Source organism: Neofelis nebulosa, chromosome Y (genome assembly GCF_028018385.1).
Source record: "Neofelis nebulosa isolate mNeoNeb1 chromosome Y, mNeoNeb1.pri, whole genome shotgun sequence".
Taxonomy (NCBI): Eukaryota; Metazoa; Chordata; class Mammalia; order Carnivora; family Felidae; genus Neofelis; species Neofelis nebulosa.
Window position 1 is genome coordinate 5,881,785 of NC_080801.1, and position 137,972 is coordinate 6,019,756.

Consider the following 137,972-nt stretch of genomic DNA (forward strand, 5'->3'; position numbering starts at 1 on the left):
GACTGGGACGAGCCTCACCTGCGACGACGTGAGTGCGGGGGTACTCCTTACAGAGCAGATGGCTGCTTGCCAGAGATGTCTGTGCTAGGGATGGGGCAAAAGCTCCACCGTGCTAGCAGTGCAGTAGACAGAGTTCAGCCTTGTCCATCGCAGGCTCTTCTGTATCCCCAAGTAACACGGCCCCCAGCACAGCGTGCCTGAGAGTGACATCCCGACACTAATATTCCTGTCTCCCAAGCTGCCCAAGCCCCCCAGGATCCCCACTGCACAGCTCTGCAGTACAAGAGCCTTCTCTGCAGTGGCTCTATTCCAGAGAAGGCGAGGGCAGTCCCAATGCATGGAGGCCTCTTGTCCCTCTCAGTATGCAGACAACATGGTCAGCAGCATGTCACCAGGCTGTGGAGTTGAGGATCTGTGCAACCAAGCCTTACCTCTTCCAGGGCAGAAGCTGTTGCACTCTCTAGAAGGGAAGGCAGGTCTTTCTCTCGCTGCTGTCTGCACACTGGCTGGAGAAGCACGTCTTCTCAGCTGCTTGATGTGTAAATGTCAGGGTACTCAGGAAAAGCTCCCTGTGCTGACCCGAGTCTTTGGGTGTGAACATCCAAAGAAAGTATGGCCCATGATTCTGCAGTGGGAATACGGCCTCAGTGGTCATGAGGCTGGGCCCCTTGGGGCATCTTTCTGCACAAGCAGGCCGTTACTTGATAGGTCTTGCCGAGCAGGAACACTTTACGGGACAGGTGAACACAGGGTCCCCCACACGTTAATATCTCCAGCGAATACCTCCTTAGGGGCCAGGGTGACGTTTCCGCCCGGCCTGTCCCAAAGACAAGGTACGGACAAGGTGTGGGTGTGGTTGCACTCACGGCCCCCAGAGCCAAAACCTCAAGTGTGGACACATGAGGTCCGTGGTCAGAGGCCTTGGTGCTCTGTGTCCGAGGGATTACAGCCCTCATGCTGCACACACGGCAGCCCCGGATTTCCTCCCTAATGCGCAGCACTCCCTGGGGACCCCTAGGGTCCAGGAGCTGCTAAACCGCCTGCACAACTGTATCTGCTGCCCAGCGGCCTCTTCCACCCCAACATCAGCGTGTGTGGGCTCCAGAGTGCTGTCCCTTGAGAGAGGACACCCTCAGCAATTCAGGAGCCTTCTGACTTCCATGTTCCTGAACCACACGTGTCTCTCATTGGTCTGTTGGGATCGTCATGTTGTCCTCTGTGCACAGGAAATGTCTTGCTTTGCCTGTGCTCCTCTGTCTCCCTGAGTGAGCCCTGGCGTGTTTGTGTCTTTTCCTGGCTTTGCCTGTGCCGACACCTCTCTGGTGATGCCTCCTTGCCTGGCCTAAGTGGGCACAGCTGTACCCGTGTAACCGCCTTCGTCTCTGCACACCTGTGTCTTGTGTCAGCTGTGGCTCTGGTGGCCTGTCTTGACTTTGATGTATGCTTCTGCGCTTGAGTGTGTTTCCCTCTGAATTCAAACCCTTTCTTCCACTGACAGATCCAATTGCTGTCCTGCTGTCAGGTGGAGGGGCTTCTGCGCATTCTGTTATGTGTTCCAGGAGCCAGAAATCCTTCCGTGCCTGGAGGACCTTCGTCAGAGGATTGGCCATGCACTCACTGCCAGCCAGTTCATGTCCCCAAATGCAGCTGCCTTGCTGTGAGCATGCAGTCACACCTCTATTTTCTGTCCCTCTGTTTTCAAACCCTTTGCACCTGAGGGGCTCAAACGTCACTGGCCTGCACCTTGCACATGCACGCGTAAATTGTGTAAAGCGGTCCAGCAACGTTTTCCCACTTACTCTTTTGCCATGTGGCATGTTCCTGGCTGGAAGAGACTTTCCCCTGCCAGTGTGTGTCTCGCTTCCGTGTGCCTCCTGTGTGTTCTGGTCCCTAATTTGTCCATTACGTCCTACCTGGGAGTCTGATTCATGTTTGCGGGAACGAGGCTGACCCCTGTGACTGCTGGGTTCTGAGCTCAGCTTAGTCCCCCAGGACTAGTGCGTGAGTGAGGGACACAACGGGCAGTGACGGATGTGCCCGTATCCTTCACGTGCAAGCGCTCCGTCCAGCCACCTTCACCGGGACATTTCTCAGCGACCCCTCTTTGTTTGTGGTGAGAGCCCTTGCCTCTGAGAAATCTGACGAGGCGGTGAAGCATTGCTTACGGCTGCCCTGTGCAAGTTAGATCTCCAGAACTCATGCACACGGCAGGACTGCATCTTCACACCCGAGGCCCGACACCTCCTCATCGCACCCTCCCCTGATTAACACCACTCTGCTCTCTGGTGGACTGCATGCCTTTAACTCCTTTAGTCTCCTCAGGAATCCATCAGGCAGGGCTCACCACCACTGTGCTTCTGTCAGGGGCTGGCCTCTTTCAGTGAGCCCCGTGCTTTCTGCACCGATGCTCAATGCACCCGCCCAAGGGTGAGCCACACTAAGCCCGGCGGCGAGCCCTTTGGCCCTACGTTTCCCACCTATGTGCTTGGTGGCAGAGGTGCACAAGGAGCCCGCCTGCATGCGTGTCCCAGGTCCTCCACAGGGTACAAAGTACCGCCTCAGGAGGCTGATCCGCATCACACGGGCATAGCTCTGCTTGCACGTGTTAGCCTTTCGTATCATACAGGCAGCGCAGACTTAGAAATCCCGCCACCTGCTTACAACTATCCAGCCCTCGTGCTTCTGCAGACGCTCTGTGTCTGTACAGACATTTGAGTCACGGTCTCATGACCTTCCAATACAGCTTGATGGTCTGTCCTTAGCCTACAGCCTGGGATGCGGTTCTCACTCATTGTCCTCCCCTCGGGTGCCAGTTTCCTCCATCACTGTGGTGGAAGGTAAGCTTTATAACCATCCATTGGCTTGACAGTACTGGGCGGATCACCTGTCTGCGTCCGGGGATCCGAAGGAGACCTTGGCTCTTTTGCTCACGGTGCACCCTTTCTCCGTGATGAGTCGCTTTGGATGAGAAGCTTGCCAGAGGCGAGGGTTCTCAGAGTTGAGCACATTTCCTGGGCATCTGTGAGAACCTCGTTGGTTCCACTCAGACAGCATTGACATTCATGCATGTGCAGCCTCTGCCTTTGCTTGAGTTTGCTGAGCTTTGGGACGTGATTTCTTCCCGCACGTGCTGTGCCTAAATCTCTGCTGTGTCTTTCCGGCAGTCCCGTTTCCTGTCTCCTGCTGGTAACTACAGGGCTTCCAGCAGCCCTGTGGGGATCGGGTCCTGGTGTTCTTCCCTGCGGTGCCCTCTTCCTCACCCCGAATGACCTCAGTCATTCCTCAGTCTAGGAAGCTAGAACTAGCTTCCTTCTAGTTCAGGGTTCGTTTCAGACTGCCCTTAAGGTCCAGGTCGGAGTGGTGCCTTTTGTGCTGAGGGCTGACCACTGTACAGCATTCGTCTCTGTGCAAATTGCACAGGTGAATTTCACCAGGTGAAACTGCACACTGCAGTTGCCCTGTCTTCAGAGTCAGCCCACCTGTCTCTGCCTCGGCTGCCCCTGCTCTCCTTCCTCCTACCCTCTCCTTGCCTCCCCCTCCCTTGTCTTCTTCCTGTCCCTCCCTCCCACTTTCCTTCCAGCTCTCTTTGTCTTCGTCTCCCTCCTCTCCATCACTACTGCCTCCCCCTGTCTCCGCCGGTCTTCCTTGTAATAGGTGCCCCTCTGTCTCTTCTTGTCTTGCTCCTCCTCCCTGTCAGTCCCGCCAATCTCCCTGGGACTCTCCCTCTCCAGGCCGGTCTTCCCCTCCACTCGTCCTTCCTTCATCTGCTTGCACGTGTCTCTCTCTCTCCCTCTATAGCTCCCTCTCTCTGTGTGTCTCTTTCTCGCTGTCTCTCTCAGTGGACCTTCTGTGTCTGGGTGCATGCTTCTTCAGAATTCTCGTTGGCGCCTGGGAAATGTGAAGGGAACTCGTCTGCTATCGTGTGTACTAGTGAAAGCAGGCACGGGGCTTTCTCAGAGACAGACACAGACAAGTTTGCAATACTCGGTGAAGGGCCCCCTAAGTGCCCTGCTTGGTTGGAGTCGTCCTTCTTTTAGTGGAAGGTTAGATTTCCGGACCGGAGCAAACTGCTAAATCCTACTACCCCACCTCCCTGGCCCTCTGCACGGAGATCAGTAGGGCACCAGTGGCAGATGGGGCTCTGGGGGTTGTTCTTTGCTCTGATTTGCAGTGCAGTGAGGTCTACTGAGCTGCTTTCTGGCAGGGACACGGCACTGGGGTGGATCTAGGGTGGGTGTCACCGGTTCTGGGTGGGCACCCACCTTACCGCTGCCCTCAGCCTGACGGCCAGGGAGGAGAAACCGTGCGGACGGCCATGTGGCCCCAGTAGGCGCGACACCTAAGGACTTCTCCAGGCCTTGCCCCAGCTTCATGAAGAAGGGGCAAGGGACGGAGCATGCAGTGGCTCACGGCGTGGACGTTCCTGTGCTGAATGCTCTGGTGCCCGTACTGAGGCCTCTGGGGAAAGGGTGTACAAGCGACCACAGATTGTGTGATACCGGGGACCTCGCAAGTCAGGCCTGGAAGGTGACAGCGCTGAAGAGGACATGCGGCAAAACGGGGCTCACGCTGGTGGCTGGGCACTTGCTCCAGAGCCCGGACCGGCCGCTGGCGCGCGCTTGCTGGCCACCAGCACCCTGTCTTGCTGTCTTGCAACTCATTGTTCCGCGAAGCTGGCCAGCGGGCCTGACCTGCCCTGGAACCACTTCGCCCCAGGCCGCATGCGCCCACTCTTCACTGCCTCTGTCTCGGCCCCTCCTCCACAGCAGCCACAGCCAATGCGGAGTCCTCAAATCCCAGAGCCTGTGCGCCTGCGCCCAACTTGGGCGGGCTGAGGCGGGAGGCAGCAGGGAGCTAAAGGTCTTGCGGCCAAGGCTCCCCCCACCGGCTGCCATTTCCCTGTCCTTGTCCTGAGGCTGCCCTAGCTACACTGGGGCCGGGGCGGAGAGTCATGGCCAGCGTGTCGCGGTCCGGAAAAAGCAGCGATTCCCGTCGACCCTGGACCCTGATCGTCCCGGATGAGAAAGGTCGAGAGTCCCGGACCCGCGGGAGTGCAGGGGCGCTGGAGGGCGTGGGTTGGCCGCAGTCCCCAGGTTCAGGGGCGGCAAGCGCCCATCGTGTGCAGGAAGCCCAGGCCGGGTGTGAGATACAGGTGGCAAGCCCAGCGGAGGAATTGGTGCTGATATTGGATGACGGAATGGTGGCGGCTGAGGTGGTGATCGGGGAGGAGGAAGAGGACGGCGGGGGGGCGACCGAGGAAGAGGTGGCTGGAGAGGAGAATTCTGAGGAAGCCAAGCCAGAAGCAGAGGACATGCACGAGGAGGAGGAGGTGGAAGTTGAGAGACAGCAGCAGGAGGAGATTCAGGAGCAAGAGGAGAAGCGCGAGGCAGATGCAGAGGCGGAGGAGGGGCCCCCGCTCTCACAGGAGCTGCAGCAGCGAGAGGCAGCGCTGCGTCCTGCCTCAGCCCAGGACCCACTGGCAGTGCTGGAGCGTCTTCAGCTGGAGATCAGCGCTGGGAATGCCCAGGATTCCAGGGCCTTACGGCGGCTGAAGCGCAGGATTCTTCGGAGGCGGATTTCTCACCTGGATCACAGAAGGGCCGTCATCAAGCACATCCCTGGCTTCTGGGCCCAGGCGGTATCCTTCCTTGTGCTGGTGGGTGATGGCGGGGGCTGTTGTGCAGGAGGGCTGGGCACTGAGAGCAGGGTGCCTCAGGGCGATGGCCCCGAGGGAGGAGAGCTGGGGAATGGTCCCTGGCCCTGGGTTGGTGTGGTCTGGGATCCAGTGTAAGGCCTTGCACAGGGGCGGTTGTTGGGCACGGGGGGACCCGGGGACTTGGAGCTGCTTCCTCTTGGTCTCCGCCAACATTGGCCTGCAGGCTGCTCTCAAACATTATTTGCGGACGCGAGTCATGTGTCCCCATGCTACCAGAGCTAGGGTAGCACAAAGCAGCCTTCACTCAGAGCAGATAAAGCAAGGAAATATTTCGCTGCAAAATGGGAGAGTTACACAGGCCGCACACCCACCTTCACATTCACAGGCTGTGCACGGTTTCTTAGCAGTTCCGTCAAAGGAGAGCTTTTCAGACACACACTCATGGCCTTTAGTGGAAGCACGCCACGCCCCTTTGCCAGACAGTAGGACGACTCAGACCCACTCCGAACGGGGTACAAGCTGCCTGCACAGACCCTGACATACACACACACACACACACACACACACACACACACACACACACACAGGATTCTCTCCTGGTATGTCCACCGCTGCTTCCCTCTCTGTCCTCAGGCTCCGGCTGGGTCCCACCCATGTCTTTCTCTCCGGACTGGCTGTGTCACTGTGTCTATTTCTTTTCCCTCCTCGGCCCTCCTCGTCCGTGCTTCTTGATCTCTTTCTCCCTCCCACACCCTCCGCTTGCATCGTAAGTGGGCAGTCGGGTTCCTGTAAGCCATGTTCTTCCATCTGCACTCAGAAGGCTGGTGACAACCTAGGTCTTCACGGGAATATGCCAAGAAACCCAGCCGTGAGGAGGGGTCAGTGCACAGGCCGACATCCCAAGCTATGATGGGCTGCTGGCAGCCCACACAGGTCAGATATAGGAAGGAACTGTGAGGAGTGCAGGCAGTGGAGTCTCTCCCTGCTGTGTGCAGACAGCGTGGGAGGTACAGGAAGCCAACGGACTGCCCAGTGTCGATGGGGTCTGATGCATTTGCAGAGGCTGAGGAGTGTGGGGACTAGTGTTTCCTGGTGTTTCTGCAAATGCCATGATCCCGTCCTTTGCTCTTAGCCTGGGAGGTTTGGAGGGGGTGTGTGTCTGTTTCCACAGCATCTGAAGGCACAGCTCCTTGACACAGCACAGATTCTGAATCACCCCCAGTTGTCGGCCATGATGGGTGCCCAGGACAAAGACGTGCTCAGCTACGTGGTCGACTTGGAGGTCAGACCGGGGAGGCTGTGGCTGGGGGCCGTCCCGTCGGGTGTGGGATTTGGGCGGGAGAGGGTGAGGCAAAGGTGCTCACCCTCACAGCCAGGCAAGTAGCTCGGGAGCCCGAGGGAGGACACTTGCCCCCTCCTGTCCCATTGCTCACGGCAGGTGGAAGAAGTGGGCCATCCCAAGTACCGCTGCAGAGTGATGTTTTTCTTTGGGGCCAACCCGTACTTCCGGAACCCAGTGATCATTAAGGAGTATCAGCTTAGCTTTGCTGGTAGGGTGTGGGTCCCATGATGGTGCGGGGCAGGGGGTGAGGAGCATGAATCAGGGGCATGCGGGAGGGCGACGGGGAGGGGGAGGTGGGTGGGGAGGAGGCCATCAGGTTGCTCCTCAAATCCTCTCTTCCTGCAGGCTACAGGGCATCGCATTCCACTCCAGTCCAGTGGTTCTGGGATTATGAACGTGGAGCTCCCAGTCGCAGGCATGACCCCACCAGCCTTAACTTGTTCAACTGGCTGTGTGAGCACAGCTGCCCAGGGGCGAACAGGATTGCCGAGGTGGGGCCCCTGAGGCCTTCGTCAGCAGTGGGAATGTGGGTGGCCCCCGGCCAGAGAGGAGAATGGGCTATGCCCAATGTGGTGCCGGCCTGTGTCCCCTTCCAGATCATCATCGAGGACCTGTGGCCCAATCCCCTGCAGTACTACCTGAGGGAGGAAGGGACCAGAAGACAGTGATCTGACGTGCGCACGTGTCGGTGAGAACCCCAGTATGCGGTGTGTTGACCTGTGTGTTGTATGGGCAAGGGAACGTGGGCCAGACATTGGCTTGGAAATGGAAGGTCCGCCGAGACAGGGACACAGGTAGCATGGGGAGAGGGTGGGAGGATGACAGGGGACCTGCACAGACTCAGCTGCAAACACACAGAGGGTCGAAGCCTGCAAACCAAATGCAGTTGTGCTGTGGGCTGGGGCTTTGGAGAGCAACTCAGGACGAGCAATGCTTCTCCACCACAAATGCTCCCCGTGGATGTCCGCCCTCTCCCGGACTTCCCCCTGCTCCTTCAGTCTGGATTTGCCTGCCAGTCTTTGGGTCAGGAGCTGACGTGTCCCCAGACGCCACTGTGGTGAGAATCTCGCACTTCCTTCCATGTGCCCCACCACGCCATGTCCTCGCGCAACCTCACAGCCATTCTTAGAACTGGTCCAAGGCCATTGGGGGCTGGAAATGAATCCCTGGGTGAGAAAGCAAGGGGGATCGCAAAAGGGCGAGGCACAAGAGTGACACCAGCTGGGAAGTATTTGCCAATATCCCGTATCATTCTTGGTGTCTGTTGCGTGGGGGTGTGTGTGTGAGCGTGTACGCAAATGTGTCTGCGTGTGCCCACATGAGTCAGGGGCTCTGCATCTGTGTGGGGTGAATGCGCAGAGCTTCTATCTTTGCCCATGCAGAAACAATGGAGGACACCACGAGTGCTGGAAGAGATGGGTGGATGAGTCTCCTGTCTTCTACGTGCCCCGGAGAGAATTGAGGAAGAGATAACGTGTGGCAGCCTTGAAGAGTTTCCATGATGTTTATGTGGACACATACAGGACGTTGAAAACCCTTCTGTTTGTGTGTGTGTGTGTGTGTGTGTGTGTGTGTGTGTGTGTGTGTGTGTGTATGTGTTTATGGGGACCTCAGGAGGGACGACGAGATCGGGACCTGAGTGTGACTGTCCTAGCCACTGCCCGGGTGATTCTGTGTGTGCAGGAGAGGTGCAGTCCTGGTGTGGGGCAGGTGTTGCCATGTGCACTGAGGCCTGCCTTCTTGGGCAGGCAGAGCCTGGAAAGAGGAGGAGGAAGAGACAGACCTGTAATTTGGAGACCTGTTGTATAGGCCAAAGCCGAAAGGCAGGGAAGGGGATTGCACAGTGGGACCAAATTGGTCCATTGGGTCCTGGTACAGTGTGGCCAGGCCTTGGTGGGATTCAGCCAGGACCGTTGCTCCCAGAAGGGTGTCCTGTCCTTGGTGAGATAGAATCCAGGGAACAAAGCCTCCAGTCAGGATCAGAGCTAAGGCCCCGTGTCCCCGGAGAACTCAGGAGTAGGCAAGCTCCTCACAGTCGATGCCAGTATACCTTGCTGCTGCCTCCCACACCCGGGGCCCCTTTGACCCCGAGCCCTGTCCTCAGACAGTGGCTCAGGATGGGAGATGTGTGAGGGGAAGAGGCAGGTGTAGGTTGTGGGCAGCAGCGAGGCTTATGAGTGAGATTTCATGGAGAGACTACGCGCGAGGGCGGAGATCCAGCGTCAGTTCCTGCGAGTGTGTGCGGGTGTCTGTGGCAAACTGGGCCTGAGATCCGTGGTGGTGAAGCAGTGTGAGCGTGCATGTGTTCGTGCGATTGCATAGCCGTGTGTCTCTGTGTGTGCAGGAGTGGGTGTGTAGCCGCTGGAGAGACAAGGAGAGACACATGGGTCTCTGTGGATGAGGTGCTTAGGTGGGACAGTCAGGTGCCAGAATACAAGAGTGCAGTCCCTTCCCTCCTGAGTCCTGATGGTAATCGGCAGGATGGGTGCAATCGTTGCTGTGCCAGAGGGCTCAAGTCAGGATGCAAAAGGGAAATTGGTGCAAGGTCAAGAGGGGGGCCGAGGGGAGGAAAGCCTGTGCCCAGTGGCCAGTGGACCACTTGTGAGTGAGTGTGCTTGTGTGTGTGTTAGTGTGTGTCTATGTGGGAGTGAGTGTGTATGTGTGTGTGTGTGTGTGTGTGTGTGTGTGTCTGTGTGTCTGTGTGTGTGTGTGTTGCGTTGCCCTGGTGGGCCTACAGTAGCAAATACGTAGGGGCTACATGGTTGTGCCCAGGCTTTGTGCACAGAGTAGCTAGGGAACCCAACCTGTCAGGCTACGTGGTGTGCAGAGGGCGTAGGTATTTCCCTGGAGGGAGCCGTCCAGCAAGAATGTCTGCTCTTGGCAGACGTGCCATGTTTTGTCACGAGTCAGCTGTTCCTCGGGGCTCTCCTCTCTGCTTCCTGTGCACCAGGCCCAGGGAAAGGGACGAGCTTGGACCCTAGACCTCAGGTGACTTGAGACCCCCAGGGGTGCCATACAGGATGGTGTGTGGGGATCCGTGTGTGGATGGGCAGGTGAGCAGCCTGCCAGCTGCTCTCTGAGGGGACAGTTCCTTGCCAGCAACACCTCTCCCCGCAGCACAAGATCACCACTGTCGCTGCAGCTGGGCTGGGGACATGTCAAGGTGTGTCCCAGAACTCTGTTCCCCTTGCACGTACGGGGTGCCAGAATGAGCCTCTCAGTCCCTGTGCGGGCGACCCTGATTAGCCTCAGGCTTTGTCGATTCCTGGCCTCACGAAAATGGGGAACTGGGTTCCTTTCTCAGCGTCTCAGCGGTTGCATGTCGACGGAGGATGCTGTGGACAGTGTGGTCAGGATTCTGACCGGGCTCCACCTGCCCCGCCCCAAACCGCAGTGGGCAGCACGTGGCCCACTCTGTGTGTGCTTTGGGGAATCTAAAGCCTTACAGCCCCTCCCGTATTCTTCTCAGGTGGTGGAGGTTCAAAGGGGCCTAGGGAGGAACACTGGTCCCAGTCTGCTGCCGGCTGTGCCCACAGGTGTGTGTGCCCAGCTCCTTGACGCTGAAGCTGCAAGGCTTCGCACTGCCCCCAAAGCCCCATCCCTAGGATTTGCGTGTGGGCCAGATGGAAGTGAAGTCCCAGTGACCCTGCGGGATCACAGCGGGTGGTCTCGTCTGTGCCTGGCTACCCGCCTACCTGCCTTCCACATAGCCCGTTGCCCCCATACAGGGCTTTCGGTAAACACGCGGCCACCATCCAGCATGAGAGGGAAGGCTGGACGGTGTCCCAGTACCGCTGGTCATGTGTTGGCTGCTGCCAGCTGACAGCATGGAGACCCCATGGCCCGGTGGAGGACGTCCGACCTGTCCTACAAGGAATTGGGGACGACTGTAGGGATGCATCAGGTCCCATGCAGTAACCTAGCCCTGACCTTATCTGCCTAGCGGGTGTTCGAAGCGCCTTTGGGTCCCAGGCCTGGCATGTGTGTCGGTGAGCTTCCTCCTGGATGGCACTGCCGACACAGGGCTGGCTGGTCAGGGGTCGCGTGTGAGGCCCGTTGGGGCCCGGCCTCTAGGTCCGATACTGCTGTAGGTGTTGTTGAAAAGACAGAGCACAATATGATCGTCCCTTGGGTGTCGCTGCACTGGGGATCCTGTCGCTGCTCCCAGGTTCCCACTACCAGGTCTCCCCGGGAGGCCTGGGAGGTTGCCAGGCTCCTTTTGCAGGGACACAAAGGCTTGTCAGGGCCCATGCCTCAGGGTCCGGTGCTCATTGCGGATGACTTGGGGGCAGTGCGAGAGCTATTGCTCCCGTTCTTAGGGGAGATTGCGGTGGTCTTAAGGGACAAAGATGTGCCTGGAGAAGAGAAGGATGACCAGAGGAAGCATTAAAGGAGGAGGAGAAGGGCGATGAGGAGGAGTTGGAGGAAGAGGATTGGGAGGCGTTAGAGCAGGAGGAGAAGGAGTGAATGATTGGGTGCAGGAGAGGGAACAAGTGGAGGAGGAGGATGTCCGGGATGAGGAGGAGCACGAGCCAAAGGAGTAGGAGCGGCTGCGGGAGGATGTTGAGGAGGGCGAGATCAGAGGGAAGAGGATGAGGAGAAAAGATAGAGCCAGGGTGGAAGAGCATGAGTAGAAGTGTAGGAGCAGAAGGAGGAAGAGCCCGAGGAGGAAAAGGTGGAGGGAGAGGAGGAGCGGGAAGAGTTGGAGGAAGAGGATTGGGTGGGGTTAGAAGAAGAAGAGGAGGAGGAGAAGGAGTAGGGAATGACTGGGTGCAGGAGAAGGACAAATGGAAGAGGATGATGTCGAGCACCAGGAAGAGGAGGATCGCGAGCCAAAGGAGCAGGAGCAGCTGGAGGAGGGAGTTGACTAGGACGAGAGCAGAGGGAAGAAGAGGTGAAAGGTCAGAGGTAGGGCAGGAAGGGCAGTAGCAGGAGAGGACCTGGAGAAGGAGGAAGAGTCCTAGGAGGAAGAGTTGGAGGAGGAGGAAGAGGTGAAGGACGAGGACGAGGAGGATCAGATGCAGGAAGAGGATTGGGAGGAGTTACAGGAGGAGGAGGAGGAGGAAGACGAGTGAATGATCGGGTGCAGGCGAGGGAAGAAGTGGAGGAGGAGGAAGTCCAGGACGAGCAAGAGGAGCAGCAGGAGTCGAAGAGCAGTAGTAGCTGGGGAGGAAATTGAGGAGGACGTGAGCAGAGGGAAGAAGACGAGGAGGAGGAAAGGTAGAGCCAGGGCTGGAAGCGCAGTAGCTGCAGAGGGGGAGCAGAAGGATGAAGAGGCCCGAGGCTAAGACTTCCAATACTGTGTTGAGTAACAGCGGAGGGGGTGGACATTCATGTCTCGTTCCTGACTTGAGCTGAGAGCTTTTGCTCATTGAGATGATATTCACGTTGGGTCGTTCATACATGGCTTTATGACCTCGATGTGTGCTCCTTCTATCCCTACTTTCCTGAGGGTTTTTTTTTTTTTTACCAGGAAAGGATGCTGTATTTTGTCCAACACTCTGTCTGGATCGAGTGAGAGGATCCTGTGGTTCTCGTCTTTTCTTTGGTTGATGTGAGGAATCCTGTTAATTGTTTTGCGGATGCTGAACCAGCCCTGCATCCCAGGTGCAAATCCCACTGGGTCGTGGTGAATAACATTTTAATGTATTGTTGGATCCGAGTGTCTGATATCTTGTTGAGGAGTTTTGCATCCATGTGCATCAGGGAAATTGGTCTATAGTTCTCCTTTTTAGTGGGGTCTCTTTCCGGTTTTGGAATCAAGGTAACACTGGCTTCATAGAAAGAGGTTGGAAGTTTCCTTCCATTTCTATTGTGGGAACAGCTTCAAGAGAATAAGTGTTAACTCTTCCTTAAATGTTTGCTGGCACTCCCCTGGAAAGCCATCCGGCCCCGCAGTCTTCTTCCTTCAGCAGGTTTTTGATTACTAACTTGATTTCTTTACTGGTGATGGGTCTGTTCAGATTTTCCTTTTCTTCCTCTTTCAGCTTTGGTAGTGTAAATGTTTCTAGGAATTTGTCCATTTCTTCCAGATTGCCCATTTTATTGGCAAATAATTGCTCCTAATATGCTCTTCTTATTGTTTGCCTTTCTGCTGTGTTGCTTGTGATCTCTCCTCTTTCATTCTTGCGTTTATTGATTTGGGCCGTTTCCTTTTTCTGTTTCATCAAACTGATGACTGGCTTATCAATTTTGTTAACTCCTTCAAAGAAGCAGCTTCTGGGCTCATTGATCTGTTCTCCTATTTTGGTTGGTTGGTTGGTTGGTTGGTTGGTTGGTTGGTTGGTTTGAGGTTGTTTTTGTTTTTGTTTTGTTTCATTTTTGGTTTCAATAGCGTTAATTTCCGCTAATGATTGTTATTTTCTGCCTTCTGAATGTGTTGGGTTTCATATGGTGTTCTTTTTACAGCCTCTTAAGGCGTAAGGTGAGGTTGTGTCTCTGAGACCTTTCTTTCTTCTTTAGGAAGACCTGACTTGCTAGATAGGTCCTCTTATTACACACCCGGTGCGTCCCAGGGGTTTTGGGTTGTGGTGTTATCAGTAACTTCCATATACATTTTCATTGACTTCCGTATACTTTGTATATCCTCTTTAAACCCTTGGTTAGCCCATTCAGTCTTTAGTAGGATGTTCTTCAGTCTCCCAGTATTTGTGACCTTTCCAAATTGTTTCTTGTAGTTGATTTCGAGTCTCGTAGTGTTGTGGTCTGAAAATGTGCACGGTGTGACCTCGATCTCTTTGAACTTCCTTAGGGTTGACTTTTTCCACCAGGAAATGATCTATAGAGGAGAATATTCCATGAGCACTGGAGAAGAACGTATGTTCTGCTGCTTTATTATGAAATGTTCTGAAGATATCTGTGCAGCCCATCATGTCCAGTGTGTCCTTCAACGCCCCCGTTTGCTTGTTGAGTTTTTGTTTAGATTATCTGTGTATTGCAGCAAGTGGGGAGTTGATGTCTCCTCCTATGATGGCATTACTAAGAATGAGGTTCCTTATGTTTGTGATTAACTGATTTGTATATTTGGTTGCTCTCAAATACACCACATAAATGTTTTCAATTGCTAGGTCTTCTTGGTGGATAGACTCCTCGATTATGACATCATGCCCTTGTGCATCACTTGACACAGTCTTTACATTAACGTCTGGATTGTCTGATAGAAGTATGGCTACTTTGGCTTTGTTTGGTTGACGGTTAGCATGACAGATGATTCTCCATCCCCTTATTTTCACTCTGAAGTTGTTTTCACATCTAAAGTGGGTCTCCGGTAAACAGCATATCGATGCAACTTGTTCTCTCATCCATTCTGTTCCCCTGTGTGTTTTGATTGGAGCATTGAGTCCACTGACGTTTAAAGTGAGTACTGAAAGATATGAATTTATGGCCATTATCTTGTTTGAAGGGTTGGAGGATAAAATATCTATATATCTTTATATCTATATCTATATCTACGTCTCCATCTCCATCTATATGTATATGTATGTGTATGTGTATATGTATATTTATATATATATATATATGTATATGTATATGTATATGTATATCTATATGTATGTGTATATGTATGTGTATGTGTATATGTATACGTATTGTATAACTATATCTATATATCTATATCTATATCAATATCTATATATCTCTATATATCTTTATATATCTAATTCTGTATCTATTTCTAAATATAAATATAAATATAAAAAGTATAAATATAAACAGGTAGATAGGTAGGTAGGTAGGTAGGTAGGTAGATAGATAGATAGATAGATAGATAGATAGATATGAATTTCCCTCTGAGTGTCCCCCCTTAAAAATTGCATGCAGGTCTGATTTAGCGGTCACAAACTCCTTTAAATTTTGTTTGTCCAGGGGCGCCTGGGTGGCGCAGTCGGTTAAGCGTCCGACTTCAGCCAGGTCACGATCTCGCGGTCTGTGAGTTCGAGCCCCGCGTCGGGCTCTGTGCTGACAGCTTGGAGCCTGGAGCCTGTTTCAGATTCTGTGTCTCCCTCTCTCTCTGCCCCTCCCCTGTTCATGCTCTGTCTCTCTCTGTCCCAAAAATAAATAAAAAACATTGAAAAAAAAATTTAAAAAAAAATAAATTTTGTTTGTCTCGGAACCTTTTTCTCTGTTTCTATTTTGAATGACAGCCTTGCTGGATAAAGAATTCTTCACTGCGGATGTTTCTAATTCAGCACTTTGAACGTATCCTACCACTCCTTTCAGGCCTGCCAAGTTTCTCTGGATAGGTCTGCTGCAAACCTGATCTATCTTCTCTTGTAGTTTAGGGACTTGTTTCCCCTTGGTGCCTTCCTGATTCTCTTTGCCTGAGTACTTTGTGAGTTTGAATATGATATGCCTTGCTGAGGGTCAGTTTTTGTTGAATCTAATGGGGTCCTCGGTGCTTCCTGGATTTTGATGGTGTGTCTTTCCCCAGGTTAGCAAAATTTCCCACTATGATTTGCTCACATAACCTTTCTACCCCTATTTCTCGCTCTTCCTCCTCGGGACCCCTATGATTCTGATGTTGTTCCTTCTGCATGAGTCACTGATTTCTCCAATTCTTCAATCGTGCTCTTTCCCTTAATCTCCCTCGATTTTCCTGCTTCCATAGTCTCCATACGTTTGTCCTCTGAATCGCTGATTCTCTCTTCTGTCTCATCCATCCTTGACACCGCTGCATCCATCCGTCATTGCAGCTCAGTTATATCATTTTTAATTTCATTCTGGCCAGTTTTCACTTCATTTTTTCTCTGCACAAAGGGACTCTAATCTACATTGGACTGCAGCTAGTATTCTCATCATCGTGCTTCTAAATGCTGCTCCAGACATCTTGCTTGTACCTGTGTTGGTTGAATCCCTGGCTCTCGTTTCTTCATGCTCTTTCTTTCTGGGTGAATTCCTTCCTTTTGTCATTTGGAATGGAGAAAAGGAACTCATGAGGTGGAAAATTCAAATGAAATATTCAAAGTGTAAAATGTTAAAAGTAAAAACTTAAAAACACACACGTAAATAATGGAATGAATTATGCTAGATTCTAGGCATGTTTCATCTGGGTGTTGAAAGTGGTTTTGAGGGGCGCCTGGGTGGCGCAGTCGGTAAGCGTCCGACTTCAGCGAGGTCACGATCTCGCGGTCCGTGATTTCGAGCCCCGCGTCAGGCTCTGGGCTGATGGCTCAGAGCCTGGAGCCTGTTTCCGATTCTGTGTCTCCCTCTCTCTCTGCCCCTCCCCCGTTCATGCTCTGTCTCTCTCTGTCCCAAAAATGAATAAAAAAAAAACGTTGGAAAAAAAAATTAAAAAAATAAATAAATAAATAAAGTGGTTTTGACACAGGAGAGAAAAAAATAGTGGGAGTGGAGAAAAATTTAGAAAATACCAATAAAAATATTAAAAAGGGAAATGTCGTGAGAATTTGAAAACTCAATACACTGAAGTAGACTAAAAGGAGAAGATGGGAGTAAAATAGAATTTGTGAATATAGACACAAAAGGAAAGAATAATGTAGAAGAGTTTTAAAGAAAATTAGTAAAATTTCCACCTGCCCAGTCTCCTTTGCCTCTCCGCGCACAAAAGCACCTCCCTTCCTGCGCCTCCTCGCTCTCCAAGTTCACTTCTCCATGCCACGTACCTGCTGAATTCGGAGGTTCAGGATATGCAGATTGCTGTGCTAATCCCCCAGTCAGTTTCCTGGGTGGGTACGATGGTTTAGTGTTGGTCTGGCTGTATTTCATGCACACGAGACACTTAAGAAGCTTCCATGCTGTCTGCCATCTTGGCTCCTCCCCAAAGAGGTGAGATGTGTAGCACCAGTTCTCTGATATGAGACATCCCATAGGACAGTTGTGGTCGGTGACAAAGCGGAAAAGGGCATGTACCACACAGGGAGGTCACCCTGGAGGGGGAGGCAGAGAACCTGCTCCAGACCTGGGAGGGGAGGCAGGGGCTCCAATGCTGGAGCCACGCCCACCACCCTCCAGCTGATGGTTCCTGAACAGCAGCCAACTGTCTGGGTCTGGCCTGGAGCTCCTTCACCCCAAGGACCTGTGGTCAAAAAGTTCACTGCCCTGCCTCTGCCCCACCTCCACCACAGCCACAGCCACAGCCACAGCCACTGCAGTGTCCGAAGGGCCACGTGGCCGTGGGCGTGCTTCCCAAAAGCTGGTGGGCTCCAGAAGGAGGCAGCAGGCATTTAAAAACCTTGGGCCTCGACACTCCACCTGCCGGGCCTAGTCTGGAGCCTCATGCCTCAAGTTCCCACCCCTTGTGCTCTATGGCCCTAGCCTGAGGATGGGCTAAGGCCCCAAAGCAAGGGAGTCATGTTCCGGAAAACGCTGAGATTCCTGAGAATACCGGGCCTCCATTCTGCTAGAAGAGGGCGTTCGAGAGTCCAGGCATCGTGGCAGCACGCCCGTCTCAGTCCCAGACAATTTCACTCATGCATACGCACGCGCACGCGCACGCACAGGCACAGGCACGGGCACACACACACACTCCCCCTCTGTGGCTGTCTCTAGTTGTGACTTACTCTCCTTCCTCGGCCTCCTTCCATGTCCCTCTGGCCTCTGTCTGTCTCTGAGTCCCTGTGATCATTTTCTTTAGGGAACGCTTCCTCCCTCCCACACCTCCATCTCTCTTTCTCTGTCTCTGTCCTGTCCTGGGACAGTATCAGTGCATGTGGGTTTCCGTGAGCTGTGCATGTCCATATGGACGTAGTAGGCTGCTGATGGCACAGGGCTGCAGGGGAACGCACAAAGGAACGCACAAGTACCAGGGGTCAGAGCACATCCAGACCTCCTAAGCCGTGACTGCCTCCAGGCAGCCCACACAAGCTGGGTATGCATGTGAACTGAGAAAGGTCAGTCCCTTGCCCCTTGCCCTGTAGGTTGCAGCCAGCTGGGAGGTACTGAGACCCAAGGGACTCCCCAGTGTTGAGAGGGTCTGAAGAAAGGGCAGGAGCCGAGGAAGCAGGGAACCTAGTCGTAGCTGGTGTTTCTCCACCTGCCATGTTCCAGTGCCATTGGTACTGGAAGGTTGGTATCAGGTGTGGCTCTCTTTCCTTGGCATCTCAATGCAAGCTTCCGTGACCCAATGGAGGTCCTGAATCGGCCCTAGTTTTCAGCCAGGTTTGGGCCCCAGGACAAATGCATGTGCTGTGTGAGGGGGAAAAGCAAGTGTGAGTCGTGGGGAGGAGCTAGCTTCGTGAGTGGGATGTGGCAGAGGGCATGAGTGAGTGCACAGGTCCACTAGAGCGTGTCTGTGAATGTATTGTGGCTGGCGCCTGTGAGTACTTTTGCCTGTGCCTTAGCGTTTGTGCTGGCAGCGTGCGCGTGTCTGTGTCCACGTGCCGCGTGGCCGTGCATCTTTGTGCCTGAGTGAGTGTGCGTAGGCCGTTGGCTAGCGAAGGAAAGAGACTGGGGGCTTTCCTGACTTGGTGAGTAAGGGGGAGGCTCCAGTGCCAAAGTGCAGCGAGTGCAATCCCTTCGCTCCTGGGATCGACACGGAGCTAGCTGAACACCTTTCATGACGGGAGGAAAGCCTGGACTTTGCCTGGGTCCGCTCATCCTGTGTTGCCTTGGCCAGGGGCAAGTTGGGGTTGGGCCTTCCATGGTGCAGTGGAGGAGGACCAAAGTTCCCTGCAAGGAAGTGGGCATTAGTGGAGGGAGGCAGCAGATAGCAAGAGTAAGTCTGGCCCTGCTCCTGGAGCGGCCTAGGGGATCATCGCAAGGCCTTGTGGTCCGAGCCTGGGGATGTGTCTCGGTGAACATCCTCCTGGATGACCCTGCAGAGACGGGCCTGGCTGGTCTAGAGTCCCTTGCGAAGTTGGGGCCCGGCCCCTGGGCCCCAATATTGTGGTAGGTGTTGGTCAAACTGAAAGGCATTGCCTGCTTGTCCCAGACAGTCCCTGCACCTGGGACCCAGATTTGCTCCCACGTTGCTGCCACGGGGTCTCCCAGCGATGCGTGGGAGTTTGACAGGCCCCATTTCTCTGGAGGGAGTGAGTTGCATAGGTCAGGTGCACCAGGGTCTGGGCCTGCTTTCCTGTCTTGCCCACCCCCTACGTCCTCTGCTGAGGGCAGCTTGAGGGCTCACCACTGGACCTGTTCCTCTCCCTTTCTGGGTAAGCGTTTGCCTCTCTGTCGGTCACACTGGCCACCCCCTCTCAGCCCCCTACCACCTGGTCAGCCTCCCCCCATCCACCTGCGTGTCTATGCATTGCTGTCACCTGAAGCGGTGGTGTGCTGCCTCATATATCACAGCCACCCTGGAGCATTTCTGTACCCCGTACGTATCGTGACATAGCCCAACGAGTCTGGAGGAACCTCTTCTGTGTCACGGAAGCAACATGTTGGCCAGAGGGCCCGGCACACGAATTTGGAAATCCTAGAATCCCCCGCCTGCGGGGCAGCCTCCTGGTCCCATAAAGAGGTAGGGGAACACTGCACTCCACCAAAGGGAAAAGCAATGCATGAGTGTGGTGCCTGGCCAGGCAATGCATCTCGAGCCTCCAATCCTGCAGTGGCTCTGTGTGGTGTGTGTGTGTGTGTGTGTGTGTGTGTGTGTGTGTGTGTGTGTGTGTGTATGTGTAGCTGGTGCTGTCTGACATAGACCGGCAGGGAGTCCACATCACCACTGCCCTGACAGGGAGGGAGACCACATCATTGCCCTCACTGCACACCGTCTGCAGCTTATTGCTTCCCCAAAGTGGTCATGTGGCTTCGTGTAGACCGTGGGGCGTGTCCCTCACTTGGGTCCCAACACTACATCCCCCAACCCCCTGAAACCTCTCGGAGACCCTTGAAATCATGCTGTCTGTGGCACAGGGGGACAGTGTTTTGAGTCAGCGCCCACGCTCATGGCAGCCTGCCGCCTAAGTGAGTGGTAAAGGAAATGGGAGCAGGATGAACAGACATATGGCCAACGAAGGCCTGGGGAGGGTCCCTGTGAGAAGATGGCCGACCATTGTGGGAGGAAGGGGACCGCTGTCTGTGCGGCAGACGCAAGCTCCAGGAATCCCAGGGCTCACGGGCACGGGTCTTTCCTGTGCACTGCCACACACGGGAGGAATGGGCAGCCGATCGTGAGAGGGGGGTGTGTGCTTGCCAGCGTGTCACGTTCCAGGCAACGGGGACAAACGGCAAGAGCGGCGCGCGTGATACGCAGCCTCCCCTAGTGTGGCGTCCTCTCCACGTCACACACCTCTGGTCACCGACCTTCCCTAGCCGGTGCACTGCTAGACTGCTGTCATGACATACATGTCTTCTGGGAGCAAAGATGGACGTAGAGAATATGCAAAGGAGGCTGAGCAGATGGAAAACCAGGGTGCACAGACAGCAGGCGCACAGCTGAAATGCGTCTCCCGGACAGCCAAGGTGACCGCTGAGTGGATTTGTCAGACTAGGGGCACAATGAACAACGGTGGCGGTGTACATGGAAAAGCGTGGAGGTCCCCCTTTACCCGTGTGTATAGACAGCCGCGTGCCCAGCGCAGCGTGGAATGCAAAGGTCGCTTTCGCATGGCCAGAAGCCAAACAGGGCACCCAGAGCGCACAGAGGGCCGGCTGCAAGCCCCCCGGAGGAGTTGCCCCGCACGGGGCCCACAGCCTTCCTGCCTATGCAACAGACGCGCCCCAGTTTCCTGGTGACCTAGGGGCGGGACCGCCGAAGCCACGCACGCCACCGTCCCTATGATTGGTCCCGAAGGCAGTGAAGCAGCCTGGGCGTGGCTTGGAGCTCCCTCAGCCTCAAAGCCGCAGGCGCACACCTCTCACCACAAAGGCCTCCGAGGCAGCATCGGCATGGCGATAGCCACCGCCGAGGCATCCTGGGTACAGCACCATGCGCATGCGCCCCCTCGACGTTTGGGCTCTGGGAGGAAGGGGGAGCGAGTTGCCAGCCATTGCCCTCAGGGCTCCACTGACTGGGTCTGGGGAGGGGGGCCGTGCTTTCACGTCCCGCTTCGTCGCCGGTAGGAGCCACAGTTGGTGTCTCGGGCCGGGGCCGCATGTTGCGCGACTCGTGTTTCCGAAACACTGGGGACGCCCGGAGGCCCCATGCCGCCTTCGACCGGGAAGGGGGCGGTCGAGAGACGAGGGCCCGTGGGGACACTGGGCCTCCGGCAGCGCCGGAGGTGCCGCAGGCCGAAGGCTTGCAGGCCACAAGCGAACAGCCTGTGCAGGAAGGCCAGGCCCGACCCGAGAGGCAGGTGGGCGGCCCCAGCGAGATATCGGTGCCGCTGGTGCATGACATAATGGCGGTGGAGGCGCTGTGGGGCCTGGTGGAGGAGGAGGTTGAGGTGCCGGCCGCGGAAGAGGACACGCGTGGGGAAGAGGGGCATGACCAGAGGAAGAAGGGGGAGGAGGACGAGGAGCAGGAGCAGGGGAAGGACAAGGTCCAAGTTCACGAGGAGAAGGACCTGAAGGACGAGGGGGAGCAGCAGGAACAGAAGAGCAGAAGGAGGAGGAGGAGGAAGAGGGGGAGAGGCAGCAGGAGTCAAAGATTAGAAGGAGGACGAGCAGCAGAAGCCCAAGCAGAAGGAGGAAGAGCGGAAGGAGGAGGAGTTGGCGGAAATGAAAGGGGAGGAGCAGGAGCACCAGGGTGTACAAGCGGGCGCGGCCGTGGCGGTGGAGGCATCGGCGGCGGCAGTGGCAGGGGAAGGGGACCAGGAGGAGGAGCAGGAGGAGGAAGGGAAGGCGTGGGAGCCATCCAAGGGAGAGCAGAATTGCAAACGGAGGAGGAAGAGGAGCAGGAGAAGGGAGCGCTGGAGGAGCAGCAGCAGGGCGAGGAGGAGGTGGAGGGAAAGGAGGACAAGGAGGAGCGGGAGGAGGAGGAGGAACAGAAGCCGAGTGAGCAGGAAGGCCGATGGGTGGAAGAAGCCCAGGAGCTGCAGGTGAAGCAGCAGAAGAAGGAGCGGGTAGAGTCAGGCCTCCGTCCTTGCCCTTCCCCACTGGAGGCTCTGGAGGCCCTTCAGATAGAGCTACAGCCGGTGAATAAACAAGCCAGCCGGGAGCACGCTCCACTCCAACTCAGGATGTGGCAGAGGCGGCAGCGTCATCTGGAACAGAGAAGTGCCCTTATCCAGGGCATCCGTGGTTTCTGGGCCAAGGCTGTATCCTTCCTGCTGCTGGTGGAGGGTCCAGAGGGGGCTGGGCTTGCGCAAGAGGAAGGAAAGGGAGGTGACATTTAGAGGAACCCAGGACAGGGACTGGAGCTAAGCCGCGCTCCAGTGGCCGGGAACGTGCAAACGTGATCCCATCCGGCGGTCCTGGCTCTGCAATGAGTGTGGGAGGAGGGCAGTGCCGGGGTGGGGGAGGCATGTGTGCTTTACGTCGCACCTGGCACGGAAACAGCGCTGGGAGAGTGGGGAGTGGCGGTGGAGGTCCAGGCCAGGACGGGGAAATGACCGAGGGCTTCTTCCCACACAAAGGCGCGTGGGGGCACGTTTCTGGGTCCCGCTCAGCATCTTGCTGCGGGGAAGGCGATGTGAATGCCCACTGGTCGGCGCGAGACCGGATGTGTGCTGTCTGGCTGTGTGGAAGTAAGCGTCCTCAGTGTCCTCATGAGCACACAAGGCTAGGCGTGGTTGCGGGCGTCTGGGCATGCACAGCCTCCTGTGCGTGTCTAGCAGAGCCCTGCGCGATCCTGAGACCCCGTGGGCCTGGACGCAGCCTGTGGGGAGGGCTTGAGACCCTGGGGGAGGACGTCAGTCCCGGGGGGAGGACGCCTGGATGCTGTCCACACGTGTTCTCTGCTTCGAGCTCTCTCATGCCCAGCACCTGAAGGCTCTTTGACCTGCAGCAGTTTGTGAACCACCCTCAGATGTCAGCCCTGATTAGTAAGCCCGATGAAAGCATGCTTCGCCACATGACCAATTTGAAGGTCGGCCTGGGAGTGGGAGGTGGTGTGGGGGGCTGGCCGTGTGGGGAGGGGAGGTGGTGGGGAGAAGTGACGTGTTCCTTCCTCAGGGGAGGGAGGGTGTCCTGGAAGAAGATTTCACATTTCTGCCCCACTGTACCACGGCAGGTGGAGGAACACAAGTTTCCCAGGGAATGCCGGAAGATCCTGCTGTTTTTTGTCAAGAACTCCTACTTCCAGAATGAAGTCGTTACGAAGGAGTATGTCCTAGGCCTTGCTGGTAAGTGTCCCCTGACTGCATGGGCGGCAGTGGGTGGAGGGTTGAATGTGACTGGTTCTCTGGCGCCGTCTCACATACTCGTCTTCCTGCAGGGTATAGGGCGTCTCATTCCAGTCCCATCCAGTGGCACCCAAGGTACAGACAGGAGGCCTACAGACGCAGGCATGACAACAGCAGCCTCAACTTCTTCAACTGGTTCTCTGACCACAGCTTTGCCGGCTCTAGCAGGATTGCTGAGGTGGTGAGGCCCTGTAACAAGGAAGGGAGGTGATTTTCATGGGTTCCCCCACTGCGTGGGATAGCTACCTGAGGCCTGGCCTGTCTCCCCTACCAGATAATCATAGAGGATCTTTGGCCCAATCCCCTGCCGTATTTCAAGATGAAGGAGGCCCCAGGAGAGAGAACTGAGAGGGAAAGAGGTGAGCAGCCAAGGGTGTGGGCACTGAAATGTGTGCCGTGGGGTCCGTGGCACAATTCTCTTCTGCATGGAGGCACCGAGACTCACAGTGGCACAGGAGGTGACACCAGGTCAAAAGGGCATCGGCCTGAGACGGGGAGTCTTAAGAAGTAACGTGTCAAAGAGGCTTTTCCCTTTGGGGAGCCTGAAGGTGGGAAGGGGGCTAGACAAAAAGAATGAGCAAAGCGGGACAACCAAAGCTGGCTCATCAGATAGCACGGTGACAACTGTCATTCCCGGACCATGAACCCCACCGTCAGGCCTCCTACCACCATCCCACATGTTGTCTGGCTTCGGGAGCCCCTTGTCAGCTTTGGCACAGCTTATCACACCCTCCCATTCTACTTTCCGTTTGGAAACATTCAAGCAACCTTAATCAGGGCCAAGATCAGACTCTCACCTGTCCTGTGTGTGTGTGTGTGTGTGTGTGTCTGTGTGTGTGTGTGTGTGTCTGTGTGTACCCATATATCCCAGGGATATGCACGATCTAGAGAAGAGTATGAAGGAGCATCGCACTTCATCGACCCCAGTGGAAACCCTTCCGATGCTCACCGATGGTCCACAAGATTCTCCTGTCCACGAAATGAGGACAAGGGTGGTGGTGACACGTGGCACAGGGCGGGGGTCCAATACATTTGAAGAAATATAGAATGGGAGATAAATATCATGAAGCGGTTTGTGTGTCTTCCTCTCAGGTACGCTCTGGGGCGTGTCCATGTATACATGCGGCTGTCCAGGGGTGTAAGTGTTCTGTGCCTGCACATTGGAGTTCCAAGGAAGGGCGGGACGTAGGACATTGTCCGTAGGGATGGGTCACACATTGGGATTGCATGTGAGGTCAGTAAGATTGAAGCAATGGGGACTTGGGTGAGGGAGGCCAGGGCACAAACCTGAGAGAAAGGCCAGTGCCCAGGTTCCTATCTTTCCTGTGAAAAGGAGGAAATTCAAGGAAATGGAGACGCCAGCACAGGCCAGGGAGGTCCAATATTCAGGGTTTGGGCATGTCCATGATGGTGCCCCCAGAATCCCGCATGGGGACACCCTCAGTCATGTTGACTGAACCGCCACACAGGGAGGAATTCCCAGGGTTGATTACCCTCTGGTTTTCAGACGTCTCCCAATGCAGACTGTCTTGGGGACAAGGTCAGGATCTCAGGACCAGCCATACATATTTGAGGGATTGTGAGCAGGTTGTAAGATTGGTGTCCAGGGGAAGGAACCGAGGGACCAGAGGGAGAGTGGGTGGGTAAGACCGATGAAGTTCTGCTTCAGGCACAGTTGACAGGGACAACGTACACGCTGCAGAGAAAACAGCCCACTACAGTCTCACGCAACTCCAAAATCACAGCCAACTTTTCTGGTTCCACTTCCTGAAGCTGAGCCTCCCAAACACCGCTTCACTTATTCACACACACACACACACACACACACACACACACACACACACACACACACGACTCCTGAAGGAGTCCTAGTACTGATGCCCTTGTGTGAACTTCGCTGTTTTTGAAAAGACCTCTGGTTACGAATGGGTCTCCCAGATTGCAAGCCAACAGAGGGGAGGGTCGCGGGGAGGTGGAGCTCTTACAGGGCACGAACACACCATCCTCTCCCGTGTGCCCTCTGCCCTCTCATCATCAGCCGTGATGAGTCGGGTGATGTTCTTCCTCTGTGTCCACAGGCTTAAGCCCTGTGTCCAACACGCCATGTGAGACTTGTGAAAAGACTCCCAAGTGCAAACACCAGCAGGCGCTCAGGGAGGTCGCGTCGTCCCAGGCAGCCTGTGTTCCTTTGCCTGAGTGCCAGGACAAAGGCTGCCTCAGCCACATAGGGAACGATGGACTTGTGAGGCCTTAGCATTCTGTGCAGAGGTGCCGGGCAGGCCTGGAGCTTAGAAAGGACTGGGACGAGCCTCACCTGCGACGACGTGAGTGCGGGGGTACTCCTTACAGAGCAGATGGCTGCTTGCCAGAGATGTCTGTGCTAGGGATGGGGCAAAAGCTCCACCGTGCTAGCAGTGCAGTAGACAGAGTTCAGCCTTGTCCATCGCAGGCTCTTCTGTATCCCCAAGTAACACGGCCCCCAGCACAGCGTGCCTGAGACTGACATCCCGACACTAATATTCCTGTCTCCCAAGCTGCCCAAGCCCCCCAGGATCCCCACTGCACAGCTCTGCAGTACAAGAGCCTTCTCTGCAGTGGCTCTATTCCAGAGAAGTCGAGGGCAGTCCCAATGCATGGAGGCCTCTTGTCCCTCTCAGTATGCAGACAACATGGTCAGCAGCGTGTCACCAGGCTGTGGAGTTGAGGATCTGTGCAACCAAGCCTCACCTCTTCCAGGGCGGAAGCTGTCGCACTCTCTAGAAGGGAAGGCAGGTCTTTCTCTCGCTGCTGTCTGCACACTGGCTGGAGAAGCACGTCTTCTCAGCTGCTTGATGTGTAAATGTCAGGGTACCCAGGAAAAGCTCCCTGTGCTGACCCGAGTCTTTGGGTGTGAACATCCAAAGAAAGTATGGCCCATGATTCTGCAGTGGGAATACGGCCTCAGTGGTCATGAGGCTGGGCCCCTTGGGGCATCTTTCTGCACAAACAGGCCGTTACTTGATAGGTCTTGCCGAGCAGGAACACTTTACGGGACAGGTGAACACAGGGTCCCCCACACGTTAATATCTCCAGCCAATACCTCCTTAGGGGCCAGGGTGATGTTTCCGCCCGGCCTGTCCCAAAGACAAGGTACGGACAAGGTGTGGGTGTGGTTGCATTCACGGCCCCCAGAGCCAAACCCTCAAGTGTGGACACATGAGGTCCGTGGTCAGAGGCCTTGGTGCTCTGTGTCCGAGGGATTACAGCCCTCATGCTGCACACACGGCAGCCCCGGATTTCCTCCCTAATGCGCAGCACTCCCTGGGGACCCCTAGGGTCCAGGAGCTGCTAAACCGCCTGCACAACTGTATCTGCTGCCCAGCGGCCTCTTCCACCCCAACATCAGCGTGTGTGGGCTCCAGAGTGCTGTCCCTTGAGAGAGGACACCCTCAGCAATTCAGGAGCCTTCTGACTTCCATGTTCCTGAACCACACGTGTCTCTCATTGGTCTGTTGGGATCGTCATGTTGTCCTCTGTGCACAGGAAATGTCTTGCTTTGCCTGTGCTCCTCTGTCTCCCTGAGTGAGCCCTGGCGTGTTTGTGTCTTTTCCTGGCTTTGCCTGTGCCGACACCTCTCTGGTGATGCCTCCTTGCCTGGCCTAAGTGGGCACAGCTGTACCCGTGTAACCGCCTTCGTCTCTGCACACCTGTGTCTTGTGTCAGCTGTGGCTCTGGTGGCCTGTCTTGACTTTGATGTATGCTTCTGCGCTTGAGTGTGTTTCCCTCTGAATTCAAACCCTTTCTTCCACTGACAGATCCAATTGCTGTCCTGCTGTCAGGTGGAGGGGCTTCTGCGCATTCTGTTATGTGTTCCAGGAGCCAGAAATCCTTCCGTGCCTGGAGGACCTTCGTCAGAGGATTGGCCATGCACTCACTGCCAGCCAGTTCATGTCCCCAAATGCAGCTGCCTTGCTGTGAGCATGCAGTCACACCTCTATTTTCTGTCCCTCTGTTTTCAAACCCTTTGCACCTGAGGGGCTCAAACGTCACTGGCCTGCACCTTGCACATGCACGCGTAAATTGTGTAAAGCGGTCCAGCAACGTTTTCCCACTTACTCTTTTGCCATGTGGCATGTTCCTGGCTGGGAGAGACTTTCCCCTGCCAGTGTGTGTCTCGTTTCCGTGTGCCTCCTGTGTGTTCTGGTCCCTAATTTGTCCATTACGTCCTACCTGGGAGTCTGATTCATGTTTGCGGGAACGAGGCTGACCCCTGTGACTGCTGGGTTCTGAGCTCAGCTTAGTCCCCCAGGACTAGTGCGTGAGTGAGGGACACAACGGGCAGTGACGGATGTGCCCGTATCCTTCACGTGCAAGCGCTCCGTCCAGCCACCTTCACCGGGACATTTCTCAGCGACCCCTCTTTGTTTGTGGTGAGAGCCCTTGCCTCTGAGGAATCTGACGAGGCGGTGAAGCATCGCTTACGGCTGCCCTGTGCAAGTTAGATCTCCAGAACTCATGCACACGGCAGGACTGCATCTTCACACCCGAGGCCCGACACCTCCTCATCGCACCCTCCCCTGATTAACACCACTCTGCTCTCTGGTGGACTGCATGCCTTTAACTCCTTTAGTCTCCTCAGGAATCCATCAGGCAGGGCTCACCACCACTGTGCTTCTGTCAGGGGCTGGCCTCTTTCAGTGAGCCCCGTGCTTTCTGCACCGATGCTCAATGCACCCGCCCAAGGGTGAGCCACACTAAGCCCGGCGGCGAGCCCTTTGGCCCTACGTTTCCCACCTATGTGCTTGGTGGCAGAGGTGCACAAGGAGCCCGCCTGCATGCGTGTCCCAGGTCCTCCACAGGGTACAAAGTACCGCCTCAGGAGGCTGATCCGCATCACACGGGCATAGCTCTGCTTGCACGTGTTAGCCTTTCGTATCATACAGGCAGCGCAGACTTAGAAATCCCGCCACCTGCTTACAACTATCCAGCCCTCGTGCTTCTGCAGACGCTCTGTGTCTGTACAGACATTTGAGTCACGGTCTCATGACCTTCCAATACAGCTTGATGGTCTGTCCTTAGCCTACAGCCTGGGATGCGGTTCTCACTCATTGTCCTCCCCTCGGGTGCCAGTTTCCTCCATCACTGTGGTGGAAGGTAAGCTTTATAACCATCCATTGGCTTGACAGTACTGGGCGGATCACCTGTCTGCGTCCGGGGATCCGAAGGAGACCTTGGCTCTTTTGCTCACGGTGCACCCTTTCTCCGTGATGAGTCGCTTTGGATGAGAAGCTTGCCAGAGGCGAGGGTTCTCAGAGTTGAGCACATTTCCTGGGCATCTGTGAGAACCTCGTTGGTTCCACTCAGACAGCATTGACATTCATGCATGTGCAGCCTCTGCCTTTGCTTGAGTTTGCTGAGCTTTGGGACGTGATTTCTTCCCGCACGTGCTGTGCCTAAATCTCTGCTGTGTCTTTCCGGCAGTCCCGTTTCCTGTCTCCTGCTGGTAACTACAGGGCTTCCAGCAGCCCTGTGGGGATCGGGTCCTGGTGTTCTTCCCTGCGGTGCCCTCTTCCTCACCCCGAATGACCTCAGTCATTCCTCAGTCTAGGAAGCTAGAACTAGCTTCCTTCTAGTTCAGGGTTCGTTTCAGACTGCCCTTAAGGTCCAGGTCGGAGTGGTGCCTTTTGTGCTGAGGGCTGACCACTGTACAGCATTCGTCTCTGTGCAAATTGCACAGGTGAATTTCACCAGGTGAAACTGCACACTGCAGTTGCCCTGTCTTCAGAGTCAGCCCACCTGTCTCTGCCTCGGCTGCCCCTGCTCTCCTTCCTCCTACCCTCTCCTTGCCTCCCCCTCCCTTGTCTTCTTCCTGTCCCTCCCTCCCACTTTCCTTCCAGCTCTCTTTGTCTTCGTCTCCCTCCTCTCCATCACTACTGCCTCCCCCTGTCTCCGCCGGTCTTCCTTGTAATAGGTGCCCCTCTGTCTCTTCTTGTCTTGCTCCTCCTCCCTGTCAGTCCCGCCAATCTCCCTGGGACTCTCCCTCTCCAGGCCGGTCTTCCCCTCCACTCGTCCTTCCTTCATCTGCTTGCACGTGTCTCTCTCTCTCCCTCTATAGCTCCCTCTCTCTGTGTGTCTCTTTCTCGCTGTCTCTCTCAGTGGACCTTCTGTGTCTGGGTGCATGCTTCTTCAGAATTCTCGTTGGCGCCTGGGAAATGTGAAGGGAACTCGTCTGCTATCGTGTGTACTAGTGAAAGCAGGCACGGGGCTTTCTCAGAGACAGACACAGACAAGTTTGCAATACTCGGTGAAGGGCCCCCTAAGTGCCCTGCTTGGTTGGAGTCGTCCTTCTTTTAGTGGAAGGTTAGATTTCCGGACCGGAGCAAACTGCTAAATCCTACTACCCCACCTCCCTGGCCCTCTGCACGGAGATCAGTAGGGCACCAGTGGCAGATGGGGCTCTGGGGGTTGTTCTTTGCTCTCATTTGCAGTGCAGTGAGGTCTACTGAGCTGCTTTCTGGCAGGGACACGGCACTGGGGTGGATCTAGGGTGGGTGTCACCGGTTCTGGGTGGGCACCCACCTTACCGCTGCCCTCAGCCTGACGGCCAGGGAGGAGAAACCGTGCGGACGGCCATGTGGCCCCAGTAGGCGCGACACCTAAGGACTTCTCCAGGCCTTGCCCCAGCTTCATGAAGAAGGGGCAAGGGACGGAGCATGCAGTGGCTCACGGCGTGGACGTTCCTGTGCTGAATGCTCTGGTGCCCGTACTGAGGCCTCTGGGGAAAGGGTGTACAAGCGACCACAGATTGTGTGATACCGGGGACCTCGCAAGTCAGGCCTGGAAGGTGACAGCGCTGAAGAGGACATGCGGCAAAACGGGGCTCACGCTGGTGGCTGGGCACTTGCTCCAGAGCCCGGACCGGCCGCTGGCGCGCGCTTGCTGGCCACCAGCACCCTGTCTTGCTGTCTTGCAACTCATTGTTCCGCGAAGCTGGCCAGCGGGCCTGACCTGCCCTGGAACCACTTCGCCCCAGGCCGCATGCGCCCACTCTTCACTGCCTCTGTCTCGGCCCCTCCTCCACAGCAGCCACAGCCAATGCGGAGTCCTCAAATCCCAGAGCCTGTGCGCCTGCGCCCAACTTGGGCGGGCTGAGGCGGGAGGCAGCAGGGAGCTAAAGGTCTTGCGGCCAAGGCTCCCCCCACCGGCTGCCATTTCCCTGTCCTTGTCCTGAGGCTGCCCTAGCTACACTGGGGCCGGGGCGGAGAGTCATGGCCAGCGTGTCGCGGTCCGGAAAAAGCAGCGATTCCCGTCGACCCTGGACCCTGATCGTCCCGGATGAGAAAGGTCGAGAGTCCCGGACCCGCGGGAGTGCAGGGGCGCTGGAGGGCGTGGGTTGGCCGCAGTCCCCAGGTTCAGGGGCGGCAAGCGCCCATCGTGTGCAGGAAGCCCAGGCCGGGTGTGAGATACAGGTGGCAAGCCCAGCGGAGGAATTGGTGCTGATATTGGATGACGGAATGGTGGCGGCTGAGGTGGTGATCGGGGAGGAGGAAGAGGACGGCGGGGGGGCGACCGAGGAAGAGGTGGCTGGAGAGGAGAATTCTGAGGAAGCCAAGCCAGAAGCAGAGGACATGCACGAGGAGGAGGAGGTGGAAGTTGAGAGACAGCAGCAGGAGGAGATTCAGGAGCAAGAGGAGAAGCGCGAGGCAGATGCAGAGGCGGAGGAGGGGCCCCCGCTCTCACAGGAGCTGCAGCAGCGAGAGGCAGCGCTGCGTCCTGCCTCAGCCCAGGACCCACTGGCAGTGCTGGAGCGTCTTCAGCTGGAGATCAGCGCTGGGAATGCCCAGGATTCCAGGGCCTTACGGCGGCTGAAGCGCAGGATTCTTCGGAGGCGGATTTCTCACCTGGATCACAGAAGGGCCGTCATCAAGCACATCCCTGGCTTCTGGGCCCAGGCGGTATCCTTCCTTGTGCTGGTGGGTGATGGCGGGGGCTGTTGTGCAGGAGGGCTGGGCACTGAGAGCAGGGTGCCTCAGGGCGATGGCCCCGAGGGAGGAGAGCTGGGGAATGGTCCCTGGCCCTGGGTTGGTGTGGTCTGGGATCCAGTGTAAGGCCTTGCACAGGGGCGGTTGTTGGGTACGGGGGGACCCGGGGACTTGGAGCTGCTTCCTCTTGGTCTCCGCCAACATTGGCCTGCAGGCTGCTCTCAAACATTATTTGCGGACGCGAGTCATGTGTCCCCATGCTACCAGAGCTAGGGTAGCACAAAGCAGCCTTCACTCAGAGCAGATAAAGCAAGGAAATATTTCGCTGCAAAATGGGAGAGTTACACAGGCCGCACACCCACCTTCACATTCACAGGCTGTGCACGGTTTCTTAGCAGTTCCGTCAAAGGAGAGCTTTTCAGACACACACTCATGGCCTTTAGTGGAAGCACGCCACGCCCCTTTGCCAGACAGTAGGACGACTCAGACCCACTCCGAACGGGGTACAAGCTGCCTGCACAGACCCTGACATACACACACACACACACACACACACACACACACACACACACACAGGATTCTCTCCTGGTATGTCCACCGCTGCTTCCCTCTCTGTCCTCAGGCTCCGGCTGGGTCCCACCCATGTCTTTCTCTCCGGACTGGCTGTGTCACTGTGTCTATTTCTTTTCCCTCCTCGGCCCTCCTCGTCCGTGCTTCTTGATCTCTTTCTCCCTCCCACACCCTCCGCTTGCATCGTAAGTGGGCAGTCGGGTTCCTGTAAGCCATGTTCTTCCATCTGCACTCAGAAGGCTGGTGACAACCTAGGTCTTCACGGGAATATGCCAAGAAACCCAGCCGTGAGGAGGGGTCAGTGCACAGGCCGACATCCCAAGCTATGATGGGCTGCTGGCAGCCCACACAGGTCAGATATAGGAAGGAACTGTGAGGAGTGCAGGCAGTGGAGTCTCTCCCTGCTGTGTGCAGACAGCGTGGGAGGTACAGGAAGCCAACGGACTGCCCAGTGTCGATGGGGTCTGATGCATTTGCAGAGGCTGAGGAGTGTGGGGACTAGTGTTTCCTGGTGTTTCTGCAAATGCCATGATCCCGTCCTTTGCTCTTAGCCTGGGAGGTTTGGAGGGGGTGTGTGTCTGTTTCCACAGCATCTGAAGGCACAGCTCCTTGACACAGCACAGATTCTGAATCACCCCCAGTTGTCGGCCATGATGGGTGCCCAGGACAAAGACGTGCTCAGCTACGTGGTCGACTTGGAGGTCAGACCGGGGAGGCTGTGGCTGGGGGCCGTCCCGTCGGGTGTGGGATTTGGGCGGGAGAGGGTGAGGCAAAGGTGCTCACCCTCACAGCCAGGCAAGTAGCTCGGGAGCCCGAGGGAGGACACTTGCCCCCTCCTGTCCCATTGCTCACGGCAGGTGGAAGAAGTGGGCCATCCCAAGTACCGCTGCAGAGTGATGTTTTTCTTTGGGGCCAACCCGTACTTCCGGAACCCAGTGATCATTAAGGAGTATCAGCTTAGCTTTGCTGGTAGGGTGTGGGTCCCATGATGGTGCGGGGCAGGGGGTGAGGAGCATGAATCAGGGGCATGCGGGAGGGCGACGGGGAGGGGGAGGTGGGTGGGGAGGAGGCCATCAGGTTGCTCCTCAAATCCTCTCTTCCTGCAGGCTACAGGGCATCGCATTCCACTCCAGTCCAGTGGTTCTGGGATTATGAACGTGGAGCTCCCAGTCGCAGGCATGACCCCACCAGCCTTAACTTGTTCAACTGGCTGTGTGAGCACAGCTGCCCAGGGGCGAACAGGATTGCCGAGGTGGGGCCCCTGAGGCCTTCGTCAGCAGTGGGAATGTGGGTGGCCCCCGGCCAGAGAGGAGAATGGGCTATGCCCAATGTGGTGCCGGCCTGTGTCCCCTTCCAGATCATCATCGAGGACCTGTGGCCCAATCCCCTGCAGTACTACCTGAGGGAGGAAGGGACCAGAAGACAGTGATCTGACGTGCGCACGTGTCGGTGAGAACCCCAGTATGCGGTGTGTTGACCTGTGTGTTGTATGGGCAAGGGAACGTGGGCCAGACATTGGCTTGGAAATGGAAGGTCCGCCGAGACAGGGACACAGGTAGCATGGGGAGAGGGTGGGAGGATGACAGGGGACCTGCACAGACTCAGCTGCAAACACACAGAGGGTCGAAGCCTGCAAACCAAATGCAGTTGTGCTGTGGGCTGGGGCTTTGGAGAGCAACTCAGGACGAGCAATGCTTCTCCACCACAAATGCTCCCCGTGGATGTCCGCCCTCTCCCGGACTTCCCCCTGCTCCTTCAGTCTGGATTTGCCTGCCAGTCTTTGGGTCAGGAGCTGACGTGTCCCCAGACGCCACTGTGGTGAGAATCTCGCACTTCCTTCCATGTGCCCCACCACGCCATGTCCTCGCGCAACCTCACAGCCATTCTTAGAACTGGTCCAAGGCCATTGGGGGCTGGAAATGAATCCCTGGGTGAGAAAGCAAGGGGGATCGCAAAAGGGCGAGGCACAAGAGTGACACCAGCTGGGAAGTATTTGCCAATATCCCGTATCATTCTTGGTGTCTGTTGCGTGGGGGTGTGTGTGTGAGCGTGTACGCAAATGTGTCTGCGTGTGCCCACATGAGTCAGGGGCTCTGCATCTGTGTGGGGTGAATGCGCAGAGCTTCTATCTTTGCCCATGCAGAAACAATGGAGGACACCACGAGTGCTGGAAGAGATGGGTGGATGAGTCTCCTGTCTTCTACGTGCCCCGGAGAGAATTGAGGAAGAGATAACGTGTGGCAGCCTTGAAGAGTTTCCATGATGTTTATGTGGACACATACAGGACGTTGAAAACCCTTCTGTTTGTGTGTGTGTGTGTGTGTGTGTGTGTGTGTGTGTGTGTGTGTGTGTGTATGTGTTTATGGGGACCTCAGGAGGGACGACGAGATCGGGACCTGAGTGTGACTGTCCTAGCCACTGCCCGGGTGATTCTGTGTGTGCAGGAGAGGTGCAGTCCTGGTGTGGGGCAGGTGTTGCCATGTGCACTGAGGCCTGCCTTCTTGGGCAGGCAGAGCCTGGAAAGAGGAGGAGGAAGAGACAGACCTGTAATTTGGAGACCTGTTGTATAGGCCAAAGCCGAAAGGCAGGGAAGGGGATTGCACAGTGGGACCAAATTGGTCCATTGGGTCCTGGTACAGTGTGGCCAGGCCTTGGTGGGATTCAGCCAGGACCGTTGCTCCCAGAAGGGTGTCCTGTCCTTGGTGAGATAGAATCCAGGGAACAAAGCCTCCAGTCAGGATCAGAGCTAAGGCCCCGTGTCCCCGGAGAACTCAGGAGTAGGCAAGCTCCTCACAGTCGATGCCAGTATACCTTGCTGCTGCCTCCCACACCCGGGGCCCCTTTGACCCCGAGCCCTGTCCTCAGACAGTGGCTCAGGATGGGAGATGTGTGAGGGGAAGAGGCAGGTGTAGGTTGTGGGCAGCAGCGAGGCTTATGAGTGAGATTTCATGGAGAGACTACGCGCGAGGGCGGAGATCCAGCGTCAGTTCCTGCGAGTGTGTGCGGGTGTCTGTGGCAAACTGGGCCTGAGATCCGTGGTGGTGAAGCAGTGTGAGCGTGCATGTGTTCGTGCGATTGCATAGCCGTGTGTCTCTGTGTGTGCAGGAGTGGGTGTGTAGCCGCTGGAGAGACAAGGAGAGACACATGGGTCTCTGTGGATGAGGTGCTTAGGTGGGACAGTCAGGTGCCAGAATACAAGAGTGCAGTCCCTTCCCTCCTGAGTCCTGATGGTAATCGGCAGGATGGGTGCAATCGTTGCTGTGCCAGAGGGCTCAAGTCAGGATGCAAAAGGGAAATTGGTGCAAGGTCAAGAGGGGGGCCGAGGGGAGGAAAGCCTGTGCCCAGTGGCCAGTGGACCACTTGTGAGTGAGTGTGCTTGTGTGTGTGTTAGTGTGTGTCTATGTGGGAGTGAGTGTGTATGTGTGTGTGTGTGTGTGTGTGTGTGTGTGTGTCTGTGTGTCTGTGTGTGTGTGTGTTGCGTTGCCCTGGTGGGCCTACAGTAGCAAATACGTAGGGGCTACATGGTTGTGCCCAGGCTTTGTGCACAGAGTAGCTAGGGAACCCAACCTGTCAGGCTACGTGGTGTGCAGAGGGCGTAGGTATTTCCCTGGAGGGAGCCGTCCAGCAAGAATGTCTGCTCTTGGCAGACGTGCCATGTTTTGTCACGAGTCAGCTCTTCCTCGGGGCTCTCCTCTCTGCTTCCTGTGCACCAGGCCCAGGGAAAGGGACGAGCTTGGACCCTAGACCTCAGGTGACTTGAGACCCCCAGGGGTGCCATACAGGATGGTGTGTGGGGATCCGTGTGTGGATGGGCAGGTGAGCAGCCTGCCAGCTGCTCTCTGAGGGGACAGTTCCTTGCCAGCAACACCTCTCCCCGCAGCACAAGATCACCACTGTCGCTGCAGCTGGGCTGGGGACATGTCAAGGTGTGTCCCAGAACTCTGTTCCCCTTGCACGTACGGGGTGCCAGAATGAGCCTCTCAGTCCCTGTGCGGGCGACCCTGATTAGCCTCAGGCTTTGTCGATTCCTGGCCTCACGAAAATGGGGAACTGGGTTCCTTTCTCAGCGTCTCAGCGGTTGCATGTCGACGGAGGATGCTGTGGACAGTGTGGTCAGGATTCTGACCGGGCTCCACCTGCCCCGCCCCAAACCGCAGTGGGCAGCACGTGGCCCACTCTGTGTGTGCTTTGGGGAATCTAAAGCCTTACAGCCCCTCCCGTATTCTTCTCAGGTGGTGGAGGTTCAAAGGGGCCTAGGGAGGAACACTGGTCCCAGTCTGCTGCCGGCTGTGCCCACAGGTGTGTGTGCCCAGCTCCTTGACGCTGAAGCTGCAAGGCTTCGCACTGCCCCCAAAGCCCCATCCCTAGGATTTGCGTGTGGGCCAGATGGAAGTGAAGTCCCAGTGACCCTGCGGGATCACAGCGGGTGGTCTCGTCTGTGCCTGGCTACCCGCCTACCTGCCTTCCACATAGCCCGTTGCCCCCATACAGGGCTTTCGGTAAACACGCGGCCACCATCCAGCATGAGAGGGAAGGCTGGACGGTGTCCCAGTACCGCTGGTCATGTGTTGGCTGCTGCCAGCTGACAGCATGGAGACCCCATGGCCCGGTGGAGGACGTCCGACCTGTCCTACAAGGAATTGGGGACGACTGTAGGGATGCATCAGGTCCCATGCAGTAACCTAGCCCTGACCTTATCTGCCTAGCGGGTGTTCGAAGCGCCTTTGGGTCCCAGGCCTGGCATGTGTGTCGGTGAGCTTCCTCCTGGATGGCACTGCCGACACAGGGCTGGCTGGTCAGGGGTCGCGTGTGAGGCCCGTTGGGGCCCGGCCTCTAGGTCCGATACTGCTGTAGGTGTTGTTGAAAAGACAGAGCACAATATGATCGTCCCTTGGGTGTCGCTGCACTGGGGATCCTGTCGCTGCTCCCAGGTTCCCACTACCAGGTCTCCCCGGGAGGCCTGGGAGGTTGCCAGGCTCCTTTTGCAGGGACACAAAGGCTTGTCAGGGCCCATGCCTCAGGGTCCGGTGCTCATTGCGGATGACTTGGGGGCAGTGCGAGAGCTATTGCTCCCGTTCTTAGGGGAGATTGCGGTGGTCTTAAGGGACAAAGATGTGCCTGGAGAAGAGAAGGATGACCAGAGGAAGCATTAAAGGAGGAGGAGAAGGGCGATGAGGAGGAGTTGGAGGAAGAGGATTGGGAGGCGTTAGAGCAGGAGGAGAAGGAGTGAATGATTGGGTGCAGGAGAGGGAACAAGTGGAGGAGGAGGATGTCCGGGATGAGGAGGAGCACGAGCCAAAGGAGTAGGAGCGGCTGCGGGAGGATGTTGAGGAGGGCGAGATCAGAGGGAAGAGGATGAGGAGAAAAGATAGAGCCAGGGTGGAAGAGCATGAGTAGAAGTGTAGGAGCAGAAGGAGGAAGAGCCCGAGGAGGAAAAGGTGGAGGGAGAGGAGGAGCGGGAAGAGTTGGAGGAAGAGGATTGGGTGGGGTTAGAAGAAGAAGAGGAGGAGGAGAAGGAGTAGGGAATGACTGGGTGCAGGAGAAGGACAAATGGAAGAGGATGATGTCGAGCACCAGGAAGAGGAGGATCGCGAGCCAAAGGAGCAGGAGCAGCTGGAGGAGGGAGTTGACTAGGACGAGAGCAGAGGGAAGAAGAGGTGAAAGGTCAGAGGTAGGGCAGGAAGGGCAGTAGCAGGAGAGGACCTGGAGAAGGAGGAAGAGTCCTAGGAGGAAGAGGTGAAGGACGAGGACGAGGAGGATCAGATGCAGGAAGAGGATTGGGAGGAGTTACAGGAGGAGGAGGAGGAGGAAGACGAGTGAATGATCGGGTGCAGGCGAGGGAAGAAGTGGAGGAGGAGGAAGTCCAGGACGAGCAAGAGGAGCAGCAGGAGTCGAAGAGCAGTAGTAGCTGGGGAGGAAATTGAGGAGGACGTGAGCAGAGGGAAGAAGACGAGGAGGAGGAAAGGTAGAGCCAGGGCTGGAAGCACAGTAGCTGCAGAGGGGGAGCAGAAGGATGAAGAGGCCCGAGGCTAAGACTTCCAATACTGTGTTGAGTAACAGCGGAGGGGGTGGACATTCCTGTCTCGTTCCTGACTTGAGCTGAGAGCTTTTGCTCATTGAGATGATATTCACGTTGGGTCGTTCATACATGGCTTTATGACCTCGATGTGTGCTCCTTCTATCCCTACTTTCCTGAGGGTTTTTTTTTTTCTTTTTTTTTAGCAGGAAAGGATGCTGTATTTTGTCCAACACTCTGTCTGGATCGAGTGAGAGGATCCTGTGGTTCTCGTCTTTTCTTTGGTTGATGTGAGGAATCCTGTTAATTGTTTTGCGGATGCTGAACCAGCCCTGCATCCCAGGTGCAAATCCCACTGGGTCGTGGTGAATAACATTTTAATGTATTGTTGGATCCGAGTGTCTGATATCTTGTTGAGGAGTTTTGCATCCATGTGCATCAGGGAAATTGGTCTATAGTTCTCCTTTTTAGTGGGGTCTCTTTCCGGTTTTGGAATCAAGGTAACGCTGGCTTCATAGAAAGAGGTTGGAAGTTTCCTTCCATTTCTATTGTGGGAACAGCTTCAAGAGAATAAGTGTTAACTCTTCCTTAAATGTTTGCTGGCACTCCCCTGGAAAGCCATCCGGCCCCGCAGTCTTCTTCCTTCAGCAGGTTTTTGATTACTAACTTGATTTCTTTACTGGTGATGGGTCTGTTCAGATTTTCCTTTTCTTCCTCTTTCAGCTTTGGTAGTGTAAATGTTTCTAGGAATTTGTCCATTTCTTCCAGATTGCCCATTTTATTGGCAAATAATTGCTCCTAATATGCTCTTCTTATTGTTTGCCTTTCTGCTGTGTTGCTTGTGATCTCTCCTCTTTCATTCTTGCGTTTATTGATTTGGGCCGTTTCCTTTTTCTGTTTCATCAAACTGATGACTGGCTTATCAATTTTGTTAACTCCTTCAAAGAAGCAGCTTCTGGGCTCATTGATCTGTTCTCCTATTTTGGTTGGTTGGTTGGTTGGTTGGTTGGTTGGTTGGTTGGTTGGTTGGTTTGAGGTTGTTTTTGTTTTTGTTTTGTTTCATTTTTGGTTTCAATAGCGTTAATTTCCGCTAATGATTGTTATTTTCTGCCTTCTGAATGTGTTGGGTTTCATATGGTGTTCTTTTTACAGCCTCTTAAGGCGTAAGGTGAGGTTGTGTCTCTGAGACCTTTCTTTCTTCTTTAGGAAGACCTGACTTGCTAGATAGGTCCTCTTATTACACACCCGGTGCGTCCCAGGGGTTTTGGGTTGTGGTGTTATCAGTAACTTCCATATACATTTTCATTGACTTCCGTATACTTTGTATATCCTCTTTAAACCCTTGGTTAGCCCATTCAGTCTTTAGTAGGATGTTCTTCAGTCTCCCAGTATTTGTGACCTTTCCAAATTGTTTCTTGTAGTTGATTTCGAGTCTCGTAGTGTTGTGGTCTGAAAATGTGCACGGTGTGACCTCGATCTCTTTGAACTTCCTTAGGGTTGACTTTTTCCACCAGGAAATGATCTATAGAGGAGAATATTCCATGAGCACTGGAGAAGAACGTATGTTCTGCTGCTTTATTATGAAATGTTCTGAAGATATCTGTGCAGCCCATCATGTCCAGTGTGTCCTTCAACGCCCCCGTTTGCTTGTTGAGTTTTTGTTTAGATTATCTGTGTATTGCAGCAAGTGGGGAGTTGATGTCTCCTCCTATGATGGCATTACTAAGAATGAGGTTCCTTATGTTTGTGATTAACTGATTTGTATATTTGGTTGCTCTCAAATACACCACATAAATGTTTTCAATTGCTAGGTCTTCTTGGTGGATAGACCCCTCGATTATGACATCATGCCCTTGTGCATCACTTGACACAGTCTTTACATTAACGTCTGGATTGTCTGATAGAAGTATGGCTACTTTGGCTTTGTTTGGTTGACGGTTAGCATGACAGATGATTCTCCATCCCCTTATTTTCACTCTGAAGTTGTTTTCACATCTAAAGTGGGTCTCCGGTAAACAGCATATCGATGCAACTTGTTCTCTCATCCATTCTGTTCCCCTGTGTGTTTTGATTGGAGCATTGAGTCCACTGACGTTTAAAGTGAGTACTGAAAGATATGAATTTATGGCCATTATCTTGTTTGAAGGGTTGGAGGATAAAATATCTATATATCTTTATATCTATATCTATATCTACGTCTCCATCTCCATCTATATGTATATGTATGTGTATGTGTATATGTATATTTATATATATATATATATGTATATGTATATGTATATGTATATCTATATGTATGTGTATATGTATGTGTATGTGTATATGTATACGTATTGTATAACTATATCTATATATCTATATCTATATCAATATCTATATATCTCTATATATCTTTATATATCTAATTCTGTATCTATTTCTAAATATAAATATAAATATAAAAAGTATAAATATAAACAGGTAGATAGGTAGGTAGGTAGGTAGGTAGATAGATAGATAGATAGATAGATAGATAGATAGATATGAATTTCCCTCTGAGTGTCCCCCCTTAAAAATTGCATGCAGGTCTGATTTAGCGGTCACAAACTCCTTTAAATTTTGTTTGTCCAGGGGCGCCTGGGTGGCGCAGTCGGTTAAGCGTCCGACTTCAGCCAGGTCACGATCTCGCGGTCTGTGAGTTCGAGCCCCGCGTCGGGCTCTGTGCTGACAGCTTGGAGCCTGGAGCCTGTTTCAGATTCTGTGTCTCCCTCTCTCTCTGCCCCTCCCCTGTTCATGCTCTGTCTCTCTCTGTCCCAAAAATAAATAAAAAACATTGAAAAAAAAATTTAAAAAAAAATAAATTTTGTTTGTCTCGGAACCTTTTTCTCTGTTTCTATTTTGAATGACAGCCTTGCTGGATAAAGAATTCTTCACTGCGGATGTTTCTAATTCAGCACTTTGAACGTATCCTACCACTCCTTTCAGGCCTGCCAAGTTTCTCTGGATAGGTCTGCTGCAAACCTGATCTATCTTCTCTTGTAGTTTAGGGACTTGTTTCCCCTTGGTGCCTTCCTGATTCTCTTTGCCTGAGTACTTTGTGAGTTTGAATATGATATGCCTTGCTGAGGGTCAGTTTTTGTTGAATCTAATGGGGTCCTCGGTGCTTCCTGGATTTTGATGGTGTGTCTTTCCCCAGGTTAGCAAAATTTCCCACTATGATTTGCTCACATAACCTTTCTACCCCTATTTCTCGCTCTTCCTCCTCGGGACCCCTATGATTCTGATGTTGTTCCTTCTGCATGAGTCACTGATTTCTCCAATTCTTCAATCGTGCTCTTTCCCTTAATCTCCCTCGATTTTCCTGCTTCCATAGTCTCCATACGTTTGTCCTCTGAATCGCTGATTCTCTCTTCTGTCTCATCCATCCTTGACACCGCTGCATCCATCCGTCATTGCAGCTCAGTTATATCATTTTTAATTTCATTCTGGCCAGTTTTCACTTCATTTTTTCTCTGCACAAAGGGACTCTAATCTACATTGGACTGCAGCTAGTATTCTCATCATCGTGCTTCTAAATGCTGCTCCAGACATCTTGCTTGTACCTGTGTTGGTTGAATCCCTGGCTCTCGTTTCTTCATGCTCTTTCTTTCTGGGTGAATTCCTTCCTTTTGTCATTTGGAATGGAGAAAAGGAACTCATGAGGTGGAAAATTCAAATGAAATATTCAAAGTGTAAAATGTTAAAAGTAAAAACTTAAAAACACACACGTAAATAATGGAATGAATTATGCTAGATTCTAGGCATGTTTCATCTGGGTGTTGAAAGTGGTTTTGAGGGGCGCCTGGGTGGCGCAGTCGGTAAGCGTCCGACTTCAGCGAGGTCACGATCTCGCGGTCCGTGATTTCGAGCCCCGCGTCAGGCTCTGGGCTGATGGCTCAGAGCCTGGAGCCTGTTTCCGATTCTGTGTCTCCCTCTCTCTCTGCCCCTCCCCCGTTCATGCTCTGTCTCTCTCTGTCCCAAAAATGAATAAAAAAAAAACGTTGGAAAAAAAAATTAAAAAAATAAATAAATAAATAAAGTGGTTTTGACACAGGAGAGAAAAAAATAGTGGGAGTGGAGAAAAATTTAGAAAATACCAATAAAAATATTAAAAAGGGAAATGTCGTGAGAATTTGAAAACTCAATACACTGAAGTAGACTAAAAGGAGAAGATGGGAGTAAAATAGAATTTGTGAATATAGACACAAAAGGAAAGAATAATGTAGAAGAGTTTTAAAGAAAATTAGTAAAATTTCCACCTGCCCAGTCTCCTTTGCCTCTCCGCGCACAAAAGCACCTCCCTTCCTGCGCCTCCTCGCTCTCCAAGTTCACTTCTCCATGCCACGTACCTGCTGAATTCGGAGGTTCAGGATATGCAGATTGCTGTGCTAATCCCCCAGTCAGTTTCCTGGGTGGGTACGATGGTTTAGTGTTGGTCTGGCTGTATTTCATGCACACGAGACACTTAAGAAGCTTCCATGCTGTCTGCCATCTTGGCTCCTCCCCAAAGAGGTGAGATGTGTAGCACCAGTTCTCTGATATGAGACATCCCATAGGACAGTTGTGGTCGGTGACAAAGCGGAAAAGGGCATGTACCACACAGGGAGGTCACCCTGGAGGGGGAGGCAGAGAACCTGCTCCAGACCTGGGAGGGGAGGCAGGGGCTCCAATGCTGGAGCCACGCCCACCACCCTCCAGCTGATGGTTCCTGAACAGCAGCCAACTGTCTGGGTCTGGCCTGGAGCTCCTTCACCCCAAGGACCTGTGGTCAAAAAGTTCACTGCCCTGCCTCTGCCCCACCTCCACCACAGCCACAGCCACAGCCACAGCCACTGCAGTGTCCGAAGGGCCACGTGGCCGTGGGCGTGCTTCCCAAATGCTGGTGGGCTCCAGAAGGAGGCAGCAGGCATTTAAAAACCTTGGGCCTCGACACTCCACCTGCCGGGCCTAGTCTGGAGCCTCATGCCTCAAGTTCCCACCCCTTGTGCTCTATGGCCCTAGCCTGAGGATGGGCTAAGGCCCCAAAGCAAGGGAGTCATGTTCCGGAAAACGCTGAGATTCCTGAGAATACCGGGCCTCCATTCTGCTGGAAGAGGGCGTTCGAGAGTCCAGGCATCGTGGCAGCACGCCCGTCTCAGTCCCAGACAATTTCACTCATTCATACGCACGCGCACGCGCACGCACAGGCACAGGCACGGGCACACACACACACTCCCCCTCTGTGGCTGTCTCTAGTTGTGACTTACTCTCCTTCCTCGGCCTCCTTCCATGTCCCTCTGGCCTCTGTCTGATTCTGAGTCCCTGTGATCATTTTCTTTAGGGAACGCTTCCTCCCTCGCACACCTCCATCTCTCTTTCTCTGTCTCTGTCCTGTCCTGGGACAGTATCAGTGCATGTGGGTTTCCGTGAGCTGTGCATGTCCATATGGACGTAGTAGGCTGCTGATGGCACAGGGCTGCAGGGGAACGCACAAAGGAATGCACAAGTACCAGGGGTCAGAGCACATCCAGACCTCCTAAGCCGTGACTGCCTCCAGGCAGCCCACACAAGCTGGGTATGCATGTGAACTGAGAAAGGTCAGTCCCTTGGCCCTTGCCCTGTAGGTTGCAGCCAGCTGGGAGGTACTGAGACCCTAGGGACTCCCCAGTGTTGAGAGGGTCTGAAGAAAGGGCAGGAGCCGAGGAAGCAGGGAACCTAGTCGTAGCTGGTGTTTCTCCACCTGCCATGTTCCAGTGCCATTGGTACTGGAAGGTTGGTATCAGGTGTGGCTCTTTCCTTGGCATCTCAATGCAAGCTTCCGTGACCCAATGGAGGTCCTGAATCGGCCCTAGTTTTCAGCCAGGTTTGGGCCCCAGGACAAATGCATGTGCTGTGTGAGGGGGAAAAGCAAGTGTGAGTCGTGGGGAGGAGCTAGCTTCGTGAGTGGGATGTGGCAGAGGGCATGAGTGAGTGCACAGGTCCACTAGAGCGTGTCTGTGAATGTATTGTGGCTGGCGCCTGTGAGTACTTTTGCCTGGGCCTTAGCGTTTGTGCTGGCAGCGTGCGCGTGTCTGTGTCCACGTGCCGCGTGGCCGTGCATCTTTGTGCCTGAGTGAGTGTGCGTAGGCCGTTGGCTAGCGAAGGAAAGAGACTGGGGGCTTTCCTGACTTGGTGAGTAAGGGGGAGGCTCCAGTGCCAAAGTGCAGCGAGTGCAATCCCTTCGCTCCTGGGATCGACACGGAGCTAGCTGATCACCTTTCATGACGGGAGGAAAGCCTGGACTTTGCCTGGGTCCGCTCATCCTGTGTTGCCTTGGCCAGGGGCAAGTTGGGGTTGGGCCTTCCATGGCGCAGTGGAGGAGGACCAAAGTTCCCTGCAAGGAAGTGGGCATTAGTGGAGGGAGGCAGCAGATAGCAAGAGTAAGTCTGGCCCTGCTCCTGGAGCGGCCTAGGGGATCATCGCAAGGCCTTGTGGTCCGAGCCTGGGGATGTGTCTCGGTGAACATCCTCCTGGATGACCCTGCAGAGACGGGCCTGGCTGGTCTAGAGTCCCTTGCGAAGTTGGGGCCCGGCCCCTGGGCCCCAATATTGTGGTAGGTGTTGGTCAAACTGAAAGGCATTGCCTGCTTGTCCCAGACAGTCCCTGCACCTGGGACCCAGATTTGCTCCCACGTTCCTGCCACGGGGTCTCCCAGCGATGCGTGGGAGTTTGACAGGCCCCATTTCTCTGGAGGGAGTGAGTTGCATAGGTCAGGTGCACCAGGGTCTGGGCCTGCTTTCCTGTCTTGCCCACCCCCTACGTCCTCTGCTGAGGGCAGCTTGAGGGCTCACCACTGGACCTGTTCCTCTCCCTTTCTGGGTAAGCGTTTGCCTCTCTGTCGGTCACACTGGCCACCCCCTCTCAGCCCCCTACCACCTGGTCAGCCTCCCCCCATCCACCTGCGTGTCTATGCATTGCTGTCACCTGAAGCGGTGGTGTGCTGCCTCATATATCACAGCCACCCTGGAGCATTTCTGTACCCCGTACGTATCGTGACATAGCCCAACGAGTCTGGAGGAACCTCTTCTGTGTCACGGAAGCAACATGTTGGCCAGAGGGCCCGGCACACGAATTTGGAAATCCTAGAATCCCCCGCCTGCGGGGCAGCCTCCTGGTCCCATAAAGAGGTAGGGGAACACTGCACTCCACCAAAGGGAAAAGGCAATGCATGAGTGTGGTGCCTGGCCAGGCAATGCATCTCGAGCCTCCAATCCTGCAGTGGCTCTGTGTGTGTGTGTGTGTGTGTGTGTGTGTGTGTGTGTGTGTGTGTGTGTGTGTGTGTATGTGTAGCTGGTGCTGTCTGACATAGACCGGCAGGGAGTCCACATCACCACTGCCCTGACAGGGAGGGAGACCACATCATTGCCCTCACTGCACACCGTCTGCAGCTTATTGCTTCCCCAAAGTGGTCATGTGGCTTCGTGTAGACCGTGGGGCGTGTCCCTCACTTGGGTCCCAACACTACATCCCCCAACCCCCTGAAACCTCTCGGAGACCCTTGAAATCATGCTGTCTGTGGCACAGGGGGACAGTGTTTTGAGTCAGCGCCCACGCTCATGGCAGCCTGCCGCCTAAGTGAGTGGTAAAGGAAATGGGAGCAGGATGAACAGACATATGGCCAACGAAGGCCTGGGGAGGGTCCCTGTGAGAAGATGGCCGACCACTGTGGGAGGAAGGGGACCGCTGTCTGTGCGGCAGACGCAAGCTCCAGGAATCCCAGGGCTCACGGGCACGGGTCTTTCCTGTGCACTGCCACACACGGGAGGAATGGGCAGCCGATCGTGAGAGGGGGGTGTGTGCTTGCCAGCGTGTCACGTTCCAGGCAACGGGGACAAACGGCAAGAGCGGCGCGCGTGATACGCAGCCTCCCCTAGTGTGGCGTCCTCTCCACGTCACACACCTCTGGTCACCGACCTTCCCTAGCCGGTGCACTGCTAGACTGCTGTCATGACATACATGTCTTCTGGGAGCAAAGATGGACGTAGAGAATATGCAAAGGAGGCTGAGCAGATGGAAAACCAGGGTGCACAGACAGCAGGCGCACAGCTGAAATGCGTCTCCCGGACAGCCAAGGTGACCGCGGAGTGGATTTGTCAGACTAGGGGCACAATGAACAACGGTGGCGGTGTACATGGGAAAAGCGTGGAGGTCCCCCTTTACCCGTGTGTATAGACAGCCGCGTGCCCAGCGCAGCGTGGAATGCAAAGGTCGCTTTCGCATGGCCAGAAGCCAAACAGGGCACCCAGAGCGCACAGAGGGCCGGCTGCAAGCCCCCCGGAGGAGTTGCCCCGCACGGGGCCCACAGCCTTCCTGCCTATGCAACAGACGCGCCCCAGTTTCCTGGTGACCTAGGGGCGGGACCGCCGAAGCCACGCACGCCACCGTCCCTATGATTGGTCCCGAAGGCAGTGAAGCAGCCTGGGCGTGGCTTGGAGCTCCCTCAGCCTCAAAGCCGCAGGCGCACACCTCTCACCACAAAGGCCTCCGAGGCAGCATCGGCATGGCGATAGCCACCGCCGAGGCATCCTGGGTACAGCACCATGCGCATGCGCCCCCTCGACGTTTGGGCTCTGGGAGGAAGGGGGAGCGAGTTGCCAGCCATTGCCCTCAGGGCTCCACTGACTGGGTCTGGGGAGGGGGGCCGTGCTTTCACGTCCCGCTTCGTCGCCGGTAGGAGCCACAGTTGGTGTCTCGGGCCGGGGCCGCATGTTGCGCGACTCGTGTTTCCGAAACACTGGGGACGCCCGGAGGCCCCATGCCGCCTTCGACCGGGAAGGGGGCGGTCGAGAGACGAGGGCCCGTGGGGACACTGGGCCTCCGGCAGCGCCGGAGGTGCCGCAGGCCGAAGGCTTGCAGGCCACAAGCGAACAGCCTGTGCAGGAAGGCCAGGCCCGACCCGAGAGGCAGGTGGGCGGCCCCAGCGAGATATCGGTGCCGCTGGTGCATGACATAATGGCGGTGGAGGCGCTGTGGGGCCTGGTGGAGGAGGAGGTTGAGGTGCCGGCCGCGGAAGAGGACACGCGTGGGGAAGAGGGGCATGACCAGAGGAAGAAGGGGGAGGAGGACGAGGAGCAGGAGCAGGGGAAGGACAAGGTCCAAGTTCACGAGGAGAAGGACCTGAAGGACGAGGGGGAGCAGCAGGAACAGAAGAGCAGAAGGAGGAGGAGGAGGAAGAGGGGGAGAGGCAGCAGGAGTCAAAGATTAGAAGGAGGACGAGCAGCAGAAGCCCAAGCAGAAGGAGGAAGAGCGGAAGGAGGAGGAGTTGGCGGAAATGAAAGGGGAGGAGCAGGAGCACCAGGGTGTACAAGCGGGCGCGGCCGTGGCGGTGGAGGCATCGGCGGCGGCAGTGGCAGGGGAAGGGGACCAGGAGGAGGAGCAGGAGGAGGAAGGGAAGGCGTGGGAGCCATCCAAGGGAGAGCAGAATTGCAAACGGAGGAGGAAGAGGAGCAGGAGAAGGGAGCGCTGGAGGAGCAGCAGCAGGGCGAGGAGGAGGTGGAGGGAAAGGAGGACAAGGAGGAGCGGGAGGAGGAGGAGGAACAGAAGCCGAGTGAGCAGGAAGGCCGATGGGTGGAAGAAGCCCAGGAGCTGCAGGTGAAGCAGCAGAAGAAGGAGCGGGTAGAGTCAGGCCTCCGTCCTTGCCCTTCCCCACTGGAGGCTCTGGAGGCCCTTCAGATAGAGCTACAGCCGGTGAATAAACAAGCCAGCCGGGAGCACGCTCCACTCCAACTCAGGATGTGGCAGAGGCGGCAGCGTCATCTGGAACAGAGAAGTGCCCTTATCCAGGGCATCCGTGGTTTCTGGGCCAAGGCTGTATCCTTCCTGCTGCTGGTGGAGGGTCCAGAGGGGGCTGGGCTTGCGCAAGAGGAAGGAAAGGGAGGTGACATTTAGAGGAACCCAGGACAGGGACTGGAGCTAAGCCGCGCTCCAGTGGCCGGGAACGTGCAAACGTGATCCCATCCGGCGGTCCTGGCTCTGCAATGAGTGTGGGAGGAGGGCAGTGCCGGGGTGGGGGAGGCATGTGTGCTTTACGTCGCACCTGGCACGGAAACAGCGCTGGGAGAGTGGGGAGTGGCGGTGGAGGTCCAGGCCAGGACGGGGAAATGACCGAGGGCTTCTTCCCACACAAAGGCGCGTGGGGGCACGTTTCTGGGTCCCGCTCAGCATCTTGCTGCGGGGAAGGCGATGTGAATGCCCACTGGTCGGCGCGAGACCGGATGTGTGCTGTCTGGCTGTGTGGAAGTAAGCGTCCTCAGTGTCCTCATGAGCACACAAGGCTAGGCGTGGTTGCGGGCGTCTGGGCATGCACAGCCTCCTGTGCGTGTCTAGCAGAGCCCTGCGCGATCCTGAGACCCCGTGGGCCTGGACGCAGCCTGTGGGGAGGGCTTGAGACCCTGGGGGAGGACGTCAGTCCCGGGGGGAGGACGCCTGGATGCTGTCCACACGTGTTCTCTGCTTCGAGCTCTCTCATGCCCAGCACCTGAAGGCTCTTTGACCTGCAGCAGTTTGTGAACCACCCTCAGATGTCAGCCCTGATTAGTAAGCCCGATGAAAGCATGCTTCGCCACAGGACCAATTTGAAGGTCGGCCTGGGAGTGGGAGGTGGTGTGGGGGGCTGGCCGTGTGGGGAGGGGAGGTGGTGGGGAGAAGTGACGTGTTCCTTCCTCAGGGGAGGGAGGGTGTCCTGGAAGAAGATTTCACATTTCTGCCCCACTGTACCACGGCAGGTGGAGGAACACAAGTTTCCCAGGGAATGCCGGAAGATCCTGCTGTTTTTTGTCAAGAACTCCTACTTCCAGAATGAAGTCGTTACGAAGGAGTATGTCCTAGGCCTTGCTGGTAAGTGTCCCCTGACTGCATGGGCGGCAGTGGGTGGAGGGTTGAATGTGACTGGTTCTCTGGCGCCGTCTCACATACTCGTCTTCCTGCAGGGTATAGGGCGTCTCATTCCAGTCCCATCCAGTGGCACCCAAGGTACAGACAGGAGGCCTACAGACGCAGGCATGACAACAGCAGCCTCAACTTCTTCAACTGGTTCTCTGACCACAGCTTTGCCGGCTCTAGCAGGATTGCTGAGGTGGTGAGGCCCTGTAACAAGGAAGGGAGGTGATTTTCATGGGTTCCCCCACTGCGTGGGATAGCTACCTGAGGCCTGGCCTGTCTCCCCTACCAGATAATCATAGAGGATCTTTGGCCCAATCCCCTGCCGTATTTCAAGATGAAGGAGGCCCCAGGAGAGAGAACTGAGAGGGAAAGAGGTGAGCAGCCAAGGGTGTGGGCACTGAAATGTGTGCCGTGGGGTCCGTGGCACAATTCTCTTCTGCATGGAGGCACCGAGACTCACAGTGGCACAGGAGGTGACACCAGGTCAAAAGGGCATCGGCCTGAGACGGGGAGTCTTAAGAAGTAACGTGTCAAAGAGGCTTTTCCCTTTGGGGAGCCTGAAGGTGGGAAGGGGGCTAGACAAAAAGAATGAGCAAAGCGGGACAACCAAAGCTGGCTCATCAGATAGCACGGTGACAACTGTCATTCCCGGACCATGAACCCCACCGTCAGGCCTCCTACCACCATCCCACATGTTGTCTGGCTTCGGGAGCCCCTTGTCAGCTTTGGCACAGCTTATCACACCCTCCCATTCTACTTTCCGTTTGGAAACATTCAAGCAACCTTAATCAGGGCCAAGATCAGACTCTCACCTGTCCTGTGTGTGTGTGTGTCTGTGTGTGTGTGTGTCTGTGTGTGTGTGTGTGTGTGTGTGTGTGTGTCTGTGTGTACCCATATATCCCAGGGATATGCACGATCTAGAGAAGAGTATGAAGGAGCATCGCACTTCATCGACCCCAGTGGAAACCCTTCCGATGCTCACCGATGGTCCACAAGATTCTCCTGCCCACGAAATGAGGACAAGGGTGGTGGTGACACGTGGCGCAGGGCGGGGGTCCAATACATTTGAAGAAATATAGAATGGGAGATAAATATCATGAAGCGATTTGTGTGTCTTCCTCTCAGGTACGCTCTGGGGCGTGTCCATGTATACATGCGGCTGTCCAGGGGTGTAAGTGTTCTGTGCCTGCACATTGGAGTTCCAAGGAAGGGCGGGACGTAGGACATTGTCCGTAGGGATGGGTCACACATTGGGATTGCATGTGAGGTCAGTAAGATTGAAGCAATGGGGACTTGGGTGAGGGAGGCCAGGGCACAAACCTGAGAGAAAGGCCAGTGCCCAGGTTCCTATCTTTCCTGTGAAAAGGAGGAAATTCAAGGAAATGGAGACGCCAGCACAGGCCAGGGAGGTCCAATATTCAGGGTTTGGGCATGTCCATGATGGTGCCCCCAGAATCCCGCATGGGGACACCCTCAGTCATATTGACTGAACCGCCACACAGGGAGGAATTCCCAGGGTTGATTACCCTCTGGTTTTCAGACGTCTCCCAATGCAGACTGTCTTGGGGACAAGGTCAGGATCTCAGGACCAGCCATACATATTTGAGGGATTGTGAGCAGGTTGTAAGATTGGTGTCCAGGGGAAGGAACCGAGGGACCAGAGGGAGAGTGGGTGGGTAAGACCGATGAAGTTCTGCTTCAGGCACAGTTGACAGGGACAACGTACACGCTGCAGAGAAAACAGCCCACTACAGTCTCACGCAACTCCAAAATCACAGCCAACTTTTCTGGTTCCACTTCCTGAAGCTGAGCCTCCCAAACACCGCTTCACTTATTCACACACACACACACACACACACACACACACACACACACGACTCCTGAAGGAGTCCTAGTACTGATGCCCTTGTGTGAACTTCGCTGTTTTTGAAAAGACCTCTGGTTACGAATGGGTCTCCCAGATTGCAAGCCAACAGAGGGGAGGGTCGCGGGGAGGTGGAGCTCTTACAGGGCACGAACACACCATCCTCTCCCGTGTGCCCTCTGCCCTCTCATCATCAGCCGTGATGAGTCGGGTGATGTTCTTCCTCTGTGTCCACAGGCTTAAGCCCTGTGTCCAACACGCCATGTGAGACTTGTGAAAAGACTCCCAAGTGCAAACACCAGCAGGCGCTCAGGGAGGTCGCCTCGTCCCAGGCAGCCTGTGTTCCTTTGCCTGAGTGCCAGGACAAAGGCTGCCTCAGCCACATAGGGAACGATGGACTTGTGAGGCCTTAGCATTCTGTGCAGAGGTGCCGGGCAGGCCTGGAGCTTAGAAAGGACTGGGACGAGCCTCACCTGCGACGACGTGAGTGCGGGGGTACTCCTTACAGAGCAGATGGCTGCTTGCCAGAGATGTCTGTGCTAGGGATGGGGCAAAAGCTCCACCGTGCTAGCAGTGCAGTAGACAGAGTTCAGCCTTGTCCATCGCAGGCTCTTCTGTATCCCCAAGTAACACGGCCCCCAGCACAGCGTGCCTGAGAGTGACATCCCGACACTAATATTCCTGTCTCCCAAGCTGCCCGAGCCCCCCAGGATCCCCACTGCACAGCTCTGCAGTACAAGAGCCTTCTCTGCAGTGGCTCTATTCCAGAGAAGGCGAGGGCAGTCCCAATGCATGGAGGCCTCTTGTCCCTCTCAGTATGCAGACAACATGGTCAGCAGCGTGTCACCAGGCTGTGGAGTTGAGGATCTGTGCAACCAAGCCTTACCTCTTCCAGGGCGGAAGCTGTCGCACTCTCTAGAAGGGAAGGCAGGTCTTTCTCTCGCTGCTGTCTGCACACTGGCTGGAGAAGCACGTCTTCTCAGCTGCTTGATGTGTAAATGTCAGGGTACTCAGGAAAAGCTCCCTGTGCTGACCCGAGTCTTTGGGTGTGAACATCCAAAGAAAGTATGGCCCATGATTCTGCAGTGGGAATACGGCCTCAGTGGTCATGAGGCTGGGCCCCTTGGGGCATCTTTCTGCACAAGCAGGCCGTTACTTGATAGGTCTTGCCGAGCAGAAACACTTTACGGGACAGGTGAACACAGGGTCCCCCCCCCGTTAATATCTCCAGCCAATACCTCCTTAGGGGCCAGGGTGACGTTTCCGCCCGGCCTGTCCCAAAGACAAGGTACGGACAAGGTGTGGGTGTGGTTGCACTCACGGCCCCCAGAGCCAAACCCTCAAGTGTGGACACTTGAGGTCCGTGGTCAGAGGCCTCGGTGCTCTGTGTCCGAGGGATTACAGCCCTCATGCTGCACACACGGCAGCCCCGGATTTCCTCCCTAATGCGCAGCACTCCCTGGGGACCCCTAGGGTCCAGGAGCTGCTAAACCGCCTACACAACTGTATCTGCTGCCCAGCGGCCTCTTCCACCCCAACATCAGCGTGTGTGGGCTCCAGAGTGCTGTCCCTTGAGAGAGGACACCCTCAGCAATTCAGGAGCCTTCTGACTTCCATGTTCCTGAACCACACGTGTCTCTCATTGGTCTGTTGGGATCGTCATGTTGTCCTCTGTGCACAGGAAATGTCTTGCTTTGCCTGTGCTCCTCTGTCTCCCTGAGTGAGCCCTGGCGTGTTTGTGTCTTTTCCTGGCTTTGCCTGTGCCGACACCTCTCTGGTGATGCCTCCTTGCCTGGCCTAAGTGGGCACAGCTGTACCCGTGTAACCGCCTTCGTCTCTGCACACCTGTGTCTTGTGTCAGCTGTGGCTCTGGTGGCCTGTCTTGACTTTGATGTATGCTTCTGCGCTTGAGTGTGTTTCCCTCTGAATTCAAACCCTTTCTTCCACTGACAGATCCAATTGCTGTCCTGCTGTCAGGTGGAGGGGCTTCTGCGCATTCTGTTATGTGTTCCAGGAGCCAGAAATCCTTCCGTGCCTGGAGGACCTTCGTCAGAGGATTGGCCATGCACTCACTGCCAGCCAGTTCATGTCCCCAAATGCAGCTGCCTTGCTGTGAGCATGCAGTCACACCTCTATTTTCTGTCCCTCTGTTTTCAAACCCTTTGCACCTGAGGGGCTCAAACGTCACTGGCCTGCACCTTGCACATGCAGGCGTAAATTGTGAAAAGCGGTCCAGCAACGTTTTCCCACTTACTCTTTTGCCATGTGGCATGTTCGTGGCTGTGAGAGACTTTCCCCTGCCAGTGTGTGTCTCGTTTCCGTGTGCCTCCTGTGTGTTCTGGTCCCTAATTTGTCCATTACGTCCTACCTGGGAGTCTGATTCATGTTTGCGGGAACGAGGCTGACCCCTGTGACTGCTGGGTTCTGAGCTCAGCTTAGTCCCCCAGGACTAGTGCGTGAGTGAGGGACACAACGGGCAGTGACGGATGTGCCCGTATCCTTCACGTGCAAGCGCTCCGTCCAGCCACCTTCACCGGGACATTTCTCAGCGACCCCTCTTTGTTTGTGGTGAGAGCCCTTGCCTCTGAGAAATCTGACGAGGCGGTGAAGCATTGCTTACGGCTGCCCTGTGCAAGTTAGATCTCCAGAACTCATGCACACGGCAGGACTGCATCTTCACACCCGAGGCCCGACACCTCCTCATCGCACCCTCCCCTGATTAACACCACTCTGCTCTCTGGTGGACTGCATGCCTTTAACTCCTTTAGTCTCCTCAGGAATCCATCAGGCAGGGCTCACCACCACTGTGCTTCTGTCAGGGGCTGGCCTCTTTCAGTGAGCCCCGTGCTTTCTGCACCGATGCTCAATGCACCCGCCCAAGGGTGAGCCACACTAAGCCCGGCGGCGAGCCCTTTGGCCCTACGTTTCCCACCTATGTGCTTGGTGGCAGAGGTGCACAAGGAGCCCGCCTGCATGCGTGTCCCAGGTCCTCCACAGGGTACAAAGTACCGCCTCAGGAGGCTGATCCGCATCACACGGGCATAGCTCTGCTTGCACGTGTTAGCCTTTCGTATCATACAGGCAGCGCAGACTTAGAAATCCCGCCACCTGCTTACAACTATCCAGCCCTCGTGCTTCTGCAGACGCTCTGTGTCTGTACAGACATTTGAGTCACGGTCTCATGACCTTCCAATACAGCTTGATGGTCTGTCCTTAGCCTACAGCCTGGGATGCGGTTCTCACTCATTGTCCTCCCCTCGGGTGCCAGTTTCCTCCATCACTGTGGTGGAAGGTAAGCTTTATAACCATCCATTGGCTTGACAGTACTGGGCGGATCACCTGTCTGCGTCCGGGGATCCGAAGGAGACCTTGGCTCTTTTGCTCACGGTGCACCCTTTCTCCGTGATGAGTCGCTTTGGATGAGAAGCTTGCCAGAGGCGAGGGTTCTCAGAGTTGAGCACATTTCCTGGGCATCTGTGAGAACCTCGTTGGTTCCACTCAGACAGCATTGACATTCATGCATGTGCAGCCTCTGCCTTTGCTTGAGTTTGCTGAGCTTTGGGACGTGATTTCTTCCCGCACGTGCTGTGCCTAAATCTCTGCTGTGTCTTTCCGGCAGTCCCGTTTCCTGTCTCCTGCTGGTAACTACAGGGCTTCCAGCAGCCCTGTGGGGATCGGGTCCTGGTGTTCTTCCCTGCGGTGCCCTCTTCCTCACCCCGAATGACCTCAGTCATTCCTCAGTCTAGGAAGCTAGAACTAGCTTCCTTCTAGTTCAGGGTTCGTTTCAGACTGCCCTTAAGGTCCAGGTCGGAGTGGTGCCTTTTGTGCTGAGGGCTGACCACTGTACAGCATTCGTCTCTGTGCAAATTGCACAGGTGAATTTCACCAGGTGAAACTGCACACTGCAGTTGCCCTGTCTTCAGAGTCAGCCCACCTGTCTCTGCCTCGGCTGCCCCTGCTCTCCTTCCTCCTACCCTCTCCTTGCCTCCCCCTCCCTTGTCTTCTTCCTGTCCCTCCCTCCCACTTTCCTTCCAGCTCTCTTTGTCTTCGTCTCCCTCCTCTCCATCACTACTGCCTCCCCCTGTCTCCGCCGGTCTTCCTTGTAATAGGTGCCCCTCTGTCTCTTCTTGTCTTGCTCCTCCTCCCTGTCAGTCCCGCCAATCTCCCTGGGACTCTCCCTCTCCAGGCCGGTCTTCCCCTCCACTCGTCCTTCCTTCATCTGCTTGCACGTGTCTCTCTCTCTCCCTCTATAGCTCCCTCTCTCTGTGTGTCTCTTTCTCGCTGTCTCTCTCAGTGGACCTTCTGTGTCTGGGTGCATGCTTCTTCAGAATTCTCGTTGGCGCCTGGGAAATGTGAAGGGAACTCGTCTGCTATCGTGTGTACTAGTGAAAGCAGGCACGGGGCTTTCTCAGAGACAGACACAGACAAGTTTGCAATACTCGGTGAAGGGCCCCCTAAGTGCCCTGCTTGGTTGGAGTCGTCCTTCTTTTAGTGGAAGGTTAGATTTCCGGACCGGAGCAAACTGCTAAATCCTACTACCCCACCTCCCTGGCCCTCTGCACGGAGATCAGTAGGGCACCAGTGGCAGATGGGGCTCTGGGGGTTGTTCTTTGCTCTCATTTGCAGTGCAGTGAGGTCTACTGAGCTGCTTTCTGGCAGGGACACGGCACTGGGGTGGATCTAGGGTGGGTGTCACCGGTTCTGGGTGGGCACCCACCTTACCGCTGCCCTCAGCCTGACGGCCAGGGAGGAGAAACCGTGCGGACGGCCATGTGGCCCCAGTAGGCGCGACACCTAAGGACTTCTCCAGGCCTTGCCCCAGCTTCATGAAGAAGGGGCAAGGGACGGAGCATGCAGTGGCTCACGGCGTGGACGTTCCTGTGCTGAATGCTCTGGTGCCCGTACTGAGGCCTCTGGGGAAAGGGTGTACAAGCGACCACAGATTGTGTGATACCGGGGACCTCGCAAGTCAGGCCTGGAAGGTGACAGCGCTGAAGAGGACATGCGGCAAAACGGGGCTCACGCTGGTGGCTGGGCACTTGCTCCAGAGCCCGGACCGGCCGCTGGCGCGCGCTTGCTGGCCACCAGCACCCTGTCTTGCTGTCTTGCAACTCATTGTTCCGCGAACCCGGCCAGCGGGCCTGACCTGCCCAGGAACCACTTCGCCCCAGGCCGCATGCGCCCACTCTTCACTGCCTCTGTCTCGGCCCCTCCTCCACAGCAGCCACAGCCAATGCGGAGTCCTCAAATCCCAGAGCCTGTGCGCCTGCGCCCAACTTGGGCGGGCTGAGGCGGGAGGCAGCAGGGAGCTAAAGGTCTTGCGGCCAAGGCTCCCCCCACCGGCTGCCATTTCCCTGTCCTTGTCCTGAGGCTGCCCTAGCTACACTGGGGCCGGGGCGGAGAGTCATGGCCAGCGTGTCGCGGTCCGGAAAAAGCAGCGATTCCCGTCGACCCTGGACCCTGATCGTCCCGGATGAGAAAGGTCGAGAGTCCCGGACCCGCGGGAGTGCAGGGGCGCTGGAGGGCGTGGGTTGGCCGCAGTCCCCAGGTTCAGGGGCGGCAAGCGCCCATCGTGTGCAGGAAGCCCAGGCCGGGTGTGAGATACAGGTGGCAAGCCCAGCGGAGGAATTGGTGCTGATATTGGATGACGGAATGGTGGCGGCTGAGGTGGTGATCGGGGAGGAGGAAGAGGACGGCGGGGGGGCGACCGAGGAAGAGGTGGCTGGAGAGGAGAATTCTGAGGAAGCCAAGCCAGAAGCAGAGGACATGCACGAGGAGGAGGAGGTGGAAGTTGAGAGACAGCAGCAGGAGGAGATTCAGGAGCAAGAGGAGAAGCGCGAGGCAGATGCAGAGGCGGAGGAGGGGCCCCCGCTCTCACAGGAGCTGCAGCAGCGAGAGCCAGCGCTGCGTCCTGCCTCAGCCCAGGACCCACTGGCAGTGCTGGAGCGTCTTCAGCTGGAGATCAGCGCTGGGAATGCCCAGGATTCCAGGGCCTTACGGCGGCTGAAGCGCAGGATTCTTCGGAGGCGGATTTCTCACCTGGATCACAGAAGGGCCGTCATCAAGCACATCCCTGGCTTCTGGGCCCAGGCGGTATCCTTCCTTGTGCTGGTGGGTGATGGCGGGGGCTGTTGTGCAGGAGGGCTGGGCACTGAGAGCAGGGTGCCTCAGGGCGATGGCCCCGAGGGAGGAGAGCTGGGGAATGGTCCCTGGCCCTGGGTTGGTGTGGTCTGGGATCCAGTGTAAGGCCTTGCACAGGGGCGGTTGTTGGGCACGGGGGGACCCGGGGACTTGGAGCTGCTTCCTCTTGGTCTCCGCCAACATTGGCCTGCAGGCTGCTCTCAAACATTATTTGCGGACGCGAGTCATGTGTCCCCATGCTACCAGAGCTAGGGTAGCACAAAGCAGCCTTCACTCAGAGCAGATAAAGCAAGGAAATATTTCGCTGCAAAATGGGAGAGTTACACAGGCCGCACACCCACCTTCACATTCACAGGCTGTGCACGGTTTCTTAGCAGTTCCGTCAAAGGAGAGCTTTTCAGACACACACTCATGGCCTTTAGTGGAAGCACGCCACGCCCCTTTGCCAGACAGTAGGACGACTCAGACCCACTCCGAACGGGGTACAAGCTGCCTGCACAGACCCTGACATACACACACACACACACACACACACACACACAGGATTCTCTCCTGGTATGTCCACCGCTGCTTCCCTCTCTGTCCTCAGGCTCCGGCTGGGTCCCACCCATGTCTTTCTCTCCGGACTGGCTGTGTCACTGTGTCTATTTCTTTTCCCTCCTCGGCCCTCCTCGTCCGTGCTTCTTGATCTCTTTCTCCCTCCCACACCCTCCGCTTGCATCGTAAGTGGGCAGTCGGGTTCCTGTAAGCCATGTTCTTCCATCTGCACTCAGAAGGCTGGTGACAACCTAGGTCTTCACGGGAATATGCCAAGAAACCCAGCCGTGAGGAGGGGTCAGTGCACAGGCCGACATCCCAAGCTATGATGGGCTGCTGGCAGCCCACACAGGTCAGATATAGGAAGGAACTGTGAGGAGTGCAGGCAGTGGAGTCTCTCCCTGCTGTGTGCAGACAGCGTGGGAGGTACAGGAAGCCAACGGACTGCCCAGTGTCGATGGGGTCTGATGCATTTGCAGAGGCTGAGGAGTGTGGGGACTAGTGTTTCCTGGTGTTTCTGCAAATGCCATGATCCCGTCCTTTGCTCTTAGCCTGGGAGGTTTGGAGGGGGTGTGTGTCTGTTTCCACAGCATCTGAAGGCACAGCTCCTTGACACAGCACAGATTCTGAATCACCCCCAGTTGTCGGCCATGATGGGTGCCCAGGACAAAGACGTGCTCAGCTACGTGGTCGACTTGGAGGTCAGACCGGGGAGGCTGTGGCTGGGGGCCGTCCCGTCGGGTGTGGGATTTGGGCGGGAGAGGGTGAGGCAAAGGTGCTCACCCTCACAGCCAGGCAAGTAGCTCGGGAGCCCGAGGGAGGACACTTGCCCCCTCCTGTCCCATTGCTCACGGCAGGTGGAAGAAGTGGGCCATCCCAAGTACCGCTGCAGAGTGATGTTTTTCTTTGGGGCCAACCCGTACTTCCGGAACCCAGTGATCATTAAGGAGTATCAGCTTAGCTTTGCTGGTAGGGTGTGGGTCCCATGATGGTGCGGGGCAGGGGGTGAGGAGCATGAATCAGGGGCATGCGGGAGGGCGACGGGGAGGGGGAGGTGGGTGGGGAGGAGGCCATCAGGTTGCTCCTCAAATCCTCTCTTCCTGCAGGCTACAGGGCATCGCATTCCACTCCAGTCCAGTGGTTCTGGGATTATGAACGTGGAGCTCCCAGTCGCAGGCATGACCCCACCAGGCTTAACTTGTTGAACTGGCTGTGTGAGCACAGCTGCCCAGGGGCGAACAGGATTGCCGAGGTGGGGCCCCTGAGGCCTTCGTCAGCAGTGGGAATGTGGGTGGCCCCCGGCCAGAGAGGAGAATGGGCTATGCCCAATGTGGTGCCGGCCTGTGTCCCCTTCCAGATCATCATCGAGGACCTGTGGCCCAATCCCCTGCAGTACTACCTGAGGGAGGAAGGGACCAGAAGACAGTGATCTGACGTGCGCACGTGTCGGTGAGAACCCCAGTATGCGGTGTGTTGACCTGTGTGTTGTATGGGCAAGGGAACGTGGGCCAGACATTGGCTTGGAAATGGAAGGTCCGCCGAGACAGGGACACAGGTAGCATGGGGAGAGGGTGGGAGGATGACAGGGGACCTGCACAGACTCAGCTGCAAACACACAGAGGGTCGAAGCCTGCAAACCAAATGCAGTTGTGCTGTGGGCTGGGGCTTTGGAGAGCAACTCAGGACGAGCAATGCTTCTCCACCACAAATGCTCCCCGTGGATGTCCGCCCTCTCCCGGAATTCCTCCTGCTCCTTCTGTCTGGATTTGCCTGCCAGTCTTTGGGTCAGGAGCTGACGTGTCCCCAGACGCCACTGTGGTGAGAATCTCGCACTTCCTTCCATGTGCCCCACCACGCCATGTCCTCGCGCAACCTCACAGCCATTCTTAGAACTGGTCCAAGGCCATTGGGGGCTGGAAATGAATCCCTGGGTGAGAAAGCAAGGGGGATCGCAAAAGGGCGAGGCACAAGAGTGACACCAGCTGAGAAGTATTTGCCAATATCCCGTATCATTCTTGGTGTCTGTTGCGTGGGGGTGTGTGTGTGAGCGTGTACGCAAATGTGTCTGCGTGTGCCCACATGAGTCAGGGGCTCTGCATCTGTGTGGGGTGAATGCGCAGAGCTTCTATCTTTGCCCATGCAGAAACAATGGAGGACACCACGAGTGCTGGAAGAGATGGGTGGATGAGTCTCCTGTCTTCTACGTGCCCCAGAGAGAATTGAGGAAGAGATAACGTGTGGCAGCCTTGAAGAGTTTCCATGATGTTTATGTGGACACGTACAGGACGTTGAAAACCCTTCTGTTTGTTTGTGTGTGTGTGTGTGTGTGTGTGTGTGTGTGTGTGTGTGTGTGTGTGTGTGTGTATGTGTTTATGGGGACCTCAGGAGGGACGATGAGATCGGGACCTGAGTGTGACTGTCCTAGCCACTGCCCGGGTGACTCTGTGTGTGTAGGAGAGGTGCAGTCCTGGTGTGGGGCAGGTGTTGCCATGTGCACTGAGGCCTGCCTTTTTGGGCAGGCAGAGCCTGGAAAGAGGAGGAGGAAGAGACAGACCTGTTATTTGGAGACCTGTTGTATAGGCCAAAGCCGAAAGGCAGGGAAGGGGATTGCACAGTGGGACCAAATTGGTCCATTGGGTCCTGGTACAGTGTGGCCAGGCCTTGGTGGGATTCAGCCAGGACCGTTGCTCCCAGAAGGGTGTCCTGTCCTTGGTGAGATAGAATCCAGGGAGCAAAGCCTCCAGTCAGGATCAGAGCTAAGGCCCCGTGTCCCCGGAGAACTCAGGAGTAGGCAAGCTTCTCACAGTCGATGCCAGTATACCTTGCTGCTGCCTCCCACACCCGGGGCCCCTTTGACCCCGAGCCCTGTCCTCAGACAGTGGCTCAGGATGGGAGATGTGTGAGGGGAAGAGGCAGGTGTAGGTTGTGGGCAGCAGCGAGGCTTATGAGTGGGATTTCATGGAGAGAGTACGCGCGAGGGCGGAGATCCAGCGTGAGTTCCTGCGAGTGTGTGCGGGTGTCTGTGGCAAACTGGGCCTGAGATCCGTGGGGATGCCGGCAGTGTGAGCGTGCATGTGTTCGTGCGATTGCATAGCCGTGTGTCTCTGTGTGTGCAGGAGTGGGTGTGTAGCCGCTGGAGAGACAAGGAGAGACACATGGGTCTCTGTGGATGAGGTGCTTAGGTGGGACAGTCAGGTGCCAGAATACAAGAGTGCAGTCCCTTCCCTCCTGAGTCCTGATGGTAATCGGCAGGATGGGTGCAATCGTTGCTGTGCCAGAGGGCTCAAGTCAGGATGCAAAAGGGAAATTGGTGCAAGGTCAAGAGGGGGGCCGAGGGGAGGAAAGCCTGTGCCCAGTGGCCAGTGGACCACTTGTGAGTGAGTGTGCTTGTGTGTGTGTTAGTGTGTGTCTATGTGGGAGTGAGTGTGTGTGTGTGTGTGTGTGTGTGTCTGTGTGTGTGTGTGTTGCGTTGCCCTGGTGGGCCTACAGTAGCAAATACGTAGGGGCTACATGGTTGTGCCCAGGCTTTGTGCACAGAGTAGCTAGGGAACCCAACCTGTCAGGCTACGTGGTGTGCAGAGGGCGTAGGTATTTCCCTGGAGGGAGCCGTCCAGCAAGAATGTCTGCTCTTGGCAGACGTGCCATGTTTTGTCACGAGTCAGCTCTTCCTCGGGGCTCTCCTCTCTGCTTCCTGTGCACCAGGCCCAGGGAAAGGGACGAGCTTGGACCCTAGACCTCAGGTGACTTGAGACCCCCAGGGGTGCCATACAGGATGGTGTGTGGGGATCCGTGTGTGGATGGGCAGGTGAGCAGCCTGCCAGCTGCTCTCTGAGGGGACAGTTCCTTGCCAGCAACACCTCTCCCCGCAGCACAAGATCACCACTGTCGCTGCAGCTGGGCTGGGGACATGTCAAGGTGTGTCCCAGAACTCTGTTCCCCTTGCACGTACGGGGTGCCAGAATGAGCCTCTCAGTCCCTGTGCGGGCGACCCTGATTAGCCTCAGGCTTTGTCGATTCCTGGCCTCACGAAAATGGGGAACTGGGTTCCTTTCTCAGCGTCTCAGCGGTTGCATGTCGACGGAGGATGCTGTGGACAGTGTGGTCAGGATTCTGACCGGGCTCCACCTGCCCCGCCCCAAACCGCAGTGGGCAGCACGTGGCCCACTCTGTGTGTGCTTTGGGGAATCTAAAGCCTTACAGCCCCTCCCGTATTCTTCTCAGGTGGTGGAGGTTCAAAGGGGCCTAGGGAGGAACACTGGTCCCAGTCTGCTGCCGGCTGTGCCCACAGGTGTGTGTGCCCAGCTCCTTGACGCTGAAGCTGCAAGGCTTCGCACTGCCCCCAAAGCCCCATCCCTAGGATTTGCGTGTGGGCCAGATGGAAGTGAAGTCCCAGTGACCCTGCGGGATCACAGCGGGTGGTCTCGTCTGTGCCTGGCTACCCGCCTACCTGCCTTCCACATAGCCCGTTGCCCCCATACAGGGCTTTCGGTAAACACGCGGCCACCATCCAGCATGAGAGGGAAGGCTGGACGGTGTCCCAGTACCGCTGGTCATGTGTTGGCTGCTGCCAGCTGACAGCATGGAGACCCCATGGCCCGGTGGAGGACGTCCGACCTGTCCTACAAGGAATTGGGGACGACTGTAGGGATGCATCAGGTCCCATGCAGTAACCTAGCCCTGACCTTATCTGCCTAGCGGGTGTTCGAAGCGCCTTTGGGTCCCAGGCCTGGCATGTGTGTCGGTGAGCTTCCTCCTGGATGGCACTGCCGACACAGGGCTGGCTGGTCAGGGGTCGCGTGTGAGGCCCGTTGGGGCCCGGCCTCTAGGTCCGATACTGCTGTAGGTGTTGTTGAAAAGACAGAGCACAATATGATCGTCCCTTGGGTGTCGCTGCACTGGGGATCCTGTCGCTGCTCCCAGGTTCCCACTACCAGGTCTCCCCGGGAGGCCTGGGAGGTTGCCAGGCTCCTTTTGCAGGGACACAAAGGCTTGTCAGGGCCCATGCCTCAGGGTCCGGTGCTCATTGCGGATGACTTGGGGGCAGTGCGAGAGCTATTGCTCCCGTTCTTAGGGGAGATTGCGGTGGTCTTAAGGGACAAAGATGTGCCTGGAGAAGAGAAGGATGACCAGAGGAAGCATTAAAGGAGGAGGGGAAGGACGATGAGGAGGAGTTGGAGGAAGAGGATTGGGAGGCGTTAGAGCAGGAGGAGAAGGAGTGAATGATTGGGTGCAGGAGAGGGAACAAGTGGAGGAGGAGGATGTCCAGGATGAGGAGGAGCACGAGCCAAAGGAGTAGGAGCGGCTGCGGGAGGATGTTGAGGAGGGCGAGATCAGAGGGAAGAGGATGAGGAGAAAAGATAGAGCCAGGGTGGAAGAGCATGAGTAGAAGTGTAGGAGCAGAAGGAGGAAGAGCCCGAGGAGGAAAAGGTGGAGGGAGAGGAGGAGCGGGAAGAGTTGGAGGAAGAGGATTGGGTGGGGTTAGAAGAAGAGGAGGAGGAGAAGGAGTAGGGAATGACTGGGTGCAGGAGAAGGACAAATGGAAGAGGATGATGTCGAGCACCAGGAAGAGGAGGATCGCGAGCCAAAGGAGCAGGAGCAGCTGGAGGAGGGAGTTGACTAGGACGAGAGCAGAGGGAAGAAGAGGTGAAAGGTCAGAGGTAGGGCAGGAAGGGCAGTAGCAGGAGAGGACCTGGAGAAGGAGGAAGAGTCCTAGGAGGAAGAGTTGGAGGAGGAGGAAGAGGTGAAGGACGAGGACGAGGAGGATCAGATGCAGGAAGAGGATTGGGAGGAGTTACAGGAGGAGGAGGAGGAGGAAGACGAGTGAATGATCGGGTGCAGGCGAGGGAAGAAGTGGAGGAGGAGGAAGTCCAGGACGAGCAAGAGGAGCAGCAGGAGTCGAAGAGCAGTAGTAGCTGGGGAGGAAATTGAGGAGGACGTGAGCAGAGGGAAGAAGACGAGGAGGAGGAAAGGTAGAGCCAGGGCTGGAAGCGCTGTAGCTGCAGAGGGGGAGCAGAAGGATGAAGAGGCCCGAGGCTAAGACTTCCAATACTGTGTTGAGTAACAGCGGAGGGGGTGGACATTCCTGTCTCGTTCCTGACTTGAGCTGAGAGCTTTTGCTCATTGAGATGATATTCACGTTGGGTCGTTCATACATGGCTTTATGACCTCGATGTGTGCTCCTTCTATCCCTACTTTCCTGAGGGTTTTTTTTTTTTTTTTTTTTTTTTTTTTTTTAGCAGGAAAGGATGCTGTATTTTGTCCAACACTGTGTCTGGATCGAGTGAGAGGATCCTGTGGTTCTCGTCTTTTCTTTGGTTGATGTGAGGAATCCTGTTAATTGTTTTGCGGATGCTGAACCAGCCCTGCATCCCAGGTGCAAATCCCACTGGGTCGTGGTGAATAACATTTTAATGTATTGTTGGATCCGAGTGTCTGATATCTTGTTGAGGAGTTTTGCATCCATGTGCATCAGGGAAATTGGTCTATAGTTCTCCTTTTTAGTGGGGTCTCTTTCCGGTTTTGGAATCAAGGTAACGCTGGCTTCATAGAAAGAGGTTGGAAGTTTCCTTCCATTTCTATTGTGGGAACAGCTTCAAGAGAATAAGTGTTAACTCTTCCTTAAATGTTTGCTGGCACTCCCCTGGAAAGCCATCCGGCCCCGCAGTCTTCTTCCTTCAGCAGGTTTTTGATTACTAACTTGATTTCTTTACTGGTGATGGGTCTGTTCAGATTTTCCTTTTCTTCCTCTTTCAGCTTTGGTAGTGTAAATGTTTCTAGGAATTTGCCCATTTCTTCCAGATTGCCCATTTTATTGGCAAATAATTGCTCCTAATATGCTCTTCTTATTGTTTGCCTTTCTGCTGTGTTGCTTGTGATCTCTCCTCTTTCATTCTTGCGTTTATTGATTTGGGCCGTTTCCTTTTTCTGTTTCATCAAACTGATGACTGGCTTATCAATTTTGTTAACTCCTTCAAAGAAGCAGCTTCTGGGCTCATTGATCTGTTCTCCTATTTTGGTTGGTTGGTTGGTTGGTTGGTTGGTTTGAGGTTGTTTTTGTTTTTGGTTTGTTTCATTTTTGGTGTCAATAGCGTTAATTTCCGCTAATGATTGTTATTTTCTGCCTTCTGAATGTGTTGGGTTTCATATGGTGTTCTTTTTACAGCCTCTTAAGGCGTAAGGTGAGGTTGTGTCTCTGAGACCTTTCTTTCTTCTTTAGTAAGACCTGACTTGCTAGATACGTCCTCTTATTACACACCCTGGTGCGTCCCAGGGGTTTTGGGTTGTGGTGTTATCAGTAACTTCCATATACATTTTCATTGACTTCCGTATACTTTGTATATCCTCTTTAAACCCTTGGTTAGCCCATTCAGTCTTTAGTAGGATGTTCTTCAGTCTCCCAGTATTTGTGACCTTTCCAAATTGTTTCTTGTAGTTGATTTCGAGTCTCGTAGTGTTGTGGTCTGAAAATGTGCACGGTGTGACCTCGATCTCTTTGAACTTCCTTAGGGTTGACTTTTTCCGCCAGGAAATGATCTATAGAGGAGAATATTCCATGAGCACTGGAGAAGAACGTATGTTCTGCTGCTTTATTATGAAATGTTCTGAAGATATCTGTGCAGCCCATCATGTCCAGTGTGTCCTTCAACGCCCCCGTTTGCTTGTTGAGTTTTTGTTTAGATTATCTGTGTATTGCAGCAAGTGGGGAGTTGATGTCTCCTCCTATGATGGCATTACTAAGAATGAGGTTCCTTATGTTTGTGATTAACTGATTTGTATATTTGGTTGCTCTCAAATACACCACATAAATGTTTTCAATTGCTAGGTCTTCTTGGTGGATAGACCCCTCGATTATGACATCATGCCCTTGTGCATCACTTGACACAGTCTTTACATTAACGTCTGGATTGTCTGATAGAAGTATGGCTACTTTGGCTTTGTTTGGTTGACGGTTAGCATGACAGATGATTCTCCATCCCCTTATTTTCACTCTGAAGTTGTTTTCACATCTAAAGTGGGTCTCCAGTAAACAGCATATCGATGCAACTTGTTCTCTCATCCATTCTGTTCCCCTGTGTGTTTTGATTGGAGCATTGAGTCCACTGACGTTTAAAGTGAGTACTGAAAGATATGAATTTATGGCCATTATCTTGTTTGAAGGGTTTGAGGATAAAATATCTATATATCTTTATATCTATATCTATATCTACGTCTCCATCTCCATCTATATGTATATGTATGTGTATGTGTATATGTATATTTATATATATATGTATATGTATATGTATATGTATATCTATATGTATGTGTATATGTATGTGTATGTGTATATGTATACGTATTGTATAACTATATCTATATATCTATATCTATATCAATATCTATATATCTCTATATATCTTTATATATCTAATTCTATATCTATTTCTAAATATAAATATAAACTGGTAGATAGGTAGGTAGGTAGGTAGGTAGTTAGATAGATAGATAGATAGATAGATAGATAGATAGATAGATATGAATTTCCCTCTGAGTGTCCCCCCTTAAAATTGCATGCAGGTCTGATTTAGCGGTCACAAACTCCTTTAAATTTTGTTTGGGAACCTTTTTCTCTGTTTCTATTTTGAATGACAGCCTTGCTGGATAAAGAATTCTTCACTGCGGATGTTTCTAATTCAGCACTTTGAACGTATCCTACCACTCTTTCAGGCCTGCCAAGTTTCTCTGGATAGGTCTGCTGCAAACCTGATCTATCTTCTCTTGTAGTTTAGGGACTTGTTTCCCCTTGGTGCCTTCCTGATTCTCTTTGCCTGAGTACTTTGTGAGTTTGAATATGATATGCCTTGCTGAGGGTCAGTTTTTGTTGAATCTAATGGGGTCCTCGGTGCTTCCTGGATTTTGATGGTGTGTCTTTCCCCAGGTTAGCAAAATTTCCCACTATGATTTGCTCACATAACCTTTCTACCCCTATTTCTCGCTCTTCCTCCTCGGGACCCCTAATGATTCTGATGTTGTTCCTTCTGCATGAGTCACTGATTTCTCCAATTCTTCAATCGTGCTCTTTTCCTTAATCTCCCTCGATTTTCCTGCTTCCATAGTCTCCATACGTTTGTCCTCTGAATCGCTGATTCTCTCTTCTGTCTCATCCATCCTTGACACTGCTGCATCCATCCATCATTGCAGCTCAGTTATATCATTTTTAATTTCATTCTGGCCAGTTTTCACTTCATTTTTTCTCTGCACAAAGGGACTCTAATCTACATTGGACTGCAGCTAGTATTCTCATCATCGTGCTTCTAAATGCTGCTCCAGACATCTTGCTTGTACCTGTGTTGGTTGAATCCCTGGCTCTCGTTTCTTCATGCTCTTTCTTTCTGGGTGAATTCCTTCCTTTTGTCATTTGGAATGGAGAAAAGGAACTCATGAGGTGGAAAATTCAAATGAAATATTCAAAGTGTAAAATGTTAAAAGTAAAAACTTAAAAACACACACGTAAATAATGGAATGAATGATGCTAGATTCTAGGCATGTTTCATCTGGGTGTTGAAAGTGGTTTTGACACAGGGGAGAAAAAAAAAGTGGGAGTGGAGAAAAATTTAGAAAATACCAATAAAAATATTAAAAAGGGAAATGTCGTGAGAATTTGAAAACTCAATACACTGAAGTAGACTAAAAGGAGAAGATGGGAGTAAAATAGAATTTGTGAATATAGACACAAAAGGAAAGAATAATGTAGAAGAGTTTTAAAGAAAATTAGTAAAATTTCCACCTGCCCAGTCTCCTTTGCCTCTCCGCGCACAAAAGCACCTCCCTTCCTGCGCCTCCTCGCTCTCCAAGTTCACTTCTCCATGCCACGTACCTGCTGAATTCGGAGGTTCAGGATTTGCAGATTACTGTGCTAATCCCCCAGTCAGTTTCCTGGGTGGGTACGATGGTTTAGTGTTGGTCTGGCTGTATTTCATGCACACGAGACACTTAAGAAGCTTCCATGCTGTCTGCCATCTTGGCTCCTCCCCAAAGAGGTGAGATGTGTAGCACCAGTTCTCTGATATGAGACATCCCATAGGACAGTTGTGGTCGGTGACAAAGCGGAAAAGGGCATGTACCACACAGGGAGGTCACCCTGGAGGGGGAGGCAGAGAACCTGCTCCAGACCTGGGAGGGGAGGCAGGGGCTCCAATGCTGGAGCCACGCCCACCACCCTCCAGCTGATGGTTCCTGAACAGCAGCCAACTGTCTGGGTCTGGCCTGGAGCTCCTTCACCCCAAGGACCTGTGGTCAAAAAGTTCACTGCCCTGCCTCTGCCCCACCTCCACCACAGCCACAGCCACAGCCACAGCCACTGCAGTGTCCGAAGGGCCACGTGGCCGTGGGCGTGCTTCCCAAAAGCTGGTGGGCTCCAGAAGGAGGCAGCAGGCATTTAAAAACCTTGGGCCTCGACACTCCACCTGCCGGGCCTAGTCTGGAGCCTCATGCCTCAAGTTCCCACCCCTTGTGCTCTATGGCCCTAGCCTGAGGATGGGCTAAGGCCCCAAAGCAAGGGAGTCATGTTCCGGAAAACGCTGAGATTCCTGAGAATACCGGGCCTCCATTCTGCTAGAAGAGGGCGTTCGAGAGTCCAGGCATCGTGGCAGCACGCCCGTCTCAGTCCCAGACAATTTCACTCATGCATACGCACGCGCACGCGCACGCACAGGCACAGGCACGGGCACACACACACACTCCCCCTCTGTGGCTGTCTCTAGTTGTGACTTACTCTCCTTCCTCGGCCTCCTTCCATGTCCCTCTGGCCTCTGTCTGTCTCTGAGTCCCTGTGATCATTTTCTTTAGGGAACGCTTCCTCCCTCCCACACCTCCATCTCTCTTTCTCTGTCTCTGTCCTGTCCTGGGACAGTATCAGTGCATGTGGGTTTCCGTGAGCTGTGCATGTCCATATGGACGTAGTAGGCTGCTGATGGCACAGGGCTGCAGGGGAACGCACAAAGGAACGCACAAGTACCAGGGGTCAGAGCACATCCAGACCTCCTAAGCCGTGACTGCCTCCAGGCAGCCCACACAAGCTGGGTATGCATGTGAACTGAGAAAGGTCAGTCCCTTGCCCCTTGCCCTGTAGGTTGCAGCCAGCTGGGAGGTACTGAGACCCAAGGGACTCCCCAGTGTTGAGAGGGTCTGAAGAAAGGGCAGGAGCCGAGGAAGCAGGGAACCTAGTCGTAGCTGGTGTTTCTCCACCTGCCATGTTCCAGTGCCATTGGTACTGGAAGGTTGGTATCAGGTGTGGCTCTCTTTCCTTGGCATCTCAATGCAAGCTTCCGTGACCCAATGGAGGTCCTGAATCGGCCCTAGTTTTCAGCCAGGTTTGGGCCCCAGGACAAATGCATGTGCTGTGTGAGGGGGAAAAGCAAGTGTGAGTCGTGGGGAGGAGCTAGCTTCGTGAGTGGGATGTGGCAGAGGGCATGAGTGAGTGCACAGGTCCACTAGAGCGTGTCTGTGAATGTATTGTGGCTGGCGCCTGTGAGTACTTTTGCCTGTGCCTTAGCGTTTGTGCTGGCAGCGTGCGCGTGTCTGTGTCCACGTGCCGCGTGGCCGTGCATCTTTGTGCCTGAGTGAGTGTGCGTAGGCCGTTGGCTAGCGAAGGAAAGAGACTGGGGGCTTTCCTGACTTGGTGAGTAAGGGGGAGGCTCCAGTGCCAAAGTGCAGCGAGTGCAATCCCTTCGCTCCTGGGATCGACACGGAGCTAGCTGAACACCTTTCATGACGGGAGGAAAGCCTGGACTTTGCCTGGGTCCGCTCATCCTGTGTTGCCTTGGCCAGGGGCAAGTTGGGGTTGGGCCTTCCATGGTGCAGTGGAGGAGGACCAAAGTTCCCTGCAAGGAAGTGGGCATTAGTGGAGGGAGGCAGCAGATAGCAAGAGTAAGTCTGGCCCTGCTCCTGGAGCGGCCTAGGGGATCATCGCAAGGCCTTGTGGTCCGAGCCTGGGGATGTGTCTCGGTGAACATCCTCCTGGATGACCCTGCAGAGACGGGCCTGGCTGGTCTAGAGTCCCTTGCGAAGTTGGGGCCCGGCCCCTGGGCCCCAATATTGTGGTAGGTGTTGGTCAAACTGAAAGGCATTGCCTGCTTGTCCCAGACAGTCCCTGCACCTGGGACCCAGATTTGCTCCCACGTTGCTGCCACGGGGTCTCCCAGCGATGCGTGGGAGTTTGACAGGCCCCATTTCTCTGGAGGGAGTGAGTTGCATAGGTCAGGTGCACCAGGGTCTGGGCCTGCTTTCCTGTCTTGCCCACCCCCTACGTCCTCTGCTGAGGGCAGCTTGAGGGCTCACCACTGGACCTGTTCCTCTCCCTTTCTGGGTAAGCGTTTGCCTCTCTGTCGGTCACACTGGCCACCCCCTCTCAGCCCCCTACCACCTGGTCAGCCTCCCCCCATCCACCTGCGTGTCTATGCATTGCTGTCACCTGAAGCGGTGGTGTGCTGCCTCATATATCACAGCCACCCTGGAGCATTTCTGTACCCCGTACGTATCGTGACATAGCCCAACGAGTCTGGAGGAACCTCTTCTGTGTCACGGAAGCAACATGTTGGCCAGAGGGCCCGGCACACGAATTTGGAAATCCTAAAATCCCCCGCCTGCGGGGCAGCCTCCTGGTCCCATAAACAGGTAGGGGAACACTGCACTCCACCAAAGGGAAAAGCAATGCATGAGTGTGGTGCCTGGCCAGGCAATGCATCTCGAGCCTCCAATCCTGCAGTGGCTCTGTGTGGTGTGTGTGTGTGTGTGTGTGTGTGTGTGTGTGTGTGTGTGTGTGTGTGTGTGTGTATGTGTAGCTGGTGCTGTCTGACATAGACCGGCAGGGAGTCCACATCACCACTGCCCTGACAGGGAGGGAGACCACATCATTGCCCTCACTGCACACCGTCTGCAGCTTATTGCTTCCCCAAAGTGGTCATGTGGCTTCGTGTAGACCGTGGGGCGTGTCCCTCACTTGGGTCCCAACACTACATCCCCCAACCCCCTGAAACCTCTCGGAGACCCTTGAAATCATGCTGTCTGTGGCACAGGGGGACAGTGTTTTGAGTCAGCGCCCACGCTCATGGCAGCCTGCCGCCTAAGTGAGTGGTAAAGGAAATGGGAGCAGGATGAACAGACATATGGCCAACGAAGGCCTGGGGAGGGTCCCTGTGAGAAGATGGCCGACCATTGTGGGAGGAAGGGGACCGCTGTCTGTGCGGCAGACGCAAGCTCCAGGAATCCCAGGGCTCACGGGCACGGGTCTTTCCTGTGCACTGCCACACACGGGAGGAATGGGCAGCCGATCGTGAGAGGGGGGTGTGTGCTTGCCAGCGTGTCACGTTCCAGGCAACGGGGACAAACGGCAAGAGCGGCGCGCGTGATACGCAGCCTCCCCTAGTGTGGCGTCCTCTCCACGTCACACACCTCTGGTCACCGACCTTCCCTAGCCGGTGCACTGCTAGACTGCTGTCATGACATACATGTCTTCTGGGAGCAAAGATGGACGTAGAGAATATGCAAAGGAGGCTGAGCAGATGGAAAACCAGGGTGCACAGACAGCAGGCGCACAGCTGAAATGCGTCTCCCGGACAGCCAAGGTGACCGCTGAGTGGATTTGTCAGACTAGGGGCACAATGAACAACGGTGGCGGTGTACATGGAAAAGCGTGGAGGTCCCCCTTTACCCGTGTGTATAGACAGCCGCGTGCCCAGCGCAGCGTGGAATGCAAAGGTCGCTTTCGCATGGCCAGAAGCCAAACAGGGCACCCAGAGCGCACAGAGGGCCGGCTGCAAGCCCCCCGGAGGAGTTGCCCCGCACGGGGCCCACAGCCTTCCTGCCTATGCAACAGACGCGCCCCAGTTTCCTGGTGACCTAGGGGCGGGACCGCCGAAGCCACGCACGCCACCGTCCCTATGATTGGTCCCGAAGGCAGTGAAGCAGCCTGGGCGTGGCTTGGAGCTCCCTCAGCCTCAAAACCGCAGGCGCACACCTCTCACCACAAAGGCCTCCGAGGCAGCATCGGCATGGCGATAGCCACCGCCGAGGCATCCTGGGTACAGCACCATGCGCATGCGCCCCCTCGACGTTTGGGCTCTGGGAGGAAGGGGGAGCGAGTTGCCAGCCATTGCCCTCAGGGCTCCACTGACTGGGTCTGGGGAGGGGGGCCGTGCTTTCACGTCCCGCTTCGTCGCCGGTAGGAGCCACAGTTGGTGTCTCGGGCCGGGGCCGCATGTTGCGCGACTCGTGTTTCCGAAACACTGGGGACGCCCGGAGGCCCCATGCCGCCTTCGACCGGGAAGGGGGCGGTCGAGAGACGAGGGCCCGTGGGGACACTGGGCCTCCGGCAGCGCCGGAGGTGCCGCAGGCCGAAGGCTTGCAGGCCACAAGCGAACAGCCTGTGCAGGAAGGCCAGGCCCGACCCGAGAGGCAGGTGGGCGGCCCCAGCGAGATATCGGTGCCGCTGGTGCATGACGTAATGGCGGTGGAGGCGCTGTGGGGCCTGGTGGAGGAGGAGGTTGAGGTGCCGGCCGCGGAAGAGGACACGCGTGGGGAAGAGGGGCATGACCAGAGGAAGAAGGGGGAGGAGGACGAGGAGCAGGAGCAGGGGAAGGACAAGGTCCAAGTTCACGAGGAGAAGGACCTGAAGGACGAGGGGGAGCAGCAGGAACAGAAGAGCAGAAGGAGGAGGAGGAGGAAGAGGGGGAGAGGCAGCAGGAGTCAAAGATTAGAAGGAGGACGAGCAGCAGAAGCCCAAGCAGAAGGAGGAAGAGCGGAAGGAGGAGGAGTTGGCGGAAATGAAAGGGGAGGAGCAGGAGCACCAGGGTGTACAAGCGGGCGCGACCGTGGCGGTGGAGGCATCGGCGGCGGCAGTGGCAGGGGAAGGGGACCAGGAGGAGGAGCAGGAGGAGGAAGGGAAGGCGTGGGAGCCATCCAAGGGAGAGCAGAATTGCAAACGGAGGAGGAAGAGGAGCAGGAGAAGGGAGCGCTGGAGGAGCAGCAGCAGGGCGAGGAGGAGGTGGAGGGAAAGGAGGACAAGGAGGAGCGGGAGGAGGAGGAGGAACAGAAGCCGAGTGAGCAGGAAGGCCGATGGGTGGAAGAAGCCCAGGAGCTGCAGGTGAAGCAGCAGAAGAAGGAGCGGGTAGAGTCAGGCCTCCGTCCTTGCCCTTCCCCACTGGAGGCTCTGGAGGCCCTTCAGATAGAGCTACAGCCGGTGAATAAACAAGCCAGCCGGGAGCACGCTCGACTCCAACTCAGGATGTGGCAGAGGCGGCAGCGTCATCTGGAACAGAGAAGTGCCCTTATCCAGGGCATCCGTGGTTTCTGGGCCAAGGCTGTATCCTTCCTGCTGCTGGTGGAGGGTCCAGAGGGGGCTGGGCTTGCGCAAGAGGAAGGAAAGGGAGGTGACATTTAGAGGAACCCAGGACAGGGACTGGAGCTAAGCCGCGCTCCAGTGGCCGGGAACGTGCAAACGTGATCCCATCCGGCGGTCCTGGCTCTGCAATGAGTGTGGGAGGAGGGCAGTGCCGGGGTGGGGGAGGCATGTGTGCTTTACGTCGCACCTGGCACGGAAACAGCGCTGGGAGAGTGGGGAGTGGCGGTGGAGGTCCAGGCCAGGACGGGGAAATGACCGAGGGCTTCTTCCCACACAAAGCCGCGTGGGGACACGTTTCTGGGTCCCGCTAAGCATCTTGCTGCGGGGAAGGCGATGTGAATGCCCACTGGTCGGCGCGAGACCGGATGTGTGCTGTCTGGCTGTGTGGAAGTAAGCGTCCTCAGTGTCCTCATGAGCACACAAGGCTAGGCGTGGTTGCGGGCGTCTGGGCATGCACAGCCTCCTGTGCGTGTCTAGCAGAGCCCTGCGCGATCCTGACACCCCGTGGGCCTGGACGCAGCCTGTGGGGAGGGCTTGAGACCCTGGGGGAGGACGTCAGTCCCGGGGGGAGGACGCCTGGATGCTGTCCACACGTGTTCTCTGCTTCGAGCTCTCTCATGCCCAGCACCTGAAGGCTCTTTGACCTGCAGCAGTTTGTGAACCACCCTCAGATGTCAGCCCTGATTAGTAAGCCCGATGAAAGCATGCTTCGCCACATGACCAATTTGAAGGTCGGCCTGGGAGTGGGAGGTGGTGTGGGGGGCTGGCCGTGTGGGGAGGGGAGGTGGTGGGGAGAAGTGACGTGTTCCTTCCTAAGGGGAGGGAGGGTGTCCTGGAAGAAGATTTCACATTTCTGCCCCACTGTACCACGGCAGGTGGAGGAACACAAATTTCCCAGGGAATGCCGGAAGATCCTGCTGTTTTTTGTCAAGAACTCCTACTTCCAGAATGAAGTCGTTACGAAGGAGTATGTCCTAGGCCTTGCTGGTAAGTGTCCCCTGACTGCATGGGCGGCAGTGGGTGGAGGGTTGAATGTGACTGGTTCTCTGGCGCCGTCTCACATACTCGTCTTCCTGCAGGGTATAGGGCGTCTCATTCCAGTCCCATCCAGTGGCACCCAAGGTACAGACAGGAGGCCTACAGACGCAGGCATGACAACAGCAGCCTCAACTTCTTCAACTGGTTCTCTGACCACAGCTTTGCCGGCTCTAGCAGGATTGCTGAGGGGGGGCCCTGTAACAAGGAAGGGAGGTGATTTTCATGGGTTCCCCCACTGCGTGGGATAGCTACCTGAGGCCTGGCCTGTCTCCCCTACCAGATAATCATAGAGGATCTTTGGCCCAATCCCCTGCCGTATTTCAAGATGAAGGAGGCCCCAGGAGAGAGAACTGAGAGGGAAAGAGGTGAGCAGCCAAGGGTGTGGGCACTGAAATGTGTGCCGTGGGGTCCGTGGCACAATTCTCTTCTGCATGGAGGCACCGAGACTCACAGTGGCACAGGAGGTGACACCAGGTCAAAAGGGCATCGGCCTGAGACGGGGAGTCTTAAGAAGTAACGTGTCAAAGAGACTTTTCCCTTTGGGGAGCCTGAAGGTGGGAAGGGGGCTAGACAAAAAGAATGAGCAAAGCGGGACAACCAAAGCTGGCTCATCAGATAGCACGGTGACAACTGTCATTCCCGGACCATGAACCCCACCGTCAGGCCTCCTACCACCATCCCACATGTTGTCTGGCTTCGGGAGCCCCTTGTCAGCTTTGGCACAGCTTATCACACCCTCCCATTCTACTTTCCGTTTGGAAACATTCAAGCAACCTTAATCAGGGCCAAGATCAGACTCTCACCTGTCCTGTGTGTGTGTGTGTGTGTGTGTGTGTGTGTGTGTGTGTGTGTGTGTGTCTGTGTGTGTGTGTGTGTGTGTGTCTGTGTGTACCCATATATCCCAGGGATATGCACGATCTAGAGAAGAGTATGAAGGAGCATCGCACTTCATCGACCCCAGTGGAAACCCTTCCGATGCTCACCGATGGTCCACAAGATTCTCCTGCCCACGAAATGAGGACAAGGGTGGTGGTGACACGTGGCGCAGGGCGGGGGTCCAATACATTTGAAGAAATATAGAATGGGAGATAAATATCATGAAGCGATTTGTGTGTCTTCCTCTCAGGTACGCTCTGGGGCGTGTCCATGTATACATGCGGCTGTCCAGGGGTGTAAGTGTTCTGTGCCTGCACATTGGAGTTCCAAGGAAGGGCGGGACGTAGGACATTGTCCGTAGGGATGGGTCACACATTGGGATTGCATGTGAGGTCAGTAAGATTGAAGCAATGGGGACTTGAGTGAGGGAGGCCAGGGCACAAACCTGAGAGAAAGGCCAGTGCCCAGGTTCCTATCTTTCCTGTGAAAAGGAGGAAATTCAAGGAAATGGAGACGCCAGCACAGGCCAGGGAGGTCCAATATTCAGGGTTTGGGCATGTCCATGATGGTGCCCCCAGAATCCCGCATGGGGACACCCTCAGTCATGTTGAGTGAACCGCCACACAGGGAGGAATTCCCAGGGTTGATTACCCTCTGGTTTTCAGACGTCTCCCAATGCAGACTGTCTTGGGGACAAGGTCAGGATCTCAGGACCAGCCATACATATTTGAGGGATTGTGAGCAGGTTGTAAGATTGGTGTCCAGGGGAAGGAACCGAGGGACCAGAGGGAGAGTGGGTGGGTAAGACCGATGAAGTTCTGCTTCAGGCACAGTTGACAGGGACAACGTACACGCTGCAGAGAAAACAGCCCACTACAGTCTCACGCAACTCCAAAATCACAGCCAACTTTTCTGGTTCCACTTCCTGAAGCTGAGCCTCCCAAACACCGCTTCACTTATTCACACACACACACACACACACACACACGACTCCTGAAGGAGTCCTAGTACTGATGCCCTTGTGTGAACTTCGCTGTTTCTGAAAAGACCTCTGGTTACGAATGGGTGTCCCAGATTGCAAGCCAACAGAGGGGAGGGTCGCGGGGAGGTGGAGCTCTTACAGGGCACGAACACGCCATCCTCTCTCGTGTGCCCTCTGCCCTCTCATCATCAGCCGTGATGAGTCGGGTGATGTTCTTCCTCTGTGTCCACAGGCTTAAGCCCTGTGTCCAACACGCCATGTGAGACTTGTGAAAAGACTCCCAAGTGCAAACACCAGCAGGCGCTCAGGGAGGTCGCGTCGTCCCAGGCAGCCTGTGTTCCTTTGCCTGAGTGCCAGGACAAAGGCTGCCTCAGCCACATAGGGAACGATGGACTTGTGAGGCCTTAGCATTCTGTGCAGAGGTGCCGGGCAGGCCTGGAGCTTAGAAAGGACTGGGACGAGCCTCACCTGCGACGACGTGAGTGCGGGGGTACTCCTTACAGAGCAGATGGCTGCTTGCCAGAGATGTCTGTGCTAGGGATGGGGCAAAAGCTCCACCGTGCTAGCAGTGCAGTAGACAGAGTTCAGCCTTGTCCATCGCAGGCTCTTCTGTATCCCCAAGTAACACGGCCCCCAGCACAGCGTGCCTGAGACTGACATCCCGACACTAATATTCCTGTCTCCCAAGCTGCCCAAGCCCCCCAGGATCCCCACTGCACAGCTCTGCAGTACAAGAGCCTTCTCTGCAGTGGCTCTATTCCAGAGAAGGCGAGGGCAGTCCCAATGCATGGAGGCCTCTTGTCCCTCTCAGTATGCAGACAACATGGTCAGCAGCATGTCACCAGGCTGTGGAGTTGAGGATCTGTGCAACCAAGCCTTACCTCTTCCAGGGCAGAAGCTGTTGCACTCTCTAGAAGGGAAGGCAGGTCTTTCTCTCGCTGCTGTCTGCACACTGGCTGGAGAAGCACGTCTTCTCAGCTGCTTGATGTGTAAATGTCAGGGTACTCAGGAAAAGCTCCCTGTGCTGACCCGAGTCTTTGGGTGTGAACATCCAAAGAAAGTATGGCCCATGATTCTGCAGTGGGAATACGGCCTCAGTGGTCATGAGGCTGGGCCCCTTGGGGCATCTTTCTGCACAAGCAGGCCGTTACTTGATAGGTCTTGCCGAGCAGGAACACTTTACGGGACAGGTGAACACAGGGTCCCCCACACGTTAATATCTCCAGCGAATACCTCCTTAGGGGCCAGGGTGACGTTTCCGCCCGGCCTGTCCCAAAGACAAGGTACGGACAAGGTGTGGGTGTGGTTGCACTCACGGCCCCCAGAGCCAAAACCTCAAGTGTGGACACATGAGGTCCGTGGTCAGAGGCCTTGGTGCTCTGTGTCCGAGGGATTACAGCCCTCATGCTGCACACACGGCAGCCCCGGATTTCCTCCCTTATGCGCAGCAATTCCTGGGGAGCCCTAGGGTCCAGGAGCTGCTAAACCGCGTGCACAACTGTATCTGCTGCCCAGCGGCCTCTTCCACCCCAACATCAGCGTGTGTGGGCTCCAGAGTGCTGTCCCTTGAGAGAGGACACCCTCAGCAATTCAGGAGCCTTCTGACTTCCATGTTCCTGAACCACACGTGTCTCTCATTGGTCTGTTGGGATCGTCATGTTGTCCTCTGTGCACAGGAAATGTCTTGCTTTGCCTGTGCTCCTCTGTCTCCCTGAGTGAGCCCTGGCGTGTTTGTGTCTTTTCCTGGCTTTGCCTGTGCCGACACCTCTCTGGTGATGCCTCCTTGCCTGGCCTAAGTGGGCACAGCTGTACCCGTGTAACCGCCTTCGTCTCTGCACACCTGTGTCTTGTGTCAGCTGTGGCTCTGGTGGCCTGTCTTGACTTTGATGTATGCTTCTGCGCTTGAGTGTGTTTCCCTCTGAATTCAAACCCTTTCTTCCACTGACAGATCCAATTGCTGTCCTGCTGTCAGGTGGAGGGGCTTCTGCGCATTCTGTTATGTGTTCCAGGAGCCAGAAATCCTTCCGTGCCTGGAGGACCTTCGTCAGAGGATTGGCCATGCACTCACTGCCAGCCAGTTCATGTCCCCAAATGCAGCTGCCTTGCTGTGAGCATGCAGTCACACCTCTATTTTCTGTCCCTCTGTTTTCAAACCCTTTGCACCTGAGGGGCTCAAACGTCACTGGCCTGCACCTTGCACATGCAGGCGTAAATTGTGTAAAGCGGTCCAGCAACGTTTTCCCACTTACTCTTTTGCCATGTGGCATGTTCCTGGCTGGAAGAGACTTTCCCCTGCCAGTGTGTGTCTCGCTTCCGTGTGCCTCCTGTGTGTTCTGGTCCCTAATTTGTCCATTACGTCCTACCTGGGAGTCTGATTCATGTTTGCGGGAACGAGGCTGACCCCTGTGACTGCTGGGTTCTGAGCTCAGCTTAGTCCCCCAGGACTAGTGCGTGAGTGAGGGACACAACGGGCAGTGACGGATGTGCCCGTATCCTTCACGTGCAAGCGCTCCGTCCAGCCACCTTCACCGGGACATTTCTCAGCGACCCCTCTTTGTTTGTGGTGAGAGCCCTTGCCTCTGAGAAATCTGACGAGGCGGTGAAGCATTGCTTACGGCTGCCCTGTGCAAGTTAGATCTCCAGAACTCATGCACACGGCAGGACTGCATCTTCACACCCGAGGCCCGACACCTCCTCATCGCACCCTCCCCTGATTAACACCACTCTGCTCTCTGGTGGACTGCATGCCTTTAACTCCTTTAGTCTCCTCAGGAATCCATCAGGCAGGGCTCACCACCACTGTGCTTCTGTCAGGGGCTGGCCTCTTTCAGTGAGCCCCGTGCTTTCTGCACCGATGCTCAATGCACCCGCCCAAGGGTGAGCCACACTAAGCCCGGCGGCGAGCCCTTTGGCCCTACGTTTCCCACCTATGTGCTTGGTGGCAGAGGTGCACAAGGAGCCCGCCTGCATGCGTGTCCCAGGTCCTCCACAGGGTACAAAGTACCGCCTCAGGAGGCTGATCCGCATCACACGGGCATAGCTCTGCTTGCACGTGTTAGCCTTTCGTATCATACAGGCAGCGCAGACTTAGAAATCCCGCCACCTGCTTACAACTATCCAGCCCTCGTGCTTCTGCAGACGCTCTGTGTCTGTACAGACATTTGAGTCACGGTCTCATGACCTTCCAATACAGCTTGATGGTCTGTCCTTAGCCTACAGCCTGGGATGCGGTTCTCACTCATTGTCCTCCCCTCGGGTGCCAGTTTCCTCCATCACTGTGGTGGAAGGTAAGCTTTATAACCATCCATTGGCTTGACAGTACTGGGCGGATCACCTGTCTGCGTCCGGGGATCCGAAGGAGACCTTGGCTCTTTTGCTCACGGTGCACCCTTTCTCCGTGATGAGTCGCTTTGGATGAGAAGCTTGCCAGAGGCGAGGGTTCTCAGAGTTGAGCACATTTCCTGGGCATCTGTGAGAACCTCGTTGGTTCCACTCAGACAGCATTGACATTCATGCATGTGCAGCCTCTGCCTTTGCTTGAGTTTGCTGAGCTTTGGGACGTGATTTCTTCCCGCACGTGCTGTGCCTAAATCTCTGCTGTGTCTTTCCGGCAGTCCCGTTTCCTGTCTCCTGCTGGTAACTACAGGGCTTCCAGCAGCCCTGTGGGGATCGGGTCCTGGTGTTCTTCCCTGCGGTGCCCTCTTCCTCACCCCGAATGACCTCAGTCATTCCTCAGTCTAGGAAGCTAGAACTAGCTTCCTTCTAGTTCAGGGTTCGTTTCAGACTGCCCTTAAGGTCCAGGTCGGAGTGGTGCCTTTTGTGCTGAGGGCTGACCACTGTACAGCATTCGTCTCTGTGCAAATTGCACAGGTGAATTTCACCAGGTGAAACTGCACACTGCAGTTGCCCTGTCTTCAGAGTCAGCCCACCTGTCTCTGCCTCGGCTGCCCCTGCTCTCCTTCCTCCTACCCTCTCCTTGCCTCCCCCTCCCTTGTCTTCTTCCTGTCCCTCCCTCCCACTTTCCTTCCAGCTCTCTTTGTCTTCGTCTCCCTCCTCTCCATCACTACTGCCTCCCCCTGTCTCCGCCGGTCTTCCTTGTAATAGGTGCCCCTCTGTCTCTTCTTGTCTTGCTCCTCCTCCCTGTCAGTCCCGCCAATCTCCCTGGGACTCTCCCTCTCCAGGCCGGTCTTCCCCTCCACTCGTCCTTCCTTCATCTGCTTGCACGTGTCTCTCTCTCTCCCTCTATAGCTCCCTCTCTCTGTGTGTCTCTTTCTCGCTGTCTCTCTCAGTGGACCTTCTGTGTCTGGGTGCATGCTTCTTCAGAATTCTCGTTGGCGCCTGGGAAATGTGAAGGGAACTCGTCTGCTATCGTGTGTACTAGTGAAAGCAGGCACGGGGCTTTCTCAGAGACAGACACAGACAAGTTTGCAATACTCGGTGAAGGGCCCCCTAAGTGCCCTGCTTGGTTGGAGTCGTCCTTCTTTTAGTGGAAGGTTAGATTTCCGGACCGGAGCAAACTGCTAAATCCTACTACCCCACCTCCCTGGCCCTCTGCACGGAGATCAGTAGGGCACCAGTGGCAGATGGGGCTCTGGGGGTTGTTCTTTGCTCTGATTTGCAGTGCAGTGAGGTCTACTGAGCTGCTTTCTGGCAGGGACACGGCACTGGGGTGGATCTAGGGTGGGTGTCACCGGTTCTGGGTGGGCACCCACCTTACCGCTGCCCTCAGCCTGACGGCCAGGGAGGAGAAACCGTGCGGACGGCCATGTGGCCCCAGTAGGCGCGACACCTAAGGACTTCTCCAGGCCTTGCCCCAGCTTCATGAAGAAGGGGCAAGGGACGGAGCATGCAGTGGCTCACGGCGTGGACGTTCCTGTGCTGAATGCTCTGGTGCCCGTACTGAGGCCTCTGGGGAAAGGGTGTACAAGCGACCACAGATTGTGTGATACCGGGGACCTCGCAAGTCAGGCCTGGAAGGTGACAGCGCTGAAGAGGACATGCGGCAAAACGGGGCTCACGCTGGTGGCTGGGCACTTGCTCCAGAGCCCGGACCGGCCGCTGGCGCGCGCTTGCTGGCCACCAGCACCCTGTCTTGCTGTCTTGCAACTCATTGTTCCGCGAAGCTGGCCAGCGGGCCTGACCTGCCCTGGAACCACTTCGCCCCAGGCCGCATGCGCCCACTCTTCACTGCCTCTGTCTCGGCCCCTCCTCCACAGCAGCCACAGCCAATGCGGAGTCCTCAAATCCCAGAGCCTGTGCGCCTGCGCCCAACTTGGGCGGGCTGAGGCGGGAGGCAGCAGGGAGCTAAAGGTCTTGCGGCCAAGGCTCCCCCCACCGGCTGCCATTTCCCTGTCCTTGTCCTGAGGCTGCCCTAGCTACACTGGGGCCGGGGCGGAGAGTCATGGCCAGCGTGTCGCGGTCCGGAAAAAGCAGCGATTCCCGTCGACCCTGGACCCTGATCGTCCCGGATGAGAAAGGTCGAGAGTCCCGGACCCGCGGGAGTGCAGGGGCGCTGGAGGGCGTGGGTTGGCCGCAGTCCCCAGGTTCAGGGGCGGCAAGCGCCCATCGTGTGCAGGAAGCCCAGGCCGGGTGTGAGATACAGGTGGCAAGCCCAGCGGAGGAATTGGTGCTGATATTGGATGACGGAATGGTGGCGGCTGAGGTGGTGATCGGGGAGGAGGAAGAGGACGGCGGGGGGGCGACCGAGGAAGAGGTGGCTGGAGAGGAGAATTCTGAGGAAGCCAAGCCAGAAGCAGAGGACATGCACGAGGAGGAGGAGGTGGAAGTTGAGAGACAGCAGCAGGAGGAGATTCAGGAGCAAGAGGAGAAGCGCGAGGCAGATGCAGAGGCGGAGGAGGGGCCCCCGCTCTCACAGGAGCTGCAGCAGCGAGAGGCAGCGCTGCGTCCTGCCTCAGCCCAGGACCCACTGGCAGTGCTGGAGCGTCTTCAGCTGGAGATCAGCGCTGGGAATGCCCAGGATTCCAGGGCCTTACGGCGGCTGAAGCGCAGGATTCTTCGGAGGCGGATTTCTCACCTGGATCACAGAAGGGCCGTCATCAAGCACATCCCTGGCTTCTGGGCCCAGGCGGTATCCTTCCTTGTGCTGGTGGGTGATGGCGGGGGCTGTTGTGCAGGAGGGCTGGGCACTGAGAGCAGGGTGCCTCAGGGCGATGGCCCCGAGGGAGGAGAGCTGGGGAATGGTCCCTGGCCCTGGGTTGGTGTGGTCTGGGATCCAGTGTAAGGCCTTGCACAGTGGCGGTTGTTGGGCACGGGGGGACCCGGGGACTTGGAGCTGCTTCCTCTTGGTCTCCGCCAACATTGGCCTGCAGGCTGCTCTCAAACATTATTTGCGGACGCGAGTCATGTGTCCCCATGCTACCAGAGCTAGGGTAGCACAAAGCAGCCTTCACTCAGAGCAGATAAAGCAAGGAAATATTTCGCTGCAAAATGGGAGAGTTACACAGGCCGCACACCCACCTTCACATTCACAGGCTGTGCACGGTTTCTTAGCAGTTCCGTCAAAGGAGAGCTTTTCAGACACACACTCATGGCCTTTAGTGGAAGCACGCCACGCCCCTTTGCCAGACAGTAGGACGACTCAGACCCACTCCGAACGGGGTACAAGCTGCCTGCACAGACCCTGACATACACACACACACACACACACACACACACACACACACACACACAGGATTCTCTCCTGGTATGTCCACCGCTGCTTCCCTCTCTGTCCTCAGGCTCCGGCTGGGTCCCACCCATGTCTTTCTCTCCGGACTGGCTGTGTCACTGTGTCTATTTCTTTTCCCTCCTCGGCCCTCCTCGTCCGTGCTTCTTGATCTCTTTCTCCCTCCCACACCCTCCGCTTGCATCGTAAGTGGGCAGTCGGGTTCCTGTAAGCCATGTTCTTCCATCTGCACTCAGAAGGCTGGTGACAACCTAGGTCTTCACGGGAATATGCCAAGAAACCCAGCCGTGAGGAGGGGTCAGTGCACAGGCCGACATCCCAAGCTATGATGGGCTGCTGGCAGCCCACACAGGTCAGATATAGGAAGGAACTGTGAGGAGTGCAGGCAGTGGAGTCTCTCCCTGCTGTGTGCAGACAGCGTGGGAGGTACAGGAAGCCAACGGACTGCCCAGTGTCGATGGGGTCTGATGCATTTGCAGAGGCTGAGGAGTGTGGGGACTAGTGTTTCCTGGTGTTTCTGCAAATGCCATGATCCCGTCCTTTGCTCTTAGCCTGGGAGGTTTGGAGGGGGTGTGTGTCTGTTTCCACAGCATCTGAAGGCACAGCTCCTTGACACAGCACAGATTCTGAATCACCCCCAGTTGTCGGCCATGATGGGTGCCCAGGACAAAGACGTGCTCAGCTACGTGGTCGACTTGGAGGTCAGACCGGGGAGGCTGTGGCTGGGGGCCGTCCCGTCGGGTGTGGGATTTGGGCGGGAGAGGGTGAGGCAAAGGTGCTCACCCTCACAGCCAGGCAAGTAGCTCGGGAGCCCGAGGGAGGACACTTGCCCCCTCCTGTCCCATTGCTCACGGCAGGTGGAAGAAGTGGGCCATCCCAAGTACCGCTGCAGAGTGATGTTTTTCTTTGGGGCCAACCCGTACTTCCGGAACCCAGTGATCATTAAGGAGTATCAGCTTAGCTTTGCTGGTAGGGTGTGGGTCCCATGATGGTGCGGGGCAGGGGGTGAGGAGCATGAATCAGGGGCATGCGGGAGGGCGACGGGGAGGGGGAGGTGGGTGGGGAGGAGGCCATCAGGTTGCTCCTCAAATCCTCTCTTCCTGCAGGCTACAGGGCATCGCATTCCACTCCAGTCCAGTGGTTCTGGGATTATGAACGTGGAGCTCCCAGTCGCAGGCATGACCCCACCAGCCTTAACTTGTTCAACTGGCTGTGTGAGCACAGCTGCCCAGGGGCGAACAGGATTGCCGAGGTGGGGCCCCTGAGGCCTTCGTCAGCAGTGGGAATGTGGGTGGCCCCCGGCCAGAGAGGAGAATGGGCTATGCCCAATGTGGTGCCGGCCTGTGTCCCCTTCCAGATCATCATCGAGGACCTGTGGCCCAATCCCCTGCAGTACTACCTGAGGGAGGAAGGGACCAGAAGACAGTGATCTGACGTGCGCACGTGTCGGTGAGAACCCCAGTATGCGGTGTGTTGACCTGTGTGTTGTATGGGCAAGGGAACGTGGGCCAGACATTGGCTTGGAAATGGAAGGTCCGCCGAGACAGGGACACAGGTAGCATGGGGAGAGGGTGGGAGGATGACAGGGGACCTGCACAGACTCAGCTGCAAACACACAGAGGGTCGAAGCCTGCAAACCAAATGCAGTTGTGCTGTGGGCTGGGGCTTTGGAGAGCAACTCAGGACGAGCAATGCTTCTCCACCACAAATGCTCCCCGTGGATGTCCGCCCTCTCCCGGACTTCCCCCTGCTCCTTCAGTCTGGATTTGCCTGCCAGTCTTTGGGTCAGGAGCTGACGTGTCCCCAGACGCCACTGTGGTGAGAATCTCGCACTTCCTTCCATGTGCCCCACCACGCCATGTCCTCGCGCAACCTCACAGCCATTCTTAGAACTGGTCCAAGGCCATTGGGGGCTGGAAATGAATCCCTGGGTGAGAAAGCAAGGGGGATCGCAAAAGGGCGAGGCACAAGAGTGACACCAGCTGGGAAGTATTTGCCAATATCCCGTATCATTCTTGGTGTCTGTTGCGTGGGGGTGTGTGTGTGAGCGTGTACGCAAATGTGTCTGCGTGTGCCCACATGAGTCAGGGGCTCTGCATCTGTGTGGGGTGAATGCGCAGAGCTTCTATCTTTGCCCATGCAGAAACAATGGAGGACACCACGAGTGCTGGAAGAGATGGGTGGATGAGTCTCCTGTCTTCTACGTGCCCCGGAGAGAATTGAGGAAGAGATAACGTGTGGCAGCCTTGAAGAGTTTCCATGATGTTTATGTGGACACATACAGGACGTTGAAAACCCTTCTGTTTGTGTGTGTGTGTGTGTGTGTGTGTGTGTGTGTGTGTGTGTGTGTGTGTATGTGTTTATGGGGACCTCAGGAGGGACGACGAGATCGGGACCTGAGTGTGACTGTCCTAGCCACTGCCCGGGTGATTCTGTGTGTGCAGGAGAGGTGCAGTCCTGGTGTGGGGCAGGTGTTGCCATGTGCACTGAGGCCTGCCTTCTTGGGCAGGCAGAGCCTGGAAAGAGGAGGAGGAAGAGACAGACCTGTAATTTGGAGACCTGTTGTATAGGCCAAAGCCGAAAGGCAGGGAAGGGGATTGCACAGTGGGACCAAATTGGTCCATTGGGTCCTGGTACAGTGTGGCCAGGCCTTGGTGGGATTCAGCCAGGACCGTTGCTCCCAGAAGGGTGTCCTGTCCTTGGTGAGATAGAATCCAGGGAACAAAGCCTCCAGTCAGGATCAGAGCTAAGGCCCCGTGTCCCCGGAGAACTCAGGAGTAGGCAAGCTCCTCACAGTCGATGCCAGTATACCTTGCTGCTGCCTCCCACACCCGGGGCCCCTTTGACCCCGAGCCCTGTCCTCAGACAGTGGCTCAGGATGGGAGATGTGTGAGGGGAAGAGGCAGGTGTAGGTTGTGGGCAGCAGCGAGGCTTATGAGTGAGATTTCATGGAGAGACTACGCGCGAGGGCGGAGATCCAGCGTCAGTTCCTGCGAGTGTGTGCGGGTGTCTGTGGCAAACTGGGCCTGAGATCCGTGGTGGTGAAGCAGTGTGAGCGTGCATGTGTTCGTGCGATTGCATAGCCGTGTGTCTCTGTGTGTGCAGGAGTGGGTGTGTAGCCGCTGGAGAGACAAGGAGAGACACATGGGTCTCTGTGGATGAGGTGCTTAGGTGGGACAGTCAGGTGCCAGAATACAAGAGTGCAGTCCCTTCCCTCCTGAGTCCTGATGGTAATCGGCAGGATGGGTGCAATCGTTGCTGTGCCAGAGGGCTCAAGTCAGGATGCAAAAGGGAAATTGGTGCAAGGTCAAGAGGGGGGCCGAGGGGAGGAAAGCCTGTGCCCAGTGGCCAGTGGACCACTTGTGAGTGAGTGTGCTTGTGTGTGTGTTAGTGTGTGTCTATGTGGGAGTGAGTGTGTATGTGTGTGTGTGTGTGTGTGTGTGTGTGTGTGTCTGTGTGTCTGTGTGTGTGTGTGTTGCGTTGCCCTGGTGGGCCTACAGTAGCAAATACGTAGGGGCTACATGGTTGTGCCCAGGCTTTGTGCACAGAGTAGCTAGGGAACCCAACCTGTCAGGCTACGTGGTGTGCAGAGGGCGTAGGTATTTCCCTGGAGGGAGCCGTCCAGCAAGAATGTCTGCTCTTGGCAGACGTGCCATGTTTTGTCACGAGTCAGCTCTTCCTCGGGGCTCTCCTCTCTGCTTCCTGTGCACCAGGCCCAGGGAAAGGGACGAGCTTGGACCCTAGACCTCAGGTGACTTGAGACCCCCAGGGGTGCCATACAGGATGGTGTGTGGGGATCCGTGTGTGGATGGGCAGGTGAGCAGCCTGCCAGCTGCTCTCTGAGGGGACAGTTCCTTGCCAGCAACACCTCTCCCCGCAGCACAAGATCACCACTGTCGCTGCAGCTGGGCTGGGGACATGTCAAGGTGTGTCCCAGAACTCTGTTCCCCTTGCACGTACGGGGTGCCAGAATGAGCCTCTCAGTCCCTGTGCGGGCGACCCTGATTAGCCTCAGGCTTTGTCGATTCCTGGCCTCACGAAAATGGGGAACTGGGTTCCTTTCTCAGCGTCTCAGCGGTTGCATGTCGACGGAGGATGCTGTGGACAGTGTGGTCAGGATTCTGACCGGGCTCCACCTGCCCCGCCCCAAACCGCAGTGGGCAGCACGTGGCCCACTCTGTGTGTGCTTTGGGGAATCTAAAGCCTTACAGCCCCTCCCGTATTCTTCTCAGGTGGTGGAGGTTCAAAGGGGCCTAGGGAGGAACACTGGTCCCAGTCTGCTGCCGGCTGTGCCCACAGGTGTGTGTGCCCAGCTCCTTGACGCTGAAGCTGCAAGGCTTCGCACTGCCCCCAAAGCCCCATCCCTAGGATTTGCGTGTGGGCCAGATGGAAGTGAAGTCCCAGTGACCCTGCGGGATCACAGCGGGTGGTCTCGTCTGTGCCTGGCTACCCGCCTACCTGCCTTCCACATAGCCCGTTGCCCCCATACAGGGCTTTCGGTAAACACGCGGCCACCATCCAGCATGAGAGGGAAGGCTGGACGGTGTCCCAGTACCGCTGGTCATGTGTTGGCTGCTGCCAGCTGACAGCATGGAGACCCCATGGCCCGGTGGAGGACGTCCGACCTGTCCTACAAGGAATTGGGGACGACTGTAGGGATGCATCAGGTCCCATGCAGTAACCTAGCCCTGACCTTATCTGCCTAGCGGGTGTTCGAAGCGCCTTTGGGTCCCAGGCCTGGCATGTGTGTCGGTGAGCTTCCTCCTGGATGGCACTGCCGACACAGGGCTGGCTGGTCAGGGGTCGCGTGTGAGGCCCGTTGGGGCCCGGCCTCTAGGTCCGATACTGCTGTAGGTGTTGTTGAAAAGACAGAGCACAATATGATCGTCCCTTGGGTGTCGCTGCACTGGGGATCCTGTCGCTGCTCCCAGGTTCCCACTACCAGGTCTCCCCGGGAGGCCTGGGAGGTTGCCAGGCTCCTTTTGCAGGGACACAAAGGCTTGTCAGGGCCCATGCCTCAGGGTCCGGTGCTCATTGCGGATGACTTGGGGGCAGTGCGAGAGCTATTGCTCCCGTTCTTAGGGGAGATTGCGGTGGTCTTAAGGGACAAAGATGTGCCTGGAGAAGAGAAGGATGACCAGAGGAAGCATTAAAGGAGGAGGAGAAGGGCGATGAGGAGGAGTTGGAGGAAGAGGATTGGGAGGCGTTAGAGCAGGAGGAGAAGGAGTGAATGATTGGGTGCAGGAGAGGGAACAAGTGGAGGAGGAGGATGTCCGGGATGAGGAGGAGCACGAGCCAAAGGAGTAGGAGCGGCTGCGGGAGGATGTTGAGGAGGGCGAGATCAGAGGGAAGAGGATGAGGAGAAAAGATAGAGCCAGGGTGGAAGAGCATGAGTAGAAGTGTAGGAGCAGAAGGAGGAAGAGCCCGAGGAGGAAAAGGTGGAGGGAGAGGAGGAGCGGGAAGAGTTGGAGGAAGAGGATTGGGTGGGGTTAGAAGAAGAAGAGGAGGAGGAGAAGGAGTAGGGAATGACTGGGTGCAGGAGAAGGACAAATGGAAGAGGATGATGTCGAGCACCAGGAAGAGGAGGATCGCGAGCCAAAGGAGCAGGAGCAGCTGGAGGAGGGAGTTGACTAGGACGAGAGCAGAGGGAAGAAGAGGTGAAAGGTCAGAGGTAGGGCAGGAAGGGCAGTAGCAGGAGAGGACCTGGAGAAGGAGGAAGAGTCCTAGGAGGAAGAGGTGAAGGACGAGGACGAGGAGGATCAGATGCAGGAAGAGGATTGGGAGGAGTTACAGGAGGAGGAGGAGGAGGAAGACGAGTGAATGATCGGGTGCAGGCGAGGGAAGAAGTGGAGGAGGAGGAAGTCCAGGACGAGCAAGAGGAGCAGCAGGAGTCGAAGAGCAGTAGTAGCTGGGGAGGAAATTGAGGAGGACGTGAGCAGAGGGAAGAAGACGAGGAGGAGGAAAGGTAGAGCCAGGGCTGGAAGCACAGTAGCTGCAGAGGGGGAGCAGAAGGATGAAGAGGCCCGAGGCTAAGACTTCCAATACTGTGTTGAGTAACAGCGGAGGGGGTGGACATTCCTGTCTCGTTCCTGACTTGAGCTGAGAGCTTTTGCTCATTGAGATGATATTCACGTTGGGTCGTTCATACATGGCTTTATGACCTCGATGTGTGCTCCTTCTATCCCTACTTTCCTGAGGGTTTTTTTTTTTCTTTTTTTTTAGCAGGAAAGGATGCTGTATTTTGTCCAACACTCTGTCTGGATCGAGTGAGAGGATCCTGTGGTTCTCGTCTTTTCTTTGGTTGATGTGAGGAATCCTGTTAATTGTTTTGCGGATGCTGAACCAGCCCTGCATCCCAGGTGCAAATCCCACTGGGTCGTGGTGAATAACATTTTAATGTATTGTTGGATCCGAGTGTCTGATATCTTGTTGAGGAGTTTTGCATCCATGTGCATCAGGGAAATTGGTCTATAGTTCTCCTTTTTAGTGGGGTCTCTTTCCGGTTTTGGAATCAAGGTAACGCTGGCTTCATAGAAAGAGGTTGGAAGTTTCCTTCCATTTCTATTGTGGGAACAGCTTCAAGAGAATAAGTGTTAACTCTTCCTTAAATGTTTGCTGGCACTCCCCTGGAAAGCCATCCGGCCCCGCAGTCTTCTTCCTTCAGCAGGTTTTTGATTACTAACTTGATTTCTTTACTGGTGATGGGTCTGTTCAGATTTTCCTTTTCTTCCTCTTTCAGCTTTGGTAGTGTAAATGTTTCTAGGAATTTGTCCATTTCTTCCAGATTGCCCATTTTATTGGCAAATAATTGCTCCTAATATGCTCTTCTTATTGTTTGCCTTTCTGCTGTGTTGCTTGTGATCTCTCCTCTTTCATTCTTGCGTTTATTGATTTGGGCCGTTTCCTTTTTCTGTTTCATCAAACTGATGACTGGCTTATCAATTTTGTTAACTCCTTCAAAGAAGCAGCTTCTGGGCTCATTGATCTGTTCTCCTATTTTGGTTGGTTGGTTGGTTGGTTGGTTGGTTGGTTGGTTGGTTGGTTTGAGGTTGTTTTTGTTTTTGTTTTGTTTCATTTTTGGTTTCAATAGCGTTAATTTCCGCTAATGATTGTTATTTTCTGCCTTCTGAATGTGTTGGGTTTCATATGGTGTTCTTTTTACAGCCTCTTAAGGCGTAAGGTGAGGTTGTGTCTCTGAGACCTTTCTTTCTTCTTTAGGAAGACCTGACTTGCTAGATAGGTCCTCTTATTACACACCCGGTGCGTCCCAGGGGTTTTGGGTTGTGGTGTTATCAGTAACTTCCATATACATTTTCATTGACTTCCGTATACTTTGTATATCCTCTTTAAACCCTTGGTTAGCCCATTCAGTCTTTAGTAGGATGTTCTTCAGTCTCCCAGTATTTGTGACCTTTCCAAATTGTTTCTTGTAGTTGATTTCGAGTCTCGTAGTGTTGTGGTCTGAAAATGTGCACGGTGTGACCTCGATCTCTTTGAACTTCCTTAGGGTTGACTTTTTCCACCAGGAAATGATCTATAGAGGAGAATATTCCATGAGCACTGGAGAAGAACGTATGTTCTGCTGCTTTATTATGAAATGTTCTGAAGATATCTGTGCAGCCCATCATGTCCAGTGTGTCCTTCAACGCCCCCGTTTGCTTGTTGAGTTTTTGTTTAGATTATCTGTGTATTGCAGCAAGTGGGGAGTTGATGTCTCCTCCTATGATGGCATTACTAAGAATGAGGTTCCTTATGTTTGTGATTAACTGATTTGTATATTTGGTTGCTCTCAAATACACCACATAAATGTTTTCAATTGCTAGGTCTTCTTGGTGGATAGACCCCTCGATTATGACATCATGCCCTTGTGCATCACTTGACACAGTCTTTACATTAACGTCTGGATTGTCTGATAGAAGTATGGCTACTTTGGCTTTGTTTGGTTGACGGTTAGCATGACAGATGATTCTCCATCCCCTTATTTTCACTCTGAAGTTGTTTTCACATCTAAAGTGGGTCTCCGGTAAACAGCATATCGATGCAACTTGTTCTCTCATCCATTCTGTTCCCCTGTGTGTTTTGATTGGAGCATTGAGTCCACTGACGTTTAAAGTGAGTACTGAAAGATATGAATTTATGGCCATTATCTTGTTTGAAGGGTTGGAGGATAAAATATCTATATATCTTTATATCTATATCTATATCTACGTCTCCATCTCCATCTATATGTATATGTATGTGTATGTGTATATGTATATTTATATATATATATATATGTATATGTATATGTATATGTATATCTATATGTATGTGTATATGTATGTGTATGTGTATATGTATACGTATTGTATAACTATATCTATATATCTATATCTATATCAATATCTATATATCTCTATATATCTTTATATATCTAATTCTGTATCTATTTCTAAATATAAATATAAATATAAAAAGTATAAATATAAACAGGTAGATAGGTAGGTAGGTAGGTAGGTAGGTAGATAGATAGATAGATAGATAGATAGATAGATAGATAGATATGAATTTCCCTCTGAGTGTCCCCCCTTAAAAATTGCATGCAGGTCTGATTTAGCGGTCACAAACTCCTTTAAATTTTGTTTGTCCAGGGGCGCCTGGGTGGCGCAGTCGGTTAAGCGTCCGACTTCAGCCAGGTCACGATCTCGCGGTCTGTGAGTTCGAGCCCCGCGTCGGGCTCTGTGCTGACAGCTTGGAGCCTGGAGCCTGTTTCAGATTCTGTGTCTCCCTCTCTCTCTGCCCCTCCCCTGTTCATGCTCTGTCTCTCTCTGTCCCAAAAATAAATAAAAAACATTGAAAAAAAAATTTAAAAAAAAATAAATTTTGTTTGTCTCGGAACCTTTTTCTCTGTTTCTATTTTGAATGACAGCCTTGCTGGATAAAGAATTCTTCACTGCGGATGTTTCTAATTCAGCACTTTGAACGTATCCTACCACTCCTTTCAGGCCTGCCAAGTTTCTCTGGATAGGTCTGCTGCAAACCTGATCTATCTTCTCTTGTAGTTTAGGGACTTGTTTCCCCTTGGTGCCTTCCTGATTCTCTTTGCCTGAGTACTTTGTGAGTTTGAATATGATATGCCTTGCTGAGGGTCAGTTTTTGTTGAATCTAATGGGGTCCTCGGTGCTTCCTGGATTTTGATGGTGTGTCTTTCCCCAGGTTAGCAAAATTTCCCACTATGATTTGCTCACATAACCTTTCTACCCCTATTTCTCGCTCTTCCTCCTCGGGACCCCTATGATTCTGATGTTGTTCCTTCTGCATGAGTCACTGATTTCTCCAATTCTTCAATCGTGCTCTTTCCCTTAATCTCCCTCGATTTTCCTGCTTCCATAGTCTCCATACGTTTGTCCTCTGAATCGCTGATTCTCTCTTCTGTCTCATCCATCCTTGACACCGCTGCATCCATCCGTCATTGCAGCTCAGTTATATCATTTTTAATTTCATTCTGGCCAGTTTTCACTTCATTTTTTCTCTGCACAAAGGGACTCTAATCTACATTGGACTGCAGCTAGTATTCTCATCATCGTGCTTCTAAATGCTGCTCCAGACATCTTGCTTGTACCTGTGTTGGTTGAATCCCTGGCTCTCGTTTCTTCATGCTCTTTCTTTCTGGGTGAATTCCTTCCTTTTGTCATTTGGAATGGAGAAAAGGAACTCATGAGGTGGAAAATTCAAATGAAATATTCAAAGTGTAAAATGTTAAAAGTAAAAACTTAAAAACACACACGTAAATAATGGAATGAATTATGCTAGATTCTAGGCATGTTTCATCTGGGTGTTGAAAGTGGTTTTGAGGGGCGCCTGGGTGGCGCAGTCGGTAAGCGTCCGACTTCAGCGAGGTCACGATCTCGCGGTCCGTGATTTCGAGCCCCGCGTCAGGCTCTGGGCTGATGGCTCAGAGCCTGGAGCCTGTTTCCGATTCTGTGTCTCCCTCTCTCTCTGCCCCTCCCCCGTTCATGCTCTGTCTCTCTCTGTCCCAAAAATGAATAAAAAAAAAACGTTGGAAAAAAAAATTAAAAAAATAAATAAATAAATAAAGTGGTTTTGACACAGGAGAGAAAAAAATAGTGGGAGTGGAGAAAAATTTAGAAAATACCAATAAAAATATTAAAAAGGGAAATGTCGTGAGAATTTGAAAACTCAATACACTGAAGTAGACTAAAAGGAGAAGATGGGAGTAAAATAGAATTTGTGAATATAGACACAAAAGGAAAGAATAATGTAGAAGAGTTTTAAAGAAAATTAGTAAAATTTCCACCTGCCCAGTCTCCTTTGCCTCTCCGCGCACAAAAGCACCTCCCTTCCTGCGCCTCCTCGCTCTCCAAGTTCACTTCTCCATGCCACGTACCTGCTGAATTCGGAGGTTCAGGATATGCAGATTGCTGTGCTAATCCCCCAGTCAGTTTCCTGGGTGGGTACGATGGTTTAGTGTTGGTCTGGCTGTATTTCATGCACACGAGACACTTAAGAAGCTTCCATGCTGTCTGCCATCTTGGCTCCTCCCCAAAGAGGTGAGATGTGTAGCACCAGTTCTCTGATATGAGACATCCCATAGGACAGTTGTGGTCGGTGACAAAGCGGAAAAGGGCATGTACCACACAGGGAGGTCACCCTGGAGGGGGAGGCAGAGAACCTGCTCCAGACCTGGGAGGGGAGGCAGGGGCTCCAATGCTGGAGCCACGCCCACCACCCTCCAGCTGATGGTTCCTGAACAGCAGCCAACTGTCTGGGTCTGGCCTGGAGCTCCTTCACCCCAAGGACCTGTGGTCAAAAAGTTCACTGCCCTGCCTCTGCCCCACCTCCACCACAGCCACAGCCACAGCCACAGCCACTGCAGTGTCCGAAGGGCCACGTGGCCGTGGGCGTGCTTCCCAAAAGCTGGTGGGCTCCAGAAGGAGGCAGCAGGCATTTAAAAACCTTGGGCCTCGACACTCCACCTGCCGGGCCTAGTCTGGAGCCTCATGCCTCAAGTTCCCACCCCTTGTGCTCTATGGCCCTAGCCTGAGGATGGGCTAAGGCCCCAAAGCAAGGGAGTCATGTTCCGGAAAACGCTGAGATTCCTGAGAATACCGGGCCTCCATTCTGCTAGAAGAGGGCGTTCGAGAGTCCAGGCATCGTGGCAGCACGCCCGTCTCAGTCCCAGACAATTTCACTCATGCATACGCACGCGCACGCGCACGCACAGGCACAGGCACGGGCACACACACACACTCCCCCTCTGTGGCTGTCTCTAGTTGTGACTTACTCTCCTTCCTCGGCCTCCTTCCATGTCCCTCTGGCCTCTGTCTGTCTCTGAGTCCCTGTGATCATTTTCTTTAGGGAACGCTTCCTCCCTCCCACACCTCCATCTCTCTTTCTCTGTCTCTGTCCTGTCCTGGGACAGTATCAGTGCATGTGGGTTTCCGTGAGCTGTGCATGTCCATATGGACGTAGTAGGCTGCTGATGGCACAGGGCTGCAGGGGAACGCACAAAGGAACGCACAAGTACCAGGGGTCAGAGCACATCCAGACCTCCTAAGCCGTGACTGCCTCCAGGCAGCCCACACAAGCTGGGTATGCATGTGAACTGAGAAAGGTCAGTCCCTTGCCCCTTGCCCTGTAGGTTGCAGCCAGCTGGGAGGTACTGAGACCCAAGGGACTCCCCAGTGTTGAGAGGGTCTGAAGAAAGGGCAGGAGCCGAGGAAGCAGGGAACCTAGTCGTAGCTGGTGTTTCTCCACCTGCCATGTTCCAGTGCCATTGGTACTGGAAGGTTGGTATCAGGTGTGGCTCTCTTTCCTTGGCATCTCAATGCAAGCTTCCGTGACCCAATGGAGGTCCTGAATCGGCCCTAGTTTTCAGCCAGGTTTGGGCCCCAGGACAAATGCATGTGCTGTGTGAGGGGGAAAAGCAAGTGTGAGTCGTGGGGAGGAGCTAGCTTCGTGAGTGGGATGTGGCAGAGGGCATGAGTGAGTGCACAGGTCCACTAGAGCGTGTCTGTGAATGTATTGTGGCTGGCGCCTGTGAGTACTTTTGCCTGTGCCTTAGCGTTTGTGCTGGCAGCGTGCGCGTGTCTGTGTCCACGTGCCGCGTGGCCGTGCATCTTTGTGCCTGAGTGAGTGTGCGTAGGCCGTTGGCTAGCGAAGGAAAGAGACTGGGGGCTTTCCTGACTTGGTGAGTAAGGGGGAGGCTCCAGTGCCAAAGTGCAGCGAGTGCAATCCCTTCGCTCCTGGGATCGACACGGAGCTAGCTGAACACCTTTCATGACGGGAGGAAAGCCTGGACTTTGCCTGGGTCCGCTCATCCTGTGTTGCCTTGGCCAGGGGCAAGTTGGGGTTGGGCCTTCCATGGTGCAGTGGAGGAGGACCAAAGTTCCCTGCAAGGAAGTGGGCATTAGTGGAGGGAGGCAGCAGATAGCAAGAGTAAGTCTGGCCCTGCTCCTGGAGCGGCCTAGGGGATCATCGCAAGGCCTTGTGGTCCGAGCCTGGGGATGTGTCTCGGTGAACATCCTCCTGGATGACCCTGCAGAGACGGGCCTGGCTGGTCTAGAGTCCCTTGCGAAGTTGGGGCCCGGCCCCTGGGCCCCAATATTGTGGTAGGTGTTGGTCAAACTGAAAGGCATTGCCTGCTTGTCCCAGACAGTCCCTGCACCTGGGACCCAGATTTGCTCCCACGTTGCTGCCACGGGGTCTCCCAGCGATGCGTGGGAGTTTGACAGGCCCCATTTCTCTGGAGGGAGTGAGTTGCATAGGTCAGGTGCACCAGGGTCTGGGCCTGCTTTCCTGTCTTGCCCACCCCCTACGTCCTCTGCTGAGGGCAGCTTGAGGGCTCACCACTGGACCTGTTCCTCTCCCTTTCTGGGTAAGCGTTTGCCTCTCTGTCGGTCACACTGGCCACCCCCTCTCAGCCCCCTACCACCTGGTCAGCCTCCCCCCATCCACCTGCGTGTCTATGCATTGCTGTCACCTGAAGCGGTGGTGTGCTGCCTCATATATCACAGCCACCCTGGAGCATTTCTGTACCCCGTACGTATCGTGACATAGCCCAACGAGTCTGGAGGAACCTCTTCTGTGTCACGGAAGCAACATGTTGGCCAGAGGGCCCGGCACACGAATTTGGAAATCCTAAAATCCCCCGCCTGCGGGGCAGCCTCCTGGTCCCATAAAGAGGTAGGGGAACACTGCACTCCACCAAAGGGAAAAGCAATGCATGAGTGTGGTGCCTGGCCAGGCAATGCATCTCGAGCCTCCAATCCTGCAGTGGCTCTGTGTGGTGTGTGTGTGTGTGTGTGTGTGTGTGTGTGTGTGTGTGTGTGTGTGTGTATGTGTAGCTGGTGCTGTCTGACATAGACCGGCAGGGAGTCCACATCACCACTGCCCTGACAGGGAGGGAGACCACATCATTGCCCTCACTGCACACCGTCTGCAGCTTATTGCTTCCCCAAAGTGGTCATGTGGCTTCGTGTAGACCGTGGGGCGTGTCCCTCACTTGGGTCCCAACACTACATCCCCCAACCCCCTGAAACCTCTCGGAGACCCTTGAAATCATGCTGTCTGTGGCACAGGGGGACAGTGTTTTGAGTCAGCGCCCACGCTCATGGCAGCCTGCCGCCTAAGTGAGTGGTAAAGGAAATGGGAGCAGGATGAACAGACATATGGCCAACGAAGGCCTGGGGAGGGTCCCTGTGAGAAGATGGCCGACCACTGTGGGAGGAAGGGGACCGCTGTCTGTGCGGCAGACGCAAGCTCCAGGAATCCCAGGGCTCACGGGCACGGGTCTTTCCTGTGCACTGCCACACACGGGAGGAATGGGCAGCCGATCGTGAGAGGGGGGTGTGTGCTTGCCAGCGTGTCACGTTCCAGGCAACGGGGACAAACGGCAAGAGCGGCGCGCGTGATACGCAGCCTCCCCTAGTGTGGCGTCCTCTCCACGTCACACACCTCTGGTCACCGACCTTCCCTAGCCGGTGCACTGCTAGACTGCTGTCATGACATACATGTCTTCTGGGAGCAAAGATGGACGTAGAGAATATGCAAAGGAGGCTGAGCAGATGGAAAACCAGGGTGCACAGACAGCAGGCGCACAGCTGAAATGCGTCTCCCGGACAGCCAAGGTGACCGCGGAGTGGATTTGTCAGACTAGGGGCACAATGAACAACGGTGGCGGTGTACATGGGAAAAGCGTGGAGGTCCCCCTTTACCCGTGTGTATAGACAGCCGCGTGCCCAGCGCAGCGTGGAATGCAAAGGTCGCTTTCGCATGGCCAGAAGCCAAACAGGGCACCCAGAGCGCACAGAGGGCCGGCTGCAAGCCCCCCGGAGGAGTTGCCCCGCACGGGGCCCACAGCCTTCCTGCCTATGCAACAGACGCGCCCCAGTTTCCTGGTGACCTAGGGGCGGGACCGCCGAAGCCACGCACGCCACCGTCCCTATGATTGGTCCCGAAGGCAGTGAAGCAGCCTGGGCGTGGCTTGGAGCTCCCTCAGCCTCAAAGCCGCAGGCGCACACCTCTCACCACAAAGGCCTCCGAGGCAGCATCGGCATGGCGATAGCCACCGCCGAGGCATCCTGGGTACAGCACCATGCGCATGCGCCCCCTCGACGTTTGGGCTCTGGGAGGAAGGGGGAGCGAGTTGCCAGCCATTGCCCTCAGGGCTCCACTGACTGGGTCTGGGGAGGGGGGCCGTGCTTTCACGTCCCGCTTCGTCGCCGGTAGGAGCCACAGTTGGTGTCTCGGGCCGGGGCCGCATGTTGCGCGACTCGTGTTTCCGAAACACTGGGGACGCCCGGAGGCCCCATGCCGCCTTCGACCGGGAAGGGGGCGGTCGAGAGACGAGGGCCCGTGGGGACACTGGGCCTCCGGCAGCGCCGGAGGTGCCGCAGGCCGAAGGCTTGCAGGCCACAAGCGAACAGCCTGTGCAGGAAGGCCAGGCCCGACCCGAGAGGCAGGTGGGCGGCCCCAGCGAGATATCGGTGCCGCTGGTGCATGACGTAATGGCGGTGGAGGCGCTGTGGGGCCTGGTGGAGGAGGAGGTTGAGGTGCCGGCCGCGGAAGAGGACACGCGTGGGGAAGAGGGGCATGACCAGAGGAAGAAGGGGGAGGAGGACGAGGAGCAGGAGCAGGGGAAGGACAAGGTCCAAGTTCACGAGGAGAAGGACCTGAAGGACGAGGGGGAGCAGCAGGAACAGAAGAGCAGAAGGAGGAGGAGGAGGAAGAGGGGGAGAGGCAGCAGGAGTCAAAGATTAGAAGGAGGACGAGCAGCAGAAGCCCAAGCAGAAGGAGGAAGAGCGGAAGGAGGAGGAGTTGGCGGAAATGAAAGGGGAGGAGCAGGAGCACCAGGGTGTACAAGCGGGCGCGGCCGTGGCGGTGGAGGCATCGGCGGCGGCAGTGGCAGGGGAAGGGGACCAGGAGGAGGAGCAGGAGGAGGAAGGGAAGGCGTGGGAGCCATCCAAGGGAGAGCAGAATTGCAAACGGAGGAGGAAGAGGAGCAGGAGAAGGGAGCGCTGGAGGAGCAGCAGCAGGGCGAGGAGGAGGTGGAGGGAAAGGAGGACAAGGAGGAGCGGGAGGAGGAGGAGGAACAGAAGCCGAGTGAGCAGGAAGGCCGATGGGTGGAAGAAGCCCAGGAGCTGCAGGTGAAGCAGCAGAAGAAGGAGCGGGTAGAGTCAGGCCTCCGTCCTTGCCCTTCCCCACTGGAGGCTCTGGAGGCCCTTCAGATAGAGCTACAGCCGGTGAATAAACAAGCCAGCCGGGAGCACGCTCCACTCCAACTCAGGATGTGGCAGAGGCGGCAGCGTCATCTGGAACAGAGAAGTGCCCTTATCCAGGGCATCCGTGGTTTCTGGGCCAAGGCTGTATCCTTCCTGCTGCTGGTGGAGGGTCCAGAGGGGGCTGGGCTTGCGCAAGAGGAAGGAAAGGGAGGTGACATTTAGAGGAACCCAGGACAGGGACTGGAGCTAAGCCGCGCTCCAGTGGCCGGGAACGTGCAAACGTGATCCCATCCGGCGGTCCTGGCTCTGCAATGAGTGTGGGAGGAGGGCAGTGCCGGGGTGGGGGAGGCATGTGTGCTTTACGTCGCACCTGGCACGGAAACAGCGCTGGGAGAGTGGGGAGTGGCGGTGGAGGTCCAGGCCAGGACGGGGAAATGACCGAGGGCTTCTTCCCACACAAAGGCGCGTGGGGGCACGTTTCTGGGTCCCGCTCAGCATCTTGCTGCGGGGAAGGCGATGTGAATGCCCACTGGTCGGCGCGAGACCGGATGTGTGCTGTCTGGCTGTGTGGAAGTAAGCGTCCTCAGTGTCCTCATGAGCACACAAGGCTAGGCGTGGTTGCGGGCGTCTGGGCATGCACAGCCTCCTGTGCGTGTCTAGCAGAGCCCTGCGCGATCCTGAGACCCCGTGGGCCTGGACGCAGCCTGTGGGGAGGGCTTGAGACCCTGGGGGAGGACGTCAGTCCCGGGGGGAGGACGCCTGGATGCTGTCCACACGTGTTCTCTGCTTCGAGCTCTCTCATGCCCAGCACCTGAAGGCTCTTTGACCTGCAGCAGTTTGTGAACCACCCTCAGATGTCAGCCCTGATTAGTAAGCCCGATGAAAGCATGCTTCGCCACAGGACCAATTTGAAGGTCGGCCTGGGAGTGGGAGGTGGTGTGGGGGGCTGGCCGTGTGGGGAGGGGAGGTGGTGGGGAGAAGTGACGTGTTCCTTCCTCAGGGGAGGGAGGGTGTCCTGGAAGAAGATTTCACATTTCTGCCCCACTGTACCACGGCAGGTGGAGGAACACAAGTTTCCCAGGGAATGCCGGAAGATCCTGCTGTTTTTTGTCAAGAACTCCTACTTCCAGAATGAAGTCGTTACGAAGGAGTATGTCCTAGGCCTTGCTGGTAAGTGTCCCCTGACTGCATGGGCGGCAGTGGGTGGAGGGTTGAATGTGACTGGTTCTCTGGCGCCGTCTCACATACTCGTCTTCCTGCAGGGTATAGGGCGTCTCATTCCAGTCCCATCCAGTGGCACCCAAGGTACAGACAGGAGGCCTACAGACGCAGGCATGACAACAGCAGCCTCAACTTCTTCAACTGGTTCTCTGACCACAGCTTTGCCGGCTCTAGCAGGATTGCTGAGGTGGTGAGGCCCTGTAACAAGGAAGGGAGGTGATTTTCATGGGTTCCCCCACTGCGTGGGATAGCTACCTGAGGCCTGGCCTGTCTCCCCTACCAGATAATCATAGAGGATCTTTGGCCCAATCCCCTGCCGTATTTCAAGATGAAGGAGGCCCCAGGAGAGAGAACTGAGAGGGAAAGAGGTGAGCAGCCAAGGGTGTGGGCACTGAAATGTGTGCCGTGGGGTCCGTGGCACAATTCTCTTCTGCATGGAGGCACCGAGACTCACAGTGGCACAGGAGGTGACACCAGGTCAAAAGGGCATCGGCCTGAGACGGGGAGTCTTAAGAAGTAACGTGTCAAAGAGGCTTTTCCCTTTGGGGAGCCTGAAGGTGGGAAGGGGGCTAGACAAAAAGAATGAGCAAAGCGGGACAACCAAAGCTGGCTCATCAGATAGCACGGTGACAACTGTCATTCCCGGACCATGAACCCCACCGTCAGGCCTCCTACCACCATCCCACATGTTGTCTGGCTTCGGGAGCCCCTTGTCAGCTTTGGCACAGCTTATCACACCCTCCCATTCTACTTTCCGTTTGGAAACATTCAAGCAACCTTAATCAGGGCCAAGATCAGACTCTCACCTGTCCTGTGTGTGTGTGTGTCTGTGTGTGTGTGTGTGTGTGTGTGTGTGTGTGTGTGTGTCTGTGTGTACCCATATATCCCAGGGATATGCACGATCTAGAGAAGAGTATGAAGGAGCATCGCACTTCATCGACCCCAGTGGAAACCCTTCCGATGCTCACCGATGGTCCACAAGATTCTCCTGCCCACGAAATGAGGACAAGGGTGGTGGTGACACGTGGCGCAGGGCGGGGGTCCAATACATTTGAAGAAATATAGAATGGGAGATAAATATCATGAAGCGATTTGTGTGTCTTCCTCTCAGGTACGCTCTGGGGCGTGTCCATGTATACATGCGGCTGTCCAGGGGTGTAAGTGTTCTGTGCCTGCACATTGGAGTTCCAAGGAAGGGCGGGACGTAGGACATTGTCCGTAGGGATGGGTCACACATTGGGATTGCATGTGAGGTCAGTAAGATTGAAGCAATGGGGACTTGGGTGAGGGAGGCCAGGGCACAAACCTGAGAGAAAGGCCAGTGCCCAGGTTCCTATCTTTCCTGTGAAAAGGAGGAAATTCAAGGAAATGGAGACGCCAGCACAGGCCAGGGAGGTCCAATATTCAGGGTTTGGGCATGTCCATGATGGTGCCCCCAGAATCCCGCATGGGGACACCCTCAGTCATATTGACTGAACCGCCACACAGGGAGGAATTCCCAGGGTTGATTACCCTCTGGTTTTCAGACGTCTCCCAATGCAGACTGTCTTGGGGACAAGGTCAGGATCTCAGGACCAGCCATACATATTTGAGGGATTGTGAGCAGGTTGTAAGATTGGTGTCCAGGGGAAGGAACCGAGGGACCAGAGGGAGAGTGGGTGGGTAAGACCGATGAAGTTCTGCTTCAGGCACAGTTGACAGGGACAACGTACACGCTGCAGAGAAAACAGCCCACTACAGTCTCACGCAACTCCAAAATCACAGCCAACTTTTCTGGTTCCACTTCCTGAAGCTGAGCCTCCCAAACACCGCTTCACTTATTCACACACACACACACACACACACACACACACACACACACACACACACGACTCCTGAAGGAGTCCTAGTACTGATGCCCTTGTGTGAACTTCGCTGTTTCTGAAAAGACCTCTGGTTACGAATGGGTCTCCCAGATTGCAAGCCAACAGAGGGGAGGGTCGCGGGGAGGTGGAGCTCTTACAGGGCACGAACACACCATCCTCTCCCGTGTGCCCTCTGCCCTCTCATCATCAGCCGTGATGAGTCGGGTGATGTTCTTCCTCTGTGTCCACAGGCTTAAGCCCTGTGTCCAACACGCCATGTGAGACTTGTGAAAAGACTCCCAAGTGCAAACACCAGCAGGCGCTCAGGGAGGTCGCCTCGTCCCAGGCAGCCTGTGTTCCTTTGCCTGAGTGCCAGGACAAAGGCTGCCTCAGCCACATAGGGAACGATGGACTTGTGAGGCCTTAGCATTCTGTGCAGAGGTGCCGGGCAGGCCTGGAGCTTAGAAAGGACTGGGACGAGCCTCACCTGCGACGACGTGAGTGCGGGGGTACTCCTTACAGAGCAGATGGCTGCTTGCCAGAGATGTCTGTGCTAGGGATGGGGCAAAAGCTCCACCGTGCTAGCAGTGCAGTAGACAGAGTTCAGCCTTGTCCATCGCAGGCTCTTCTGTATCCCCAAGTAACACGGCCCCCAGCACAGCGTGCCTGAGAGTGACATCCCGACACTAATATTCCTGTCTCCCAAGCTGCCCGAGCCCCCCAGGATCCCCACTGCACAGCTCTGCAGTACAAGAGCCTTCTCTGCAGTGGCTCTATTCCAGAGAAGGCGAGGGCAGTCCCAATGCATGGAGGCCTCTTGTCCCTCTCAGTATGCAGACAACATGGTCAGCAGCGTGTCACCAGGCTGTGGAGTTGAGGATCTGTGCAACCAAGCCTTACCTCTTCCAGGGCGGAAGCTGTCGCACTCTCTAGAAGGGAAGGCAGGTCTTTCTCTCGCTGCTGTCTGCACACTGGCTGGAGAAGCACGTCTTCTCAGCTGCTTGATGTGTAAATGTCAGGGTACTCAGGAAAAGCTCCCTGTGCTGACCCGAGTCTTTGGGTGTGAACATCCAAAGAAAGTATGGCCCATGATTCTGCAGTGGGAATACGGCCTCAGTGGTCATGAGGCTGGGCCCCTTGGGGCATCTTTCTGCACAAGCAGGCCGTTACTTGATAGGTCTTGCCGAGCAGAAACACTTTACGGGACAGGTGAACACAGGGTCCCCCCCCCGTTAATATCTCCAGCCAATACCTCCTTAGGGGCCAGGGTGACGTTTCCGCCCGGCCTGTCCCAAAGACAAGGTACGGACAAGGTGTGGGTGTGGTTGCACTCACGGCCCCCAGAGCCAAACCCTCAAGTGTGGACACTTGAGGTCCGTGGTCAGAGGCCTCGGTGCTCTGTGTCCGAGGGATTACAGCCCTCATGCTGCACACACGGCAGCCCCGGATTTCCTCCCTAATGCGCAGCACTCCCTGGGGACCCCTAGGGTCCAGGAGCTGCTAAACCGCCTACACAACTGTATCTGCTGCCCAGCGGCCTCTTCCACCCCAACATCAGCGTGTGTGGGCTCCAGAGTGCTGTCCCTTGAGAGAGGACACCCTCAGCAATTCAGGAGCCTTCTGACTTCCATGTTCCTGAACCACACGTGTCTCTCATTGGTCTGTTGGGATCGTCATGTTGTCCTCTGTGCACAGGAAATGTCTTGCTTTGCCTGTGCTCCTCTGTCTCCCTGAGTGAGCCCTGGCGTGTTTGTGTCTTTTCCTGGCTTTGCCTGTGCCGACACCTCTCTGGTGATGCCTCCTTGCCTGGCCTAAGTGGGCACAGCTGTACCCGTGTAACCGCCTTCGTCTCTGCACACCTGTGTCTTGTGTCAGCTGTGGCTCTGGTGGCCTGTCTTGACTTTGATGTATGCTTCTGCGCTTGAGTGTGTTTCCCTCTGAATTCAAACCCTTTCTTCCACTGACAGATCCAATTGCTGTCCTGCTGTCAGGTGGAGGGGCTTCTGCGCATTCTGTTATGTGTTCCAGGAGCCAGAAATCCTTCCGTGCCTGGAGGACCTTCGTCAGAGGATTGGCCATGCACTCACTGCCAGCCAGTTCATGTCCCCAAATGCAGCTGCCTTGCTGTGAGCATGCAGTCACACCTCTATTTTCTGTCCCTCTGTTTTCAAACCCTTTGCACCTGAGGGGCTCAAACGTCACTGGCCTGCACCTTGCACATGCAGGCGTAAATTGTGAAAAGCGGTCCAGCAACGTTTTCCCACTTACTCTTTTGCCATGTGGCATGTTCGTGGCTGTGAGAGACTTTCCCCTGCCAGTGTGTGTCTCGTTTCCGTGTGCCTCCTGTGTGTTCTGGTCCCTAATTTGTCCATTACGTCCTACCTGGGAGTCTGATTCATGTTTGCGGGAACGAGGCTGACCCCTGTGACTGCTGGGTTCTGAGCTCAGCTTAGTCCCCCAGGACTAGTGCGTGAGTGAGGGACACAACGGGCAGTGACGGATGTGCCCGTATCCTTCACGTGCAAGCGCTCCGTCCAGCCACCTTCACCGGGACATTTCTCAGCGACCCCTCTTTGTTTGTGGTGAGAGCCCTTGCCTCTGAGAAATCTGACGAGGCGGTGAAGCATTGCTTACGGCTGCCCTGTGCAAGTTAGATCTCCAGAACTCATGCACACGGCAGGACTGCATCTTCACACCCGAGGCCCGACACCTCCTCATCGCACCCTCCCCTGATTAACACCACTCTGCTCTCTGGTGGACTGCATGCCTTTAACTCCTTTAGTCTCCTCAGGAATCCATCAGGCAGGGCTCACCACCACTGTGCTTCTGTCAGGGGCTGGCCTCTTTCAGTGAGCCCCGTGCTTTCTGCACCGATGCTCAATGCACCCGCCCAAGGGTGAGCCACACTAAGCCCGGCGGCGAGCCCTTTGGCCCTACGTTTCCCACCTATGTGCTTGGTGGCAGAGGTGCACAAGGAGCCCGCCTGCATGCGTGTCCCAGGTCCTCCACAGGGTACAAAGTACCGCCTCAGGAGGCTGATCCGCATCACACGGGCATAGCTCTGCTTGCACGTGTTAGCCTTTCGTATCATACAGGCAGCGCAGACTTAGAAATCCCGCCACCTGCTTACAACTATCCAGCCCTCGTGCTTCTGCAGACGCTCTGTGTCTGTACAGACATTTGAGTCACGGTCTCATGACCTTCCAATACAGCTTGATGGTCTGTCCTTAGCCTACAGCCTGGGATGCGGTTCTCACTCATTGTCCTCCCCTCGGGTGCCAGTTTCCTCCATCACTGTGGTGGAAGGTAAGCTTTATAACCATCCATTGGCTTGACAGTACTGGGCGGATCACCTGTCTGCGTCCGGGGATCCGAAGGAGACCTTGGCTCTTTTGCTCACGGTGCACCCTTTCTCCGTGATGAGTCGCTTTGGATGAGAAGCTTGCCAGAGGCGAGGGTTCTCAGAGTTGAGCACATTTCCTGGGCATCTGTGAGAACCTCGTTGGTTCCACTCAGACAGCATTGACATTCATGCATGTGCAGCCTCTGCCTTTGCTTGAGTTTGCTGAGCTTTGGGACGTGATTTCTTCCCGCACGTGCTGTGCCTAAATCTCTGCTGTGTCTTTCCGGCAGTCCCGTTTCCTGTCTCCTGCTGGTAACTACAGGGCTTCCAGCAGCCCTGTGGGGATCGGGTCCTGGTGTTCTTCCCTGCGGTGCCCTCTTCCTCACCCCGAATGACCTCAGTCATTCCTCAGTCTAGGAAGCTAGAACTAGCTTCCTTCTAGTTCAGGGTTCGTTTCAGACTGCCCTTAAGGTCCAGGTCGGAGTGGTGCCTTTTGTGCTGAGGGCTGACCACTGTACAGCATTCGTCTCTGTGCAAATTGCACAGGTGAATTTCACCAGGTGAAACTGCACACTGCAGTTGCCCTGTCTTCAGAGTCAGCCCACCTGTCTCTGCCTCGGCTGCCCCTGCTCTCCTTCCTCCTACCCTCTCCTTGCCTCCCCCTCCCTTGTCTTCTTCCTGTCCCTCCCTCCCACTTTCCTTCCAGCTCTCTTTGTCTTCGTCTCCCTCCTCTCCATCACTACTGCCTCCCCCTGTCTCCGCCGGTCTTCCTTGTAATAGGTGCCCCTCTGTCTCTTCTTGTCTTGCTCCTCCTCCCTGTCAGTCCCGCCAATCTCCCTGGGACTCTCCCTCTCCAGGCCGGTCTTCCCCTCCACTCGTCCTTCCTTCATCTGCTTGCACGTGTCTCTCTCTCTCCCTCTATAGCTCCCTCTCTCTGTGTGTCTCTTTCTCGCTGTCTCTCTCAGTGGACCTTCTGTGTCTGGGTGCATGCTTCTTCAGAATTCTCGTTGGCGCCTGGGAAATGTGAAGGGAACTCGTCTGCTATCGTGTGTACTAGTGAAAGCAGGCACGGGGCTTTCTCAGAGACAGACACAGACAAGTTTGCAATACTCGGTGAAGGGCCCCCTAAGTGCCCTGCTTGGTTGGAGTCGTCCTTCTTTTAGTGGAAGGTTAGATTTCCGGACCGGAGCAAACTGCTAAATCCTACTACCCCACCTCCCTGGCCCTCTGCACGGAGATCAGTAGGGCACCAGTGGCAGATGGGGCTCTGGGGGTTGTTCTTTGCTCTCATTTGCAGTGCAGTGAGGTCTACTGAGCTGCTTTCTGGCAGGGACACGGCACTGGGGTGGATCTAGGGTGGGTGTCACCGGTTCTGGGTGGGCACCCACCTTACCGCTGCCCTCAGCCTGACGGCCAGGGAGGAGAAACCGTGCGGACGGCCATGTGGCCCCAGTAGGCGCGACACCTAAGGACTTCTCCAGGCCTTGCCCCAGCTTCATGAAGAAGGGGCAAGGGACGGAGCATGCAGTGGCTCACGGCGTGGACGTTCCTGTGCTGAATGCTCTGGTGCCCGTACTGAGGCCTCTGGGGAAAGGGTGTACAAGCGACCACAGATTGTGTGATACCGGGGACCTCGCAAGTCAGGCCTGGAAGGTGACAGCGCTGAAGAGGACATGCGGCAAAACGGGGCTCACGCTGGTGGCTGGGCACTTGCTCCAGAGCCCAGACCGGCCGCTGGCGCGCGCTTGCTGGCCACCAGCACCCTGTCTTGCTGTCTTGCAACTCATTGTTCCGCGAACCCGGCCAGCGGGCCTGACCTGCCCAGGAACCACTTCGCCCCAGGCCGCATGCGCCCACTCTTCACTGCCTCTGTCTCGGCCCCTCCTCCACAGCAGCCACAGCCAATGCGGAGTCCTCAAATCCCAGAGCCTGTGCGCCTGCGCCCAACTTGGGCGGGCTGAGGCGGGAGGCAGCAGGGAGCTAAAGGTCTTGCGGCCAAGGCTCCCCCCACCGGCTGCCATTTCCCTGTCCTTGTCCTGAGGCTGCCCTAGCTACACTGGGGCCGGGGCGGAGAGTCATGGCCAGCGTGTCGCGGTCCGGAAAAAGCAGCGATTCCCGTCGACCCTGGACCCTGATCGTCCCGGATGAGAAAGGTCGAGAGTCCCGGACCCGCGGGAGTGCAGGGGCGCTGGAGGGCGTGGGTTGGCCGCAGTCCCCAGGTTCAGGGGCGGCAAGCGCCCATCGTGTGCAGGAAGCCCAGGCCGGGTGTGAGATACAGGTGGCAAGCCCAGCGGAGGAATTGGTGCTGATATTGGATGACGGAATGGTGGCGGCTGAGGTGGTGATCGGGGAGGAGGAAGAGGACGGCGGGGGGGGCGACCGAGGAAGAGGTGGCTGGAGAGGAGAATTCTGAGGAAGCCAAGCCAGAAGCAGAGGACATGCACGAGGAGGAGGAGGTGGAAGTTGAGAGACAGCAGCAGGAGGAGATTCAGGAGCAAGAGGAGAAGCGCGAGGCAGATGCAGAGGCGGAGGAGGGGCCCCCGCTCTCACAGGAGCTGCAGCAGCGAGAGGCAGCGCTGCGTCCTGCCTCAGCCCAGGACCCACTGGCAGTGCTGGAGCGTCTTCAGCTGGAGATCAGCGCTGGGAATGCCCAGGATTCCAGGGCCTTACGGCGGCTGAAGCGCAGGATTCTTCGGAGGCGGATTTCTCACCTGGATCACAGAAGGGCCGTCATCAAGCACATCCCTGGCTTCTGGGCCCAGGCGGTATCCTTCCTTGTGCTGGTGGGTGATGGCGGGGGCTGTTGTGCAGGAGGGCTGGGCACTGAGAGCAGGGTGCCTCAGGGCGATGGCCCCGAGGGAGGAGAGCTGGGGAATGGTCCCTGGCCCTGGGTTGGTGTGGTCTGGGATCCAGTGTAAGGCCTTGCACAGGGGCGGTTGTTGGGCACGGGGGGACCCGGGGACTTGGAGCTGCTTCCTCTTGGTCTCCGCCAACATTGGCCTGCAGGCTGCTCTCAAACATTATTTGCGGACGCGAGTCATGTGTCCCCATGCTACCAGAGCTAGGGTAGCACAAAGCAGCCTTCACTCAGAGCAGATAAAGCAAGGAAATATTTCGCTGCAAAATGGGAGAGTTACACAGGCCGCACACCCACCTTCACATTCACAGGCTGTGCACGGTTTCTTAGCAGTTCCGTCAAAGGAGAGCTTTTCAGACACACACTCATGGCCTTTAGTGGAAGCACGCCACGCCCCTTTGCCAGACAGTAGGACGACTCAGACCCACTCCGAACGGGGTACAAGCTGCCTGCACAGACCCTGACATACACACACACACACACACACACACACACACACACACACACACACAGGATTCTCTCCTGGTATGTCCACCGCTGCTTCCCTCTCTGTCCTCAGGCTCCGGCTGGGTCCCACCCATGTCTTTCTCTCCGGACTGGCTGTGTCACTGTGTCTATTTCTTTTCCCTCCTCGGCCCTCCTCGTCCGTGCTTCTTGATCTCTTTCTCCCTCCCACACCCTCCGCTTGCATCGTAAGTGGGCAGTCGGGTTCCTGTAAGCCATGTTCTTCCATCTGCACTCAGAAGGCTGGTGACAACCTAGGTCTTCACGGGAATATGCCAAGAAACCCAGCCGTGAGGAGGGGTCAGTGCACAGGCCGACATCCCAAGCTATGATGGGCTGCTGGCAGCCCACACAGGTCAGATATAGGAAGGAACTGTGAGGAGTGCAGGCAGTGGAGTCTCTCCCTGCTGTGTGCAGACAGCGTGGGAGGTACAGGAAGCCAACGGACTGCCCAGTGTCGATGGGGTCTGATGCATTTGCAGAGGCTGAGGAGTGTGGGGACTAGTGTTTCCTGGTGTTTCTGCAAATGCCATGATCCCGTCCTTTGCTCTTAGCCTGGGAGGTTTGGAGGGGGTGTGTGTCTGTTTCCACAGCATCTGAAGGCACAGCTCCTTGACACAGCACAGATTCTGAATCACCCCCAGTTGTCGGCCATGATGGGTGCCCAGGACAAAGACGTGCTCAGCTACGTGGTCGACTTGGAGGTCAGACCGGGGAGGCTGTGGCTGGGGGCCGTCCCGTCGGGTGTGGGATTTGGGCGGGAGAGGGTGAGGCAAAGGTGCTCACCCTCACAGCCAGGCAAGTAGCTCGGGAGCCCGAGGGAGGACACTTGCCCCCTCCTGTCCCATTGCTCACGGCAGGTGGAAGAAGTGGGCCATCCCAAGTACCGCTGCAGAGTGATGTTTTTCTTTGGGGCCAACCCGTACTTCCGGAACCCAGTGATCATTAAGGAGTATCAGCTTAGCTTTGCTGGTAGGGTGTGGGTCCCATGATGGTGCGGGGCAGGGGGTGAGGAGCATGAATCAGGGGCATGCGGGAGGGCGACGGGGAGGGGGAGGTGGGTGGGGAGGAGGCCATCAGGTTGCTCCTCAAATCCTCTCTTCCTGCAGGCTACAGGGCATCGCATTCCACTCCAGTCCAGTGGTTCTGGGATTATGAACGTGGAGCTCCCAGTCGCAGGCATGACCCCACCAGGCTTAACTTGTTGAACTGGCTGTGTGAGCACAGCTGCCCAGGGGCGAACAGGATTGCCGAGGTGGGGCCCCTGAGGCCTTCGTCAGCAGTGGGAATGTGGGTGGCCCCCGGCCAGAGAGGAGAATGGGCTATGCCCAATGTGGTGCCGGCCTGTGTCCCCTTCCAGATCATCATCGAGGACCTGTGGCCCAATCCCCTGCAGTACTACCTGAGGGAGGAAGGGACCAGAAGACAGTGATCTGACGTGCGCACGTGTCGGTGAGAACCCCAGTATGCGGTGTGTTGACCTGTGTGTTGTATGGGCAAGGGAACGTGGGCCAGACATTGGCTTGGAAATGGAAGGTCCGCCGAGACAGGGACACAGGTAGCATGGGGAGAGGGTGGGAGGATGACAGGGGACCTGCACAGACTCAGCTGCAAACACACAGAGGGTCGAAGCCTGCAAACCAAATGCAGTTGTGCTGTGGGCTGGGGCTTTGGAGAGCAACTCAGGACGAGCAATGCTTCTCCACCACAAATGCTCCCCGTGGATGTCCGCCCTCTCCCGGAATTCCCCCTGCTCCTTCTGTCTGGATTTGCCTGCCAGTCTTTGGGTCAGGAGCTGACGTGTCCCCAGACGCCACTGTGGTGAGAATCTCGCACTTCCTTCCATGTGCCCCACCACGCCATGTCCTCGCGCAACCTCACAGCCATTCTTAGAACTGGTCCAAGGCCATTGGGGGCTGGAAATGAATCCCTGGGTGAGAAAGCAAGGGGGATCGCAAAAGGGCGAGGCACAAGAGTGACACCAGCTGGGAAGTATTTGCCAATATCCCGTATCATTCTTGGTGTCTGTTGCGTGGGGGTGTGTGTGTGAGCGTGTACGCAAATGTGTCTGCGTGTGCCCACATGAGTCAGGGGCTCTGCATCTGTGTGGGGTGAATGCGCAGAGCTTCTATCTTTGCCCATGCAGAAACAATGGAGGACACCACGAGTGCTGGAAGAGATGGGTGGATGAGTCTCCTGTCTTCTACGTGCCCCAGAGAGAATTGAGGAAGAGATAACGTGTGGCAGCCTTGAAGAGTTTCCATGATGTTTATGTGGACACGTACAGGACGTTGAAAACCCTTCTGTTTGTTTGTGTGTGTGTGTGTGTGTGTGTGTGTGTGTGTGTGTGTGTGTGTGTGTGTATGTGTTTATGGGGACCTCAGGAGGGACGATGAGATCGGGACCTGAGTGTGACTGTCCTAGCCACTGCCCGGGTGACTCTGTGTGTGTAGGAGAGGTGCAGTCCTGGTGTGGGGCAGGTGTTGCCATGTGCACTGAGGCCTGCCTTTTTGGGCAGGCAGAGCCTGGAAAGAGGAGGAGGAAGAGACAGACCTGTTATTTGGAGACCTGTTGTATAGGCCAAAGCCGAAAGGCAGGGAAGGGGATTGCACAGTGGGACCAAATTGGTCCATTGGGTCCTGGTACAGTGTGGCCAGGCCTTGGTGGGATTCAGCCAGGACCGTTGCTCCCAGAAGGGTGTCCTGTCCTTGGTGAGATAGAATCCAGGGAGCAAAGCCTCCAGTCAGGATCAGAGCTAAGGCCCCGTGTCCCCGGAGAACTCAGGAGTAGGCAAGCTTCTCACAGTCGATGCCAGTATACCTTGCTGCTGCCTCCCACACCCGGGGCCCCTTTGACCCCGAGCCCTGTCCTCAGACAGTGGCTCAGGATGGGAGATGTGTGAGGGGAAGAGGCAGGTGTAGGTTGTGGGCAGCAGCGAGGCTTATGAGTGGGATTTCATGGAGAGAGTACGCGCGAGGGCGGAGATCCAGCGTGAGTTCCTGCGAGTGTGTGCGGGTGTCTGTGGCAAACTGGGCCTGAGATCCGTGGGGATGCCGGCAGTGTGAGCGTGCATGTGTTCGTGCGATTGCATAGCCGTGTGTCTCTGTGTGTGCAGGAGTGGGTGTGTAGCCGCTGGAGAGACAAGGAGAGACACATGGGTCTCTGTGGATGAGGTGCTTAGGTGGGACAGTCAGGTGCCAGAATACAAGAGTGCAGTCCCTTCCCTCCTGAGTCCTGATGGTAATCGGCAGGATGGGTGCAATCGTTGCTGTGCCAGAGGGCTCAAGTCAGGATGCAAAAGGGAAATTGGTGCAAGGTCAAGAGGGGGGCTGAGGGGAGGAAAGCCTGTGCCCAGTGGCCAGTGGACCACTTGTGAGTGAGTGTGCTTGTGTGTGTGTTAGTGTGTGTCTATGTGGGAGTGAGTGTGTGTGTGTGTGTGTGTGTGTGTCTGTGTGTGTGTGTGTTGCGTTGCCCTGGTGGGCCTACAGTAGCAAATACGTAGGGGCTACATGGTTGTGCCCAGGCTTTGTGCACAGAGTAGCTAGGGAACCCAACCTGTCAGGCTACGTGGTGTGCAGAGGGCGTAGGTATTTCCCTGGAGGGAGCCGTCCAGCAAGAATGTCTGCTCTTGGCAGACGTGCCATGTTTTGTCACGAGTCAGCTGTTCCTCGGGGCTCTCCTCTCTGCTTCCTGTGCACCAGGCCCAGGGAAAGGGACGAGCTTGGACCCTAGACCTCAGGTGACTTGAGACCCCCAGGGGTGCCATACAGGATGGTGTGTGGGGATCCGTGTGTGGATGGGCAGGTGAGCAGCCTGCCAGCTGCTCTCTGAGGGGACAGTTCCTTGCCAGCAACACCTCTCCCCGCAGCACAAGATCACCACTGTCGCTGCAGCTGGGCTGGGGACATGTCAAGGTGTGTCCCAGAACTCTGTTCCCCTTGCACGTACGGGGTGCCAGAATGAGCCTCTCAGTCCCTGTGCGGGCGACCCTGATTAGCCTCAGGCTTTGTCGATTCCTGGCCTCACGAAAATGGGGAACTGGGTTCCTTTCTCAGCGTCTCAGCGGTTGCATGTCGACGGAGGATGCTGTGGACAGTGTGGTCAGGATTCTGACCGGGCTCCACCTGCCCCGCCCCAAACCGCAGTGGGCAGCACGTGGCCCACTCTGTGTGTGCTTTGGGGAATCTAAAGCCTTACAGCCCCTCCCGTATTCTTCTCAGGTGGTGGAGGTTCAAAGGGGCCTAGGGAGGAACACTGGTCCCAGTCTGCTGCCGGCTGTGCCCACAGGTGTGTGTGCCCAGCTCCTTGACGCTGAAGCTGCAAGGCTTCGCACTGCCCCCAAAGCCCCATCCCTAGGATTTGCGTGTGGGCCAGATGGAAGTGAAGTCCCAGTGACCCTGCGGGATCACAGCGGGTGGTCTCGTCTGTGCCTGGCTACCCGCCTACCTGCCTTCCACATAGCCCGTTGCCCCCATACAGGGCTTTCGGTAAACACGCGGCCACCATCCAGCATGAGAGGGAAGGCTGGACGGTGTCCCAGTACCGCTGGTCATGTGTTGGCTGCTGCCAGCTGACAGCATGGAGACCCCATGGCCCGGTGGAGGACGTCCGACCTGTCCTACAAGGAATTGGGGACGACTGTAGGGATGCATCAGGTCCCATGCAGTAACCTAGCCCTGACCTTATCTGCCTAGCGGGTGTTCGAAGCGCCTTTGGGTCCCAGGCCTGGCATGTGTGTCGGTGAGCTTCCTCCTGGATGGCACTGCCGACACAGGGCTGGCTGGTCAGGGGTCGCGTGTGAGGCCCGTTGGGGCCCGGCCTCTAGGTCCGATACTGCTGTAGGTGTTGTTGAAAAGACAGAGCACAATATGATCGTCCCTTGGGTGTCGCTGCACTGGGGATCCTGTCGCTGCTCCCAGGTTCCCACTACCAGGTCTCCCCGGGAGGCCTGGGAGGTTGCCAGGCTCCTTTTGCAGGGACACAAAGGCTTGTCAGGGCCCATGCCTCAGGGTCCGGTGCTCATTGCGGATGACTTGGGGGCAGTGCGAGAGCTATTGCTCCCGTTCTTAGGGGAGATTGCGGTGGTCTTAAGGGACAAAGATGTGCCTGGAGAAGAGAAGGATGACCAGAGGAAGCATTAAAGGAGGAGGGGAAGGACGATGAGGAGGAGTTGGAGGAAGAGGATTGGGAGGCGTTAGAGCAGGAGGAGAAGGAGTGAATGATTGGGTGCAGGAGAGGGAACAAGTGGAGGAGGAGGATGTCCAGGATGAGGAGGAGCACGAGCCAAAGGAGTAGGAGCGGCTGCGGGAGGATGTTGAGGAGGGCGAGATCAGAGGGAAGAGGATGAGGAGAAAAGATAGAGCCAGGGTGGAAGAGCATGAGTAGAAGTGTAGGAGCAGAAGGAGGAAGAGCCCGAGGAGGAAAAGGTGGAGGGAGAGGAGGAGCGGGAAGAGTTGGAGGAAGAGGATTGGGTGGGGTTAGAAGAAGAGGAGTTGGGGCGCCTGGGTGGCGCAGTCGGTTAAGCGTCCGACATCAGCCAGGTCACGATCTCGCGGTCCGTGAGTTCGAGCCCCGCGTCAGGCTCTGGGCTGATGGCTCGGAGCCTGGAGCCTGTTTCCGATTCTGTGTCTCCCTCTCTCTCTGCCCCTCCCCCGTTCATGCTCTGTCTCTCTCTGTCCCAAAAATAAATAAAAAACGTTGAAAAAAAAATTAAAAAAAAAAAAAAAAAAAAAAAAAAAAAAAAAAAAAAAAAAAAAAAAGAAGAGGAGGAGGAGAAGGAGTAGGGAATGACTGGGTGCAGGAGAAGGACAAATGGAAGAGGATGATGTCGAGCACCAGGAAGAGGAGGATCGCGAGCCAAAGGAGCAGGAGCAGCTGGAGGAGGGAGTTGACTAGGACGAGAGCAGAGGGAAGAAGAGGTGAAAGGTCAGAGGTAGGGCAGGAAGGGCAGTAGCAGGAGAGGACCTGGAGAAGGAGGAAGAGTCCTAGGAGGAAGAGTTGGAGGAGGAGGAAGAGGTGAAGGACGAGGACGAGGAGGATCAGATGCAGGAAGAGGATTGGGAGGAGTTACAGGAGGAGGAGGAGGAGGAAGACGAGTGAATGATCGGGTGCAGGCGAGGGAAGAAGTGGAGGAGGAGGAAGTCCAGGACGAGCAAGAGGAGCAGCAGGAGTCGAAGAGCAGTAGTAGCTGGGGAGGAAATTGAGGAGGACGTGAGCAGAGGGAAGAAGACGAGGAGGAGGAAAGGTAGAGCCAGGGCTGGAAGCGCTGTAGCTGCAGAGGGGGAGCAGAAGGATGAAGAGGCCCGAGGCTAAGACTTCCAATACTGTGTTGAGTAACAGCGGAGGGGGTGGACATTCCTGTCTCGTTCCTGACTTGAGCTGAGAGCTTTTGCTCATTGAGATGATATTCACGTTGGGTCGTTCATACATGGCTTTATGACCTCGATGTGTGCTCCTTCTATCCCTACTTTCCTGAGGGTTTTTTTTTTTTTTTTTTTTTTTTTTTTTAGCAGGAAAGGATGCTGTATTTTGTCCAACACTGTGTCTGGATCGAGTGAGAGGATCCTGTGGTTCTCGTCTTTTCTTTGGTTGATGTGAGGAATCCTGTTAATTGTTTTGCGGATGCTGAACCAGCCCTGCATCCCAGGTGCAAATCCCACTGGGTCGTGGTGAATAACATTTTAATGTATTGTTGGATCCGAGTGTCTGATATCTTGTTGAGGAGTTTTGCATCCATGTGCATCAGGGAAATTGGTCTATAGTTCTCCTTTTTAGTGGGGTCTCTTTCCGGTTTTGGAATCAAGGTAACGCTGGCTTCATAGAAAGAGGTTGGAAGTTTCCTTCCATTTCTATTGTGGGAACAGCTTCAAGAGAATAAGTGTTAACTCTTCCTTAAATGTTTGCTGGCACTCCCCTGGAAAGCCATCCGGCCCCGCAGTCTTCTTCCTTCAGCAGGTTTTTGATTACTAACTTGATTTCTTTACTGGTGATGGGTCTGTTCAGATTTTCCTTTTCTTCCTCTTTCAGCTTTGGTAGTGTAAATGTTTCTAGGAATTTGCCCATTTCTTCCAGATTGCCCATTTTATTGGCAAATAATTGCTCCTAATATGCTCTTCTTATTGTTTGCCTTTCTGCTGTGTTGCTTGTGATCTCTCCTCTTTCATTCTTGCGTTTATTGATTTGGGCCGTTTCCTTTTTCTGTTTCATCAAACTGATGACTGGCTTATCAATTTTGTTAACTCCTTCAAAGAAGCAGCTTCTGGGCTCATTGATCTGTTCTCCTATTTTGGTTGGTTGGTTGGTTGGTTGGTTGGTTTGAGGTTGTTTTTGTTTTTGGTTTGTTTCATTTTTGGTGTCAATAGCGTTAATTTCCGCTAATGATTGTTATTTTCTGCCTTCTGAATGTGTTGGGTTTCATATGGTGTTCTTTTTACAGCCTCTTAAGGCGTAAGGTGAGGTTGTGTCTCTGAGACCTTTCTTTCTTCTTTAGTAAGACCTGACTTGCTAGATACGTCCTCTTATTACACACCCTGGTGCGTCCCAGGGGTTTTGGGTTGTGGTGTTATCAGTAACTTCCATATACATTTTCATTGACTTCCGTATACTTTGTATATCCTCTTTAAACCCTTGGTTAGCCCATTCAGTCTTTAGTAGGATGTTCTTCAGTCTCCCAGTATTTGTGACCTTTCCAAATTGTTTCTTGTAGTTGATTTCGAGTCTCGTAGTGTTGTGGTCTGAAAATGTGCACGGTGTGACCTCGATCTCTTTGAACTTCCTTAGGGTTGACTTTTTCCGCCAGGAAATGATCTATAGAGGAGAATATTCCATGAGCACTGGAGAAGAACGTATGTTCTGCTGCTTTATTATGAAATGTTCTGAAGATATCTGTGCAGCCCATCATGTCCAGTGTGTCCTTCAACGCCCCCGTTTGCTTGTTGATTTTTTGTTTAGATTATCTGTGTATTGCAGCAAGTGGGGAGTTGATGTCTCCTCCTATGATGGCATTACTAAGAATGAGGTTCCTTATGTTTGTGATTAACTGATTTGTATATTTGGTTGCTCTCAAATACACCACATAAATGTTTTCAATTGCTAGGTCTTCTTGGTGGATAGACCCCTCGATTATGACATCATGCCCTTGTGCATCACTTGACACAGTCTTTACATTAACGTCTGGATTGTCTGATAGAAGTATGGCTACTTTGGCTTTGTTTGGTTGACGGTTAGCATGACAGATGATTCTCCATCCCCTTATTTTCACTCTGAAGTTGTTTTCACATCTAAAGTGGGTCTCCGGTAAACAGCATATCGATGCAACTTGTTCTCTCATCCATTCTGTTCCCCTGTGTGTTTTGATTGGAGCATTGAGTCCACTGACGTTTAAAGTGAGTACTGAAAGATATGAATTTATGGCCATTATCTTGTTTGAAGGGTTTGAGGATAAAATATCTATATATCTTTATATCTATATCTATATCTACGTCTCCATCTCCATCTATATGTATATGTATGTGTATGTGTATATGTATATTTATATATATATGTATATGTATATGTATATGTATATGTATATCTATATGTATGTGTATATGTATGTGTATGTGTATATGTATACGTATTGTATAACTATATCTATATATCTATATCTATATCAATATCTATATATCTCTATATATCTTTATATATCTAATTCTATATCTATTTCTAAATATAAATATAAACTGGTAGATAGGTAGGTAGGTAGGTAGGTAGTTAGATAGATAGATAGATAGATAGATAGATAGATAGATAGATAGATAGATAGATAGATATGAATTTCCCTCTGAGTGTCCCCCCTTAAAATTGCATGCAGGTCTGATTTAGCGGTCACAAACTCCTTTAAATTTTGTTTGGGAACCTTTTTCTCTGTTTCTATTTTGAATGACAGCCTTGCTGGATAAAGAATTCTTCACTGCGGATGTTTCTAATTCAGCACTTTGAACGTATCCTACCACTCTTTCAGGCCTGCCAAGTTTCTCTGGATAGGTCTGCTGCAAACCTGATCTATCTTCTCTTGTAGTTTAGGGACTTGTTTCCCCTTGGTGCCTTCCTGATTCTCTTTGCCTGAGTACTTTGTGAGTTTGAATATGATATGCCTTGCTGAGGGTCAGTTTTTGTTGAATCTAATGGGGTCCTCGGTGCTTCCTGGATTTTGATGGTGTGTCTTTCCCCAGGTTAGCAAAATTTCCCACTATGATTTGCTCACATAACCTTTCTACCCCTATTTCTCGCTCTTCCTCCTCGGGACCCCTAATGATTCTGATGTTGTTCCTTCTGCATGAGTCACTGATTTCTCCAATTCTTCAATCGTGCTCTTTTCCTTAATCTCCCTCGATTTTCCTGCTTCCATAGTCTCCATACGTTTGTCCTCTGAATCGCTGATTCTCTCTTCTGTCTCATCCATCCTTGACACCGCTGCATCCATCCATCATTGCAGCTCAGTTATATCATTTTTAATTTCATTCTGGCCAGTTTTCACTTCATTTTTTCTCTGCACAAAGGGACTCTAATCTACATTGGACTGCAGCTAGTATTCTCATCATCGTGCTTCTAAATGCTGCTCCAGACATCTTGCTTGTACCTGTGTTGGTTGAATCCCTGGCTCTCGTTTCTTCATGCTCTTTCTTTCTGGGTGAATTCCTTCCTTTTGTCATTTGGAATGGAGAAAAGGAACTCATGAGGTGGAAAATTCAAATGAAATATTCAAAGTGTAAAATGTTAAAAGTAAAAACTTAAAAACACACACGTAAATAATGGAATGAATGATGCTAGATTCTAGGCATGTTTCATCTGGGTGTTGAAAGTGGTTTTGACACAGGGGAGAAAAAAAAAGTGGGAGTGGAGAAAAATTTAGAAAATACCAATAAAAATATTAAAAAGGGAAATGTCGTGAGAATTTGAAAACTCAATACACTGAAGTAGACTAAAAGGAGAAGATGGGAGTAAAATAGAATTTGTGAATATAGACACAAAAGGAAAGAATAATGTAGAAGAGTTTTAAAGAAAATTAGTAAAATTTCCACCTGCCCAGTCTCCTTTGCCTCTCCGCGCACAAAAGCACCTCCCTTCCTGCGCCTCCTCGCTCTCCAAGTTCACTTCTCCATGCCACGTACCTGCTGAATTCGGAGGTTCAGGATTTGCAGATTACTGTGCTAATCCCCCAGTCAGTTTCCTGGGTGGGTACGATGGTTTAGTGTTGGTCTGGCTGTATTTCATGCACACGAGACACTTAAGAAGCTTCCATGCTGTCTGCCATCTTGGCTCCTCCCCAAAGAGGTGAGATGTGTAGCACCAGTTCTCTGATATGAGACATCCCATAGGACAGTTGTGGTCGGTGACAAAGCGGAAAAGGGCATGTACCACACAGGGAGGTCACCCTGGAGGGGGAGGCAGAGAACCTGCTCCAGACCTGGGAGGGGAGGCAGGGGCTCCAATGCTGGAGCCACGCCCACCACCCTCCAGCTGATGGTTCCTGAACAGCAGCCAACTGTCTGGGTCTGGCCTGGAGCTCCTTCACCCCAAGGACCTGTGGTCAAAAAGTTCACTGCCCTGCCTCTGCCCCACCTCCACCACAGCCACAGCCACAGCCACAGCCACAGCCACAGCCACTGCAGTGTCCGAAGGGCCACGTGGCCGTGGGCGTGCTTCCCAAATGCTGGTGGGCTCCAGAAGGAGGCAGCAGGCATTTAAAAACCTTGGGCCTCGACACTCCACCTGCCGGGCCTAGTCTGGAGCCTCATGCCTCAAGTTCCCACCCCTTGTGCTCTATGGCCCTAGCCTGAGGATGGGCTAAGGCCCCAAAGCAAGGGAGTCATGTTCCGGAAAACGCTGAGATTCCTGAGAATACCGGGCCTCCATTCTGCTGGAAGAGGGCGTTCGAGAGTCCAGGCATCGTGGCAGCACGCCCGTCTCAGTCCCAGACAATTTCACTCATTCATACGCACGCGCACGCGCACGCACAGGCACAGGCACGGGCACACACACACACTCCCCCTCTGTGGCTGTCTCTAGTTGTGACTTACTCTCCTTCCTCGGCCTCCTTCCATGTCCCTCTGGCCTCTGTCTGTCTCTGAGTCCCTGTGATCATTTTCTTTAGGGAACGCTTCCTCCCTCCCACACCTCCATCTCTCTTTCTCTGTCTCTGTCCTGTCCTGGGACAGTATCAGTGCATGTGGGTTTCCGTGAGCTGTGCATGTCCATATGGACGTAGTAGGCTGCTGATGGCACAGGGCTGCAGGGGAACGCAGAAAGGAACGCACAAGTACCAGGGGTCAGAGCACATCCAGACCTCCTGAGCCGTGACTGCCTCCAGGCAGCCCACACAAGCTGGGTATGCATGTGAACTGAGAAAGGTCAGTCCCTTGGCCCTTGCCCTGTAGGTTGCAGCCAGCTGGGAGGTACTGAGACCCAAGGGACTCCCCAGTGTTGAGAGGGTCTGAAGAAAGGGCAGGAGCCGAGGAAGCAGGGAACCTAGTCGTAGCTGGTGTTTCTCCACCTGCCATGTTGCAGTGCCATTGGTACTGGAAGGTTGGTATCAGGTGTGGCTCTCTTTCCTTGGCATCTCAATGCAAGCTTCCGTGACCCAATGGAGGTCCTGAATCGGCCCTAGTTTTCAGCCAGGTTTGGGCCCCAGGACAAATGCATGTGCTGTGTGAGGGGGAAAAGCAAGTGTGAGTCGTGGGGAGGAGCTAGCTTCGTGAGTGGGATGTGGCAGAGGGCTTGAGTGAGTGCACAGGTCCACTAGAGCGTGTCTGTGAATGTATTGTGGCTGGCGCCTGTGAGTACTTTTGCCTGGGCCTTAGCGTTTGTGCTGGCAGCGTGCGCGTGTCTGTGTCCACGTGCCGCGTGGCCGTGCATCTTTGTGCCTGAGTGAGTGTGCGTAGGCCGTTGGCTAGCGAAGGAAAGAGACTGGGGGCTTTCCTGACTTGGTGAGTAAGGGGGAGGCTCCAGTGCCAAAGTGCAGCGAGTGCAATCCCTTCGCTCCTGGGATCGACACGGAGCTAGCTGATCACCTTTCATGACGGGAGGAAAGCCTGGACTTTGCCTGGGTCCGCTCATCCTGTGTTGCCTTGGCCAGGGGCAAGTTGGGGTTGGGCCTTCCATGGCGCAGTGGAGGAGGACCAAAGTTCCCTGCAAGGAAGTGGGCATTAGTGGAGGGAGGCAGCAGATAGCAAGAGTAAGTCTGGCCCTGCTCCTGGAGCGGCCTAGGGGATCATCGCAAGGCCTTGTGGTCCGAGCCTGGGGATGTGTCTCGGTGAACATCCTCCTGGATGACCCTGCAGAGACGGGCCTGGCTGGTCTAGAGTCCCTTGCGAAGTTGGGGCCCGGCCCCTGGGCCCCAATATTGTGGTAGGTGTTGGTCAAACTGAAAGGCATTGCCTGCTTGTCCCAGACAGTCCCTGCACCTGGGACCCAGATTTGCTCCCACGTTGCTGCCACGGGGTCTCCCAGCGATGCGTGGGAGTTTGACAGGCCCCATTTCTCTGGAGGGAGTGAGTTGCATAGGTCAGGTGCACCAGGGTCTGGGCCTGCTTTCCTGTCTTGCCCACCCCCTACGTCCTCTGCTGAGGGCAGCTTGAGGGCTCACCACTGGACCTGTTCCTCTCCCTTTCTGGGTAAGCGTTTGCCTCTCTGTCGGTCACACTGGCCACCCCCTCTCAGCCCCCTACCACCTGGTCAGCCTTCCCCCCATCCACCTGCGTGTCTATGCATTGCTGTCACCTGAAGTGGTGGTGTGCTGCCTCATATATCACAGCCACCCTGGAGCATTTCTGTACCCCGTACGTATCGTGACATAGCCCAACGAGTCTGGAGGAACCTCTTCTGTGTCACGGAAGCAACATGTTGGCCAGAGGGCCCGGCACACGAATTTGGAAATCCTAGAATCCCCCGCCTGCGGGGCAGCCTCCTGGTCCCATAAAGAGGTAGGGGAACACTGCACTCCACCAAAGGGAAAAGGCAATGCATGAGTGTGGTGCCTGGCCAGGCAATGCATCTCAAGCCTCCAATCCTGCAGTGGCTCTGTGTGGTGTGTGTGTGTGTGTGTGTGTGTGTGTGTGTGTGTGTGTGTGTGTGTGTGTGTGTGTATGTGTAGCTGGTGCTGTCTGACATAGACCGGCAGGGAGTCCACATCACCACTGCCCTGACAGGGAGGGAGACCACATCATTGCCCTCACTGCACACCGTCTGCAGCTTATTGTTTCCCCAAAGTGGTCATGTGGCTTCGTGTAGACCGTGGGGCGTGTCCCTCACTTGGGTCCCAACACTACATCCCCCAACCCCCTGAAACCTCTCGGAGACCCTTGAAATCATGCTGTCTGTGGCACAGGGGGACAGTGTTTTGAGTCAGCGCCCACGCTCATGGCAGCCTGCCGCCTAAGTGAGTGGTAAAGGAAATGGGAGCAGGATGAACAGACATATGGCCAACGAAGGCCTGGGGAGGGTCCCTGTGAGAAGATGGCCGACCACTGTGGGAGGAAGGGGACCGCTGTCTGTGCGGCAGACGCAAGCTCCAGGAATCCCAGGGCTCACGGGCACGGGTCTTTCCTGTGCACTGCCACACACGGGAGGAATGGGCAGCCGATCGTGAGAGGGGGGTGTGTGCTTGCCAGCGTGTCACGTTCCAGGCAACGGGGACAAACGGCAAGAGCGGCGCGCGTGATACGCAGCCTCCCCTAGTGTGGCGTCCTCTCCACGTCACACACCTCTGGTCACCGACCTTCCCTAGCCGGTGCACTGCTAGACTGCTGTCATGACATACATGTCTTCTGGGAGCAAAGATGGACGTAGAGAATATGCAAAGGAGGCTGAGCAGATGGAAAACCAGGGTGCACAGACAGCAGGCGCACAGCTGAAATGCGTCTCCCGGACAGCCAAGGTGACCGCGGAGTGGATTTGTCAGACTAGGGGCACAATGAACAACGGTGGCGGTGTACATGGGAAAAGCGTGGAGGTCCCCCTTTACCCGTGTGTATAGACAGCCGCGTGCCCAGCGCAGCGTGGAATGCAAAGGTCGCTTTCGCATGGCCAGAAGCCAAACAGGGCACCCAGAGCGCACAGAGGGCCGGCTGCAAGCCCCCCGGAGGAGTTGCCCCGCACGGGGCCCACAGCCTTCCTGCCTATGCAACAGACGCGCCCCAGTTTCCTGGTGACCTAGGGGCGGGACCGCCGAAGCCACGCACGCCACCGTCCCTATGATTGGTCCCGAAGGCAGTGAAGCAGCCTGGGCGTGGCTTGGAGCTCCCTCAGCCTCAAAGCCGCAGGCGCACACCTCTCACCACAAAGGCCTCCGAGGCAGCATCGGCATGGCGATAGCCACCGCCGAGGCATCCTGGGTACAGCACCATGCGCATGCGCCCCCTCGACGTTTGGGCTCTGGGAGGAAGGGGGAGCGAGTTGCCAGCCATTGCCCTCAGGGCTCCACTGACTGGGTCTGGGGAGGGGGGCCGTGCTTTCACGTCCCGCTTCGTCGCCGGTAGGAGCCACAGTTGGTGTCTCGGGCCGGGGCCGCATGTTGCGCGACTCGTGTTTCCGAAACACTGGGGACGCCCGGAGGCCCCATGCCGCCTTCGACCGGGAAGGGGGCGGTCGAGAGACGAGGGCCCGTGGGGACACTGGGCCTCCGGCAGCGCCGGAGGTGCCGCAGGCCGAAGGCTTGCAGGCCACAAGCGAACAGCCTGTGCAGGAAGGCCAGGCCCGACCCGAGAGGCAGGTGGGCGGCCCCAGCGAGATATCGGTGCCGCTGGTGCATGACATAATGGCGGTGGAGGCGCTGTGGGGCCTGGTGGAGGAGGAGGTTGAGGTGCCGGCCGCGGAAGAGGACACGCGTGGGGAAGAGGGGCATGACCAGAGGAAGAAGGGGGAGGAGGACGAGGAGCAGGAGCAGGGGAAGGACAAGGTCCAAGTTCACGAGGAGAAGGACCTGAAGGACGAGGGGGAGCAGCAGGAACAGAAGAGCAGAAGGAGGAGGAGGAGGAAGAGGGGGAGAGGCAGCAGGAGTCAAAGATTAGAAGGAGGACGAGCAGCAGAAGCCCAAGCAGAAGGAGGAAGAGCGGAAGGAGGAGGAGTTGGCGGAAATGAAAGGGGAGGAGCAGGAGCACCAGGGTGTACAAGCGGGCGCGGCCGTGGCGGTGGAGGCATCGGCGGCGGCAGTGGCAGGGGAAGGGGACCAGGAGGAGGAGCAGGAGGAGGAAGGGAAGGCGTGGGAGCCATCCAAGGGAGAGCAGAATTGCAAACGGAGGAGGAAGAGGAGCAGGAGAAGGGAGCGCTGGAGGAGCAGCAGCAGGGCGAGGAGGAGGAGGAGGGAAAGGAGGACAAGGAGGAGCGGGAGGAGGAGGAGGAACAGAAGCCGAGTGAGCAGGAAGGCCGATGGGTGGAAGAAGCCCAGGAGCTGCAGGTGAAGCAGCAGAAGAAGGAGCGGGTAGAGTCAGGCCTCCGTCCTTGCCCTTCCCCACTGGAGGCTCTGGAGGCCCTTCAGATAGAGCTACAGCCGGTGAATAAACAAGCCAGCCGGGAGCACGCTCGACTCCAACTCAGGATGTGGCAGAGGCGGCAGCGTCATCTGGAACAGAGAAGTGCCCTTATCCAGGGCATCCGTGGTTTCTGGGCCAAGGCTGTATCCTTCCTGCTGCTGGTGGAGGGTCCAGAGGGGGCTGGGCTTGCGCAAGAGGAAGGAAAGGGAGGTGACATTTAGAGGAACCCAGGACAGGGACTGGAGCTAAGCCGCGCTCCAGTGGCCGGGAACGTGCAAACGTGATCCCATCCGGCGGTCCTGGCTCTGCAATGAGTGTGGGAGGAGGGCAGTGCCGGGGTGGGGGAGGCATGTGTGCTTTACGTCGCACCTGGCACGGAAACAGCGCTGGGAGAGTGGGGAGTGGCGGTGGAGGTCCAGGCCAGGACGGGGAAATGACCGAGGGCTTCTTCCCACACAAAGGCGCGTGGGGGCACGTTTCTGGGTCCCGCTAAGCATCTTGCTGCGGGGAAGGCGATGTGAATGCCCACTGGTCGGCGCGAGACCGGATGTGTGCTGTCGGGCTGTGTGGAAGTAAGCGTCCTCAGTGTCCTCATGAGCACACAAGGCTAGGCGTGGTTGCGGGCGTCTGGGCATGCACAGCCTCCTGTGCGTGTCTAGCAGAGCCCTGCGCGATCCTGAGACCCCGTGGGCCTGGACGCAGCCTGTGGGGAGGGCTTGAGACCCTGGGGGAGGACGTCAGTCCCGGGGGGAGGACGCCTGGATGCTGTCCACACGTGTTCTCTGCTTCGAGCTCTCTCATGCCCAGCACCTGAAGGCTCTTTGACCTGCAGCAGTTTGTGAACCACCCTCAGATGTCAGCCCTGATTAGTAAGCCCGATGAAAGCATGCTTCGCCACAGGACCAATTTGAAGGTCGGCCTGGGAGTGGGAGGTGGTGTGGGGGGCTGGCCGTGTGGGGAGGGGAGGTGGTGGGGAGAAGTGACGTGTTCCTTCCTCAGGGGAGGGAGGGTGTCCTGGAAGAAGATTTCACATTTCTGCCCCACTGTACCACGGCAGGTGGAGGAACACAAGTTTCCCAGGGAATGCCGGAAGATCCTGCTGTTTTTTGTCAAGAACTCCTACTTCCAGAATGAAGTCGTTACGAAGGAGTATGTCCTAGGCCTTGCTGGTAAGTGTCCCCTGACTGCATGGGCGGCAGTGGGTGGAGGGTTGAATGTGACTGGTTCTCTGGCGCCGTCTCACATACTCGTCTTCCTGCAGGGTATAGGGTGTCTCATTCCAGTCCCATCCAGTGGCACCCAAGGTACAGACAGGAGGCCTACAGACGCAGGCATGACAACAGCAGCCTCAACTTCTTCAACTGGTTCTCTGACCACAGCTTTGCCGGCTCTAGCAGGATTGCTGAGGGGGGGCCCTGTAACAAGGAAGGGAGGTGATTTTCATGGGTTCCCGCACTGCATGGGATAGCTACCTGAGGCCTGGCCTGTCTCCCCTACCAGATAATCATAGAGGATCTTTGGCCCAATCCCCTGCCGTATTTCAAGATGAAGGAGGCCCCAGGAGAGAGAACTGAGAGGGAAAGAGGTGAGCAGCCAAGGGTGTGGGCACTGAAATGTGTGCCGTGGGGTCCGTGGCACAATTCTCTTCTGCATGGAGGCACCGAGACTCACAGTGGCACAGGAGGTGACACCAGGTCAAAAGGGCATCGGCCTGAGACGGGGAGTCTTAAGAAGTAACGTGTCAAAGAGGCTTTTCCCTTTGGGGAGCCTGAAGGTGGGAAGGGGGCTAGACAAAAAGAATGAGCAAAGCGGGACAACCAAAGCTGGCTCATCAGATAGCACGGTGACAACTGTCATTCCCGGACCATGAACCCCACCGTCAGGCCTCCTACCACCATCCCACATGTTGTCTGGCTTCGGGAGCCCCTTGTCAGCTTTGGCACAGCTTATCACACCCTCCCATTCTACTTTCCGTTTGGAAACATTCAAGCAACCTTAATCAGGGCCAAGATCAGACTCTCACCTGTCCTGTGTGTGTGTGTGTCTGTGTGTGTGTGTGTCTGTGTGTGTGTGTGTGTGTGTGTGTGTGTGTGTGTGTGTGTGTGTGTGTGTCTGTGTGTACCCATATATCCCAGGGATATGCACGATCTAGAGAAGAGTATGAAGGAGCATCGCACTTCATCGACCCCAGTGGAAACCCTTCCGATGCTCACCGATGGTCCACAAGATTCTCCTGCCCACGAAATGAGGACAAGGGTGGTGGTGACACGTGGCGCAGGGCGGGGGTCCAATACATTTGAAGAAATATAGAATGGGAGATAAAAATCATGAAGCGATTTGTGTGTCTTCCTCTCAGGTACGCTCTGGGGCGTGTCCATGTATACATGCGGCTGTCCAGGGGTGTAAGTGTTCTGTGCCTGCACATTGGAGTTGCAAGGAAGGGCGGGACGTAGGACATTGTCCGTAGGGATGGGTCACACATTGGGATTGCATGTGAGGTCAGTAAGATTGAAGCAATGGGGACTTGGGTGAGGGAGGCCAGGGCACAAACCTGAGAGAAAGGCCAGTGCCCAGGTTCCTATCTTTCCTGTGAAAAGGAGGAAATTCAAGGAAATGGAGACGCCAGCACAGGCCAGGGAGGTCCAATATTCAGGGTTTGGGCATGTCCATGATGGTGCCCCCAGAATCCCGCATGGGGACACCCTCAGTCATGTTGAGTGAACCGCCACACAGGGAGGAATTCCCAGGGTTGATTACCCTCTGGTTTTCAGACGTCTCCCAATGCAGACTGTCTTGGGGACAAGGTCAGGATCTCAGGACCAGCCATACATATTTGAGGGATTGTGAGCAGGTTGTAAGATTGGTGTCCAGGGGAAGGAACCGAGGGACCAGAGGGAGAGTGGGTGGGTAAGACCGATGAAGTTCTGCTTCAGGCACAGTTGACAGGGACAACGTACACGCTGCAGAGAAAACAGCCCACTACAGTCTCACGCAACTCCAAAATCACAGCCAACTTTTCTGGTTCCACTTCCTGAAGCTGAGCCTCCCAAACACCGCTTCACTTATTCACACACACACACACACATACACACACACACACACACACACACACACGACTCCTGAAGGAGTCCTAGTACTGATGCCCTTGTGTGAACTTCGCTGTTTCTGAAAAGACCTCTGGTTACGAATGGGTGTCCCAGATTGCAAGCCAACAGAGGGGAGGGTCGCGGGGAGGTGGAGCTCTTACAGGGCACGAACACGCCATCCTCTCTCGTGTGCCCTCTGCCCTCTCATCATCAGCCGTGATGAGTCGGGTGATGTTCTTCCTCTGTGTCCACAGGCTTAAGCCCTGTGTCCAACACGCCATGTGAGACTTGTGAAAAGACTCCCAAGTGCAAACACCAGCAGGCGCTCAGGGAGGTCGCCTCGTCCCAGGCAGCCTGTGTTCCTTTGCCTGAGTGCCAGGACAAAGACTGCCTCAGCCACATAGGGAACGATGGACTTGTGCAGCCTTAGCATTCTGTGCAGAGGTGCCGGGCAGGCCTGGAGCTTAGAAAGGACTGGGACGAGCCTCACCTGCGACGACGTGAGTGCGGGGGTACTCCTTACAGAGCAGATGGATCTGTGCAACCAAGCCTCACCTCTTCCAGGGCGGAAGCTGTCGCACTCTCTAGAAGGGAAGGCAGGTCTTTCTCTCGCTGCTGTCTGCACACTGGCTTGAGAAGCACGTCTTCTCAGCTGCTTGATGTGTAAATGTCAGGGTACCCAGGAAAAGCTCCCTGTGCTGACCCGAGTCTTTGGGTGTGAACATCCAAAGAAAGTATGGCCCATGATTCTGCAGTGGGAATACGGCCTCAGTGGTCATGAGGCTGGGCCCCTTGGGGCATCTTTCTGCACAAGCAGGCCGTTACTTGATAGGTCTTGCCGAGCAGGAACACTTTACGGGACAGGTGAACACAGGGTCCCCCACACGTTAATATCTCCAGCCAATACCTCCTTAGGGGCCAGGGTGACGTTTCCGCCCGGCCTGTCCCAAAGACAAGGTACGGACAAGGTGTGGGTGTGGTTGCACTCACGGCCCCCAGAGCCAAACCCTCAAGTGTGGACACATGAGGTCCGTGGTCAGAGGCCTTGGTGCTCTGTGTCCGAGGGATTACAGCCCTCATGCTGCACACACGGCAGCCCCGGATTTCTTCCCTTATGCGCAGCAATCCCTGTGGAGCCCTAGGGTCCAGGAGCTGCTAAACCGCCTGCACAACTGTATCTGCTGCCCAGCGGCCTCTTCCACCCCAACATCAGCGAGTGTGGGCTCCAGAGTGCTGTCCCTTGAGAGAGGACACCCTCAGCAATTCAGGGTTAGAAGCAATTCTGACTTCCATGTCTATGAACCACACGTGTCTCTCATTGGTCTGTCGGTATCGTCATGTTGTCCTCTGTGCACAGGAAATGTCTTGCTTTGCCTGTGCTCCTCTGTCTCCCTGAGTGAGCCCTGGCGTGTTTGTGTCTTTTCCTGGCTTTGCCTGTGCCGACACCTCTCTGGTGATGCCTCCTTGCCTGGCCTAAGTGGGCACAGCTGTACCCGTGTAACCACCTTCGTCTCTGCACACCTGTGTCTTGTGTCAGCTGTGGCTCTGGTGGCCTGTCTTGACTTTGATGTATGCTTCTGCGCTTGAGTGTGTTTCCCTCTGAATTCAAACCCTTTCTTCCACTGACAGATCCAATTGCTGTCCTGCTGTCAGGTGGAGGGGCTTCTGCGCATTCTGTTATGTGTTCCAGGAGCCAGAAATCCTTCCGTGCCTGGAGGACCTTCGTCAGAGGATTGGCCATGCACTCACTGCCAGCCAGTTCATGTCCCCAAATGCAGCTACCCCTTGTGAGCATGCAGTCACACCTCTATTTTCTGTCCCTCTGTTTTCAAACCCTTTGCACCTGAGGGGCTCAAACGTCACTGGCCTGCACCTTGCACATGCAGGCGTAAATTGTGTAAAGCGGTCCAGCAACGTTTTCCCACTTACTCTTTTGCCATGTGGCATGTTCGTGGCTGGGAGAGACTTTCCCCTGCCAGTGTGTGTCTCGTTTCCGTGTGCCTCCTGTGTGTTCTGGTCCCTAATTTGTCCATTACGTCCTACCTGGGAGTCTGATTCATGTTTGCGGGAACGAGGCTGACCCCTGTGACTGCTGGGTTCTGAGCTCAGCTTAGTCCCCCAGGACTAGTGCATGAGTGAGGGACACAACGGGCAGTGACGGATGTGCCCGTATCCTTCATGTGCAAGCGCTCCGTCCAGCAACCTTCACCGGGACATTTCTCAGCGACCCCTCTTTGTTTGTGGTGAGAGCCCTTGCCTCTGAGAAATCTGACGAGGCGGTGAAGCATTGCTTACGGCTGCCCTGTGCAAGTTAGATCTCCAGAACTCATGCACACGGCAGGACTGCATCTTCACACCCGAGGCCCGACACCTCCTCATCGCACCCTCCCCTGATTAACACCACTCTGCTCTCTGGTGGACTGCATGCCTTTAACTCCTTTAGTCTCCTCAGGAATCCATCAGGCAGGGCTCACCACCACTGTGCTTCTGTCAGGGGCTGGCCTCTTTCAGTGAGCCCCGTGCTTTCTGCACCGATGCTCAATGCACCCGCCCAAGGGTGAGCCACACTAAGCCCGGCGGCGAGTCCTTTGGCCCTACGTTTCCCACCTATGTGCTTGGTGGCAGAGGTGCACAAGGAGCCCGCCTGCATGCGTGTCCCAGGTCCTCCACAGGGTACAAAGTACCGCCTCAGGAGGCTGATCCGCATCACACGGGCATAGCTCTGCTTGCACGTGTTATCCTTTCGTATCATACAGGCAGCGCGGACTTAGAAATCCCGCCACCTGCTTACAACTATCCAGCCCTCGTGCTTCTGCAGACGCTCTGTGTCTGTACAGACATTTGAGTCACGGTCTCATGACCTTCCAATACAGCTTGATGGTCTGTCCTTAGCCTACAGCCTGGGATGCGGTTCTCACTCATTGTCCTCCCCTCGGGTGCCAGTTTCCTCCATCACTGTGGTGGAAGGTAAGCTTTATAACCATCCATTGGCTTGACAGTACTGGGCGGATCACCTGTCTTTGTCCGGGGATCCGAAGGAGACCTTGGCTCTTTTGCTCACGGTGCACCCTTTCTCCGTGATGAGTCGCTTTGGATGAGAAGCTTGCCAGAGGCGAGGGTTCTCAGAGTTGAGCACATTTCCTGGGCATCTGTGAGAACCTCGTTGGTTCCACTCGGAAAGCATTGACATTCATGGATGTGCGAAAGGCAAGACAGGCCACCAGAGCCACAGCTGACAGAATACACAGGTGTGAAGAGACGAAGACAGTTACACGGGTACAACTGTGCCCACTTAGGCCAGGCAAGGAGGCATCACCAGAGAGGTGTCGGCACAGGCAAAGCCAGGAAAAGACACAAACACGCCAGGGCTCACTCAGGGAGACAGAGGAGCACAGGCAATGCAAAACATTTCCTGTGCACAGAGAACAACATGACGATCCCGACAGACCAATGAGAGACACGTGTGGTTCAGAGACATGGAAGTCAGAAGGCTCCTGAATTGTGGAGCGTGTCCTCTCTCGAGGGACAGCACTCTGGAGGCCACACACACTGATGTTGTGGTGGAAGAGGCCTCTGGGTAGCCGATACAATTGTGCAGGGGGTTTAGCAGCTCCTGGACCCTAGGGCTCCCAGGGAGTGCTGCGGATAAGGGAGAACACCCGGGGCTGCTGGGTGTGCAGCATGAGGGCTGTAATCCCTTGGACACAGAGCACCAAGGCCTCTGACCACGGACCTCGAGTATCCACACTTGAGGATTTGGCTCTGGGGGCTGTGAGTGCAATCCACACCCATACCTTGTCCGTACCTTGTCTTTGGGACAGGCGGGGCAGCAACGTCACCCTGACCCCTAAGGAGGTAATGGCTGGAGATATTAATGTGTGGAGAACCCTGTGTTCACCTGTCCCGTAAAGTGTTCCTGCTCGGCAAGACCTATCAAGTAACGGCCTGCTTGTGCAGAAAGATGCCCCAAAGGGCCCAGCCTCATGACCACTGAGGCCGTATTCCCACTGCAGAATCATGGGTCATACTTTCTTTGGATGTTCACACCCAAAGTCTCGGGTCAGCACAGGGAGCTTTTCCTGGGTACCCTGACATTTACACATCAAGCAGCTGAGAAGACGTGCTTCTCCAGCCAGTGTGCAGACAGCAGCGAGAGAAAGACCTGCCTTCCCTTCTAGAGAGTACGACAGCCTCCGCCCTGTAAGAGGTAAGGCTTGGTTGCACAGATCCTCAACTCCACAGCGTGCTGACAGGCTGCTGACCATGTTGTCTGCAAACTGAGAGGCACAAGAGTCCTCCATGCATTGGGACTGCCCACGCCTTCTCTGGATTAGAGCCAATGCGGGATGTCAGTCTCAGGCACGCTGTGCTGGGGGCCGTGTTACTTGAGGATACAGAAGAGCCTACGATGGACAAGGCTGAACTCTGTGTACTGCACTGCTAGCACGGTGGAGCTTTTGCCCCATCACTAGCACAGACATCTCTGGCAAGCAGCCAACTGCTCTGTAAGGAGTACCCCAGCACTCACGTCTTCGCAGGTGAAGCTGTCCTAGTCCTTTCTAAGTTCCAGGCCTGCCCGAAACCTCTGCACAGAATGCTAAGGCTGCACAAGTCCATCGTTCCCTATGTGGCTGAGGCCGCCTTTGTCCAGGCACTCAGGCAAAGGAACACAGGCTGCCTGGGACGAGGCGACCTCCCTGAGCGCCTGCTGATGTTTGCACTTGGGAGTCTTCTCACAAGTCTCACATGGTGTGTTGGACACACGGCTTAAGCTTGTGGACACAGAGGAAGAGCAGCACTCGACTCATCATGGCTGATGATGAGAGGCAGAGGGCACAGGGGTGGATGGCGTGTTCTTGCCCTCTAAGAGCCCCACCTCCCCGCGACCCTCCCCTCTGTTGGCTTGCAATCTGGGCCACCCATTCGTAACCTGAGTTCAATTCAGATACAAGTAAGTTCACACAAGGGCATCAGTACTAGGACTCCTTCAGGAGTCTTGTGGGTGTGAGTGTGTGATGAAATTGTTTAATCAAAAAATTAGGTATTTTGTTTCATTTACAATTTCATTTTCAACATTCATTCTCAAAATTGTTTTGCTTTAATATGTGTTTTTAAAAAAACTCCTTGAACATATGATTTCATATTCGATCTTGCAATAATCCTCTTAAATTTCTATTTATGGAAAATTCGATGACAAGTGTGATGTCAATATTTAAAATTTTCTCAAATTCATTCCATCTGACAATATTGCCATAATTGCTGATATTGTATTTGATTTTAAACTGTCTCAACTTATCTTTTTAAAAGTGATTAATTTTGAAAGACAGAGAGATATAGAGACAGCAAGAGAGAGAGAGGGAGAATACAGAGGAGAGGCACAGATACGGTGAGATAGAATCTCAAACATAAATTAGTAATCCAAAAGCTCTGAAGAAACAAAAGTCCAGGACCAGATTAATTCTACTATAAACTTAAAGAAATGTTACTCCCTGCTCTTCTCAAAGGAATTCCAACTTCATTCTATGAGACCAGCATTAACTTTATATCAAAATCAGAATACTACTCCACTAAGAAAAATAACTACAAGCCCATCTGTTTAATGAACATAGATGCAAATATCCTCAAGAAAATACTTGCATACTGACTGTAATAATACATTCTAAAAAAAGTATTCACCACAAATGAGGTAGATTTATTCCTAGTTTGCAGGTATAGTCCAATATTCACCAATCAATTAACATGTTGCAGTACACCAATAAGATAAAGGAGAAGAACCACATTATCATTTCAATAGCTGCAGGAAAAGCACTTGAAGAAGTACAACATCCATTCATGATAAACACCCTCCGCAAAACAGGTTTAGAGGAAAAATACCTAACCATAATAAAGGCCATCTATGAAAAACTCATAGCTAAAATCTTTTTTAATGGGGAAAACCTGAAAGCTTTTCCCATAAGCTTAGGAACAAGACAAGGATATCCACTCCCACCACTTTTTTATTCAGCACAGTACTAGAACTCCTAGCCACAGCAATTAGACACTAAAAGAAGTAAAAGGCAATGGAATCAATAAAGAAGAAGAAAAATGTTCTCGATTTGTAGAGGACATGATACTCTACTGTAGAAAACCTGAAAGATTCCACGGACAAAACTGTGAGAACAGAAGAACGAATTCAGTAAGTCATAGGATACAATCAACGTAAAGAAATCTGTTGCATTTGTATACACTAATAATGAAGCCGCCGAAAGACAAATTAAGAAAACAATCCCATTTATAACTGGACCAAAAAAAATAATAAGATATCTAGGGGTAAACTTATACAAAGAGGTGAATAATCCATGCTCTGAAACCTATTAAATAAGGTTGAAAGAAACTGAAGTCAACACAAAGAAATGGATAATTCCATGCTCATGGATTGAAAGGGCAAATAATGTTAAAATGTCTATGTTACCAAAGCGATCGACATATTTAATGTAACCCCAATGAAAACACCAACGGCATTTCTCCCAGAACTAGAACAAACAGTCCTGAACTTTATATGGGACCACCAAAGAACCTGAAGAGCAAAGCAATCTTAAACAAACAAACAAACAAACAGACAGCCAGAGAGACAGACAGACAAACAAACACTGGAGGCATCACAAACTCCAGATATCAAGTTATACTACAAAGATGTAGTTATCAAAACTGCATGGTACTGGCACAAATTGGAATGTAGACCAATGGAACAGAATAGAATACCTAGAAATAGACCCACAACTATCTGGTCTATTAATCTTTGACAGAGCAAGAAAGCATACAAATTGGGAAAAAGGTATTCTCTTCAGCAAATGGTGTTGGAAACCTGGACAGAAATATGGCAAAGAACGAAACTGGACCACTTTCTTACAAAACACATGAAAATAAATCCAAAATGGATTAGAGATATAAATGCTGAACCTGATACCATAAAAATCCTAGAAGAGAACACAGGCAGTAATGTTTTGACATTAGCCAAAGAAACGTTTTCTAGGTATATCTCCTGAGACAAGGGAAACAAAAGCAAAAATAAACTATTGGGATTGCATCCAAATAATTTCCTTAGCTTCTGCACAGCTAAGGAAAAAATCCACAAAAATGAACGGCAACCTACAGAACGGGACAAGATATTTGCAAATGACATATCCAGTAACGGATTAGTATCCACTATGTAAAGAACTTACAAAACTCAATACTGAAAAATGAAATTATCCAATTAAATAATGGGCAGAAGACCTTAACAGACACTCCTCCATGAAGACATCCAGATGGCCAACAGACACGTGCAAAGATGTTTATCATCACTTACCATCAGGGAATTGCAAGTCAAAAGGACAATGAGATACCACCTCACACTTGTTGGAATAGCTAAAATCAGCAACACAATGAACAACAGGTGTTGATGAGGATATGGAAAAAGAACTTTTGCACTGTTGATAGGAATGCAAACTGGTGCAGTCACTGTGGCAAACATAGTAGGTTCCTCAGAACGTGAAAAATACAACTGCAGCAATCACACTACTGTGTATTTAGCCAAAGAATACAGAAATGATAATTCAAAGAGATACAAGAACCCTGATAATTTTGGCAGCATTATCTAAAATAGCAAAGATAAGGAACAGCCACGTGTCCACCAAATGACGAATGGATAAAGATTTAGTATGTATATATGATGTGGTATTATAATGTGGTATTATACACACGTAATTATATGATGTGGTATAGTATGTATAATACCCACACACAGTGGAATAGCACTCAGCCATGTAAAATAATGAAATCTTGCCATCTGCAACAGCATGAATGGAGCTAGAGAATATAATGCTAGGCAAAAGAAGTCAGTCAGAAAGACTGTCTTTTACAGTCAGAAAGACAGATACCATATGATTTCATTCATATGTGAAATTTAAGAAACTAAACAAATGAGCAAAGTTGGGCAAAAAGAGTAATAGACAAATCTAGAAACATACACTTAATTATAGATAACAAACTGATGGTTACCAGTGTTGCGGGGGGGGGGGTGCAGATGTAGTGAGTGAAATATGTGATGGGGATTAAGGAGTGCACTTGTTGCCATGAGTACTGGGTATTGTAAGGGATTGATGAATCAGTATATTGTACATCTGAAACTAATATAACACTCTATGTGAAAAAAATAGGGGCATCTAGGTGGCTCAGTTGGTTGACCATCCAACTTTGGCTCAGGTCATGATCTCGCAGTTCGTGGGTTCAAGCCCTACATTGGGCTCACTGCTGTAGGCATCACACCCACTTCAGATATGCTATTCCTCTCTCTCTGACCCTGCTTGCATTCTCTCAAAATAAATAAGATATTGTTTAAAAACCATAAAATATTTAAAAATAAATTCAATTTATAAGAAAAAGAAAAAAAAAAACCTTAGAGCACCTAAATAAATTCCTGGATTTTCTGATATTTTAGGTATCAGGAAATTCATCTGTTTGCATATGTGTTATTATGTCTTTTTAGGTATTCTCTGTCCTGTCCTGTTTGAATAATAATAGAAGTTATAATAGGATTCTATATAAGGGGTGTTTGCTATGTTTCAGATATTGTTCTCAACTCTTTATATGATTATTATATTCGTCTCTTGGTCTTACATATATGAGAAATGCTTTTAAAGCATTAAAAAAGCATTAAAAGCATTAAAAAAAACTGTGCGATGATCATACACCTAGTACTGGTGAGACAGGATGTAAACTTGGGTACGTTGGCACTAGAGGACACTGTTTCATGCCACCTCTCAGTTCCATCACATGCCACCTGTGTTGACCTTGGGAGCAGACAAGTTCCTTAACCTCTGCACTTCTTCAATTTGCTGCTGTGTAAAAGGAGGTTAATAGTAACCCCTCCCTCATAGGGCCCTTAGGAGAATGACATGAATTACTTGTGAAATGTTCAGAACCTCACCTGGTACGAGTAAGAACTAAGTAAGTGTCGGCAAGAAACATCTCAGCCAGGCTAGCTGGTCCCCAAGTCTTACTCATTTGCTCCAGTGTTAGAGTTATGGGGTTATGCTAGTTTTTCAAAGAAATGACTCGCATCGCTTTCATTCTCTTGCTGCTTTTTCTTAAACCAGTTGTAGTCATTTACATTGCCTCCAAAACATTCATTGTCTATTTTGTTGGCATATGTACATAGGATTTTTTAATAGCAAAAAGCTCTATAATGTTACCATGTTTTACTTTCATAATTTGGTTTCCTTGAATTTCCTGTTTAAAAGAAAAAAAAGTTTTAATTTTACTGATTTTATCTTGGGTAACTTTTTAATTTCTTGGTTAAATACAAAAGTTTTTGTATTTAAGGAAAACACCTAACACTTTAAAGTGGCCCTTGTACAGCTTTGATCATATCTGACAATTACTTATTGGTGCTATTCCTAATCAACCTGCTTTTTGGGGGTTATCCCAATCACATTGTTCAGTGAGCTCCTCTCTGGGTCGCATTTGTTCCCTCTCCAATTGCTCTCTCCGGCTACTCTCACCTCAGGGGCTTCTCTTCTAAGACTGAAATTCTCTTGACTCTGTTTATCTCCTTCCAACAAATGTCAATTATACATAACTGCGATGAAGGAAGGGAGATCAGATTTTCCATGAGACTTCCTGATGAAATTACATGATCCATGTTACTCACAAGGTAACAATTTAGCATTCTCCCATACAAACAAGAAATAATTAGAAATATAGTCAGAGAATTGGCACCATTTGCCATAACAGAAGAAAAAGGAGAAGGAGGTGGAAGGGGGGAAGGAAGGAAGGAAGGAAGGAAGGAAGGAAGGAAGGAAGGAAGGAAGGAAGGAAGGAAGGAAGGAAGGGAGTGATGGAGGGAGGAAGGAAGGAAGGAAGGAAGGAAGGAAGGAAGGAAGGAAGGAAGGAAGGAAGGAAGGAAGGAAGGAGGGAGGGAGGGAGGGAGGGAGGGAAGGACGGAAGGAAGGAAGGAAGGAAGGAAGGAAGGAAGGAAGGAAGGAAGGAAGGAAGGAAGGAAGGAAGGAAGGAAGGAACTTAACAAGAAACATGAAAGAAATATATAAGTAAGCCTTTCATAAAACTTTAAACTCTTCTGAGAGATAGTTAAAAAAAAGCGTGGGGTGCCTGGGTGGCTCAGTCGGTTAAGCGTCCCACCCCTAAGGAAAAAAATGGATCTATGCAACAATCGGCAGTGGAGGTTAAAACCATTAGAGAAAGGTTGAGGGGGGAATGTTTATAATGGACCTACCACAGGGCGCCTGGGTGGCTCAGTCGGTTAAGCGTCCATCTTCAGCTCAGGTCACGATCTCGCGGTTCTTGAGTTCAAGCCCCGTGGAGGGCTCTGGGCTGATGGCTCAGAGCGTGGAGCCTGCTTCCGATTCTGTGTCTCCCTCTCTCTCTGCCCCTCCCCTGTTCATGCTCTGTCTCTCTCTGTCTCAAAGATAAATTAACGTTAAAAATTTTTTTAAATAATAAAACAAAAAAAACTTAAATATAAACATTCCTTGTGTTGGAATAGGAAAAGCTATTATTGTAAGAATGCCAACCATCTCTAAATTACTGTGTAAATTTGTTGCAAGCCCAATAAAATATGGATTTTTAAAATCAGATCAGCTGGTTCTAAGTTCTTTGTATAAATATCAAAATTCAAACTGATCCAGAAAACATTTCCTGAAAAGGAAGCATATGAATTAGCCGAGTTCTACCAGATGATAAATTATGTTATGAAGCAAATGTGGCTAAGCTCAATGAATGAATCGTCATAGAGAATCCAGAACTAGGTTCAAAGCATATGCAAATTTAGTATATAACTAAGTGAACCTTCCAAAGCAAATGCATCGTTTGAATAATAGTAACAATGATCCTATTCATGAAGTTTCAGTACTTTTCTTATAAATGTCTTAATTTGTATCATGTCATATTATTATATGTTATAATATTGTTACCAATGTTATATGTTTTCTTCTAAAAATGCATCTATAAAATCCTAGGAGAAAAGAAGAAAGTTATTTTTCTATTCTCTATTGGGATAAGCCTTCTTAATATTTACTGAGCGTTTGTTGCTAACAAATTTTAAGCACTTATGTATTTATTTATTTACTTATTTAATTTCCACACTGTGATAATGCCCGTTTCACAAAAGAGAAAGCAAAGAACAAAAAAGGTAAGGGGCCTTTATTTGTTTCCCTATAGCTCAAGATGGAAGTACATAGTCAGATAGTTTTACTCTAGAGCGTGTGTTCTCAACCGTGATGATAAAAACTGACAAACACCAGAGAGAGCAGAAACAATGGTAGAGCCCAGTGGAAGGCCCTGTGCTCAATCCCTCCTTGGCCTTAAAAGGTAGGCAGTATCTGCCTGCACGTGTCCACAGATGGGCCATTGTTAGCATAGGCATAAAAATGTCTTGGCATTGGGGCGCCTGGGTGGCGCAGTCGGTTAAGCGTCCGACTTCAGCCAGGTCACGATCTCGCGGTCCGTGAGTTCGAGCCCCGCATCAGGCTCTGGGCTGATGGCTCGGAGCCTGGAGCCTGTTTCCGATTCTGTGTCTCCCTCTCTCTCTGCCCCTCCCCCGTTCATGCTCTGTCTCTCTCTGTCCCAAAAATAAATTAAAAATGTTGAAAAAAAAAATGTCTTGGCATCATTGCTTAACCTGTGAACAAGTGGCAGTATGGTCCTGGTTGCAGAGAAAGAAATTTTGCCTATTACTAGGAAGCGATGTGTGAGAGGCA

At 54.4% G+C, this 137,972-nt stretch overlaps 9 protein-coding genes and 1 pseudogene across 9 annotated transcripts; all 10 read left to right on the forward strand.

Moving 5' to 3' along the window:
- The first annotated feature begins 4,951 nt into the window (after positions 1-4,951).
- On the forward strand, positions 4,952-7,680 carry LOC131503431 (testis-specific Y-encoded protein 1-like). Its single transcript, XM_058714902.1, has 5 exons — positions 4,952-5,638; positions 6,861-6,938; positions 7,095-7,206; positions 7,344-7,489; positions 7,595-7,680. The coding sequence occupies exons 1-5, from the start codon at positions 4,952-4,954 to the stop codon at positions 7,664-7,666; spliced, it is 1,095 nt and encodes a 364-aa protein (XP_058570885.1). The 3' UTR covers positions 7,667-7,680.
- Positions 7,681-20,995: 13,315 nt separating this feature from the next.
- LOC131503478 (testis-specific Y-encoded protein 3-like) lies at positions 20,996-24,085 on the forward strand. The gene is given in 7 exon segments (XM_058714948.1): positions 20,996-21,311; positions 21,474-22,099; positions 22,792-22,869; positions 23,014-23,125; positions 23,218-23,363; positions 23,460-23,544; positions 24,057-24,085. Coding segments are annotated over 7 exon segments (1,392 nt in total).
- A 6,347-nt stretch (positions 24,086-30,432) lies between these two features.
- On the forward strand, positions 30,433-33,159 carry LOC131503438 (testis-specific Y-encoded protein 1-like). Its single transcript, XM_058714910.1, has 5 exons — positions 30,433-31,119; positions 32,340-32,417; positions 32,574-32,685; positions 32,823-32,968; positions 33,074-33,159. The coding sequence occupies exons 1-5, from the start codon at positions 30,433-30,435 to the stop codon at positions 33,143-33,145; spliced, it is 1,095 nt and encodes a 364-aa protein (XP_058570893.1). The 3' UTR covers positions 33,146-33,159.
- Positions 33,160-46,474: 13,315 nt separating this feature from the next.
- On the forward strand, positions 46,475-49,582 carry LOC131503479 (testis-specific Y-encoded protein 3-like). The gene is given in 7 exon segments (XM_058714949.1): positions 46,475-46,790; positions 46,953-47,578; positions 48,271-48,348; positions 48,493-48,604; positions 48,697-48,842; positions 48,939-49,023; positions 49,554-49,582. Coding segments are annotated over 7 exon segments (1,392 nt in total).
- Positions 49,583-55,919: 6,337 nt separating this feature from the next.
- LOC131503480 (testis-specific Y-encoded protein 8-like) lies at positions 55,920-58,620 on the forward strand. The gene is made up of 6 exons (XM_058714950.1): positions 55,920-56,231; positions 56,394-56,624; positions 57,833-57,955; positions 58,049-58,160; positions 58,298-58,443; positions 58,549-58,620. Exons 1-6 carry the CDS (start codon positions 55,920-55,922, stop codon positions 58,618-58,620), a joined length of 996 nt encoding a protein of 331 aa, XP_058570933.1.
- A 13,053-nt stretch (positions 58,621-71,673) lies between these two features.
- On the forward strand, positions 71,674-74,542 carry LOC131503482 (testis-specific Y-encoded protein 3-like). Its single transcript, XM_058714952.1, is given in 7 exon segments — positions 71,674-71,743; positions 72,053-72,531; positions 73,224-73,301; positions 73,446-73,557; positions 73,650-73,793; positions 73,887-73,973; positions 74,514-74,542. Coding segments are annotated over 7 exon segments (999 nt in total).
- Positions 74,543-80,867: 6,325 nt separating this feature from the next.
- On the forward strand, positions 80,868-83,580 carry LOC131503483 (testis-specific Y-encoded protein 8-like). Its single transcript, XM_058714953.1, has 6 exons — positions 80,868-81,179; positions 81,342-81,572; positions 82,793-82,915; positions 83,009-83,120; positions 83,258-83,403; positions 83,509-83,580. The coding sequence occupies exons 1-6, from the start codon at positions 80,868-80,870 to the stop codon at positions 83,578-83,580; spliced, it is 996 nt and encodes a 331-aa protein (XP_058570936.1).
- Positions 83,581-97,159: 13,579 nt separating this feature from the next.
- Positions 97,160-100,013, forward strand: LOC131503484 (testis-specific Y-encoded protein 3-like). Its single transcript, XM_058714954.1, is given in 7 exon segments — positions 97,160-97,229; positions 97,392-98,017; positions 98,710-98,787; positions 98,932-99,043; positions 99,136-99,281; positions 99,378-99,462; positions 99,985-100,013. Coding segments are annotated over 7 exon segments (1,146 nt in total).
- Positions 100,014-106,358: 6,345 nt separating this feature from the next.
- On the forward strand, positions 106,359-109,088 carry LOC131503427 (testis-specific Y-encoded protein 1-like; annotated as a pseudogene).
- Positions 109,089-122,190: 13,102 nt separating this feature from the next.
- LOC131503485 (testis-specific Y-encoded protein 3-like) lies at positions 122,191-126,667 on the forward strand. Its single transcript, XM_058714955.1, has 7 exons — positions 122,191-122,481; positions 123,016-123,294; positions 123,987-124,064; positions 124,209-124,320; positions 124,413-124,556; positions 124,650-124,736; positions 126,492-126,667. The coding sequence occupies exons 1-7, from the start codon at positions 122,191-122,193 to the stop codon at positions 126,665-126,667; spliced, it is 1,167 nt and encodes a 388-aa protein (XP_058570938.1).
- The last annotated feature ends 11,305 nt before the right edge of the window (positions 126,668-137,972 follow it).

Bases quoted from the DNA above. Each gene is read 5' to 3' on its own strand.
- LOC131503431 (XM_058714902.1), top strand. From the start codon at position 4,952: ATGGCCAGCGTGTCGCGGTCCGGAAAAAGCAGCGATTCCCGTCGACCC. The intron at 5,639-6,860 runs GTATCCTTCCTT...GACACAGCACAG, and splicing joins CTGGCTTCTGGGCCCAGGCG to ATTCTGAATCACCCCCAGTT. The intron at 7,207-7,343 runs GTAGGGTGTGGG...CTCTTCCTGCAG, and splicing joins GTATCAGCTTAGCTTTGCTG to GCTACAGGGCATCGCATTCC.
- LOC131503438 (XM_058714910.1), top strand. From the start codon at position 30,433: ATGGCCAGCGTGTCGCGGTCCGGAAAAAGCAGCGATTCCCGTCGACCC. The intron at 32,418-32,573 runs GTCAGACCGGGG...TGCTCACGGCAG, and splicing joins GCTACGTGGTCGACTTGGAG to GTGGAAGAAGTGGGCCATCC. The intron at 32,969-33,073 runs GTGGGGCCCCTG...GTCCCCTTCCAG, and splicing joins GGGCGAACAGGATTGCCGAG to ATCATCATCGAGGACCTGTG.
- LOC131503480 (XM_058714950.1), top strand. From the start codon at position 55,920: ATGGCCAGCGTGTCGCGGTCCGGAAAAAGCAGCGATTCCCGTCGACCC. The intron at 57,956-58,048 runs GTGAGGCAAAGG...TGCTCACGGCAG, and splicing joins TGGGATTTGGGCGGGAGAGG to GTGGAAGAAGTGGGCCATCC. The intron at 58,444-58,548 runs GTGGGGCCCCTG...GTCCCCTTCCAG, and splicing joins GGGCGAACAGGATTGCCGAG to ATCATCATCGAGGACCTGTG.
- LOC131503483 (XM_058714953.1), top strand. From the start codon at position 80,868: ATGGCCAGCGTGTCGCGGTCCGGAAAAAGCAGCGATTCCCGTCGACCC. The intron at 81,180-81,341 runs GTGGCTGGAGAG...CCGCTCTCACAG, and splicing joins GGGGGGCGACCGAGGAAGAG to GAGCTGCAGCAGCGAGAGGC. The intron at 82,916-83,008 runs GTGAGGCAAAGG...TGCTCACGGCAG, and splicing joins TGGGATTTGGGCGGGAGAGG to GTGGAAGAAGTGGGCCATCC.
- LOC131503485 (XM_058714955.1), top strand. From the start codon at position 122,191: ATGTTGCGCGACTCGTGTTTCCGAAACACTGGGGACGCCCGGAGGCCC. The intron at 124,065-124,208 runs GTCGGCCTGGGA...GTACCACGGCAG, and splicing joins GCCACAGGACCAATTTGAAG to GTGGAGGAACACAAGTTTCC. The intron at 124,321-124,412 runs GTAAGTGTCCCC...GTCTTCCTGCAG, and splicing joins GTATGTCCTAGGCCTTGCTG to GGTATAGGGTGTCTCATTCC.